Source organism: Tiliqua scincoides, chromosome 3, assembly GCF_035046505.1.
Source record: "Tiliqua scincoides isolate rTilSci1 chromosome 3, rTilSci1.hap2, whole genome shotgun sequence".
NCBI lineage: Eukaryota > Metazoa > Chordata > Lepidosauria > Squamata > Scincidae > Tiliqua > Tiliqua scincoides.
The window spans coordinates 85105614-85249792 of record NC_089823.1 but is presented as its reverse complement, the minus strand read 5'-3'; the positions used below and the strand labels follow the sequence as shown (position 1 = coordinate 85249792).

The 144179-nt window shown below is 42.7% G+C and overlaps 1 protein-coding gene across 1 annotated transcript; it reads right to left on the bottom strand.

The window, feature by feature from the left end:
• Window positions 1-36618: 36618 nt before the first annotated feature.
• On the bottom strand, window positions 36619-102773 carry PRKX (protein kinase cAMP-dependent X-linked catalytic subunit). The gene is made up of 9 exons (XM_066619889.1): window positions 102328-102773; window positions 65320-65488; window positions 61069-61332; window positions 50631-50750; window positions 46011-46106; window positions 43190-43247; window positions 38308-38385; window positions 37756-37905; window positions 36619-37030 (listed from the first exon to the last, which is right to left on the bottom strand). Exons 1-8 carry the CDS (start codon window positions 102512-102514, stop codon window positions 37780-37782), a joined length of 1098 nt encoding a protein of 365 aa, XP_066475986.1. The 5' UTR covers window positions 102515-102773; the 3' UTR covers window positions 36619-37030; window positions 37756-37779.
• Between the last annotated feature and the right edge of the window lie 41406 nt (window positions 102774-144179).

Genomic DNA, 144179 nt, shown 5'->3' with positions numbered 1-144179 from the left:
CTGAAGGCCAGAGGGGGAAATCTACTACAGGAAGTTCATAATTCACTTTGCTGCAGGCAGCATAATAAACATGGAGCTTCTTAAAATGGGGGGGGGGGGGCAGAGACTTGGCTATTGATTGTAGTGCATTCTTTTAATTCTCACAGCACAGAAACTGTGCTGAAACTTCAACAAATCAGCTTGCAGTACAGATGAGCTGAAATCTGAAAGAAGGTGGTGTTGCGCACCAGATTTCTGGAATCTGACCCCAGGATTAATTTCAGTGCATATCCAGATACATTCACCATTCAATGTGAAATGGAATTGTTCGTGCCCATGGAGGAATCTGGAAGGCCTCCCTGTTCTTCCTTCCTTTCCCAAGTTTACTGAGGCAGTGGGCAGGCAGTAAGGAAAGCTCTGCAGGCTGCATGGCTTGGACATGCACCTGAATTCAAGGAAGAATGCATTTAAGGGTAGAAGATCCATCTTTTTAGAAGGCTCTTCTCATTATTAAATTGCTAATTGCTAAATTGTTAATTGGCATATTGATTGTTGGAGGGTGTTCAGGGGCAACTAATCCATAGGTCAACTGGCAGGCTGGGTCCAACAGGATACTCAAAAAATCAAGTTAAAAGGCGTTGGCCTGTTGGGTAAAAAAATGTTTGTGAAGATTTACTGAACGTTCTGAACATTCTTTGACTGCTTCTGCTGTCTCCTTTGCTTGTCATACCCACCTACACAGCCGGGATTTTCCACAAAGGCACATTAAGTAGTTCAACAGACGGCAATATTATTTTCATCAGGCTGCTCAACAATGTGCGTACGTTGCTTTTCGCATTTATGTTCCTACTGTTCCACATTACATCCCAAACACAACTTTGCTCTTGAACATTAAGAAACTGAGCGTTCACCTTTGGCATCATTGTAGCCAAAGATAGTCTCTAATTAAAACCTGCCTACATGAAACAAAGAGGGGGGAAAAGTGGGCTTTTCCATAAAGTTAAATAGAATCCATTCAACTGTGTTTATAACTCAGGCAACTTTTTTTAAAGAGTGCCCTGTGTAAGGGGGGGAACCTTGTCTCTTGCCTGTCTTAGATTAGCGCTGGACGGGAGCCATGACAGTGGTCTGCTTTCTGCAAGCCTGACACTGAAATTTGCACAATACAAAGAACTGGCCCAGTTCCACTGTAGCCTTGCCTCTCGTAGCACTTCTACGCTGTATAGAAGCCAATATTCCACACGCTGCACTCTTAAAAGCCTCATTGTTCTCATTTATTATTGAGAAAGAATCAATCTTGGGTTCAGAGGCAAGAGGCTCCGGCTACTATGTACAACTTCCAGATATTCTCTGATTTAACACACATTCACACATGGAATATGGGCTTGCTTATTATTACTGACACCAATGATCATTTTGCTGTCTAAAAGCATGCTTTAAAAAAAACAAACAACTGTTCAGAATCAAGACATTGTCCATTATACACTTAATAACAAGAGGCCTTGGGTTGGGATTAAACATAGTAATTGTGTGCCTGGTGTTTTGAAGAGTGCAAAGAACTTCACATGTATTGTCATGATTGTTGACCTTGCAAAAACTCTGTAAGATAACTATTATGATCCCAAGTGGTGCTCTCATGGTTCCTGAGCCAGGAGCCTGAGAAGCCTATGACCATCTGATCATTCTTCTACTAACACCAGTTCCTAACTTGTCAGGTCTTTGCTCTCTGTGAAATTTTGAGGGAGTAGAGATGCTTCCCTCCCAGGTTCTCAATACCCGAGTCTGGTTCATGCTCTGGTAACCTGGCACTCCAGCAGAACTTAAGACAGAAACAAAAGCAGAATCAATACAGCTCTTCAAGCGAAACTGGATTTACTTACAAGGACAAATTTCTCTCAAGCAGTTCAACAATGCAGTGACACAGCTCTTTCTCTTCTGATGCCAGCGTCCCACACAGGATGAGTAGGAGGTGGCTCTTATGCAGTAGCACAGCAAGCACAGGGCGTGGGGGCTGGCCCACCTGGGTACCACTGTGTGCTCTCACTGCCACTGCTGCCTCTTCCCCTTCGTGATTTGGCAGCTTTGCAATCTGGTGGCTGCCCCCCCTTCCTTCTCCTTTGTAACAAGAGCCTCCAAAGGAGAAGGAATGGAGGTGGTTGCCAGATTGCAATGGAATGCAATCCTCTTCCTCTTCTGGGAGAAACTGAAAGTCACGTGACAACATCATGTCACAGTGTTATCTTCACCCTGGGTGCTGCTACTTGTAGTGACACTGCTGCTTTCACATATGCTCTAGGATTGCTTAATTCTTCCTCCTTTCAGTTACTCCTTTTGGAGAGAATCCCAGTCCCGCTTTTATTTCCCCCCCCCCCCCAAACTTAATGGTTTGGAGGAAACTCATAGCTGATTGCTGACCATTCTTAAACCTTACCCATGACATCCCCGTATTGCAGCAGAGGTTAAAAGGGAGGGGCTCGCTTGCCTCAGATGATTTAAAGAGGTGAGTTGAACCAGAAGGTCCTGATTTGTAACTCAAACTGCAATCCCATACATTTTTCTGGAAATAAGTTCCATTGAACTTGGGTGGGGGGGTCTTTTGAGTAAACATGCATAGGACTATGCTGTCAGCCACAATGCTACCCCATCTATCAATCCAATTGCAATTTCCTCCATTTATTTAGGATAACTGATTCAATACTTTTATATCCAATCTTTCTTTCACGGTAGAACTCAAGGCAGCATACTGGTGTTCCCAGGTGCCTTCCCATCCAGACAAAGATCAAAACCAGAGCTGCTAAGATTCAGTTCAGTGGGTGCATCATGTGCCTGCAGACCATACTCTGATGAAAAAAATGTGGGGGTGGTGTTTTTGTTTTGTTTCTTAAAAGACCCAACTGGACAAGCAGGAAAGAATACTTTGAAAATCAAGTCCAGTTGTTTTCTTCAAAGATTGGGGACAGGACGTGGCTCAGTGCATGCAGAAGATCTTGGATTCAAATCCCAGGTGGGGAAGAGAAAAATGTATGTCTGCAACCCTGGAGAGCCATGGCTAGTTCATACCGACTTAGATGAACCATGGGACTGATGAGCTCACTTGACAGTACTGAACAGGATGGACTAAAGTTCTGTTCAGCATGGTAGCTTCCTGTGGCACTACTAGGCTTAATCAAAGAATATGGAGGTGGGGAAAAGACCAACTTTCTCCAAGACCATTCTCCAAGGCCAAATTCCATTCTCCATGACCAACTTTCATGGAATTGGGTGATTCAAATGGTCTTTCTGCATACTGTTACTTGTTTCATGCATTCAACACTATTCACGTGCATTTCCTGCGTGAACCGCTAGTCTGCATTGCACTCCTTCAGTGGAAAGAGTGTCCATTTCTTGCTGTTTGGATGCACAGTCATGTGTAAATTCTAGGGAAAGAACAGAATTACAGATACTGAGCTGCTGCACTGGGGTGTCTATCAGTGTGCTGTTAGATATTTGAAGCCAGCCGCAGTGTTTAATATTGCATGAAAAAGCTGTTTCCTCGCCACTGGCTTGCCTCCATGTCTGCACTATGAAAACACAGCAATAGTATAAGGTACTCAAGGTTGTGGCTATCAACTGCAATTGTTAATATCCGAGACACTCATATTTCAGAAGGGCAGGCAAGGCTGGAAAAATAAGATTGAGTCTCAAATGATGCTAGGGCGGATCTGTGGCTCAGAGATGTCTAGAATGAACTGTCAGACGTCGCCTCCAAACTGAAGGATACATAGTTTTGTGGGAGATGTTTTTTTCTTCATTTGCATTCCAGTAGTTTTCCTCCTAATCCCACACAGCAGTTCCCAGTGAAATCTGATCGGCCACTGGTGGTCTTCTGCATGCAGTTTTGGTGTGTTTTTTCCCCACTTGTGCAGACAATATCAAATGCAGTGGTTAATTCAGGTTCAAAATGTCCGAGACAGGGATAAGGGAAATGTCACTAAGAAAGCATCCATGGCTCCTGATTTCAAGACAAGGGATTAATTGGTTTATTGACTCTAATGGCCGGATGGAACATCTCAGGAGGCAAAGATAAAATTGTGTCTGACTTATAGCAACATCCCCTTTTCCTAACTTAGAATTTCTTCCTTTAAAATAATATTTCAAAGCTTGAATAAGCTTTTGCATAAGCCTCTTCTCTATTGCTCTAGTTTATGGTCTAGTGCTGTTTTATATCCCCTATAAAATGAACCTTGGAAAGAGTTTTGACCTTCTCTACAACATTTATAAATCTAAGTTAGAACACCTCTCCTTACAGACACATATCAACATTAAAAGTATTTTTTTTTAACAACCCTCCACCTGGTTCACCTTATGGCTGTTGCTACGGAACTATACATCTGAATATAATCACCAAAGAAATGAGATGCTTTTTCATTTTAAAACCTTGGCGAAGGACTTTTGGAAATTCTGAGTTTACATTTATTAGTCTGACTCTTATGACTTTAGGCAGTATTTCGCAGTGATCGAGGATAAGATCAGCCTCTTTATCTCTATAAAGAAGCATTTTCATCAGATGGGTAATCCTGAGACCTAAATAGATTTGGGAGGAAATGAAGTCACTGTTAATTTCTAACCCCAAACCCAAACACATGTGCCTTTACATTGGTTTAAAATTGACACTTGGAAAGCGACAACATTGCACAAAGTTACAATGGCTCTCCAACTGAAAATACTGAAAGATTCCCCTGCAGCAAAAAAAACTAAATCTAAGAGAGTGAAAAATGCGATTTTAAGCTGGATTGGAAAGAGCATTCCAATACATCGGAATTGCCATCACTGGTTGAGTTGCAGCTGAGTACTGCCCTGTGAAAGATGTTGACAAATTGAAGGGAAGAGGTGTCCAAGAGAGCAACAAGAGGTGCTAAAGGGTTTTGGAAGTACAATGAATTAGATAGGATGACTTGTCTGTGAAACCAGGAAATGTCAGCCTAGGACCAACTGGTGGTCTCTGTTTTCCAGAAGCAAAAGTAGATGATTAGTTTACAAATTAGCAGTGGCTTCTAAACTGTGTTCCGGGGAAACCTGTGTTTTGTTGTACTTGTATTAGCAGTGGTGTGTATGGGGGCAGCAGAAGAATGTGTAGTTGTGGAACAGCTGCCCTGAAAGACCATTTCTTCACTGGTCCTACTTCTCCTGGCAGCCTTTGTGTTCATCCTAGGTTCATTCATTTTATGAAAGGGAAATCACAAGGTTGAATGGGGCTGGCAGGTGCCTCTCACAAAATGATATGCTGCAAAATTCTCTGTAACAGGTTGGGAAACCTTAATAAGTGGGCAGGAGTTTCTGGGTTGGGAAAGCTATCTGAATAGGGTCCCTGATAGTAGAGAGTTTGGAGAGCATTGGATAATTCTTCCAGGCTCTTGAAGCAGCCACAAGAGTCGGTCATTTATTGCTTTGCTTGTCCCTGGCACCCAACTTTTTTTTTTTCCTCTTTCATAAACAGGAAACTCTTTCAGTTACTCCTGCCTTGACTAGAAGTCACCATACAATGGTCTGATTAGACTAAGGGTCTCTAAATGTTTAGGCCAGGGGGCCACATCAAATATCTGGCATGGTGTCAAGGGCTGGAAAAATAAATTATAAATATAAAATTTATATAAATACATTAGAAAGCCTCAGAAAGCTGAAGGCCTTCAGACGACCCAAAAACATCACTTCTGGTTTTTCAAGAGGTTTTTTTAGAGGCTTTTAGGCCTCTAGAAAACATTCTGAGGGGAGGCGCATGTCTCCCTGGCCCTCAGAACACCCTCCAGATGCAACTGGAACACAGCTGTGGTCACATTCAGTTGAGTGGCCCAGAGGATTGCAGGGCGCCAGAGGCTTGCCACGGGCTAGATAGAGGCTTGTTGGGGGCCGCATCTGGCCCCCGGGCCGGGGTTTGGAGACCCTTTGATTAGACTTTTATCTCAGTTTGCTTATATACGCTACCCTGAAATGATCAGAGCTTGCAGCATTGTTGGAAGCAGTTGAACCTATCACCAGTGATGAGCATAATAAACACAGGGGGAGGGACTGTGCATTCATTCATGTTCTGTTTTAGTAGTTACAGATGTCAGTGACTTTCACCAGGTTTTGGCTTGAAAAAGCTCCCTTGATAAGAGAGACAAACTTCCAAAGTTCCAGCAATTTTTCTGCCCTTCAAGAACTTAGGGAATTGTACCCCACTTCCTATCAGCCCTTGATTCTCTCCTTACCTGTCAGGGCAGCAAGAAAACCCTTTTATGTGTGGGGAGGAATGAGGCTATTTATTTTTCAGTACATTAGCTATCAGGAAGACTAAAAATTCCAACTGTCAATGCAACACGGAGAATCGGGGGGGGGGGAGGGAAAATCTTTCCTTCAGTCCTTACTTGTACACTGGTCTTCTCCTGAAGTTTACAATAAAAATATGGGAGGGGGAAGAGAAAGGAAAAATGTCTCACTCTTCCCCACAGGATAGGATAGGAAGAGCTCGTATAATGTCTGAATTAACCTGGGATGAGCTCTCAGCAGCTTGCCCATCTCTAATGATGATGGCTTGCCAGTGATTATACTGTAGGTTGGGGGGAATGTTTGAAACAACCTACTAGCCTTCTAAACTTCACAGTCATACACAGGACATTCCACTTGCATACCATACACACTTTCTAGGATGAGCAACTGCTTCAACCAGATGAAAACAAACAATGCAAGGGCAGCTGCTTCCGCCATGTAAAATGAACCAGATGAATTTGGCGCCAGCATTTCCGATGTATGCACACAGCCTCCCTAGGCCGTGGAAGGCCTCCGAAATGCAATTCCAATTTTTGGGGAAAACCAGAAGTGCCTTTTGGATGCCTCTAGAAGGCCTTCTGAGGCCAGAGAGGGGTATGGAGAGAGAGAAATGGAGGAGACAGAAATGCCTGTCTACTGTTGGGGATGGAAGAGCTCCCCCATACCTCTGTGGATAGAGCCTTCATCTGCAGCAAGATGCCTAGAGTGAGAGCTGGTTGAGATGTAGGCTGCATTGACGGAGTTATGGCATGGATGGGTCAAGACTCAGACGACTAGGACTCGGGTCACAAAAGGACTTGTGTGGACTTGAGTCACGCATGTCAAAAATTTGGGCACTGCATTGGGACTTGGGGTTTTTTTCCCTAAAAACAGAAAGACTTGAATAGACTCAAGACAAAACTCACTTATGTGTGTGCTTGCAAATCTGTTCTGTATGTGTGTTTGCTTTTTTAGAGCTTCTGGGCCTTGACTAGCTTTTCAAAAAGACTCAGACTTGAGTTAAAATGATTCCGAAAAATGGCTCTGGATAAGTTGTGATGGCTGCTGTTACAACTCATAGACAACTCAAATCAAGGGGCGCAGAGAACCCAGGACTTGAGTCTCAGCGCTGTGGGTCCGGTGCATCTGTGGTTATATGCCAGCCTTGTCACTCATATACTACCTGCAGAAATTCCTCTCTCAGCTGCTAAAGAGAGGTCCGTCTGGGGACCCTGTGAATTCAGAAAAACGCATTCTAGAGATGCTGCATTTTTCTTAAATAAGCCTGTGAGTGCTTGACATACGTTTGTCATTTGGGAGCTGAAAATGGAGCACAGGCTTTTACACCGTACTACAGAACCCTGGCTGCTATGATGGGAACAGATCCATGTAGCAGATGGGGCGCACTGTAAATCACTGTCTCTTGGTGAAGCCCACATAAAATCTGTGTGATAAATACAGTTGATCATTCAAGTGATGTAACCATTAAACTATCAAACATCTGAGCTCACTTGAAATTATTTACCATGTCAGATGTCCTCTGGAGAGATCCTGATACTTCCCACAGAGGAACTTCAGATGTTTGGGATTATCCTTCTAAATGTTGCCAACAACACTTATATTTCCTGTTTCTTGGCGCAGGGTAGACTTTTAATTATTGTCGAAATTAATAGACTAAGAACTTAGTGCTTCATAGCTTATAAATGCAGCATCACTCAGAGAAAACATATAAATTGTCTACATGATGTAAGAGCCCCTGTTGTACTCAAAGAACTGCAAAACCTAATTAGAGCAACTGAGAAAAGCAGAGAGAAACACTCTCAAGTCTTATCAAATTTCCTGGCTCAGCTTTTCCATTGCCATGTTTTAGAAAGTCAGGAAATCTACGATGTGGTCCGGCTGCTAGCTAGTTCATTTAGCTCACACTTTCGTGCTATCCAGGGTGCACCACGAGGAGGCAAACTACCCCTCAGTGTGATTGCGGGTTCTCCCGCCAAATCATATACCACATTGTGTCTGGCTGCAAACTGAGGGCATATACTGGCCCATGGTCTGACTTTTTCAATGAAAGTAACTCTGTCCTTGAATGGCTGGACGAACTGGACATTGACATTTGATCTAGTCTAATTGATATTATATCAATGGACTAGATATTATATCTAGTCCATGTATTATATGTATTATATAACATGTAATATATGTATTATATGCCATACACTAAACAAACAAACAAATAAATAAATCCTGGCTCAGCAATTTATGAACTGCATTAAAAGTACCATGCACAGAAAAAGGACTTAGAAAAATTTTAAAGGTTACGGCAGATATCAAAGAAAGAACTTGCCAACAAGAACTGCTATTTCCTAGATATAAAAGATGGGCAGACATCAGCCCCAATGTATCTGTTCTGGAGCGCAATTAAAAAAATATCTCCATTGTAAGTTAGGCAAATTTAGGCTGCTTGTTATAAGAAGTGCAAGGCAAGCCCCTCCCCTGGTTGTATGTTAAAGGCTTCGATACTGCTTGCAACTTTCCTCCATAATACTGATAGATTGAGATGCAGGGTTGTTCAAACAGATCTGCCAACCTTGTCAACAGGCACCCCCTCCTAATCTCTTCCTTTTTTTACTTGCATAAGTATCCCACCACTGCTGCCTCCTCCTCCTTCATCTCAGCTACTCAGCTGTTTAGCTGCCAGCTGGGCAGTCTGGTGGGTACGGAGAAAAGAGGAGAGTGAAGATGAATTCAGTGCAGCAATCCAGGTTCCCCCTTCTCATTTCCTACTCCTCACCTGCCTGGCAGTCTTGCTGGGTGGGCAAGAAGGATATGGAGATGAAAGGATCCTACTTCCATGTTTTGTGGAAGTAAGCAATCAGAACAGAACCTATCTGCTGCTTCTTCCTGCAGCACTGCCACCATGATTGATCACAGCAGGGCCACTGGAGGAAGAGGTGGGTTGTTGCTGTGCCACCCCCAAATCTTTGATCTCAGGGAGTGAGAAGACAATCAGCATGCTGATTGGTGGGGCTGGATGAGTGATGGACAGTGGGCAGACACAGAAGGGCACCCTACATCAGCTCACGGTTGCCTGCTCAGTTGGCCTCATGACTGGACTGGCCCTGGCTAGATGACAAACAGGCGATCTGTGATCAGATTCTCTTGTGACGTTTTCTACATCAAAACAGGGCCATGGAACTGCAGGAAGGTGGGTTAACCTAACCCCGGGCCATTTTCCCAATTGAAAACTCTCCTGCAGTTTCTTTCCTATTTGCTATTATAGGGGGAACATAGGTATCAATCTCTACCTGACTAAAAACACTGGCAGCGTCAGAAGTTTTCAACTGATATTACCGAGCCTTTGGGTAGTCTGTCATTGCTCTTGCCATAATTCTTAGAGAAAATACAGCGGACGAGACTGTAGGGAAGTATTTAGTCCAGTAAATGCAATTTTTGACATTTTGGTGTGTCCTGTTTATAGTTCCTCGAAGGAACACTCAGACATAAGTTAAACTTCACATTCCTAAGAACATTTTTTTTAAGAGAATAAGAATCTAAACTGGAGCCAAGGAACTCAACGTGTAAGAAGACTTTTCTCTACAGTTCATGTGCAGGTGGGTTGGGGGTGGGGTGCAGAGGCCCAATGGGGAGGAGACAAAAATTCAAACACTTTAATTTTTTTTCCACATCCAGATCAGAACTCTCTCTCTCTCATAGCTAGGGCCCACAAAAGCTTTAAGAGGACTGCTCATATTGAATAGGAAAATGATCAGTGTGATCAATCCATACCTGATTTAGAAGTTGGAAACATCTAAGATAAAAAAAATCATTATTCATTTGAATTTGTTGGTAACTGTCAAGGGAATGTCTAAATTACCTTGGCAGGTATAGGTTTTGACACCCATCCAGGAATGGAATCCAGAACTGTATACAAACAGCTAATTCACCAGGGCAAGTCAGAGGTTTTGCAGCTTCGAAGTGGTAACTCTGCAGCTGAGCAGAAGGATTTGCTGCCCTGGTTCACACCAGCATGGTTCTGTTATTCATAAATCTTATTCCCTTAAACCTTCCTATTGATCAAAGTAACACCTTCTAGTAATGTTTGGCAAAGGTTTTGACTTCTTGGCTGATGTACCTGGGCATTGCGCTGCTCAGAATTTGCAGATGTTATTTCTTTTTCAGAAAGTGATCTCATCTTGGTGCGTTGCTTCCATTCCTTGGAATCCCTTTGTTTTCTACAGTAGGGATGAGATCAGTGGTGCAACTTAAGAGCAAAAGGTGATTTCAAGTCATCTTCAACCTTGAGATAGTTTTGATGAAAAGAGGGAGGGGGAAACACTAATGGCTAGAGATGCCAGAAATCGCCACAATTTTCGGTTCCAAAGGTCTCAAAAAAGCATCAATTAACATTGGATTTTCAAGGAAGTGGTTGGCGGATGTGCAGATACACATTATCTGAAGTACAAATAAACCAACTGCAGATGAGCGATGCAATGAAGATTTGAATCTGCATTGCATAAAAACTGTACATCCACTTTTCCAGATGGGTCCTAGACATGCAATGCCAGTATGTGGGAAGGCAGAGATACTGGTGGAATACAAGATCAGATTGGACACATTCCCCTCATACAGCAGCTGCACCAACTCCTGTATGATGGGGAATAGGAACACTGAGAAATACTGCTTCAATTAAACAGCAAAACTCTTAAAGAAGCAGAAATCAAAAAGGAAAACAAACACATAGCCCAATCCTATTACCACCACAATGAAACATGCAGGCACTCATTGCATGCTATGATGGGGGGGGGGGAGATAAGGAGGCCTTTGAGAACTAAGGGAAAATATTTATCCCTTACGTCTGCACAGGCCCCTGATAACCTATGGATCTCTTTGGGCCAATGCCAGGTACATAGCTGGCATCAGTTTTAGGAGAACCACAGGGCAGTGCAGGGCGAAAAAAATGGGGGATTGGATCTGGTGCTTGCAACTGTTGCTGGATCTTCCACCCTCCTCTGCCTGATCCCAGTTCTCCCCTGAAATACCCCATTACCTCCCCCTATCCACCCTTCTGGCATTTTACCTCTTCTGGTGGTAGCTGGGTGCTCCGGAGGCTTGTGTGTGGTTGCTGGCCACTTGCACTAATGACCCTGTTGCACACAACATCACTGTGTCTGCAGCACTGATGGAGAAGACCTTCTGCTGACAGAATGCTAGTTCCCTCAGTAGAAAGCATCCATAGAATTAGGTCCTTAATTTGTTGGCAACTGGCTGGGCATAAATCAGGATAGAAATGCAGTAACATAAGTTAATGAATAAATAGAGTAGAACTTGTGGATTTCTTTCTAACACTCCTTTTATGAGTAAGAGGTGAGCAGATAGGTTGGAGACTCTCACAACCCAATCCTACCTAAGGCCCCCCAAAGCAGGTGTTCCAAGGAGGCGCGCATTGCATCCTATGGTGGGGGCGGTGATCTGTTGGGGATATCTCCACTAGGGAAACCTCCCATAGTCTCTGTGGGGAATCCTCGGTCCTGCACCATCTATTTTGCTGGCACAGCACTGAGGTGTGAAAAGGTAGCAGAAAGAGAGAGGGATATGATTCAATTTTAAAACAACTAGAACAAAAACCAACTTCTCCATGGTGGGAAAGAGAGCCTTTTATACACATGGGCAGTGCCCAATGAAATGTCATGCCAGGAAGTGGACTGAGCAGCATTTCCAGTGTTTTTAGGGACTCCGATGACCTGCACAATTCCTTTCCCTCCCTTTAATTAGCAGAAAGAACATTATGAATGTTGCCAAAAATATGTAAATGAGCTCAATGTATATACCACATATACAAGCGGCAGAGTTCAGCTGTTATTGGCGCAGAACCTGGCTTACCTTGGCAGAGAGCGAACAGAGCCTTGTACATTGCAAACATTTTGAAAGATTAATCACTTTCACTGCTTCAACACCGATTCCCCACTCCTGTCCAGCTGTTTTAGTGTTTTGCTCAGCCCTCCCCCGTTTCCTGTCTATTCCAAACATTAAACAATGCTCTCCAAGCCATTGTCTGCATCTGTGTTTCACCTTAAAAGAATCTTCTTGGGTCTTATTGACAACAGCTCCGAGACTATTTCTAAATTTTCACTGTAGAAAATGTCCTTCGATCTCTGGACCAAATTTGCTGCTAGTTACCAAGCAGAAACCCCCCTACTGAAGGCAGACTGAGGTCTTCACCACGGGCAATTTGGCACTTGTTCTAAGCGCTACATTCCAGTGGAATCTTCAAAGCTTGTGTGAACTGTCACCACTATCTTTTTAATCATATTTTCCCCGATATACTAGCCTGAAATGTTTCAGCATGGTTGAATAAAACATCAGAAACTCGGGGCCTAAGTCTGGTATAGCTGGAAAAGAAATGATGCGTTGAGCTAAGAACAAGAGAAAAGTAAAGAAATGGCTCCCTGAGGACTTTTGTCCCAGAATATTCACATTTGACATTCAGGTCACGTGAGCAGTTTCACTAGAATGGAAATTTCTTCAGAAGGTCACTTTTACTACTAACAGCCCAATCCTAACCAACTTTCCAGGCCTGATGGAAACTTTCCAGGACCTGCAATACAGCCCCAAAGTAAGAGAAAAAATATTTCTTTACATTGAGGAGAACTCCATGACTTCCCTCCCACTGAAGGATGCAGGGTGCACCCAATTGGCCTGGCTGCATCAGTGCTGGAAAGTTAGTTTGCATTGAACTGCAAGAAAATCATTGGTGGCTCTTCTTTGAGTGTCCCTTATTTTGAGGGGTGGTGAGCCGGGACTTTTGAACTTTGTTCCCCACCTCTGTAGTCTTCCCTCCCAGGGTAGTTTGTGCACTGTCACACACTGACATTTTTTGCAGCATCAGTTGAAAATGCCTCCCCCCCAATTCCCTTTTAATGGGAAATGTAAATGAAATTAATGCTGGCCCAATGTAGTGGCTGAGAGAAGGAGCTGCCCATCAGAATGCCCCCACAGTTTCAATCTTGCCTGTGCCATGAATTCAGCAGATGGCCTGACGTAAGCCACTTCAGACTCTGAGAGGTGGTCCACTGTGAGCAGTGGCGTAGCTACGAGGGTGCTGGGGGTGCGGGCCACACCGGGTTACGCGCATGGGGGGGTGAAGTGCACTGGGGGGGGTGAAACACTAAAATTGCAGTGGTTAGGAGTAACCCCATCATATTATATACTGTTGGATGCAGATGTTCGAGCGGGATGCAGTGCAAAAAACCAGAGTGAAATATCTCCTTTCAATCAAAAGTTATGGCCAAAAAACTGGAAAACAAAAAATGCATGGATCCCTATGGAAGGTGAAAGTGAGCCGTATCGTGCGTTTACTCTCGAGTAAGTGAACGTGCCTTAGTCTCTCAGAAAGGGCAGGCTGAGAGGACTCCAACTACACCAGAATGGTCCTGATCCAACGAAAGCAGCCCCCAAAAACGTCCCTCCCCAAAAATGTCCCTCTCTCCAAGCAGATGAATGTATTGAGCCCTATGGAAAGCAAAACTAAACCTCACGGTCACGTTTACTTGCGAGTAAGCAAATGTGCCTTGGCTGGTGTGAAAGAGCAGGTGAAGGAGTGTGCAAGGCTACCAGAATGGTCCTGATCCTATGCACCTGCAGCTAAACAAGTGCTCCAGAAGGCAGCCCCCCCCCCCCCCCACTAAAAAGGATCAAAAGAGGCTTCAGCTGATAAGGTGAACTTTTTTGAGACTTGCAAGCCAGGTGGATCCTGACAGTGATCTGGTTTAAACAGAAGTTCGTAAACAGAACTGGGCACTGGGTAGGGCTGAAAACCTTACTGGTTTTGGAGGGGGGGGGGGTGTTATTGCAGGCAGGCTACAGAGGAAATTCACTTGGTGGCCCAGGGCTGGTTTGGCTTATTTAATTATTTGTTTTACTTTAATTATTTATACTTATTTTAATTTGCCTGATGATTTCACTTCCACCATGACATCACTTCTAGTGGGTCTTGGACAGATTGCCATTCTAAAAAGTGGGTCCCAGTGCTGAAAGTTTGAGAACTGCTGCAATAAGGTGTTAGTAAGTTGACATCCAGAGTGGGGGTACGTGTGACACCAAAATCACTAAAATCATAATTTGGAAGAATACCACCATCATGTTATATATCAATGTGTAATTTCATGCAGAATGTGTTCTATCTTTGTTCTATCGAAAGGTACAACCAAAAAACCAGTGGGGGCAGAATGATAGTACATCACCACGCCCACCACCTGGGGTGTTGCCCCACCCACTGCATGGGGGAGTGACATACTGGCATCCAGCACAAAAAACCCTAGTGATGCCACTGACTGTGAGATACAGGAAGCTGGACTAGATGGACCTGTAGCCTGATCCAGCAGGGCTCTTCTTAAGTTCTTATGTCTCAACTTGGGGATAATAATACTTCCCATTTACAGGGCTCTTGGAAGGATTCCATCAATTTAATACATCTGAAGCACTTTGAATACTCAAAAAAAATGAAGCAATATTAATATTAAATCAGTGACTAATAGAGGTGCAGCCTATTTATCTACGGATTTTTTATCTTCGGGATTTGTTTCAACGAGAATGGGGTGGGGAAACCAAAAGTCACACACACCTTTGTCTCCTTTGCCCTGCACTGGTGTCTCCCTCCATTTCCAGGCAGCCCAAAACACTGCAAAAAGGCTCTGCCTCGCCCAGGCAGGGAAATAGCCCTGGAGCCCTGGAAGAGGTTCCTCTTGCAAAGGAACAGTAACACTCCTGAGCCAGCAAAGAGGCTGAAGAGGGGAAGGGGGGGCAAAAATCTCTGTAGCCAGATCACATGCAGCAAGGTGGAGCGCTCTCTCTCTCTCTCTCTCTCTCTCTCTCTCTCTCTCTCTCTCTCTCACACACACACACACACACAGGGGTAGGTGTGGTAGCAAACAGAGGGGATTGCTTTAAAAAACCCAGGGAGTGTTTGCCAAATTCCCCTCCCCCATTGAGATGGTGCAGGCAATCACCAACACAAGCAACCCCCACCCCCATGGTGCAGGCTATCAGGGACACAAGCAACCCTTCCACCAAGCAAAGCATGAGATTTAGCCTACAATCCTCTCCACACTTTCCAGGGAGTAAGCCCCATTGACTACAATGGGGCTTACTTCTGAGTAGAAACACATAGGGCTGGACTCTTAAAAGATCAGCATCCCAACTGTGAAAGAAGCCGGGCAGCTGGCAATGGGGAAGGTTGAGTACGAAGCAGAGGGAAGGGGACTGATAGCAGCTGCCTTAGTTTCCTTCCATCCAGAAGTGTCAGGCTGCAGTGTATTTGCGTACCTCTATGGAATTTAGCACTCACGTTTTTTGTTAATCGCGCCAAGTCACAGAATGGAACTAACACGAATAAATAGGTTCCACCTGTAGTGCAATCTTATGCATATGAGTTCAATGGGACTTTATCAGATAACTTTGCATAGGATTGCACTTTCAGTCACTGATTTACAGCACAATTCTATGCATGTCTATTTGTGTTCAATAGGGCTCACTACCAGGAAAGTCTGCATAGGATTGCAGCCTTAATTTTGTACACACTTACCCAAGAGTAAGTCCTCCAATGGTCATCTCTCTTTTATGCCATGCCTGTGTTATTTTTTGCACTACTTGCTGTTCTTATTGTGACATTTTAATATTGCTTTGATTCTTATTGTTATGATCCCCCCCCCCAAAAAAAAAAATCCTACATAAGCCATCTTAGGCATCAAATGATAGTATGGCAGGGTATAAATGTCTACTGTTAATCAAATACAGTTACGTGGCTTTTAACAATGGGACACATTCTGCAAGCCCTGTCGTTAGACACATCCACTACTGCCCAGACAATCACATATGGCAGCCAGGTCACAAGCCAGAATGTCTTGTGGCAGACGGGTATTGCCCCAGAATGCTTTATGGGGCTGGGAAAGTAGGAGGAAGTTGGCTAGCTGGCAAAAGCACAAACAGAAAGTGCTCAAAGCTCCAGTTAGCCAGTTGAGCTGGCAAGAAAGGAAGGAAGCTAGCCTGGTGAGTTTGATGAGACCACTATGGTATATGTGGTTGGTCACTGGCTGGAACATTGCTATGCACTGGCTATTCTGGTCCTTGTGCTGCCCATGGCCAGAACTGCAGAATGCCACCCCCCAGGAGAATGCCGCTTTCCCACTGTTGCATGGGAGGGGGGCTTTTAGAGGGTCAGAGGAGACCACAAACTGCCTCCTTTGGTCCTCAGAAGGCCTTCTAAGGCCTCTGGAAGGCCTAAAACATCACTTTCTGATGAAAACCGGAAGTGTCATTTAAAGGCCTTTTGGAGGCCACCATACAGGGCCTCCATACAGGGCACCGCTGGGGGGGGGGTGGATGGTGGCACAGTGGTACCCTGTCCAGTGTGCTGCCTGGGACTTTTGCAACCCTCGTCCCCCCAAGTATGCAAGTGTTGCTACGCAGCCCATACCTGTGCACATTGTGTCAATATTTAGCTTTTTTCCAAGTCCTTTTGTGCACCAATGTTTACTCTGGCGGCGGCTGCTATTACTACACCAGGGATGGCAATTTCAACAAAGTGAGTATTCATGTAAAGACTTGGATCCAGCCCTCTTGAGGCACACCCAAGGGTTCGGTCATGCCCAGTAAAATCTTACACTTCTTTTGAGATGTGCCTGCCGCATCATTAACCACTTCTTTAACTATCCCCAGTTTCCTCCAAGGTTTGCTATGCAGTGTGTGTGTGTGTGGGGGGGGGGGGGCTGCCTTTCAAGGAACACAAGTCCAAATCTGTCTAGGGTACACAGAACTAGTTATGCAACACTTTGAATACAACCCAAGAAGTCTTGAAACACTGTTACTGCAGAATATGTGCACCACCACCCCTTAAACTGCTGCAGTTTAGCCTTCATTCTCAGTCATCTATACAACAACCCTGGGCAAAGTAAGCCAACAGTTTTATCCCCATCTATGCAAATAAATACACAGAGAGTGGGAGCTGCTGATATTACATTGTCTAATCTTACTAGATCTAAGGAAAAATTGCTGCGATCCTGTCTCTTTAATTATGTAGTTCTGTCCTGCATATTGAGGCTTTGAAACAGTAAGTGGAAGGAGAAGCATCAGAGGAGTTGGATTAAGTTGTGTACATTCATCTGGCAAAGATCTGTACCACTTCAGTTACACTTTACGTTTCTGCCTAACTAAACTAAAGCATTAAAGAGCTTCCAAGTGTACGCATTACAGCAGAACGTCATACTGTGGGAGTAATTGAAATGGGTACAAGACTATAATCTAAAATGTTCTACATCAGCCTTGAAAAATGTGTTCCAACCATTAGCTTTCCCTAAGGACTGGCACAACATTTTATTGGAAGCTACAATGTTCATTTAGAATCAACCCTTTTAGTACATCCAGGACATGATGGCAGGGAAAAAAATCTGAATCAAAAGAATTTGTTTTGGAATTATTGAAATAAAAGTATCCTTGAAGATGACGCTTTTTTTACAGTGCTTTCCTAGGCATGTCTACTCAGAAGGAAGTCCCATTGTATCCATTGGGGTTTATTCCCAGGAAAGTGTGTGTAGAATTGCAGCCTTTGTCTGCTGAAGCCAAACAATGTATAATGTACAGAAGCTGGATATGAAAAAATACTCAGTGTACTAGGAAAACTTTTCTGTTCTATGAGGTCATGTCAGGGAGCAGTCATATTATAAATCATAACAAATCCTGAACTTCCTGGTGCTCCCTTTGGAAAACACAGACAGGAGGAAAAAAATGGAAATTGTGATGCATTGTCAGGTTTAGAATCTCCATTACTTTCTTAACAGACATTCAGAACTCTTAATGATAACTGGCAGTAAAACAGCAGGAAAGCAAGCTCAGGGGACTGGCTTTCTTTTCTTTACAAATGCTGTCCTGTACTCCTCTTCCTACTGTCATCCAAGCAGCATGGTACCAAATGTATTTAGACTTGCAGAGATCTAGGACAGAACCTCTGAATAACTTAGGGCAGTGTTTCTCAAATTGTGGGTCATGACCCACTAGGTGGTCCATGAGCCAATTTCAGATGGGTTCCCATTCATTTCAATATTTTATTTTTAGTATATTAGACTTGATGCCACCATGGTATATGCCTGCATTTGGGGAAATGTTACAGATCTCTGCTTTTAACAGGCTATTATGTATATGCTTTTAACAATGATAGTAAATGGGACTTACTCCTGGTTTACAGCCTGGGATTGTTAAAAATGTTCGTGCTTGATGATGTTACTTCCGGCCATGACATCACTTCCAGTGGGTCCTGACAAATTCTCATTTTAAAAAGTGGTGCTAAAAGTTTGAGAACCATTGACTTAGGGCAAACAGGTAATCTTAACTGGAAATGATTGTTCAGGAGAAACAGAAGTGAACATTAAATCAGATATATCAGAAGACAAGAGTGACATTAAGGATGAGCTAAAACTTGTGGACCCGTTTTTTGTATAATGTTTCACTTACTGCATAAAGGTCTTCCCCATTTCAATGATGTTTTGGGTGCATTCAAAACAGGGTTGAAAATGTTCACAAGCCTTCCCCTTTTCTAGCCAATTAATACTGGGCTAAGTGGGGGAAAGGATCTGCCATCTAAATGCCCAATAGGTGCATGGACTGTAAGGTGAAGTTTTGTCTACAGCACCACTAATTACTGGACTAGCCTTGCTAGTTGCCAGGATGTAATCTATTCTTGACTATAATTATAAGTCTGGCTCAAGGCTGGACTGAGGCTGACTTGAATATGCAAAACAAACAAAAAGGGACAGGGAAACAATATGCTCTGTTTTGTGTTTTCTCTCAGGTGTCTGCAGTTTTGCACTGGGATGTGTGCTCAGAAAAGTGATGACAGGTCTCCAAGACCACCTCCTAACCACATCTCCACTTGCCTAAGGATCAGGAGGAGATGGGTTGATCCATGCCCTTAATGTCACGCTTAAAGCACTGAAGTGTGCCCAGGTTACTTGAAAGGCTAGCAATGGTGCTAGATGTGAAAGGTCAGGTGCCACCAGGCAGCATAACTGTGCTTCACAGGTATAGGAAAATCATGGCTGCAAACAGCTGAAAACAGTACCCCAAAGGGGGAAAAGCAAGGTTTTAAAGAACTAGTTCAACCTGGGAAAGCACAACATTCAGCCCCAAAATGGTTTAAGGTTTTTCAGTACAAGCTTAGAACTATTGCATTCTAGGTTAGCTATAAACAGTTTTAGTTCTGGAAATGGACAAAAGAATCAAAGAACTTAGAATCAAAGAATCAAAGAATCTAAGAAAGAATCAAAGAATTACAAGAACTTAGAAGAAAATTTAGTGTGCATGTTTGAATCACAGCCCAATCCTAACCAACTTTCCAGTGCCAATTTAACCATGATGCAGCCCTGAAGTAAGGGAACTGTTAAGGGATCATCCCCGGGACTGCTAGTAATTTACAGCCTGGATAGTAGCAGGCCCTGAAGCCTTGGCCTGACTGAGCACAGCACGGCATCTTGGGAGAGGATGATGCAACATCTGGTGATGCATACCAGGTGACTGTCACCTGTATGTCACCCCATGCACCATCAGAGTGACTCTGCAGATTTTACTGCTCTGATTGGCTGCCACTCATATATATTCCAGCAGGGGCAAGCTGGGTTGTGGGAGATGCAGAGTGGAGTTTGTGCCGAAGGCTACGTCAGTGTGATCCGTGATTCATGTGCTATCTGGACTGTTACTGTTGTATATACTGTACATAGTAAAGAGGCGTTTGGTGGAGGACTTCTGCCTTGTGTCGTCTTTGTTCCCGGGAGTGCCTGCGCTCTGACCTTGGGAGATAGGCAAGCCACGCAGCTGGACAGCGGCTAGCTGTGTGAACGTCTATCCAGCTCGCAACAGGAACAAAAACATTCCCTTACCTTGAGCCCCCCCCCCCCGAATGCAGTGCATGCCCTATTGACATGGCTGCATTGAGGCTGGAAAGTCAGTTAGGATTGGGCTGTTAGTCATTTTCTCCTGGAGAGGGAAAAAGCTATTTTCAGATGCGCAAAACTATGTAATGTATTCATAGCCATTTTTTTAGGTGCGGCAAGCTGAATACAAAAGGTGGTCAGAGGTACATCCTCTTTATGGAAAGGGAACTTCTCATACTTCAGGAAGATGACACCAAAACCATGGGATTTAGATTTCTTAGGAAGCATTTTAGGCACCGTATCAGATTAGACAGAAGAGATGAGTCATCATTGGGCAAGGGAAAGGCCACTTAACTCTTACTAAGAGGTATCACTTAGTAGTAAGAGTTGAGGTTGCATCCTCAAACCAGATTATTTCTGAGATGAAGCCTAGTGATGTCACAAGACTGCCAAACCCCTGAAAATGGGAAAAAATCTAGTACTAAGGCAGGGCCCAGCAATAAATGAATTGGACCCAGGGACAGCTTCAAAATGGCCCAAGAGTATGTCAGCCTAGCAAGACACCTACAGCAGACATAACATCTTCAGAATTCACAAGGAGAGGCTCTAGCTTGCCTGTCATTAAGGCAGCCCACACTTCTGTCAAAAAGCCATTAGTTGAACTACAATATATCTCGCTTGCTATAAACAAGATTAGATCTCTGAATTATTTTTGATATTCAGCCATGCATATAAGGCAGACATGCTATCCAGGATATGAGGGCCAATGTATGCAGCAAGGACCTGCACTGGAAATTCTACACCTACTTTTGCCCCTGAAAAGTATTTCTTTTGTGGCAAGAGCTGTATGACTGGTGCAGCTTTGAAGAAGTGGACTAGGTGATGTCACAGTTCTGCCAGAAGAGTGTGGGAGAGAAGCGACAGCAGCATCTTCATGGTTTTCACAGGACACCACATTCTTGCTTTATGCAGTCCTGAGCTTAGAAACCTTGTAAGAACTTTTAAATGATTAAAAAAACAAAACCTTGCAATTGCTAAAGCAACGGATTGCACCATCTAGTGTTGAAATACAATATTCATGTTAAGATGAGCCACAAATGAGATGTTTTGTCTGGCATACAACAAATTTTCCACATAATAGTAATTTACAGTGAGAGGATGATTTGGAAGTAATGTCTTTGATGGAGAAGTGCATACTTAAAAGAAAGACACTTGGTTAAGCAAAATAGGATAGATGGGAACAACACAGAAACATTAGCCCTCTATATCTCTCTCCAGATTCCAGGCTCCAATTTCAGCATCCCCTCCCCCCCCCAATATCAAGCTCACATTTAACCTAAACTGCAGTGAGCACTATTTGCAGTAATACAAGATGCTGTTTGAGCAATAAAAGTGAATGTTCTTTCCATTTAAGCAGTGCCAACTTAAGTCCTTCTGGCACTGGAGGCAATGTACCAAACACTGCTCCCATGAACCGATGATGCACCTCTCCCTTTTTCCCTTTTCCAGTTCAGGGAGTGGGAAGAGGAGAACCAGGGGAGGTGAGTGGGCTGATGGAAGTGGGCACATCTCACCAAACTGGTGCCTGAATCAACCACCTCAGTTGGCCTCAGGTATGGACGTGCTCTCAGCTTCTGAATCTTACCAACTGGATTCACGGGGCTAAAAGGTAAATGAAGATTGCCAAAATCCAACCTTCTGCACCAAAGAAGGAATCACCATGCCTTCAATAAGATAATTCACAGATATCCAACTTCAACACACACACACCTGTATAGACATTATGCCATTTCTGCTGGTCAGCAGGTGTTTATTTTTTATTTTTTAATCTCCTTTATTCTAAATGGTTCCCAGAACAGGGATTGTGAGGTGCTAACAATGTTCCTGGGGGTTGCAGAAAGCAGCTTTCCCTAGAATTGAAGCCCTGTGAGGCAGCTTCCCTCATGGCACTTCGGAGTTTGGCAATGATGCCAATATCGCCACCAAGCACACATACACATGTACATGTGCACACATGTAACATGTACAAATGCCATGGGTCACTGAACTGCATTTAAGGGTTGCAGTAAAAAAAAAGTTTGGGAAACACTGCTTTATCTTAAAGAATTCATTTATTTGTCTTAAGAATTCATGGTCCTCTTTTTTATCCTCGTAACCAGCCTATGAAGTTGGTTAGGCTGAGAAATGGTGGCTGGTATAGTGTTATTCAGGATGAAATCCTATACATACTATCTGGGGATTCAGTCTCAGAACACAATAGGACTCTCTTCTGAGAAGACATACATAGGATTGTGCCCTCAATTAAGCAGGGGTGAGAACTCAGGTCTCCTAGCCTCTGCAATTGTCAGTTTACAGGATCATCTGCCTTTTATAACTAACATGAGAAGGGAAGGAAACAAAAAGGGAGAAAGGCCATTCTACAGCCTGACCACTTAAGGCTTTTAAAAGTATTATCAGCGCCTTGAATCGGGCCAGATGGGAATCTAAGAAGGAAATAAGAAGCCAGTGATGATGAGAAGTTATTGTTATGCTGTTACTTCCTTGGATAAAGGACGGAACTCAGCTAACATAGTGCCTTTCGGGCTCATGATATATTCCAATATATGAGTAGAACCCGCAGTTACTGGAAAAGTTTTTTTTATTAGCATAGCACTGCTGACACAACAGAACTTTTTCATTTTTGGTCTGTTATGGCCTGTTTCCTGTTTGTAGCATTTTTATATGGTGCACAATGTCAAAGCATGACTTCATTCTGAAGTTGGTTGCCAGTGACTTGTCAGAACGGTCTTGAAAATGCAAGGCCCAGATCAAGGATTTCCTGATCAAATAAAACAAAACTATTTGTCACCAAATGTAGCCTGCAGGGCAACAGTGAAAATGCAGAAAGCATTTTCAAAACGAATGACAGACAAGGAAGTATTGATCTCCCCAAAGTAAGCCACAAAAACAGGAAAGATCAACTGTGATTACCTATTTTAGGTGCAACTGAGGACAACCTGACCATCATGCCACACTGTATGATATTTCAAGAACATCACATACTATGAAAAAAGGAAAAAATATGTTAATAAAAATATGCAGAGGAAAAGATTTGGGCGTCATGTTTTAAGAAATGCTGATTGTTTCCATTTATTATTATTTTCAAGTGTTTTTGTTTTCAGTTTTTTGAAAGGTTGCCAAGATGTTTTAAGTATGTTTTTAATGGACTACATTTTCCTACAGTCTTTAACAAAACAGAATTAGTTTTGTGTTTAATGGGTAACTTGTTTTTCCTCTTTTGATTTTGAGAAATAAAGGCCATTACTTGATAATTTTAAAATTGCTTGCATTTAGATGTATTAAAATAAAGATAGGAAGAATGACTAGCCACGTGCACTCTTAGGAGACAGAAATATTTTGCTACCTTTAAAGATTATCTGGATTGCAATTAAAATGTAAAGCCCTGAGCAGCCTTTTGAACCAAGGTATACCTCTAGACTTCTAAAATTAAAAACTTATTGCCAAGGATGTTTGCAGTCACTTCAAACAGCAAAAAAATGAACACCTTATCTTTATTTTTTACACTATACAGGGGGCCCCTGTATCCACGGATCCTGTATCCATGGATTCATGCCTCTGTATCCATGGATCCTGTATCCGTGGATTCATTGATCTGCAGATCAAGTCCACAAGCCCCCCTCCCCCCCACATGCATCCTTTGAGAGGTGAGAGGAGCTCTGCTCCAGGGGGTCTGTTCGCAGCTCTGCTAGGCTCAGACGACCCTCTGGAGCTGAGGGGAACAAAGCTCCAGAGGGTGGGGGGCAGGCAGTGGCCTGTATCCACGGTTTCACTTAACATAGTGCTTCTCAAACTTTTAGCACCAGGACCACTTTTAAAAATGAGACTCTGTCAGGACCCACTGGAAGTGATGTGATGACCAGAAGTGACATCATCAAGTAGGAAAATCATAGGCTGTAAACCTATCCACACTCAACCAGGAGTAAGTCCCATTTAACACCATTGTTAAAAGCATATACAGAGTAGCCTGTTAAAAGTACAGATCTGCAACATTTCCCCAGATGCAGTCACATACTATAGGAGCATCAAGTCTAATAGATATAAAATAGTGAAATGAATGGGGAGCCACCTGAAATTGGCTCACGACCCACCTAGTGGGTCCCAATGCACAGTTTGAGGAATACTGACTTAACGTATATGGGAGCATACTTGTTCCTTCCTGTGCCAAATAAATGTCACAAAACAGGTATTTTGGGGTGAGTTCTTTCCCAACAGGGACACAAATACAAAATACATTAATACACCGCAGCCCAACTAAACTTAGTTGCAACACTGAAGCCAATGGAAAGCAGCCATGACTAATTTAAGTTCCATTGCTTTCAATGGGATTTAGAATACTTATATACTGTATTGCTTTTCAACAAAAGGTAGTTCAACATGGTTTACATGGCAAAATAGATCAAGGACAACCCAATCCTGAGCGGCCCGGGGCGCCCAGGCTCGGCGGCACTGAGAAGGGCTGCTGCCAGATCCTGCGCTTCCTGAGCTACCGCAGGAGGTGCCTCGTCCCCTTCCCCCGAGTAAGGTAAGCAGCCCTGCAATGGGGCTGCTCACGAGGTAAAGGTACTTGTGTAGGGCACACAGTCCTATACAAGCGCCTTGGATCTGCCTCCCATCCCTCCTCCAGGCACACCTCCAGCCTGTCCCCCTCCCCACGTCACACCTCCCTGTCAAGCCTCCTCTCCACCCTCTCTCCACCCCTGCAGGCCTCCCCCCTACCCGGAATGCCTCCTCCCTGCCCCGCCCCCGCCTACTGTTCTGCAGCTCGGCGGTCCTGGAGACCGCTGAGCTGCGGAAGCTGGGCGACTACCCTGCGCTAGCCCAGCACCAGCCGGCGGGAGCCTGGCGGTTAGGCCAGCAAACGTGCCATATGGCACGTTTGCGACAGTGCTCGGCGGCATGGAGCCGTGCTGCCAAGTGTAGGATTGGGCCCTAAGTGGTTTTCTTCACATACCTCTAGATATGCAGAGTGTGTAAAAGCAGCCATTCCTTATCTAAAATATTTGTACCCCGCCTTTCACCTCCTGCAAAGGAGGCATTCAAGGTGGCTCACAATGTATTTATTTATAGATTTCTACCCTGCCTTTTGTTCAAAAGGGCGTACAATACCAATGCACAAGAACCCAGGAACCAGTGTCCTCTTTCCAAGGACTCCACTTGCTACTCCAGTGCATAGGCAACCATGTTATCATGCCTAAAAGTAGTGGGATTCCTGCCATTTTGTTATAATTCAATCGTCACAGCTAGGTGGGGGGGGGGAGGCAAGTGGATGATAGGGGAGGTGATGGAGCACCTTAATCACCTTGCCAACATTCTTCTTCAGTGTTCAACGCTTTCAGCTCCATAAGAAACATAAGAACAGCCCCACTGGATCAGGCCATAGGCCCATCTAGTCCAGCTTCCTGTATCTCACAGTGGCTCACCAAATGCCCCAGGGAGCACACCAGATAACAAGAGACCTCATCCTGGTGCCCTCCCTTGCATCTGGCATTCTGACATAGCCTATTTCTAAAATCAGGAGGTTGCACATACACATCATGGCTTGTAACCATTTTTCATCCAGAAACTTGTCCAATCCCCTTTTAAAGGCATCCAGGCCAGATGCTGTCACCACATCCTGTGGCAAGGAGTTCCACATACTGACCACACGCTGAGTAAAAAAATATTTTCTTTTGTCTGTCCTAACCCTCCCAACACTCAATTTTAGTGGATGTCCCCTGGTTCTGGTGTTATGTGAGAGTGTAAAGAGCATCTCTCTATCCACTCTATCCTTCTGATGCATAATTTTGTATGTCTCAATCATGTCCCCCCTTAGGTGTCTCTTTTCTAGGCTGAAGAGGCCCAAACACTGTAGCCTTTCCTCATAAGGAAGGTGCCCCAGCCCAGTAATCATCTTAGTTGCTCTTAGCACCAGAATTCTTACACTGGTTCAATCCAGGGCTCATGTTGTAGAGTGTGAAAGTAATGCTTTTATTTCCCTATTGTGCTTATTTCTTTTTGGATTTTGTTACTCAACATTTATTTTTGGCAATTACCTTATCAATATGCAATTTATGGTAACCCAACACTAATTGTACAAATGCACAACGTATGGAAAAAATATTCCCAGGTTGCTACCTTTCCCCATGCACACACTTTGTCGTGCCCACAACCTTCCACAGACATAGTGATGGGGGCTAATGCTTTTGGGAAGTGCATCACACATAGGTGATGGCATATTCAGAACATAAATACAGTACTAGTACCATCATGCTTTTTTGCCTCCATTAATGAGCCTGGGAGAAGGCAACAGTTCAAAACGGACAGAAGCACAGGCCTGACTCTGTAACATAGCAAGGTTCATGACCTCTCCTGCTCTTGTCCACCAGGAGTGTCACATTTTACTTCCTATGCCACTCATGCCACAGGATGACACCATCCTGTGACTGGGGCCAATATGCTACCTAAGTAGTAGAAGAGCATTAATCAAATTCTATTGGGTGAAGTGGACTGTTCCCTTTCAAAGATAATTGGGTCCAACAATATATGTTGTTTTCGATATGGACAATGCCTTCACAAATAATACAACCTTTGATAAAAACTCATGCTGCAGCATTCCAAGACAATAGGAGATAGAGAGTACTCTGTCCAAACTATGGAATGTCATCAGAAGGTTCCATTATGGAAGTCTGGGATCAAAAGAACCAGACAAATGCACTTGGCTTTGACATAGGTGCTCTGGAAGTTAGTTAAAACATCACTTTGGATTTAATCTGTGAGTGATACATATTATGGCACAGGTCCACTGCCAGGCTTGACCCTGGGAACCCCCAACCAAAAGCTCTATAGTAAGGCATTTGACGATGTTCACATCAAAATGTGAGCTGTAGAAAAAATGCACAGGAAGAAAGCAGTCAAAAATTCAGGCCTCCACTCTGTACAATTTAAAAATAATGGATAAAAGATGCTGTGTGACAAGAGTAAACCATACCTTACAATAATCTGTTCCATCTCTTGCAGAGCAAGAATACACTGATGCATTACTCTATTTAAAGTGAGAGTAAAAGGAGGAAGTGATTTTAATGTTTTCTGTAGACTGTTATATTAGAACAGCAAATGTAGGAATCAATTTCCATTCCTTGCACGCAAGATCCTATTCTATTGCAGAGCCCCACTTTCATTCTTCATACTTAGATACTGTTCTGCTAGATATTATTACGGTAGTTCTGCAGCCTTAATATTGGTTTCAAAAGAAACTTAACCCTTAAAATTTCAGGTTTTTTTCATATCCAAATCTGTTTACTCAAAACGGGAATCATGTTGCAATACTTGATATTAAATGATGTGCACTTCTGTACAACTAGTAAAGTCATTAGAAATTCTCTTTCTAAAATAAATCATTTATTTATATGCTACTTTTTCATGTCCAAAGTAGCTGATGATGTGAAACTATACCAATCTAATTTCCATGACTATGGGTAAGGCTCATTTTCTATTTGAGCTCTAATCAAAATTAACTATCAATTAAGCAAGGAGTCCCTTGCCCTTGCTCATTCTGGTGATGTCCTGAATGCCCCTCCTCTTCCTTAATAATAATAATACAGGCATTTATATACCACCTTTCTTGATCGTCAGATTTCTCCTCAGACTTTAATTCAAGGCAGTTTACATGGGCAGGCTGTTCTAAATCCCCGTAGGGATTTTTACAATTGAAGATGTTCTTTCAAGAACCACATTTCAGATGGATCTTTTATGGTCTATTATCATTTTCTGGCCTCCAGATTCCTCCCATGCAGGCTGACAAGCAGCTCCTTCATCTCTCCAAGAGCAGGTGGAATAACTCGGCTGGGCTTGTCAGCTGCTTCAAGGTCTCGCCATTCATGGTGCCGGTGGCCTGGCGAACTGGCGACCTTCAGATGTTGTCTTCAGGCAAACGGAGGCTCAATCCTCTAGACCAGACCTCCTGCCCTTAACTATCATGATTCTACTAGAGTGACATGGGAACAGTAATCCTAGATCTTCATAGTTCTATACCCAGCCACAGACCTCCGCAGCCCCGTGCCCGGGGCAAAACTCCACAATGGTGCCCCCTGCGGGCTATCGCCGCCCCCCACACAGAAATCTGCTCCCCCTACTCACCAGAGGCTCATGGACCCTCACGTAACCTCCTCCCATACTGGAGAAACCTCTGTGAGGGTCCCCGGCGCTATAAACTGCGCCTCTGCCAAACCAGAAGCAGTTTCCTTCCCCATCAGGAACCTCAGAGAGGCTTCCGTGGGGTCCTGACCTGCACCTGGGGCATTTGCCCCAGGGAGGTCTATGGCAGGCATGCAACTGTCTATACCCACTACTACCATGGACTGAAGCAAAAAGACCAATCACACCAACTTCCTTTGAGAAGCTGATTAGGCAAAGACCCTATTAATGTCTAAGAACTCTGTGAATTCATTTTGAGAACCAGATATTGGGGACAATCCAGTATGACTATTCATATGTTGGTCTATTAGCAACCACACACGAGAGAGAGAGAGAGAGAGAGAGAGAGAGAGAGATGAGTTCAAGCCCTCACTCCAAAGGATTTTGATTAACATTCCCTGATAGTCAACTCAGTGGGTTTCCTACTGAACAGGGATTTGAACCTGGTTAACTCATATGCAAGCCAATGCAACTTCCTGTCTTGTTTACTCCTAAAGCAGGGTACCATAATTCTCAATGTTCAATACAAACCATGTTACTTATGCTGTACATAAATATAGCTGACATTACCACACCATAACAGTATCTTTTCACATGATCCATTAGGAGAAAAAAAGATAAAAAATGAAAGGCATCATAAATCCTGTACATAATGAACTAAATATGCTGTTCAACTTCGTTTAGATTCAGTCATCATTTAACATCAAGTATCAAAGCTTTTCTACTGGAAGTACTTCCTTGAAAGCTCACATTTATCTAAAATGTGAAAGAGCTTCTAGACACTTTGTTATCTTACAGATTTGAAGAGACAGTCTTTTCAGCAAAATTCTAAATCAAGCTGGATGATTTTTAGTTGTTCTTGGAAACAATTGGATGGCAAGAATCAAAACCATCCCCTCTCCATTTTTCTTTTTTAGATGACAGCAGAGGATTCTTGTTTTTGTGCATACTGATTTTCTTAAATACAACTAATAAAAAGTGCCCTGTCTCTCTTTGGAAAAATACAAAGAAGAATGGGGTGGGGTGGGGAAGAATCATTTGCATGCAAGGTAATTTGCTTTCACGGTTAATCATACCTAGGGCAATAGATTGCATGATCAGATCTTAAGAATCCTGATTGAGGCCCTAATCTGCAAAGTAGATCTAGAAAGATTAATCATTCCTCAGCATGGATTTTTAAAGTCTAGAACAGAGATTCTTAACTTTGGGTCCACAGATTAGCTTCAGGGGGTCCGCGAACCTGACACTACTTTAGAAAGACTGAACTTCATTATTGACAATTTCATTATTGCCATTATTCTGCTTCATTATTGCCAATTTGCTGCTTTTGAATTTGGTAGATATTACTGAAAATCTAAGTCATCATACCTAGTGAGGGGTAGAAATGTTTGCAAATAAATCTTTTCTCACAAAGTAATATTGTGAGAGTTCACCTAAATCTTGCACGAAAAATTAAATGAACCTAATGAGGGCCTGAGAATTAAACACTTGAAGACATTTCTCTGTCCCCCTGTCTGGACATTCCCCTCCCAAAGCTGATGCAGATATCACATTCACAGTTGTACATCAACAAAAATTTATGAAGAATAAACTAAACAAGTCCAGAAATGATGATATACAGTCAACAGCAGAGGTTATTTTTAGGCTAAGTTTTTATTTACAGATCACAGTGATTTTAATTGTGCAATGAGGACTGGCTTATTAATTGGTACAGTACTTATACACATGAGTTAAAACTAGCAAACAACATCTGACATCAGTCCAAGTCAGCCTTTGGACATCTGTTCAATTTGGTTTTGTACACAGGTGCAACTATTCCTTACTTGCTGTACAAGAGGATATTTATAAAGCTGTTGTCTCATTTGCTATAGAAAAGTGCAAAACATAGGAAGTCTGTACACAGTACAGTACAAAGGAATCATGCTACAGTGCTTGAAAGCTGAAGAATTCTGTAATATAGGCAGCCCTGAATCTCCATCCTTCTGTATGGCAAGAAGATCAGCATACTGTTTCCAACCTCCTATTTGCAATCTTGGTTTTGTTCCCCCAGTCAGACAACTGAGTACCTCAATTTTGGGAGATTTGAAAAAAGAAAAAAAACTACTCTTCTACAGCAGACCACCTTGGTTAAAAACTCACCATCACAATGAAACAAGTTCACAGGACAATCTATTGCGTGTTTGCCAGAACAGTTTGCCAGTGAACCAGATTAGGGCAGTTGAGAAACCTCTCAAGAGGTTATTTACTTTGGTTTTCTCCATTGATCCATCACAGAAGTCACATACAACTGCAAAAAACAGTCAGGTTCTGAGATTTCTTAAAGAAGCTTATTTTTATAAAAAAGAGCAATAGAGAATAGAGATTACTGCCAATAGAAATAATTAATAGGAGTCTGGAACATTTAGAGTTCAACTGAAAAGAGATTAAAGTGTTCACTTTCACTATTTGAATCTGCTTCCACGACCACAAATGCAGTGGCACTGCTGAGGGGGGGCTGGCCACAACGGGTGATACACATGGGAGGCGGTGACACCACAACTGGCAAAAATTGCTCAAATCTTGGTATTTTTGAATAATACCCTGTTATAAATCACTTGATAAACAATTTAATGCAGAACGCAATGAAACAAATGCAATGAAATAACTATTGAAATATCTCTATTCTATCAAGTTATAGCCAAAAAACTAGAAAAGGAAAACACAACTGCTTTATGTAACAAAAAGTGGATTTCTTTAACTTAAAACTGATCAATGGGACGGATTGTTCATGTAAATAATTGTATATATTAAAATAATTCTGGTTGAACACTCCATGCAGTGGTGCTGCATTTACCCTGCACCCATCCCGACTCAAGAGTCAGAGGCACAAAAATGGCAGCCTCTGATTGGCTGATGGGGCTATGCTAAGCAAAGTCAAGGGAATGGCCAGGACCATAAACAGGATACACTGCTCCCACTGTGCCAATGACGCTGGTTGACAGCTCCCTTAAGCTGGATAAGCTAGATTTCCTTTGGTTTACCTGAAGGGAACTGACACTGTTCTGCTGCCTTGAGTCAGATGGCAATGCCCATTTTTCTTGGGGATAATGGTTAGCTCTTCCCCTGTCTTAGTGTCTGTATGAGGGGTTGTTTAGTTTAATCCCTACTGCAGTGTAATTGTGATAGCTTAATAAAGTGGCCCTCATATCCAAGTCTGTGCCTCATGTGCTTACCGGAGGGTGGTGTGCATGGGCAAATACAGAAATAAATTTAATGGGGGTGACAGCAACCCTAGTGATGCCACTACCTTTAGGCTGTGCGTATGATATTGTAATTTATTCTGAATGGTCTGGTATGGGAAGAGGTACATCATGGGGTGACACAATGAGCTCTTGCACCGGGTGATCTAACTCTAGTGACACTTGTGGAGCTGTTCAACAAGTATTGCACTGTTTGTGTATTTTATTTGTTCCTCCTCATTTTCAAAGAAGTTAAGATGTTGAATAAGTGTTGCTCTGTGCATTTGTTCCTGTTCATTTTTACAGGAAAACATAAGTACGTACATTTAAGGCAGGGGTGCTCAATAGGTGGATCGTGATCTACCGGTAGATCGAGAGGCAAAATGAGTAGATCGCGGAGTGCCGACCCCCCCCTTCAGGTGCCTCTGGGAGGAAACGCCGGGAGTAAGCCCCATTGTACTCAATGGGGCTTACTCCCAGGTAGGTGTGGCTAGGATTGCAGCCTCACAGCCTAATCCTAGGCATGTCTAGTCAGGAGTAAGTCCTGTTATACTCAGTGGGGCTCAAGGTACACCAACATACATTGTACACATAAATGTTATATGTTATGATGGCGTGAACATTGTAAAAAAAACTCTGGTAGATCTCCGGGCCTTGCTGGGTTTCAAAGTAGCTCTCGAGCCAAAAAAGTGTGAGCACCCCTTATTTAGGGTATGTGCATATTGTAATTTAGAGGTGAAATTTTAATAAGGGGCATGGTGATGTGTCACCACACCCACTCCCAGGAATGTTGCCCCACCCACTGCATGGGAGGAGGTCCATCATGGGGGTGACATGCTGGCCTTCCACAGAGGGCAATGCAAACCCTAGTGGCGCCATTGACAATAATAATTTTCAATCTGTTGGAAGGAGTTTATTTACGGCAGCAGTGACCTAACTTGCCACCACTGCGTAATGGAAAAACGGTCCCTGTTCGGACCATTTCTTTCCGTTCTGCCTTAGCACCACAGACTTTGGCACCCATGTTCGGGGGACAGGTGCGCTCTGAGCAGTCGCATCTGCTGCCCGGTGTCCCAAAGGCCATGCGACAGGACGTCTGGGCAGACAAGACTGCCTAGAACATCCCTGTCCCCTGAATGAGGGGGCTTTGTGCAGTGCCAAGGGTGAACAGAAAGGTCTGCTCACCACATGGAAGGATTCTATTGAACCCCAGATCCAGCCCCCAGGTCAAGGTTTGACCAACCCTGATTTAGGGCATTGGCCTATCAGTCTAACTTGCTGGCCTTGTGTGCCAATGGTATGAAGTAGCAACACAAGTGTAAAATTGACTTAATTAAGTGTGGTCAGATTAATTTGCTGTGCTTGCGTTTAGCAGCACTGCATGGACGTCCTATCTGTGTTATTTCACCCTGCTCTTTGGGGATGAACCATACAAATCATATTTTTGTGTGGAGCATCTCACCCACATATGATGTCATATGCATGGTAAAATGAAAGGTCACCTCACCAATGTACGACACAGAGTCCACTGCCAACTCAGGAATCGGACTAACAGCCCAAACCTAATGGAGGTGGTGCAACGGCACCAAAATGGCGACTGCTGCATTCAGTGGCCCTGCTGGAGTTGCCAGATGCCTCCTCAGGGAAGAGGTGACTTTTGTTCCCTCCCCTTGAGTAAGGGCATAGGGACTACAATGGGTCTTCTCCAGGCTGTGCCAGCTATTTTGCCGGCGAACACTGGAGAAGCTCCAGGTTTTTCAGCCCGACATGGAGCACAGGATCCAGTGGAGTAGGGCTCCGCTGGTCCCACTTCCCTCCCACCCCAGTTCCTCCCCACCACTCTGGAATGCCTATCCTCCCACCAAGAAATCCCACACCATTACCCAGCGGTGCGCCTTACTGTGGGTGCTCCCCTGGAGTTGGCCTCTCACTGCTGGACCCAGCGCTGAATGGCATGGGTCCAGTGCTGGCACTCTGTGCTCTCCTACTGCCATAAACATGCTTTACAGCACCCAGCACTGGTGCTAGAAGAGTCCTAAATAGGACTGGGTCCTAAATGTCTCAAAAGACTCAATGTTGTGGGTGTTAAAAGAATCTAAAGAGAGTTCCAAAAAGGCAGTTGTAATTATTGCTATTTTAGCCTAAGCTTTCATTCCTCCAGCAGAAAGAGTTCTTGATTCCACTGGACAAAGGAAACTTTAGGATGCAATCTTACAGTTTCAGAAGTTAGAACTGATAATTTCAGACAAGCAATGGATATCCTTTTAGAAAGGATATTTAAATAAAAATTGATTTTTATTTTATTAATGAGAAAAAAATTCATGAAAAATAACTAGTACCAAAAATGGTACAAAGCTTTGTTAAACAACATGATCTTGTGTGTGTAATTACAAGTTGTTTTTTTTAATCAGAGTAATAATGTAAAAATTTCAAGGTACCTACTGCTCATAAAAAGACTTGTATAACTCCAGGCTCCTGGTTGAACAACAAATTCAAGATGTATAATTCCAATACTTCCAGTCCACTTTGGGACACTGCCAATTCACATGTCAATTGTTATTCATACTTAACTGAAGGTTGAAAGATCAACACTGTTATTGTACTACTAAGCTGGTAGATTTCCTGAAGAAGCTCCCCATCAAATTTTGGGGTTGCTGCTATGTTAATCTCAGGAGAATCTTCATAGAGTTCAATCCATGATACTTGCTTAGCATCATCAATGCCATGTGAACTAATGTACCACTACAGCTTCTTTAAGTTGTTTCATTATGTTGAGAGAAGTTATATTGCTACAATGTACATGCCATTCTGGCAGCAGAAAGCTATTTTTTTCCCCTGGATAGAATTTAATGTTCAAGACATAATCAAGTTCTATGGATCATTGACAAATCATTGACAACTCTGTGGTCTTAATTTTATGGCTAGGTAAAAAAAAAATAGTCATAGTTTTCTCAACTTGATACTTATGGTTAAAGTATAACCAAAGTCAGAAGTGGTACATTTTCAGTGGCTCGGCAATGAAGTATCTGAATTTATTATACAAGCATAATACATTAAACATGCATGTTTAGTCTAGCAGCCTTTACTAAGCTAGCAATGCTACCCAATGTAATTAACAGTTATATTAACAGATTAAAGAGTTAAATAGACCAGCCACATGAACTTACTAGTTTCGATCAGGATTTATCAATAGTAAATTCAAGAAAGAAGTACAGAAATAAATGGAAGAGAAGACAATCACTTAGATTTACTCATTTACTATCTTAAGGTGTTTCCTGCCACCTGGAAAGCAGCAGTGGCCATTTCTGCGAGTGAAACATTAGGCTTTGAGAAGATCTTGCAGTTTCACTCTTGAAGAATTACTCTAGCTACACTATGTTCAGAATTAGCAAAGTACTGCCATTCGTTCTCAGACAGGTACTCTGTGTTCATTGCAAATAGCAGATAAATATATAAAAAATAAGAATGGAATGCTTGGGATATTGGGTAAAGAGTTTCTTTCACTGGTAATAACAAGATCCATTCAGATGAGAAGTGAAACTTGGGATTCTTGGGAAAAGATCACAGTGGCAGAACGAATGTTAGAATATATTAGAATATCTGAATAGACTAGAATGTTTATATGTAGAGATGTGATTTTTCATGATAACAAAATAAAAACACATACCACTTTCTGCACTTCTCATTTTTGTAAAACACACACACACAAATCCTGAAACTGAAAAAATAAAACCATTTTCTAACCACTACATACTGGTCACTGTAGGTTGGTTGGGCTGGACAGGGGAGAATGCATGAGTAAGACTGTGGCTGCATCTGCTGACAATATATGACCTGTATCACCTATTTAATACACTTTTAAAGAAGTTATATATAAAAATGCACTCTTGAAATAAAAACACATTAATACCACTTTCTGCACTTATTTTTGTCAAAAAAAATCTGTGAAAAAATAGAACTGAAAAACCACACCTCTATTTATAAAGAATGGAAAAGCCTGTACAAATGCATAGCGCAAGTGTGTATAAACATACCCCCAAGTTCAAAACATTTCTGAAGAAATATATAGGCAGGCATCTACCCGGATTGCAAAAATTCTAACTTGGAATTTGAGAAAACTTCAAAATACAACAGAAATCTTTTTCTGAATTTAGAGCTGCTAAAATTTTTATTTTTAACACATGTGTCAGTTCAAAGTCAAATTCATCAGACAAGTAGTACTAGTTTTGAGCAACCCTGACATCTGGTAAATACATAGTACTGCTCCTTTCTTTTACATTTCATATTTTCTGGTATATTCCTACATTATGGATTGCATGAGATGCATGTTCATTTTTATGGGGCTGTAGGGTTAATCTATGGAAAATTCTGCTTTAGAACCGATTCACACATGCATATTCATTACCCACTGAAATGACACTCAGTTAAATGTGTGAATAGTGTTATCTCCAAGGTGATATCAGACAAATGAGAAACAGTAATCACATGTCTCATCAAGCCATCATTTGATGTTGTGGTTATTAAATGATGGTCAAGTATCTGTGAATCAGTATTTATAGCAGAGGGGTTAGGTTAGATGAGGAAGTGCTTACAAGTGCAATGATTGTAAGTAAAAAAAAATGGACCTTCCTCCCTTTACTAACAAATGCTGCACATACCATGATTTCATATATTTAAGAAATAAAGCACAAGAAAACTTTACACAGTCTGTAGTCAAAGAATTATGATGTGTAAACACATCATATTAATAGAACTTCATAAAGAAAACATGAGGTGGTCTAAAGGAAGAAAACAAAAATAAGACCCTTTATCTTTCAGCTTTCAAGTATTATGGCTGCAACTGGAAATTTTACAATTTCGTCAAAAAGTACGTGTATAGTTTTTTTACAAAGAATTATAAAATGTATAGAAGATGCTGAAAAACCTATTTATCCTTTTAAGATTTTTTACTTCTAGAGAGCATCTTGAAAAACATTTTAGAATAAAAACCATAGACTCTGTAAAGTACAAAAATTTACATTTCTGCACAGTTTCTGTGCTTTAGTTGTACTGATTCCCATTATATACATATATAGTAATTTGTGCTTTAAATGACTGTCTTAGTATAAACTTATAAAGTTAGTCAATGAGATAACTATGCAAAAAAGATTTGGGCATAGCAAGAACTAAAATAAATTTTAAAAACTCTAATATCTTCCAATGTCTACACCTTAGGATAGGCGCTTCAGTATTTTAGTTTACTGAACTAATGCCAAATCTGTACAACTAAACATGAGTATCGCCTCCTCCCAAAATTTTAAAATTATTTAAGAACTGTGCATAAAATAGCAACATTCTTTCATTTCAAAAATTCTTCATTAATATTTTCAGTTCTTCTTTGAAGGTCTCCCATTATCATATCCATCAATCTTCTTCCAGTTTCTAGCAAATAAAAAGTTCAATTTATTACCAAACGAATGTAGTAGATATTTGCATCCCTTCAAGTTTTAATTGCTAAGATCAAACAATACATAGACTGCTGTGCACTGTAGCTACATCTAATGACACCACTCAAATGGGCCCCCCTCTTTTTTCACGGAAGCCGAAATCTACGCAAGACAATATTTATATGTGCTTACATTCCCTGCATTCAGCCCAAAAAAGGTTTTTAAAATTTCCTTTAATAGTAAAATTAAAATATGAGGGCAATTCTATAAAGTGCCATAGTAAGATACTTGGATGTGCTATTTGTTAGATAAGGGCCACGGGGGCTGGATCCAGGGTTCAGGTGGACCCATCCACCCAGTGACCGGCCTTTCTGTTCCACCCGGGTGACATGCAGAGTCCTCCTTGTTGGGGGGATAGGGACGCTCTGGGCAGTCATATCTGCCCGGATATCCTATTGCGTGGCCTTCTGGGTTGCTGGGCAGCACATGCGATTACCCAGAGTGTCCCTGTCCCCTGACTGAAAAGGACTTCACGTGGTGCAAAGGCAGAATGGTCAGTTGCGATCTGGACGGGGACCACATTCCCAGTGCACAGCGGTTGCTAGATCATGTTTGTACTTTAGTAGAACAGCAACAAAAATGTTGGTATCAAGTTCATCATGGATGCTTTAACAACATTATAGAAAAAATTAGTGGTCACAGGAGATTAATATCCAATACCTTAACAAATGTTGTGTCTCACACTTAGAAGTTTTTGAAAATTTCTAAATCTTTAGGAGGTACCGGAGGTGTTTTGTTCCAGTCATCTTCAGGATAAGCTTCAAAATTAGATGTATCACCATCATTAGATACTTTTGGTACTATAGGAGGCTAAGAAGAAGAAAGAAAAAATAACCTTTAATAAAGTTAATCCTCTGCCAATTAATGATGATCCTAAATATTTTTGCTTTTTCCTATAATGAGCATAATATTCAGACTACCTGGGTTTGACCTTAGATGTCTAAACGGTGTAAGATTGATCAGTCTTGTTAAATCCATATTTATATTATAGTGTATGACAACAATTTGATGTGAAAATTCTTGACCTCAAGTGTATGAAACTGAACTATCTTACTGTACAATCTTTACTACGCCCTGTAGTTCTAAACAGAACAACAAATCTCATGGAATGCATAAAATTATGTCACTTTCTGATAATGAAATATTTCATTTCAAATTAAATAATATATTTAGTGATATGTTCCAGGTGTTCATTTGTTTGTGTGAAATTACCTTTAACTTTCTTTGTGGTACAGCATCCCAGTCTATAGACCTGAACCATCGGTGCCTTTTCACATCATCTGCTCCATTCTTTTGAGGGGGGAAAAATATACATATTAGTTTATTTACATGCCAGGAAGTATCAAAATGTATTTCTAAAGATAAAAAATATAGATTTTTTTAAATCTATAAAATGATGATCCAATTGATATTTTCCCGACTAGAACACTACTTTAGAAATGGCAAAGGGCTGCATATGCTGAGCAAGGTCTATTTTTTCCCCTCTCACATTAAGCTGTAAACTCTTAGCAATGTATCACAATATGCTTTTGAAACTCCCCTCAAATTTAAAAATGGCCCTTAGGCTGGTTGCAGCTTTTTATATATCTAAAGTCCTCCTGGGTGCACAGAGCTGGTGCCAGGTTGGTTAACACAAGAACTAAGCTGCTTTATAGTTATGTTCTTAATAGATTGCTCTGGTATAATAGTATTGACTATTAGTGTATATAATGCTTGCTCAGTTTTGTATTTTGATAAAGCAAACCATAAAAAGGTCTTGTACTGGCACTCTCCAACTTATATAAGGATCCTATGTAAGCATGCCTGTTCCATTTGAGCTTTATGCAAGTCAGAACCAGGCTGCACAAGAGGAACCACCCACTCCTGCTCTGTAAAGTTCACCACTTGCTTTACTCTATAAAACTGAAATCATCCCAAGTTTCCGCTTTCATTTAAAGAACCTGCACAAAGGCAAGATCACAAAAAGCACCTCTTGAGCACAGAGCTCCTCTTGCACAGCCCAGAATTAAATACACTCAAAATTATATAAGTCAAGGCTTATGCAAGTTAGGAAGTGCCTGTATAGACCTTCAGGCCATGATGAGCAGCAGAATAAAGGATTCCAAGGAGAATGCTTGTAGGAGATCCTGCCACTGTTCCCAAATATAAGCTGCCGAGTGCTTCCTCAGCAGCCTCCAAGAGTGAGGCTTAAGGATTTAAGAGTCAGACTTTAGATGCTAACATCTATTTAATCTATTTATTTATTTATTTTATTGGATTTGTATTCCGCCTTTTTCCCCCGAAGGGCACCCAACATCTATACAACTGTGCTGACATCTATCATGACAAGGTTAACCCATTTCTGCCTAGCCCACAGGTATACACATTTGATCCCTGTTGCGTATATGCAATGTTGGGCAGAAATGGCTTAAAAATACATAGATGCATACACATCAATAATAATAATAATAACTTTATTTTTACCCTGCCTTTCTCCCCGAAGGGACTCAAGGCGGCTTACAACAGGTTAAAACAGATTAAAAACATAATTTAAAACAGATAAAAGCATATTAACACATATCATAAAAACAGCAGTCAGATAGAAAGTAGTCAAGTAAAAAGAGCATAGAGCAGCAAATTATAAAAGAATCAGGCCTGTAAAAAAATATTAAAAGATGTTGAAAAGATGTTTAAAAGGCTGAGAACTCAGAAGGCTTGTTTAAACAGAAGGGTCTTCAGGCCTCGCCGAAAAGTCTCAAGAGAGGGAGCCATTCTTAAGTCAAGGGGAAGGGAATTCCATAGCTTTGGTGCCACTACTGAGAAAGCCCTATTTCTTGCCGCCGCCCCACATACCTCCCTAGGCGGCGGCACTTGTAAAAAGGCCTTCTCTGATGACCTAAGAGGACGAGCCGGATTGTATGGAAGTAGGCGATCTCTAAGATACCCTGGCCCAGAGCAGTATAGGGCTTTAAAGGTCAAAACCAGCACCTTGAATTGGGCCCGGAAACGAATGGGCAGCCAATGCAGCCGCTGGAGAAGCGGATTGACAGAGTCAAACCGCCTACCTCCAGTAACCACACGGGCCGCCACAATCTGCACTAATTGCAGTTTCTGAACCGTCTTCAAGGGCAGCCCCACGCAGAGCGTGTTACAATAATCTAACCTCGATGTCACTGTGGCATGGATCACCATGGCCAGGTCTGCACAATCCAAGTACGGCTGCAGCTGGCGCACCAGCCGAACCTGAGCGACGGCCGTCCCCAGCCACAGCCACCATCTGCGAATCCAGGAGCAGCTGCGAGTACAGGTGGAGCCCCAAGCTGCGGACCTGCTCCTTCAGGGGGAGTGCAACCCCATTCAGCGCAAGCCGATAGTTCAGCACCTGCATCGAGGATTTCCGAACCAGGAGAGCCTCTGTCTTATCCGGATTTAATTTCAGCTTGTTAGCCGCCATCCAGATCCTCACTGCCTCCAGACAGCGCTCCAGGCCCTCAACCGCCAGTCTGGAGGAAAGGAGAGATAGAGCTGGGTGTCATCGGCATATTGATGGCACCCCACTCCAAACCTCCGGATGACCTCTCCCAGTGGTTTCATGTAGATGTTAAATAGCATGGGGGACAGAATTGAACCCTGTGGCACCCCGCACCTCAAGGGCCAGGGTGTCGAACAGGCATCCCCCAGCACCACCATCTGGGACCAATCCTTCAAGCAGGAGCGGAACTACCGCAAAACAGTGCCTCCAACTCCCAGCTCGGCCAATCGGCCCAGAACGATACCATGGTCGATGGTATCGAAAGCTGCTGAGAGGTCCAGCAGGACCAACAGGGGCACACTCCCCCTGTCCAGTCCCCAGCGTAGGTCATCCACCAAGGCGACCAAGGCAATTTCTGTCCCAAAGCCCGGCCTGAAACCAGATTGAAAAGGATTCAGATAATCCGCTTCATCCAAGACCCTCTGGAGTTGAGACGCCACCACCCACTCAATTACCCTGCCCAGAAATGGGATGTTGGAGACTGGCCGGTAGTTGTCTAACACAACTGGAATCCAGGGAGGGCTTCTTCAGGAGGGGGCGAACCACCACCTGTTTCAAAGCACATGGCAACGTCCCCTCCATCAAGGAAGAGTTAACCACCCTCCCTGTCCACTCAGCCAGTCCACCCCGGGCAGCTCTTATCAGCCAAGCTGGGCAAGGGTCAAGCAGGCAGGCAGATGGCCTCACACGCCAAAGGAGTCTGCCCACATCCTCAAGCTGTACAAGCTGAAAAGAATCCCACAACACTGGACAAGAAGTTGCCAAGGGGACGTCAGACATTGACAATGTGGCATCCAAGTTGTGATGAATACGATTGATTTTATCTGCAAAATGTTGTGCAAACACGTCACAGTGGCTGACCATGTGTTCCTCCTGGTCTACTGGAGGGGCCTGATGGAGGAGGCCCCGCACCGCACGAACAGCTCTGCCAGACGGTTGTCAGCAGACGCAGTGGTAGCAGAGAGATCTCTTCGCTGCTACCACTGCCACGGAATAGGCTTAAATCCCGGATGATGCAGGTTTTATTATTCACCGACCTGGCATTCAAAAGCAGCAGCTTCAGATTCAGGGACTCACTGCCAAGACCACCAGGCATCCGAGAATTGGGGGAAGGACCAGAAGGAGAGATGGTCTGCCTACGATGAACTCTCCTTCTCCTGTAATGGCCTGTCCAACCCCCACCACCATATCTCCCCTAGCCCATCACTCTCTTGATAGTGGCACCCCTCCCTTCCCCTAAGCTCCCTCCTAAAAAGCAACACATGTGGCAAGACCCACCTTCTGAGACTGGCCTGCACAGAGAGAAATGTTAAGGTTAAAGGTGTTTTTTTTTTTTTTTTTTTTTTGGTATAAATTATGAAAGGATTGGTGTAGGATCCCAGTCTTGTCCCAATGCGAGCAGGTTGCAAGAAAACACATCAAATACAGCAGAGTACTTTCAGCAGTTGTACTGAGCAAGGGATATCACATTCAGAGTAGTCATTCAACAGTCCAAGAGTCAGCACGGAGAGCAGTCAGTTCCAGTATAACAAATCCAAATCAGTTCCAATAATACACAGTCAAAGGTTCAGTCCATAAGTCAGTAATATCATATACATACAGTATCCAGCCTCTTCAGTATCTGGCAGCAGTCTAACAGTTACTCCATCAACTCCCCTACTGCTGCACTTGAGGCTCCATCAGACTAACCTTATATAGTCAGCTCAGCCAATCAGTACTGGCTTGGTCACACCCAGGGTGTGCCTGTCCCAGGTGCTTGTTGATTCTGCTGAATCATCTCTCTGCACCTGCTCCCTGAACCAACATGTAAGCTGTGGTTCTGCTTCACTCAGAACTCAAGCTGACAAGAAACACCCAGCAGGACTGCTTATGAAAAAGATAAAAACAAGGCAAGCCTAGCACTGGGTGTTCCACAGGCCAATCCTCTGCTGGAAAAAGACTGTGCTGCCCTAAGAATTTATGTTGTTCCTCTCTCCCCTGCCTTTAAACAGAAGGGGAGGAATAATCCAACTGCTGTTTCAGTCCACCAACCAGGAAAGGAACTTCGATCTTCTGGGCACGATCCCCGTGCTAAGAGCCACGGGCCAGAAGCATTTTATAATGCTACTATTATAAAAGTATTAATGTGTGGCTGATCTAGTATTTGAAAACTGGGGTCAAGAAAGGTTGTGAAGTAAAACTTTAAATTACTGCTTCTTCTTTTTTGGAGGGGGAAATATGTTTAAAACATAATTCTGTAATTCCAGATTAAGTATTTTCTGAAATACCAGCCACCTGATACTGCAACAGGCCCCATATTATCTTGAACACACCTAACTCATTTCACTATTATATACAAATCGGATAAATTGCATTGCTAGATGCTCTTCAGAAACAAATGTAATTTATTCTGTGTTCAAATAAAAACCTCATAGCATTCACATAAAGGTATACAACAGATGAAAAAATGTTTGACAACCCAAATATACTACTGCATGGTCTTGAGAAAAGCATTTCCTGGAATTGAAGCCAAACATCACATTCTTAGAACATGTTTTAGCGGTTTTCCGATGTTCAAATGGTCTTCAATATTTAAAAACTTACCTTCATGTTCCCTAGCCGTCTTGTTCTGTCTACCACAAGAAGTTTCTTAATAAGGTCCCTGGACAAGAAGAAAAAGAAAAAAAAACTTTGCATTTCAAAGCTACCTTTTATGTAGTCATCAACATTTGACAGGATTGATAAGATAACAGGGGCACAGTACCAATGCCTAAAAGATTTCAATGGATTGAGCGAGGGGAAGGGAGGGATGAGCAATTGATCCACCATTCAAAAACACCGGGCATCTTTGCCATGGCAAACACAGAATGAGGGGAGGCACTGCTGTGACATACACAGAGGGCCATTCTTACTCACGGGCTTGGTAGAGGCAGATTTGAATATTCATGGATGCTGAGCCTGCAGCTGGAGGGTCTCAGAGGACCTCCCAGACATGACCAGAAGTTGCTTCCAGTTGTGTCCAGGTGCTCTGAGGTACGGGGAGGTCCATATATACCCTCTGTGAGTCCAGTGCACGTACCACAGTACTGACCCAGCTGGCCTGGGGCAGTACCAGCAAGCAGGGTTACAGAAAGTATAAGAGACCCTGCCAAAGCTTTATTCAATCCAGTAGGAAAGCTTCCACTACCATGGTCAGAAATGCTCAAAGATGCTCAGCTTCCTAGGCTCAGGAGCTTCCCTGAGTGATATCCTACGGGCTTGCTTATGGACTGCACAATTCTCTTGTCTTAAAAACAAACCTTTGACAACTTTTGCACAGCTTGATTAGAGTTGTGATTAGTGTCCAGGATCTGGACCCGAACACCTTCCATTTTTGTACAATGTATGTGACTGTTTGCATGAAAGGTTCCTCCTCACGGAGCATGCAAATTTTAACATGAAAACCCAAGACTTTCAAAAGTTTGGCAAAGTAGTTGAAATAAAATAATTTAAAAGTCTTAATGAGCATGCTGAATTTGAACCATCTGCATTAAAATGCCAGATGTATGTGAATAGGGTCTCTGCCCTGAACTTGCCACCAAGATATCCTTCACACTTACTTGGGAACAGTGTAGCAGCCACTCCCCCTAGGTAAGTAACCTCTTCTTACATTGCTATGGGGCAAATGGATAAAAAGATCCACTACTTATACCATTCTTTCCCATCCCATAAGATGTAATGATCCCTCTAGTCTGGCAGGTGATTCAAATAGGAAAGATTCAAGCAATGTGTGCTGCCCAAGTGGCTTCTATATACACATAATCCAGAAAAAGAATGAGAAGAGTCACAGGAAAGTAAATCCTTCATGACTCTTGGGTAACTCTGAATGAGACCCAGATATACAGTCAACTCTACTTGGGAAGTCCAGAATCCCAGTTCCAAAAAAGCAAACAGCTGTCATTCTTAAGCCTACTTTCTTTCTTTCTTTCTTTCCTTCCTTTTTTTTTTTTTTTTTTAAACTGATGTAGTTTCAGGGCTATTATTTCAGGAAATCCTTATGGCAACAATTAAAGCAGATGAAGAAAAGGTGTGCTGCTGAGACAGAATCCTAAACAGATGTTCTGTTTACCCAAGAGAGGATTACAACTCAAGATGTGGCATGTACATTGAAACAAAGCAAATTAATTGCTTAAAATTTAGCTATTTACAATATAATTAATTAATTTTTCCTTCTCCCAGTGCTTATCCTAATAAACATTTCTAGAAAGAAATACAAATGCATGCTGAGTGAGGATTTACATCAATGTCCCAGATATTTCTTATCCTTTAGATTACAAAAAATCTTCCTTATGTATTTTATCAGTAAAAACCTCACAAAATTAAGTCATCACAATTAACCAAAATCATTATGTAACAAACTTAAGCAGATAGTGGAAGATGGAAGATGAAAATCTAAAATTGTGCCGAGTTTTAAATATGTTGCAGAAATGAAACTCCTTGGTATGTAGTCTTCACAAAACAATTCAAAGCAGACCTAACCTCAAATTAGAATTCACAAGTAGTAGATGCTCTTCATGCTGTATAATTTTGTATTAGATGTTTCCATCTTCCTTTGTTTTTCAGCTTGAAGAAACTTTCCTAACCAGAACAATCATGAACTTTAACGAAAGGTCCCATGTGATTATTCTTCTGATTCAGATTATGCCAAAAGAGAATTGTTTCATAAAACTACTATGTTCAAAGCATTTCTTTGCCTCTTGATCCTTTCCCTCATTCCCTCCTTCTCCTCTGATGCATCAAGCCTAGCATACAACCCCCTTCATTCTCCAGACTAAGGTAACTTGATCATGATGTCACTGTCCCCCCCCAATAAGTCAATGCGGCCAAAAGAAGCAAGATCACTATAAAGCTGAAATAAAACTGAAGACTCACAAAGTTCTAACTAGACTGTATAGAGAAAGAGGACCAGTCATGCACACTATCATACTCAATCCTCTGGATATTTTTGATCAACTGAAATTTTACTCAACTACATCAGCCTGAGCAATGCAACTGGTTCTTCAGACAGAGGAAGAACTGGACTCCAACTTGAGATAGGTAAAACCTCTTAACCATAGGTCCCCTCTAAACTATCTGCCTGCTTCCCACATACAGCCCAAATGGGTAGCACATTGCTTATCTGACACAGATGCTTGTATATCTCTCCAATGACTCTCTAAAAAGGAAAAATACTTCTCCCACCAGAATCTACAGAGATGCTTTAAAATTCAGAGTTTACTGAACTACTCTATAGTGCCCTACTTTATACTGAACTACTTTATAGTTCAGTGCTTCCTGAACCACCGAACTGCTTCTGAAATCCACCTTCCTGCATTTGATTGTATAAATTAAAGGTGAAGTACAACTCAAGAGAATACACACCAGCGATTAAGGTCCATTCACTTACTTTACATACAAATCCAAATGTCTGGGGAAATCGATTTTGCCAGCAAGAATTTTCTGATATATCCCAAATGGGTTGTCATCAAAGAATGGAGGAAATCTATTTAGGAAGGAACAAGTCATAAGTTTAGAAAGAAGGTCTACAAAATGTAAACATATTATAATGACAATCTTGACAAACGTACACAAGCATCTTTTCCTACATACACAATTATTTTTTACATACAATTGTACAATACCTTCTAAAGTCAAGGTTCAAAGTCAAGAACAAAGGACAAAGCAACTTAATACTAATCCTTCCCTACAATCCATGGGAAATCAATTTTCCTAGACAAACAGATGCAATTTGTGAAACCAATATATAACATCCAGGTTCTGAGTATTTAAACATATTCCTATAAATTATATCTGTCTGCTGGCCATTCACCAAGCCAGCTCCTGTACTGTATATGTTCTGGCTTCAATATTTTATCTTTAAAAAAACAAAACCAAACCAACCAACCGTGCAGCAAGCATCAGTTACCCTGTGGCTGCAGAAGCAAGGGTATGACAACTTGGTTAATACACCCACTCACACTGAGTTTGCTGTGCTGTCAGTTTGCCTATCAAGAATTGCTGCTGTAAAGGATTCTGAAATTTCATGTGGGGCCACATTTAAATTTTTTAGAAGACAGAAGATATCTGGCACTTGGGAGCTGAACACTCACAGAGCTTACTTGTATGGCCCTTTAAAAAATTACTGGGTAGCTTAAGAATCAATTGGAGAGTGACTTTCAAGCTCCTGAAAACAGACTGGAGTTTTAACAGAACTCTTTATACTTCAGGCCTAAATATTTGTTCCAGGATAGTTTCATGGCACAGGACATTCTGCTACTATAATTTTTGAAACACGTCATCAAAGTCTTTCCTAGTATAGCAAGCCTTGTGATTAGGTTATTTTTCTTATTCAGGACACTCATCTCCCAGTCATCATTAGACAGTATCCAAATCTGACATATTTCTCTAAAAAGTAGTAAATAGTTCATGTGAGGAACATTTCTATTTTGATACATGAACAGAGAAAAGATGGCAAGGGGGGCAGAGTTTGCAACCATATGAAAGAATTCTGTTTGTCTGCACCACATTTGCAAGATTGCATAATCCAATTTTCCAATGCTATATCAACGTTCCATAGCATGCGTACTGCTAGAATGCACCTCTAGTACTTCCTTTTCTGTTTGCAACTGATTTCAATGGAAGAGCCAGTCAAGTTTCAGATGCCTTTATTTCAGCATTTTTTATCCAAAAAAACACTAAGTTTAAGGCACTCCCCTTCAAGGTAACAAATTCCAAATCCCAGAGACATCAAACTAGTGTACTGACAAGGAAGCAGTATATGCCACCTATTATCCTTAGCATTCAAAAAACGTGGTTAGCATGGGGAATTGTTCTTGTTCAGGGATAACTTGTTCTCCACTGATTGTGGCATATGAGTGTTGTGTTTTTTTTTGTCCTATGTTGAAAATTCTTGCTGCAACCTTAAACCTAAGGTTTAAGAATAAAACTGAAATCCTCCAAATTTTAACAAGTCTGTCCTATCTGCCATTCCTTGAAGTGACTTTTGTCTTACAAGTTTGGTATCAAGCAAGCCTAGCTAGAATTTAGAATGATGTTTTGAAGAGACCTGTAGTATGTGTACTGCAGCAGTTAGACACGTGAAGCAAAGCAGAAACTGAATTCTCTTTAATGGGAGCTTCTGTTAAACAAGCATTTTGTATTCATTAAACATAATTCATGTTAAGATATAGCTCTAACCTCTTGTTTTTAAAAGAAACAATATGCTTTTGATGTGGGTTATTTCAGGCCAACTTTTCATGTGTGCTTTATAAGAACCACACCACTTAGGAAACTACTTCTGTCTTTAAATAATATAAGTATGTTTCTCTACCTGATTTTTTAATAACAGTTTCATGTGATCCTTCTTTGGAAATTGATAATATCAAGTCACATGTAAAAGTGGTTTCACAGGACAGGCAAAGCCAATAAAACAGAACTAAGATCACAGTCTGATGTGTTCAGGTCTTCAATTTTAGACTGAGAATTAAAGCTTAAGTTTCTATTAGAAACAGATTTAATATTATTCAGCAGCTGTTACTTGTAAATATTTAAGGCCAGAAAGAAGTCTATGTTGATTTCTGAGAATTCATAGTTAATAACTGAGTGAAGTAAGGCCTCAAGTCAGTATTCTGTTTGCAAGAAACTGTGTCCCTGAACATTAAAGGATTGTTTTGAAATATAGTATTCTGCCCAGTTCTTCATGTTTCATATCTTCTAATTCATACCTCCAGAAATCTGGGTTGACGCAAAATATGTTTTAATAAAATACCAGGAGTTAGTGAGACTCCCATAAAAATTAAAGAAATTAAAGAGCCCAGGTATCATTTCTATATAGTGGGACTCCTCATTTTTATTACAGAAATTTTTTAACACAACTTCATATTTTCTATCTTTTAGCTAACTATTTGAATGTGGACTGAAGGAAAGTTGTTAGAGAAAAAACAGAGCAAATAGCCACACACACAAATAATTGGTTCCTGTGAGGCAGAGAATGTCCTTGGCTACCATATATACAAGTATGAGTAGACAGTACTGTAAGCCATACACAGTCAGGTTTCTGAGGTAGAAAATCATTGATATTGTGGTGAAATTCTGCAAAACCCAAGGTTTTCTAAGATTAAAAAACAGCCTAACCTTGAAACAGTTCTTTGCTTTTTGCAACTGCATTTATTCAACTGTGAAATAATTAATGCATTCAATTTTTTGTCCACATACACACAGTTAATTGGAGATAGCTATGATAAAGCATATACTTTAGAACTTTGAAAAATCACATACAATTAGGCACTTGCACTCATGCAACCGTCAAAGAGCTATAGTACAGAAAAAAAAACAACAATTCAATTACAAATCTCCGTTAAAAGTTGGGCAATTTTGGGTTTAGTACTTTATAAACTGTACAAGATGGACATCTTGCAACAAAACATTTCTATATTATTCTGAGAATGCTGCCATCTAGTGGATTTATTCAATACCCTCTCTCAAACAAAATTAATGCAACATATCATGTACATATTCATGTCCAAGTGCACCCTAGGCGGGCAAGTTACTTCTCAAACTGGGTAGGGAGGTGCAGGGCACCACGGTTGTTACAATGGCAGAAACAAGATTTACAAGTGTGTACAAAATCTGAAAGCGGTTTTCATACAACACTTACAATTCCAAAACTCTTTTTCAGGTTGCATAAAGGGTGCAGCACATATTTTAAACTTATAATTTAGAGAGCGGCAAGGAAAGCATGATACATAATTTGTCCCCTTCAATCCAGCTGCATTCACAAGAAACATTTCTAGTTAATACTTTAAGGCAGTGGTTTCCAAACGTTTGAGCACTGTGACCCATCTGCTCATATCTGCACCCCAAAGACTTGCCTGGAATCTCCAGAGGCTACTTCAGGGTTGCACCAGCTGGCTGCAAGCTTCCATTGGCCTTTGTGGGCCTCAGAATACCTCCTGGACACAAAAGAAAATTGCAGAAGCAAACTGGAAGTAGCTCCTGCAAACCAAAAATAGCTTCCTTTTGAATCGGGGAAGCATTTTGATGTCCACAGTGGGCCAATGCAACCTGGAAGCAGCCTCCAGGGACTCCAGGTAAGGCTTTTTGTCGCAGATTTGAGCATTAGGTCATGACCCACAGTTTGGGAAATGCTGCTTTAAGGAAAAATTAAGGAAATCTGAATTTGAAACTATCCAGGAATATTTTTTTTAAATAAAAAAAGGAACACCTTCTCAAAAAGAAAAATAAATAAATGCAAGTTTAAAGCTCATCTGTGTGGAAGAACATTTACTGACTACATAAGAACACATGAAGAGGCCACTGGATCAGGGCAAAAGCCCATATAGTCCAGTTTCCTGTATCTCACAGTGACCCACCAGATGCCTCAGGGAGCACACAAGACAAACAAGTGACCTGCATCCTGGTTCTCTCCCTTGCATCTGGGAGGCATTGGGTAAGCTCTTAAGATAGGAAATGAGCAAGCAGTTATTGAGTGATACGTAGGCATGGACTGCAGCTAAATAACCTAAGCGTGGGCGGTGTTGATCGCCTGGAAATTTACCACAGATTCAGGAACAGTGTGCATGCCAAATCCTTGAGGAAGATTTAAATGGACAAGGCCAAATCATATCCTATACACATTTACCTGGGAGTATACTCCACTGAACTCAATAGAACTTACTTCTGAATATACAAACATAGGATTGTGCTCTAAGATTGTTTGTCTCTGTCATGGACACATGTTTCGACGTACAACACTTGAAGGTCACCATATTCATATAAGTAAAGGAGGATTTATCATCCCTTTTCATTTCTAAAGGGCAGCCTCTGTGTGTGCGTGAGTACATGGACAGCTGGACATGGCCTTATATTGTGCCAAACCATCTAGTTTAGCATCATCTGCATTGACCAGAAGCTTTAGGAATTAAAGTGGGACCTTCTGTATGGAAAGCATGTGCTCTACCACTGAGCTACAGTCCTCGCCCTTTCATATCTGTACTTGCATTTATTCACCTATTTCCCCAAAACTTACCCTGACAGCATTTCAAATATCAGAATGCCCAGGGCCCACCAGTCCACTGCTCTTCCATGCCCTTTACTCTGTATGACTTCTGGGGCAAGATACTCTGGGGTCCCACACAACGTCCAGGTCCTAAGAACAAATAGTAAGAATTAATATGAAACTAGAATTAAAATTCATATTGTCAAAGGATTAATCTCATGCTGACTGAGCAGCCCAAGGTAAAAAGACTAATAATAAGAAACAGCTTGCAACATTTAAAGATTTACAAACATCACAGATACATTATAGCATTCCAAAACCCATGTACATAGGTGTTTTTCTGACTGCTTATAAATGAGATGCTTAGTGCCTATCTTTCATGTTTCCTTTAATGTGCAAGAAGAACTGGAAGCTCCTGAATGCACAGGATTTCAACTCAAATGAGCAGTTTGATTTAAGACAAACAAATGCTTCATCTTCTGAATCAGAAGCATCTGTATGGGTTAAGATGGTCATTAAGATAACCTTGAAAGTTCCAAACAGACTGGGACTAGATCACCACCAGCCCTTCAAATAGAACATGCCTCATGCCTGAGGGGGGACATGATTGAGACATACAAAATTATGCAGGGGATGGACAGAGTGGATAGGGAGATGCTCTTTACACTCTCACATAATACCAGAACCAGGGGACATCCACTAAAATTGAGTGTTGGGCGGGTTAGGACAGACAAAAGAAAATATTTCTTTACTCAGCTTGTGGTCGGTCTGTGGATCTCCTTGCCACAGGATGTGGTGCTGGCGTCTAGCCTAGACGCCTTTAAAAGGGAATTGGACAAGTTTCTGGAGGAAAAATCCATTATGGGGTATAAGCCATGATATGTATGCGCAACCTCCTGATTTTAGGAATGGGTTAAGTCAGAATGCCAGATGTAGGGGAGGGCACCAGGATGAGGTCTCTTGTTATCTGGTGTGCTCCCTGGGGCATTTGGTGGGCCGCTGTGAGATACAGGAAGCTGGACTAGATGGGCCTATGGCCTGATCCAGTGGGGCTGTTCTTATGTTCTTATGTTAACATGGAAACAAACTGTGAACCAGTATAACCCAAATTACACTGATATTTTGGCAGCCATATTTTGAACCAGTTGTAGTTTCCAGACTGTGTTCAGAAGGTGGAACCACTGACAGACTGCTGCAGAAGTCTAGCCCAGTGGTTTCCAAAATGTTTTGACTGGTGGCTCCCTTGACCTACTGGGCCATTAGCTGCAGCTCCCCATTAGGGCTACACTCTTATACATTGTACAGGGTGGCAGTTTTTTTTGCTAGAACTCCATGGTTCCCCTGGTTGGTTTCCATGGTTCCCTGGGGAATCATGGCTCATAGTTTGGGAGCCACTGGTCTAGCCTATGGGAACCGTCCAGCCAGGTCCATGTTCCTAATCCAAACTCAGACAGAACTGTGCAAACTCCCTCAAATGAGGATTCTGAAACCTCCAGGAAACTAGGTGCAAGTATGTAATATTCTAGAGCCCTGAGAACATGGATCTGTGCAGTTCTTGAACTAGCCAACAAAACTCTGAGAAGCTTCCCAACCTGAATGGGAAGTTTGTGCAAATGCCCCATATATATTCCATTAAGTCTCTAAGCCTATGATTTTAAAAATCTTTTTTAACTTAGGGTGAGGCCAAATGCATTCTTTTCCAAAGCAACAGCATTAAATACAAGTTAGATGCTTTACTGTGCAAGCAGTAAAAACTTTGTACTACAAAACCTGGAGAGAGGGGCTCCAACTACAGTCACATGTAGTTATGTGAGGAGGGGACTACAGTCACATGTAGTTATGTGAGAAGAAGCTGTAGCTCAGTGATGCAGCACATGCGGAAAGATGTGAAACCTCTGTGAAACCTTGAAGAGCTTTCAGTCAATATATACAGTTACTGGCCTAGATGGGGCAAAAATTTGACTCTGTATAACAAGGGCTAGCTCCATAGCTAGTAATAGTAGAACATCAGTGAGGCTCAGTACTGAGCTGAGCTAAGGAGGGGTTAATCCTGCTGGAGATATTATTATTATTATTATACAGGTATTTATATACCGCCTTTCTTGGTCGTCAGATTTCTCCTCAGACTTTATTCAAGGCCGTTTACATAGGCAGGCTATTTAAATCCCCATAGGGATTTTTACAATTGAAAGAAGGTTCTATTTTTCAAGAACCACAACATAAATATAAAATAAATTTATTTAATAAATTAATAAATTTATGAAGATATAAAAATCAGGATATAAAGGAACGATAGTATTACTTCCAAGTAACTGATATTATATAAAAATTAAATACAACACAACTCCGTGTATCCTGCAAGACTCACAGACATAACTGGAGGTAGGAACCTGACCCACACAGCTAGCTGTGTAGATACCCTTGCACTATGAAATTGCTGCCAGAAACTTGATTATATCTTTGTAAAAGGCAAGAGATTAAGAAAGGCAAGAGATTAAGAACACTGTATTGATTTTTGAAGAAATCAGCGGTTTAGAAGAAAAAAAATCGTTTTGAAATATTGTATATTTCATTCGTCTACATTACAACATAGGGTGTCTCACATGGTAGTTGCAATCAAAATATTTAAGCAGCAAACCAGTCAATGTAAATTCCATTCCTAAGGCTTGTGTTAGAGCATGTAACGTCAATTGTGTGGCATGATGCCTTGCATACCAATACAGTCATGCAAAGGCTTATTACAGTCCAATGTATTCATTTTTCTAATTACTATCCGATAATATATTAACCTGATATTTTCTTCCCAATGTAATAATGAGCTAAACCACACATTTAGTTGTCCTCAAAAGGCAGGAGCCAAGGCGATAGTACTACACTGCATTTTAACTTAAAGATTTAATTTTAGGAGTACACAAAAACTGTAAATATTTTTCTCAAGCTTAGTACTCAAAATTGAGTGCTTATTCACAAGTATATTTTTCTCAAGCTGTTCAAATGATTAAAAAAGCATAAAAGCTAGCTGTTTAAATTGTCAACTCAAGAAACTTGAGGCATCATTTTAAACTTTGTCCCTTACAAAATATTGCATTCTAGTGCCATCTAGCAGCAGTCCCTGATTATTACTGTCTGTGTTTTTACATCATGTCAGCTATTTATTAGCTCCTGAAGCTAATTTCATCTTCAACAGGAACACTGAACATTTAAAATAGGAGACCCCATCAGCACAAGTGTTATCTGTGCAATTAGACCATGCTTTTATCATGAACTGTTTAAAATGTTGTGACTGTTACGTTCAAATCTTCCCTACTCCAAAGGCTGGTCTAAAAGCTACCATACAGAAGCCACTTTGTACCAAAGCACATAGGAACTAATCACATCATAAAGCTGGTCTTGTGGAACTTGTTCACCATGCAACTGCAATATTCTCCTTAAATACAGAGGTAAAGAGCTTTTTTAAAAAATGCACTTTTATATTGAAAGCATCATAAGCAATGTATAAATATTACTTATGGTTGTAAATAGTCAAAGAAAATAGCCCATTCCTTTACAAGTACTTGTTTCAAGCAACAGCCAGTTAGGAATTGAAAATCCGCTTATGCAAGCAAGCATTGTACAATGAAGGATAGAAGAAAAGGTCATAGGTCTTCTGTTTCTTCAGAAAATACACAAATTTCAGACTGAGAAACTTGCTTTAGGGCAATGATTTAGATTGGTTTGTCTTGTGGTTTGATCACAATATAAAATCACTGGAACTAATCGATCCACTCTGGAAAAGAGCATATTTAAACCAGAAAGAACAAAACGTTTTGAACTTACTTCTACTATACAGTATTTGTTAATATTTGTCAGAATCCTGACAAATCTCCAGAAGAATGGAGCTAAACAGCTAAAGTAGTCACCAAAACCACCCGTATTCAGCTTGGTCTATCTACAGCTGGAACCTTTATTGGCATAAATGATCTTAGAATTATGTGATGGAATTTAGGGAAGGTAGTTTTCCAAGGTACAGTTTTCCAAACAAAACCATTTAATGAAGATAATGAATCCAACACATCTAATGTTTATAGAGTGAAGCAAAATACATTTTTCTCCAAGTGGATAGGATTGAGTCTATGGCTGCAGACATATAAAAGGTTGTAACACTTGTTGAGCCTGCTTTCACAAAGACTGTCACAGAAGTTTCTTGCCCCAAAACTGCTGCTGCTGCTTCTTCCTCTCTCACCTGGGGAGACTTAAAGCATTCCATAGTCAGATGATGGAGATGAAAGGAAGCTACACTGCTTCCATATCAGACACCCAGTTGCACGGTGCTCTGTGACTTTTTCCAGATGAAAGATGTGGTGGTAGCCCTAAGTGAATCGTTTCATTACATGGGAAGAAGAGAAGGCAAGATTTTTCTGTTTTGAAGGGAAGCTCACAGAACTGCAAATGTACTGCAAGTCCTTTTTCTGTAAGGTCAGTCTTTAGCCTCAGTCAACCAGCACTCCCAAGCCAAACCAAATATGAGTGATTTAGTCTGCAAAGCAGTTGGTGACCAACAATGAGCAGAAGATGATTCAAACTGCAAGCAGAGATAGCCCACATTAGTCATGCCATTCATAACCTGAAACAGTTTTGCTGGGTAGTATTTGCAGACAGAAGAACAAAGATTGTGCTCTGATCAGTGCTGTGCCATTCATAGGCTTCTGCTACTGAAGGTATTTTTACCTTAATTATTTACTAAATAAATTTATTTATTTAGCAAATAATTATTTACTAAATAAATAATTTATGTTATTTTCTCAATCTCAAACAAATGCCCCAAATGCCCCAGTCTACTCTTAGCAGCACTAGCTGCGCTTTAGCTATCTTCCTATGTTATCCCCCCTCAATCTCCTGTATACCAGAAAACCCTATAGAAACAAAGGGGGGGAAGGACTCCAAAGATACCCTGTGTCAATGGACCGAGTCAGATGCCATTCCACAAAGGATAAACAAATGTTAGAATAGATAACTTGGAGGCCCTGACCTCCTGGGGTTGTGGTTTTCCTTTAACTAGTAGCTGTCACTTGTTACTTTTATTATATAGGAGTAAAATAGTTGAACAGGAGTTATTACTTCTCTTAATTCAGTTGAATTACAACAAAATATCAATTTACCAAGGAAGAAAGCAGAAAGTCTGCCGCTAATACATGGCGAATACTGTATATAGTGTTTTACTATAAAGAGATCAACATACTCACAAAGGTAAATGTAGTTAGCATAATATGAAACGCAGGTATGGTAACATCATTCATGCTATTGGTTCATATTCTTTTTATAAGCCATATCAGTTTTAAATCGGTAGTATATATGAACTCTGTCATTCTACTGTGAGATGCCAAAAATGAAAGGCAGTGAATTTAACTTCATTCCTACTATCCACTTCCCTAAAAGAGTTCAGTTGAGATGTCAGGATGTTCAATTGAGAAAACAGGTAGTATTATACAAGATCCTCAACTTTCCACACTGCATGCAAAGTCACTCTAGGCTTAGACGTTTCACTTTGTACTTAATCGCCATCTAAATTATCACAGACTCTGTTAACCAGAATCTGTAGCAATCAGCCTTCAAATAAATATTTTCCAAGTCATTCTGAAAAATCTCTGCAATGCAGAGGATTCTTGGGCATGTTCTGTGATGCATAGACAAGTAAGGACACAACTGTAACTGTGCCATGGGCCAGCGCAAGTCCCTTGTGCCAACCTGGGAGGGTCACAAATGTGCTGTAAAGCATGTTTGCATCTCCCTCGGAGTAAGCAGCACTGGCATACGGAGGTGTGCCAGCCCACAGATGCCAGATCCAGCCTGTGCAGCGGCAGCAGTAGGCGAGTCCGTGCAGGCTAAGCTCAACTGGCGCGGGGCTGTGAAGAGGGCAGGGAAGAGGCATTCTGGGGTGGGGGGACAGCAGGCAGTGGGTGGGACAGTCGGCAGGCATGTGGGAAGTGGGCCAGGATCAAGTAGTTATGCAGGATCCTAGTTCTGTACCTGGGCAGCGTGGAGCAGCTTGAGGCTGCTCCCTTCTGCTCAGATCTGTGCCACCTTAGCGCAGAGTTCCCCTTGCCTTGGGTCAAGCTTCAGCCAGCCCCAAACTTGTGCTGGATACAGTGCAGACCCATTGGCCTGCCTGTTCCAGCGCAAGTTAGGATTGCACTGCCCAAGAAGAGGATTACCTAGAGTTTAGCTCATCACCAACATGCTTGAGCTGAGGGATTGCCCAAATATCCCCTGAACACTCCTGCAGCTCCATACTGTAGAGGAAGATCAGTAGGGGAGAGCAAACTGTCTTTTCAGGGCATTTGTTATTACAGATCTTCTCATTGAGGAACTCCAAATTATCTTGCAAAGGAACCTCAGAGTTCATTCAGACTGTGTTCTGGGGGATGACAGTAATCCAGTGCTTAATTCTGGACCACTTACTGCACATTTATTACCTGCAAATAGGGGTACTCATTCTTTTTAAACATTAAAATGAGGCCCATGAGATTAAATGAAAAAGGAATAATTTTCTTTCAGAACCCATTAGTTTCTGATTGTAAAAAGAAACATTTTTATAAGAGACCTCAAAATCCTTATAACAATCTGTACACTGTGTACAAGTCACTGAGAGGAAGGGAGCAATGGAACTGATACACCTTTAAAAATTGCTTCCACACACTGGTTCCTCAACTTTTCAGCACTGGGACCCAATTTTTAAAATGATACTTTATCGGAACCCATCTAGTTTTATGAGGGGTTTTTTTTTTTTAAAAAGGTGATCTAGAAAGAAGTAATATTTATTTATATATTTATTTTCTCCCTATTTTTACACGGGTTTGCAAACTGCAGAAGCTTAGCAGGGTAATTAGCAGCTACGGTATCTGATTTTTAATAGCCTCAGGGCTTGAGGCAATTAGTTATCTGATCTTTCCATCACTGTTTGGCAACCCACCAAATATCAGGTTGTGACCCATCAGTGGACCCCAACCCACTGTCTGGGAACCTTGTTGGCATCCTTCAGTCTTGGAAGACTATGGTATCGCACTCTGAATAGTGTTCTGGAACAGAGTGTCCTCTCCAGTGCGCGAAGCCTGGGTAAAGTAGATATGGAGGATAGACTGTTACCCATGCAGCAAATTCCCCCTCTCCACGTCTCTGAAATGGTCCAATGGAAACGCAGAAGCCAGTACGGTTGGTTCCAGCAGCGTAGCAGGAGAACACAAGTGACTGTGTTCAGCCATGAACTGTCTCAGGGACTCCGGCTCCGGATTTTGCCTCGAGGTTGACTCCTAAAGCCTTTTCCATAACTGGATGTAGCCACAAGGCAGTGGAGGTTTGGGATCAGAGTTTTCCTTCTCTCAGATGAGCTGCCTTCCCAGGCTAACGAGTCCCATCTACCTGGTGGCTGTTTAGTTGCCTCTTACGACAAGTACAGCCAAACTGAGGGCCTATTCTTATCCCCAGCCCCTAGGGGAAGTTTGGGAAACATGCTCTATAATAAGGGGGTCCCCTTACTATATCTGTCTGAAGTTCAACAAGTCTCATCTTTCAGACGGGTCACAGATTTCATTTTCATGCCAACAGGATAGCAATAAAAGAAACGTATACTTAAATTTTACAAATCTTGTACAGTACCCATCAAAAGCAATAGAAAAACAGCCCTTATAATGCAGGGGTAATCTTATCATTACTACTCTAACAAACCTAGTAATCATCAGGAATGCAGCTTCTTATGAAAGTCACATTATTTTCCTTCTAAATAAAAATCCAAATTTAGACTTTCCAGTGAGATGGTGTTGCACAGAAGTCACAGTTCAAGTTTTAACATTACCATTCTGTCACAGCAACAACAGCTTTAGAGACAGAAATGCAACCCAGAGCAGAGCTCCACAAAGCACTCCATTGCAAGGTATCCCAAACTACCCGCCCTTCAAAAATAATAATAATAAAAAAAGCAATACAAAAACAAAGGCTAGTTTTTGTGAACTTTCCCATGTGGCTTAGCACTGAAGTATAAACTACTCTTCCTGTAAAATTCATGACTTCTGCAAAATTTAAAAAGATTGAAATATTTCGGACTGAAGGACATGTCTGGATGTTGAACATGACATTTTCTTTCATATCTTTAGGACAAGAGAAATGTCTGAAATTTAAACATTTTAATATCTAGATGAAAACTGCCTGAGGAGGACACCTTCAATTCCTTGGACGAAAACTGAATAGGGACTTACTAGCAATCCCCCCCCCCCCCCCCAGGAACAACTTGCTGAAGATAAGATACCAGTTTATAAACAGGAACCTCCAGAAGGATGGCATCTGTTAATGCTCATCTGGTCATTTTTCTCCAACTTAGAGCCCAAACCTAAACAGTGTGTGCCCACTGTTGCAAATGAGCTGTAAAGCAAGTTTGGGAACCCTCAGCACCGGCCCAGTGCTGGAACTAGCCCAGCGCCAGTTGGCACCGAGCTAGTGCCGTTAGAAAGCCGGTGCTCCACTGCCCAGCGGCTGCCCGAACCATCAGGTGGTGGAGAGGTGGGGGTATGTGGGGGGAGGCAGCATGCCGGGGGAGGAAGCAGGGTGGGAAGAGGGTGGGGACTGGTGGAGCTCAGCTCCACTGGATCCTGAGCTCCGTACTCGGCCCTGTGGTCTGACATGGAGCACTTTGATTCTGTGGCAGCTCCAGAGCTGCTGCAGAATCAAGTAGTTCCATTGCAGGGCTACTTCCTTTACTCAGGGGAAGGGGATGAATATCCCCTTCTGCCGAAGAGGGAGCAGCGGCTGCTCAGGGTGTACTGGATGCCGTGGCAGCTATTTTCACCGCTGTGGCATCCCCGCGCTCTGGACAGCTCAGTACTGGGCTGTTATCTTTCCCAATGACATCCCTTGGACACATTTGTACTTGCTGTAAGGAAGTGCCTTATACAAAGCGAGACTAATGCTCCATCTAATTCAGTAATGTTTACTTCCAAATTCTTTAGATTTTAGGGAGAGAGCCTTCTCAGCATTGACCTCAAGATCTATTAACCGGAGAAACTGAATTTGAATCTGGCAAACTCCACATGTCAATGCATGCAATCCCCCAACAGAACTACATAGGCCAGTATGCAGAAATAGCAATGTTATCACATGTGTCAAAATGTGTTCAAGCTCATAATGCTTAGCCATACTGCAAATCAAATGCCATTTTCCCTAAACTTTATTCTTCCAGCTCAGAATACAAAACAAGATTCTGGGCATGCACAATCAATGGACCAGTTACCTAAAGCAACTTCTATGTAGACAAGTACATGCACAAAAAGTAATATTAGCCTCTTAGCCCAGATATTACACTTCTTGATTGCCAACTACTGTGATTAGACCACTCAACCACACAGTTTTTGAAGCATCTCTATTTGAGTCAATTGTTTTAGGTTGTTTAGCTTTAGATTTTCCAGAAATAAATCGAACATTCTCGTTTCTGGATACATTTGTTCTGGAAGGTAGGCAGGCAGGGCTGCATGCAAAAGAGAACAAGAACTTTAAGACTCTCCACTACAGCTAGTACCAGAACTACAACTCCCATGGAGAAATACAATATAGCTGCATGTGAAGCATTGTCAGAATACATGCACCAATAGCTCAACTGATAGAAAACTCTCAGAAGACTGATAAGGCTCACTAAATAAGCTTGGAAATTACCAAACCAATTCCAATGGAGAGAAGGGACTTTCACCCATTCAAACACAGAAGTCACTTTAATATTCTGGCATGTTCCCATCTCTGTTTGGCTAGATCACCTACTGTTCTGAGAGTACACTGAGTGATAACAGTAATTTTTAAAAATGTATGACTTTTTCTAGATTGTGACTAGTTAGGATACTTATTCACATATCTCCCATTAAATATCTGCACACTTGATGCACACATATGGGATAGGGATATATGGCCAGCTGTGGATGCTGAAAACATTCACCATGTTTAAAGTCAGACTCTCCCTTTTGAAACACAATGGCATTTATCAAGAGATGTAATGAATAAGTTGCATATTTCTTTGACCAGAAAGTATAAATGAGCCCTACAGATGTCTTTAGTTACTACAGCATGCAGTGATACCTTGCAGATGTGAAAATGCTACCACAGAGCACATACCTAAGACAAAACCTTCGTAACTTATTGCACCAGAAATGAAGTACTTTTCAAATAATGCTTATTCACTGACTTGTGAGACATGAGTGGCACAAATTCACATGGGAATTAGGCCTAATTTAGGCTGAAAATAACTGAAATGATTTTTCATTTCTACCCTTAAAATATTTCTGTTGTGTTACTTCAAAGTTCTCAAACTCTAATTTCAAGAATTTGCAAGGTATTTGTATCACCAATGGATTAAAAAAGAAATTGTTCTTCTGTTTCATGGTGGATGCTAACAGTTTTGTATGAAATTTCATCATCTACCCTCCCACCAAAAAAGATTCAGTAGGAAAAAGCTTACCTATCAACTAGCTTTTTAGCAAATCCAAAGTCTGTGAGTTTGATATGTCCCTCTTTGTCTAATAAAATATTTTCAGGTTTTAAGTCTCTGTAAACAATTTCTTTTGAATGGAGATATTCTATTGCACAAACAATTTCAGCAGAGTAAAACAGTCCAGTGCTGTTATTAAAGCGTCCCATGTTGCGCAGGTAACTAAAAAGTTCTCCCCCAGGTACATATTCCATCAACATATATAGAAAACGTTCATCATGGTAAGTCCAAAATCTGCAATAAAAGAGATACATATATAAAATATTAGTAAAACAACTTAATACAGCAAAAATAATCTATTAGTTTTCTTAAAGTACTGAAATTCAGACATACACTTGTTTTCTGAATAAGTTGGCCCCAAAGAGGAAGCAGTAAGAACTAGGAATTTGTTGAGTAGGGTACAGTGTCCGGTGGGAGAAGTGGTACAACTCCCCTAAAAACTCAAAAGTACAGTTAGGTGGTCAGCTACATCAACTCTGTCGCATAGGACAGCGGACTATTTTAAACATTAAATATTTCCAGCGTTGGGTTTCCTGAATGGTCGTTTAAAGCACTGAGTAAAAGCAGCTCCAAGAAGCAGGATTAGGCCTGTATAGTTTCCTTATGGGGTACAAAGACTAAAACCAAACTTTCATACTTATACAAGATCTCATACTGATAAAATACCCAGACCAAATCATCATTACCCAACAGATTTTATGGAAAAAAAACAACAACAACAGCATGCCAGATATTTGGCTGGATTCAAGAACTGCCTTCATCCAACAGAAGGATTCCTTTGGATTCAGTCCATTGCTTATAGGCACAAAAAATGCCTCACTGGTTATCCAACTATAATCTAGGGTCAAGCTGTATTGTTCTTATGAAAATAATTTGTTTTCATCTTTCCACAAATTATTATATAGAGAAAGTGGGAGTAAATGTTCATTTACACCATTTTAACAGTATTCTTAGAGATGGCATTCTGCCTTTAACAATCGGTTGTACCCAACTGAAGTTAGTCATGATTAAATCCAAATGAAATTAAGGGACTTAAAATTACTCAGGACTAAAGCTGCAATTCTATACACACGTACCCTGGAGTAAGCTCCACTGAACAGAAAGGCTACTACCAAGTAGTCATGCATAGGATTGTGCTGCAAGTTCTCATTGACTTTAATTGTTTATTCATGTCTTTCTTTCAATACCACCCCGTGTTCTTTGCATACAACTGTATCAGAAAAAGGTTTTGTGGCACAAGTGAGAAGTTTAAAAATAGCAATATGTCAACAGGAAGATTAGGCAAAGTGAAAGACGGAACTTTAAAAGCATGACTAGAGGGTTGGGACATCTTTCTTTAAACAGCTACTCACAACTTTGTAGCAGAAATGGATGACCTTCAATTAGTACACCAACTCCAGTGAATAACTCCTCATTCTCTCAGCAGTGCTCTGCTCTACTTTCTCTCTTGGCACTGTTCTTCTTAAAACAAGTTGCCATAATTTGGCTGAGGAGAGCTACTCTTACATTTGCATTTTTTCTTCCAGTTTTTGTCCTAGTACTAACTCACTGGGTCCTCTGCTTTTTATCAGACAGGATGGACTATTCTTAATGAACCTTTTGTGTGTCTTCCTTCCCTTCATCTTATCAGGGTGCAATGTTGTGTTGAAATTACTTTTGCAATATGTATTCACACCCCATCTGCTTCTATATGCTTTGTAAAATGCTGACATTTCCGGTGGCATGCTTTACTCCACCCATGACCACAAGATATTCAAAACAAGCAACAAAGCATATACAGGAGATTTTATCTTAAAATCTTAAACCAGAAGTTTCTTAAGAATAAAACTCTTACATAGAACTGCTGTATTTAATATATGTCAGAACACAGAATACATAGTATAAAATGAGTATATGCATGACTGACCCACGTATAAAGTGACCCGATACAGGGTGGGTGACGGGAGGAGCAGCAGATTCGTGACGCCCTTCATCCTAAATCATCTGCTGCCCTTCCTCCAGCTCACTGCAAACAGAAGCTACATAGAACCACTCCCCACTCTCTAAATGCTTAAATCCTTAGAGGCTTTCCAGTGGGGGCCTAAAGGCATTTTTGTTTACATTAGACTTCAGAGTCCAGGGGTTTTTAATAATGGTTATTTAGGTTTCTATGCTGGTTAGATCTTATTGGTCTGTCCTTTCTAAAGTATTGATTACTGCTGCTTCTTTGTGTTTCCTTGCTTGGGGGGTGGGGGCTTTTAATGCAGTATCTTTTAAAGTTTTATTATTTCTGTTTAGGAGATTTTAATTATCATATTATTGTTAATTTGATTTTATGTTTGTAAGCCGCTTTGAAAGCCCTTCAGGGAGAAAAAGTGGGGTATAAATTCAGTAATAATAAATGCTAACAGCAATCAGATCATCCCATTTCCATCCCATGCTCTGTACATATGCAGTGTTTAAAGAGACACATCTCCTTTAAACCCTGTAGGAATACTGAGTGTGGTTAAGAGACAAGCAGCTTTCTTTTTTTGGAGGGAGGTGCATGCCTCTACCCAGCAAAGGTGAGAGTGTTGGACAGTGCACCCAACTGGGCCAGCCCTGGGTGGGAGAGAAAAAAGAAAGCTTGCTAGAGCTCCAAATCACTTCTCCTCACCTACTTGGTGCTTATGAAGCATCAAATAGTCAGGGTGAAGTTCTGTCCTAGCTGCCCCCCTTCTCTCCAGGGCTGCTGGAAAGATTGGGGGGGAGGGAGACTGGTGCTCTCCAAATTACATCTTCCCACCTATCTGGCGTTTACAAAACACCACACCAGGCAGGGACAGGTGGTTTGGAACCAGCTCCCTTCCCTTTAGTTCATTTACCAGGAGTAAATGAACCAGGAGTGGCTGTCAACCTAGACAGCTCTGCTTCCATTTATATGAAGAAGTAGTGGCATGGAGCAGGGAGGCTACATATCAAGCTCCTGGTAAGAAAAGGGAAGTCTGCCCACATGCCCTCCCCCCCCAAACCTGGGGAGGGGGATTGAGTTATTACAGAGGCACACTGCTCCCGTGCATTGATAGGTTTGGGGCCACCCCCAAGTACATGATTTTTCAGATTTATCAGAATAGTCAGTCTCACATTCTCCTCCCCAAATGGGATGAAAGCAATGTTAAACACATGGCTGTCAGAGATTACGAGCCTGTAATGTCATAAAGGAAAAAAAAAGACTTTTATAAGCAAAAAAGCAGGCTGGAAAAAGGGGTTTCAATGGACACCTTAACTGCATTATCCAACAACATCCTAACTAGACACTAAAAGTTAAATATAATTTTTTTAAAAAAATTCTAGTCTTCATGTTTGACTCACAGGAGTCTTCATGTTTGAATCACAGGAGTTATGAGACCCATGTTATTAGAGCATACGCTCTACTTTGAAGGGTGGCAATTCCCACCAATATGCCACTAGCAATGGCATAAAGCTCATATTTCTCTGCTTGAAAAACATGTCAAGCTGTGGTTCAGTATGTGAACACCTGTGCCTTAAGAAACAAAGAAACTTTCCTTATGATGTGGAAGGAAAAAAACAACAAAGACAGATGAATCTTCTGCATCAGGTTACGCACACCCCAAAGAACAGTTCAAAGAACTGCATAATACAAATGCATAATACATTTTATGCAACATTGGTGTCCTGCACCCTTTGTACATTATTTACAACAGGGGTCTCTAAAGTTTTCAGCCTAAGGGCCGCTGAAATATCTGACACAGTGTCGAGGACAGGGGAAAAAAATTAAATATAAAATTTAAATAAATACATTAGTGATTGAACTTAGATGAATGACTGAAATGAATGAATGGGCTCAAATGTCCAGGATTCCTCCAAGCACCAACACAGCCCAAGAAGTAAAACACACATACTTAAATGGACCCCCATTCCCCCACCCCACAAGCACAACTCTGGTTGTGTTTGGTCAACTGGGCCAGAGACTCTCAGGGGATCAGAGGCTGGCCACGGGCCAGATAGAGGCTCTCTGCGGGCCACATCTGGCCCCTGGGCCTGGGTTTGGAGACCCCTGATTTACAACAAAAAACAGTTCTCGTTTTAATAAATGCGTTGTAGGAGTATTTCTAATGAACAAGAAACACAAATGCTACAGTAGCCATCCTGAAGACTGTGGAGTAACCCAAGTTGATATGAGGTTGAATGCTGAAACTAAACATTGTGCCACAAAATACGGGGGGAGGGGGGGAAGCTTACAGTCTGATCAGAAATGGATGATTCACTTCTTTCAAAACTGATTTTTCATTGTGCACGTGCTGTTCTTGTTTTAGTCGAATGACATCCGGGATGCTCATTACTTTCAATGCGAAGTAGCATTTGGCCGATTTCTCTTTCACCAGATGAACCCGCCCAAAAGTACCTGTCCCTGAAAGTTAAAGAGTAAAATATTTCAAAAGGGGAGAACATTTTGTCATTATAATTTATAAGGAATCAATAGAGCCATTAGGTTAAAAACAAACAATTAGTAGAAGCATAACTTTATAAATTCTACATAGCTTATGGCTTACAAATATTAGATACCTCTGTCACCAGCTTCTGATTAACAGAAGACATATTTTCAACTTGGAAAAGGATAAAAGGTAAGTAATATTGGCTATGCCCACTTGTCTCTTTTCATGCTACCCAGGACACATGCAAAGGGATCTTTAACCCCCAGTGTGAAAAATAGCAGAGGATTCCAGCTGCTCATTAGCATTTCCTTATGTCTTAGCTTAATGCTTCTCAAGCTTTTTATCTCTGCAACCCACTTCACCAGCCATGGTGGCTATGTCACACCCCAGAATGGCTTGTGGTTTCTGGGTAGTGCTGACGCACAACCCACTTCATTGGACACATCACACCCCAGAATGCCTTGCAGCTTCTGGGTAGTGCTGGCACACGACCTACCAAAAATTGGGTTGCAAACCTCAGTTTGAAAACCACTGTCTTAGTTTGTACATGGAATGAGCCAGTGGTTCTCACACATTTAGCACTGGGACCCACTTTTTAGAATGAGAATCTGTTGGGACCCACCAGAAGTGATGTCATGACCAGAAGTGACATCATCAAGCAATTTTTAACAATCCTAGGCTGCAATCCTACTCACACTTACCCAGAAGTAAAAGTAGTATAGTATAGTAAAAGATCCATTCACTATATTGTTAAAAACATATATATAGTAGCCTGTTAAAAGTACAGATCTGTAACATTTCCTCAAATGCAGTCGCATACCATGGGAGCATCAAGTCTAATATATTAAAAATAAAATACTGAAATGAATGGGAACCCACCTGAAATTGGCTTGTGACCCACCTAGTGGGTCTAGACCCACGGTTTGAGAAACACTGAATGAGCATTTCAATAAAGGCAGGGTTCTTCAGCCAAAAGCAATTCTGGATGTTTACAGTGACAGAAAGCAGGTTAAAGACTTTTTTGATAATATCTGCCTATTAAGAATTGGGTGGAAACATAATAAGGGGGGCAGGTTTTGTGGAATCAAGAGGTATGTTGCTACCTGAACTAATCCCTTGGGTCTCTAGTTCCCTATCCCGATTTACAGATTCATCTGCTAACCCATGCTGTCTGTGACTAAATGAACATTAGATCAGGATGGTCAGTGACGTGCATATAAAACCACAAGTGTGGCTTTGCATGAAAAAAAATTAAATAAAATTAAGTGATGCTGTTCTGGTGACCTAAGTTGACTAACTTTTGCAGCTTGAGTAGCGTCCTGTGTTCTACATTCTTCCACATTCAATCTTTTAAAGATTTAAAGCAATTTTAATGGTACCAAATGCAATTTTGGGTAGCCAATGCCTAAGCCAGCGATTCCCAAAGTATGCATTGCTATATCCTAGACCAGGGGTGTCCAAAGTGTTTGGCAGGAGGGCCACATCGTCTCTCTGACACTGTGTCGGGGGCTGAGGGAAAAAGAATTAATTTACATTTAAAATTTGAATAAATTTGCATAAGTTTACATAAATATATTAAAGATGAACTTATATGAATGAATGAAGGTCTCAAGGCCTATAAAAAGCCTTGCACAAAGCAAGGCTGGCCTTTCCTTTGCTGCTGCTATTGCATCACAGACGTGAGACAACAAGCAGTGGAGAGAGCCCTCATCCCACAGCTCACGTGAGAGGTCAAACAATCGCCCTCACACTGAGAGCAGTTGCGTCAGGCCAGTGTGGGCTCCAACAAATCTCTGGAGGGCCAGAGGCTCATTGGAGACTGGGGCCTCCCTGAGGGCCGCATTGAGAGGCCTCGAGGGCTGCAAGTGGCCCCAGGGCCGGGCTTTGGGCACCCCTGTCCTAGAGCATTGTGAGACACTCAGAGGGATGTTGTGGGACCCCCTGCTGCCCAGCAGCGAGACTGTCGCACAAGCCTCCAAAGAACAGCAGGAGGCTCACGATGGTGGGCAGAGCTGCACACTGAGAAAACTGAGTGAGACTTCTGAAAATATTAAGGATTTTCCCCTCTCTTAACTTTGAGCTTCATAGTGTACCTATTGGCATATACCAAGTACAGTGCTTGTTATCACAATTTTATTGTGCTCTTATCATCACTCCGCTGCTGCACAATATGACTTGGGCTTTTAGACAGAGACATGAAGTTGTTTTTAAGAAGTGCCATGTCAAATACAAGATTTAATCCATCTGAATCATATCAGAATCTTATTCTTCGAAATCAAGTAGTCAATGAGGACAGAAACTTTTCTGATGCAACCTTACGTCAAGGTTAAAAAAGCTCACTCTTCTTCCACTCCACCCATAGGTTAATTCTTAATACAAAAGCCTCAGTTATCCATAGCCATACAAAAACTCCAAAAAGAGATACATGCATGTGAAACCTTGCAAACAGCTGTGATAAGAAATGAATTTTCATACCATTTTCTACCCAGAGTGGAAAGTCACACTCTATACATTCAAGTCAATCAAATACACTGATGGCTCATCATCCTAAAAACAGAAGCTTTACAAATGTATATTGAGTTGAAGATTTCCCACACTCCATGGCTAAATTTGATGTATTTACCTGCTTAAAAGTTTTGGCTCATTCTACAGGGATTCTTTTGAAATCTCTGCTGCTTTCACTAAACACTGAATCAATTACAAAACACATTAAAGCAAATTAAAAATGAACTGAATGCTTTTGTTACTATGACCATTTGAATGTAACTTCATATTCCTCTAATGGAAGAATGCTAGAGAGGCATTTAAGGGTCCAATCCTATCCAATTTCCCAGTCCTGGTACAGCCATGCCAATGGGATGTGCAGTCATGGAGGCCTCCTCAAGGTAAGGGAATGTTTGTACCCTTACATTGGAGCTTCATTGTACCTGCATTGGTGCTGGAAAGTTGGATAGGATTGGGCCCTCAGTCACTTATCAACAAACAGGAAAAACTGCAGCCAAGCAAAGTTATAAAATGCTCAGAAGTCTAATGCAAATTGATTTAACTGCAACCGCTTAACACACCCTGATTGAGATAGTGCTTTGATTTTAAAACACAGTAAATGTAAACAGTGTTCAAAAAAGGCAAGTAACATATCCAACATATTCATCTAACCATCCTGGGAAATTTGATTAAATCCCTTAACACTCTTGTCAGGTTGCATGAACATAGCAGTAAACAACCTTGTTTTCATGGTGGGCTTGCACTGCAAGAAAATTTTGGACAAAAGACTACCTGTGTAGTACAACTTGCTCATGTGTAATTCTGAGTCACCTCTAGACAATAATAATTCTACTGACTATTGTCAGAGACACTTAGAAGCTTTTTGAATTTTTTTTCCTTTGACAAACTGCTTTGTGAATAAGAGTTATGGGGAAAATAAATGGATGCACACAAGGATTAATACATTCCTTCTTTCATAGGTGTTCTCAAAAACTGGAATGCATCAGTGCAAGCCAAGGGAAACCAGCTTTTCTATCCAATCTGTAGGACTCAGTACTGGTAGAGGACTTAAGGGACCTCTCAGGCAAGGAACCATTAGTGGAGCCCTTTTAACCAGCAAGATACTGGGTGCATAAACCAAGAGTTCTCATGCTGCCTCCAACTCTCTCTAGTGCCCCACAAAAATTGAGAACAGCAGTTCTGTTTGGTTGGTGGGATTTTTTGGAGGACGGACAGACCAGGGAAACCTAGACTTTGCTACCATCAGGAGATGGAAGTGATGGGACTGCATTTGCAAAAATTTTGCATTTGTTCCTCCAAGCAATAGAAGGTGAAAAGATTTGCTCTCCATGCAAGGCTCTACTACTCACTATTAAATAAAAATTGTGTTACTATTTATAGACCTCTAGAAATAATCTCACAGGTTATACCAGACATGTGGCAAACATCCTTCAGTCAGTGCTCTTGGAGAAAAACAAACAGAGAAGCCTATACCCATGCAAGAATGTACAGACTTCTCAAGCAGCTTTCTGCCTATTTAGGAGACCAAATGAGGTCACAGTCTTGAAAACAAACCTACTACTGCTATATGAACTACTGAAAAATGTCTATTCCTGAGCCAATATTAACACAAAAGCATCTAACATGCAAGCGCTTTTGGAAAGAATTAGAAACTTCTTCAATTCACCCAGTCACACAAGTCTATTTTCCTCTGAGGAAAACGCATCAAAGAAGTTATAAAATCTGCCTGTGGAAAACCTGCTGGTTTAAGAGCAGAAGGAGGCAATGATGGTCAGTCACACACATTTCAGAACTTGTGATTTTACTTATATGCTTGCTGAATGCCTACACATCAATCTCATGTTAGGTTTACAGAGGATTCTGCAATCAACACACTTTACACCAAGTGCAACTTTAGTGGAGAACATTGGTACTTATAGGTATGCCAGACAACACAGTACATGGGGGGGGCACAGCTGCAAGTGCTCCCCCCAGGTGACAAGGCTGGGGGGCACCGCTGGCACCCACTGCCTTCCCCTGGAGGCGTACTGAGGGCTGGAGAGACTGTGTGCTGTCTCACTAACTCAAGAGAAGGCTTTCTAAGGTCTCCAGAGGGCTTTTAAACATCAGCTCCAATTTTCAGCCAAAAACCAGAAGTAACATTTAAAGGCGCTCCAAAAATCTTGGGAGGGTGGCACCTCCAGGTGTGCCCTGGGGCAGCACAGGTGCCAGGACCACAACTGAGACAAAACTATCATTTATCATTCAATATTCTATTATACAGTTTGGTAACCATGCTGTACTCTAGCCTAGTGGTTCTCACACAATTAGCACTGGGACCCACTTTTTAGAATGAGAATCTGTCAGGGCTCCTTGGGAGTGATGTCATGACCAAAAGTGACATCATCAAGCAGGAAAATTTTTAACAATCCTAGGCTGCAATCCTACCCACACTTACCCATGTGTAAGTCCCATTTACTATCATCGTTAAAAGAATATATAGTAGCTTGTTAAAAGTACAGGTCTGTAACATTTCCCCAAATGCAGTCACATGCCATGTTAGCATCAAGTCTAATATATTAAAAATAAAATATTGAAATGAATGGGGACCCACCTGAAATTGGCTTGCGACCCACAGTTTGAGAAACACTGCTTTAGCCAATGCCTTCATAACTTACTGTTTTCTGGTACCCAAAGGTTCTAGTCTGACAAGCTCTTTTTGTCTAAGTCAGCACTTTGCTTTCTCAGCTAGGATCTGAACAGGATTGTGGTTCTGTAGAAAGTTAAAATGCACTCTCCTAGATCCTGCCTACCTACTGTTCAGAAGCTTTGTATCCCACCCCAAACATTTCATATTGAAAGATCCTCACCCCTCACCCCAGCACTGTCTGTTCTAGTGGCTGTCTGCTGGTATTCATTTGCATTTTTTTAGATTGTGAGCCCTTGGGACAGGGAGCCATTTAGTTATTTGATTTTTCTCTGAAAACCGCTTTGTGAACTTTTAGTTGAAAAGCGGTATATAAATACTGTTAATAAATAATAATAATAATAATAATAATAATAATAATAATAATAATAATAATAATAATCCTGCTACATATCTGCTCCCGTAGTGGTTTCATAAAGCATTCATTCTGATTCATTAACTACAGGACATCTCAAAAATTGTTCACAAGCTGTATACTGTCAAATTTATTATGCTATAATTTACACATATACTGCATACAGTGTACAGAGAACCAGTTGTTCAACCCAGTTAGTTAATGAAACTGCTCAAATGTTCCCCATTAGCTTCTATACACCACTGATATCATTGCCTAAGGAATCTACAGGCATCCACCAATGCGTGTGCTGGGATGGTTTCCACACATCTCTTCAATTGCTTCCCTTGGATCAGTGGTTCTCAAACTTTTTCGAACTGAGGTTCCCTTGACATACTGTTGGCCGCTGCTCTACAGAACCAAGCAAGGGAGCTGAAAACGGGTGGCACACTTATCACATTTCTGCCCAGGCCACAGGTAGATCCATGAATAGCAGTGGACGCAGCAGAGAACAGTACATAAGAACATAAGAACAGCTCCACTGGGTCAGGCCATAGGCCCATCTAGTCCAGCTTCCTGTATCTCACAGCGGCCCACCAAATGCCCCAGGGAGCACACCAGATAACAAGATACCTGCATCCTGGTGCCTCCCTTGCATCTGGCATTCTGACATAGCCCATTTCTAAAATCAGGAGGTTGCACATGCATATCATGGCTTGTAACCTGTAATAGATTTTTCCTCCAGAAAAAAGGAGATGAAATTAGCCCAAGTTGGGGGGCTAATCCCTGTTGCACCTATGCAACATTGGGCAGAAATGGCTTAAGGGACAGGTATTCTTTACATGCTTTGAGGCACCTCTTTCGTATGGGTAAGTGTATATTTGTATGTGCATACAATACTTTCCCATAGCGCAGCACAATGGCAAATGGAGTCTGGGCCTCCCGTGTGCCTAAGAAAATATAGGGAAGGAAATGCCCCCCATTGAACAAATGACTTGTCTCTGTTTGCAGCACTCCTTTTGCTGTCTCCTGTGCCTTGCCATCTCCTGTGTTGTCAGCTTCCTGTAGTGTCATGTTGAATTGCAACCTTCCAACCAGCTTCCTGTCAGTTTTGTGCAACGCTAACAGGAAGCGGACCGGAGGTCAGCAATCAACACAATGCTAACAAGAAGTAGACAGCACAGGAGACATCGAGACACAAAGGAAGATAAGTCATTTGTGCAATGGGGGAGATTTGTGAACTGCTTCTTTGTTAGCGTCGCCTTTTCTGTTAGTGATCCACAACACTATTTTCTGTTAGTGATCCACAATGCTAACAAAAAGCAGTGCACAAAGAAAGAAGAAAGTGCCATGGGCCTGAATGCTTTTTGTGATGCACCAGGGTGTTGCGACACACATTTGGGGAACCACTGCCTCAGGTGTTCTAGTGCTGCAGATTTTCTACAATGAAGTATGAATTAGAGCACATTAAAATGTGTGTACAGATTTTGGAGACACCTCTATATGCATAGGATAGCTTATAGTTGAGAGACATTTTTAGTCTGCTCTTTTGTTCACTGTATCAAAAATTCTATTTTATAGTATACAAACGCATTCTGATGTTTTAAAAAAAACTGTAGAAGAAACCCAAATATTTGGTGCTTCCATTCCAAAGCAAACAATAATTGAGAAAAGAATGGAGGGATGCATATATTGTGACTTAAGTTTTCTAAAATGCTAATGATTAAACCAGAATTATCTGGCTTTACCACAAAGAGCCAGCTGTATATCTAGCAACGTAAAATGAAGCAATGGAAAAGAATCCCAACTATTTATTGACTGAGATCCAGAATACATGGTCAAGCAATCCAAAAGGAAGAATACTAGCCTTCAAGATAAGCCTTAAGCATTCTTGACAGCAACTGCACAAATCCTGATGTGATTCAAAATGTTCCTGTCACAGTATCATATGGCAAGGGAAGTCATTAGCACTCGAGATTTATGTTTCTGGATACAGAGACAAACACAAAGTCCAGCACAGTAATTCCTGGGCTATGTTTTTTGTTTGTTTGTTAAATAACTGGATACTTCTCTACAGTCTCTCTATCCATCATAAGCAAATAGGACATTTCAGCAGTTGACACTGATTTTAAAATGTAAATTCAGCTGAACATACATGTTTCATATGCATCAATGCATAAGACAACCAGACTCCAACAAACCTGTCAACTCCCTGCCTGTGAGGAAAGAATAAGGACACTAGTAAATGAAAAATTCTTCACTGCTGTGGATCAGAGCTTGAAAAACCACAGTAAGATTTTCTGGGGAAAATGATAGAGACAAGTTCTTCTGCAGAACCTCACTCAGAGGAAAAGCAAAACCTACCTTCCCTTTCTACATAAAAAACTTGGGGAGGGACTTCCCACTAGGAAATCACTAGGTCCTCTCACTAGGACTGAGTATTTGCTCATCAACCCCTGCATGTGACAAGATATAGCAAAACTCTGTCTCCTGCTCTTGCTGCCTCAGCTAGCACCAGGTCAGCAAAGCAGTAGGGAAGGCTGCTTCCAGGACATGCAGGTAGGTGTAATGCTCAGTGTACCCTCTCCCTTTCACTCTGATGCTGTTAAGCAATCCCAGTCTCTGCCCCCCCCCAAGCCATTCCAAATGTACACAAGCAAAGAAGGCACACAAAAGCAAGCCAAGTGGGTAAAATGCCTTCACAGAAAGCCAAAAATAATTGAGTAGCAAAAATATTTTGAAGGTGGCATTGTGTGAATTTCTGTGTTGCTGTAGGAGAATTTGACTCTTTGCAGCCAAGTATGTGAGCTGTATGGGCGCTGGAAGGGTGAGTGAGAGTGTGAGGTGGGAGGCAGATTGAAGCTTGGCTAGAAAAAACAAGAAATATTTGTGGACCCTTCCTCAGCATAAAGATTATTTCTGAATACTACCAACTTTTTTTCTCAGAAAGAGATTTGCAAGCAGAGAATATACAGTGTCAAAAATTATGTTGTTCCCAAGACGGTAATCCATCTGGAAACTAGAGCTTTCCAATGTAATTTCCAGCAAGTTCAAAACCATTTTACATGTGTGGTATCAATACTTTTAAAGTATGACCCAAGACTTCTAACAAAATATAGATGTTGTACTTGTTGGGAAGAAAAAGTGTTTCAGGAATCAGATCAATTTGTGTGCAGGGGAATCTTATGCTGCAGTTCTATTTAACAACTTTTCTCCTAATGACCTTGTTCCAATGACAAGACTACACCCACCTAAATCTTGTCCTGACTTTATGGAAGCTTGGACAGCTTGCTGTCCTAGGTCAAGTTTGTTAAAATCTTGTTAAAAATCCATCCCTAAGTGATTGTACTAGCCAGGCTTTGTGGATAATCCAATTCACAGATAACTGATAGAAACATATTTCCCACACAGCAGATAATGAAGGCCTGTTCCCCTGATAAGCACCTGTGTTAATGCACTGATCCTTGATCATTACACTGGCCAAGAAATTGGGGCTTTTGATGCCCATTGAGGTAGCAGGTCTTCCACAATGTTTGGAAACTTCCATATCCATCACCAGACTAAAAAAAAATCAACAGTTCCTAGGTAATACAGAATGAAAGATAATGCTGGGTATATATAACTCTAGTTTATAAAGATGGAAAAAAAGTTGCCTTCTTGAGATATTGCTCAATTCAGTTTATCATCTTACTCTGGATTGTAGCACCTCAATGCCAAGCTTTGCAGCATGTGCTCTCTTTCAGCCGTGATAGATTCCAAGAATTTATAAGAAGCCCCCTCCTATTTTACTTCTCTTTGTTGAGCAGGATTGGATTTCTTTAGCACTCTGTCAAAAGGGTGGCTATATACAACATAAGCTTCACCAAGTTTAACCTTACATCATATCTGATAAGGAATTTTAAGAAAAAGGCTCATGCAAGGCATTCCAGTGAACATAATCAATGTGACTAGGAATTTGAACTTGGTTGTCCCAAGTCTAAAGTGATCCTACTTTATGGCAATGACAATACTAACCGGAAAAACTAGCACCAAACAAATTTAACCTTCCTTCATCTTGCCACAGCTATTTCTAGTCCACTCCTGTTACTTCAATGTCCATAGTCCTCTTCAATGGATTTCAATGTCTAGTCCACTTCAACGGTCAGGGCAGAGAATCAAGGAATTTCCCAATACCAGTTTTAAGAGGAAACATTTGGGGACAGTTACATCAAGGTGGTATTTGCTGTTAAATCGAAACTTTCAAATGTGCAATTGATATGGCATCTGTAGTATTAAGGAACTGGGGGTGGTGGAGAAAATGCACATTAAGCATAGGATTTGGTATACTTGGTCACTTCAGATATTTTCCACAAAGTGTTAATTGGTCATAAGTTTGCTCATGTTTAAAGTTAAATGAAGTCATCTGAACTTGTAGGCAAACCCTTGCCCATAGTAACATACTAATCATTTAATATACTAAAACTTGTTTTTACACAACAAGAGTATCTGACCTAATAATCTTAACTGGGTCCTTTAAAAAAGCAAACAAAACTCTTGGAAGGGTACAAAGGTTTCTCATTGCTGTTGGAATGCAATAAAAGGCCACTTTGTATTATAATGGAACAATTTCCTGCTTTGCCAGTCTTATAGAAAAGCTTAGTCGTTCAAAAGCTTAAAATATTACAAGGGTATCTTCATTTTAATCAAGCTCAAACATGGGAACTAAATTCTGTCATAAAAAAAACTTTAATCCAGTTCTTAATGTGGAACTGCTGGCATTTCAAGTTGCACAGTAAACTGCTGACAGCTTTCACACACTTTGATGATATCTAACAATGTCATTTAATTACATACTTCAAACTAACTCCCTTCATTGCTCAGACACTTCAGATACATAAATAGCAAGTGCTGTTTACACTACAGCATTCAGAATTAGCTCATTACAATGCGTTCAGTTTTTATATACAGGACCTCAAGTTATAATATAAAACTTCTGCCAAAAAAAAGTTACCAGACACACAATTCTGCAAAATGTGCATAATTATAGGGATTGTTAGAACTCGCTGAAACATCAATAGTACTACAGTAAGTTCTCGTTATCTGGTAGGGTTAGGTTCCTGGAAAACACAGTGGATACCAAATCATTTTCCCACTATGGGAAAAACTCAAAGTTCAGCAGTGGGGAAAGGGTAGCTTCACCTGCCCCCCTCCTCCAACTGTCTCTTGGCTCTTTCCCTGAGCTTGCCCAAGCCCCAGAGCAGCCCTCAGGTTGTCTTCCAGAGTCCTCTCATCATTGGCCTCTGATCACTGCCAGGGTTGTGAAGGTTCAGCTGGAGTTCCTGAGGTGGTGGGGCAAGTCTGGAAGGGGATACAAATGTTTCTGAAGATTCTCCATGAGCCATAGAGCAGGATCACTTTAGACTTGGGACAACCAAGTTCAAATTCCTAGTCACATTGATTATGTTCACTGGAATGCCTTGCATGAGCCTCTTCCTTAAAATTTCTCACCAAAGCCCATTTGATGTGGCAATGGCACAGAATTTGTGGAAAACAAAAACACAGTCACAGATAGTGGGGGGTGGGTGGCAATTCTGCCCCCCCCCCCCACACAGATAAGATATAAAGAGAACTGCACTTAATTTATCGAGAAAGAGAGAGAGGGAATGTGAAGCCTTTTCATGTAGATTGTTCAACTGTTGCAAAATGGAAGAAGCCAAAAAGGTGACAACCCACTACTTGGTGTAAAACCACTAAGTTGTTAGAAGCTTTCAATTCCACAGTGCTTTTAAAAGAATACAGCTATACAAGCCTGTACTGATCAGAACTGAAACACTTTTCAAAACAACAGCTTAAGTTGAACAAGTGTGGCTAACAATGCCTTTGGCTCAACAAAACTGTCACTTTGTCACACTTGATTTTTTTAGTCCAGTATATTATTCTGTTCTATGCCACAAATGCACTGAGTGACAGAAAACCTCTGAAGAGAATATGAGAAAGATCAAGGAAACACTTCACAAAAAAAATGACAACACTGTGCTCTATTAGATTGAGTGCTCTATAACAGGATGGAAAGAGGGTCTGTCGGTTGCTTAAAGAAATTTGCAATTGATTTAGTGCATTTTTCACTGAAAAAAGAAAGGCTGCTGCTGTTCTATTTTATTAAAAAAAACCAGTAATGAAGTCAGCCTCAAGCAACCTTTGACAGCTAAACTAAATGTAACAGCGGAAGATCCATAATCAGGTGTCCCTCTGTATTTTGAAAGTGTAGTTACAGCTGTGGGGAGAAAGGCAGAGAACAAAATTAGGGGCAGGGCATTGATGGGTGTTTAAACCTTTCCTCAATGCCATTCTGGAAATACTGGTTAGTCATCCATGGGGATCCACCTGGACTCCCCCTCCCCTCGTAGATACGGAAACACACGAATAATGGAATCCATGGAGAGGGCTTCAAGGACCTTCCAGACATGACTGGAAGCGCCTTCAGGTCATACTTAGGAGGTGTTCTAAGGCCTAGAGAGGCTGCACGTGGCCTTCCCAGGTTGCCCAGGGTCTTCTAAAGGCAACCTAAGGTGTGAGGATGCTATGCGCTGCCTCCCCATGCCTCAGAACTTCACTCGGACGCAACTGGAAAAACTCTTTCAATCATGTCCGAGCGGTACAGCGAGGCCTTCCTGACGTAGGATGGGACCTAGCTGAGTCAAATCTGCAAGTCCCAAACCTATGTAGATGACAAGGGTGTAACTGTATATTTAGTCCCATAGGTAAAGAAGTAGATTTGATGGTCATCTTTACTGGTAAATCAGAGAGAAACAACTAGTCCCCCTCCAACACCATGGTTTGAAGTGGGTCTTCCATGGCTTAAATTAAACAAGACAACCAATTCTGACCACATAGTCTGACATCATCATAGTTTTATAGTGAGAGTGAACTCACAGAGCTTTGGTACTATGAAAATATTAAGGAAAAATGAAAATATTACATAAACATTTTGACCCAAGGTTCCAATTATTCATGACCACTTCTGTGTTGTCTTTCAGGCATGCTAGCACAAGTAATTTTAACATGGGGAGAAGTCCTCAAAAAGCCTCTTTGAGATTGCAGAACATTGTGCTCAACATAATTCATTTTGTATCAAAAAAATTATCAATAGGGGTTCTATAGTCAGAACTATGCCACACAGGGCACTGTTTAACTTTAAATGGTTTTACACAGGTATCAGTGATGACATTGGTACACTGCAATTTACAATCAATCAATCTCAGGCAGTTAAGGAAAGCTGAAATTTACAGTAATATATTGAATTGTACAGAAGTTATTTGGAGACAATGTTTACAGAGTAAAGTCATTTTTTTCTACATGCCATTTGTACAAGGATAGCTGTATAAAAAATTACTACTAAATGACAGGTGAGCATCGCTTAGTGACACTCTGACCAGCAACAGCCTGCACATGTGACAGACGCTGCTGGTCCCCGATCACCCCCCCCCCCAACCTCCAAAGCCAAGGGTAATCGTGCTCCCCTGACCTCCGGAGGCTCGGAATGGCCATTTCAGTCAAAAACACATGACTTCCAGTTTCCCGGAAAAACGGAAGTCAAATGTTTTTGCCCCAAACGGTCACTCTGAGTCTTGTAGAGGCAGCACATGGATGTGTGTTGCCTCTATAAGGCTCAGAAAAGCCTCCAGAGGTGAGCATGGTTTCCCCTGCCTCGTTTGACAATGGGGGTGTTGGTCTGCATCCTTGTCGCTAAGCAACGCACAACTACAATTTGAATTTCTATGTTCTTACAGGTCACTCAGTATAGCTTTTGAAGTTCATTCTCATAGCCTGTATTTTGTCCACTGAACTTTAAAAAAAAAAAATCAAGTATTTTGGGGGCCAGTGACCAGATCATCTGTGATAACTTGCCTCAACTGGTTTTTTTTTTAATGCTTGTCTTTTGAAATGTGAAAGGAAGCTTTAGAGATGCCCTGGGTCATAGACCTAATTTCTACACACTTACATTCCTAGAATTTACTAATTAAAATGTGTCACAGACCAACTACTGACAAATTTACTGCCATGTGAGAGTTGCTCAGTATCATTTCACAACTGAGACAGGATAAATGGCTCTCAAGGCAAATTCTGATTCTCCTCAGAGAGACAAGCGGATATGAAAACAGGATATCCATCATAAGCAAAATGTGACAAGCAATACAACAGTCATGCATGATGCTTGAGAATGTGATTCTAATTATAATTCCTGGGAGGGAGGTATCAACATAAAGCATTCTTAGAAGCTTGGGACATTAAACAATTATTTAAATCCCAAAATTAACTCACCACGTTTCACACACACACATTCTTACAAGACCTGGTTCTGTAGCAATTATATTGCTATGCAGACATGCAAAATTTCTAGATTTCCAAAAGTTATTTGTATTTATCTTGGGTCACATCAACATAAGAGTGGAATTGACCATTGTGTTAGAACAGGGTTTGCCAGACTACGGCCCATGGGCCAGATCCAGTACTTGGCGAAAGCCCTCCCCTCTGTGAGCAGTGCTTACCATTCCACCACGCTGCCACTTTTTTTTCACCCAAACTGGGCATAGGGATGCTCTGGGCAGTCGCATCTGCCCAGAAATCCTGGTACAAAGACAGCTGGGAAGATGAGGAATAGAAGCAACTGCCCAGAGTGTTGCTATGCTATTCGAGTTGAAAAGCGGTATATAAATACTGTTAATAATAATAATATGCCCACTTTGGGTAAAAAACAGAAGCGGCAGTGCAGCAGAACAGTACCAAGACAGAGAGGGCTTTATTGTTGCGCAGCAGTCTCCAGTTGGAGACCACTGCATTAGAACATATGGCCAACTCTAAATTAAAGAAACTGTAAGGCACACATTAGGCTTATTGTTTGTTTATTTTACTCTTAACAAAAACAAAAGAGGATCACCAAGACTTTGATCAGGAAATTACAGTGACATTGAACATTTACTTCTACAGAATTGTCTCCAGGGGTCTACAAATACAGCTCAGCAGCGACACCTAACCATTTGTCTCTGGCAATAAGAAGGGAAAATTTTTTAGTATACTTCACCAAAGGAGAAACAAAAATAGATTGATTCTAAAAAACCACACACACACACTTTTTATATAGCCACTGTATAAAACACAAAAAGTACCTCCTTTAAAAAGGCACTAGGATCTAGTGATAGGGTCATAGCAGACAGGTTGCTACAAAATTCATATTCCACCCACTGTTCCTGCTTGTATAATCTCTTCACTGGGGCACAAAAGGGCAAATTTGTCTCTATTCAGCAGGGAGTGAGTATGCCAAAGAGGTAGTGTAGTGTAATAATTAAAAGACTGGGCAGCAAATTAGGACTCCTTGCTTCAAATCACACTTCTGCCATGAACTCATCAGGTGGCCTTAAACAACTCACCACCTCTCAGCCTCAGCTGCAACAAGGGGATAATACCACTTAACCTACACAGGTGCTATATTATAGTAATACACATTAAAAGCTTTTGTAACCTGCAAAACTGCTGTACAAATGCTAAATATTGTATGATTAGAAAGTCAAGTCTCATTCACTATTAGAATCAATCATGGCTATCAAAACTAACTAGAATGTGCAGATTCTCTCCAATGATTCTCTTTAATTTTCCTTACTCTCTTTGAAAATAATGCTACTTTCCATGCAAAAACATTTATCAAAGCTAACAAAATTTTCTTGGTTGCTCAAGTCTCAAAATGTTTAAGTCTATCCCTTCATTCAGAGTAAGAAGAGCTAGGCTATATCAGTAACAGTGACCAGAGTTCTTATGTTTAAGTTTCCAGAGAAGAAAAATGCTCTTTTTCTTGCAATCACCCATTGTTTCTCTGCTCTAGCAAATAAATATACTTATTCTCCATTATACCTTTGTGCCTTTTTCCCTATAGCATGTAGAAGGGTTCATAAACTTGGGTTAACATTTGAAGAAAGTGGAAAGTGAATGACAGCAGGATCTTGCCTCTTCAGCACAAATCTATTCAGTCAGAAGAGACACTATGCTCAATGGGGCTTCTTCCCAGGTTAAGTAAGCATGACATTTCAACCTTAATCCAGCTAGAAAATGGAGAAGTGGGTGTGGATCTCCACTGTAATTGTGTTGTGTCCTCTAGAGGGGAACTGTGGGGATAATCCCATCCCCTCTCGTGTTCCAAGCTCCTCTTGTCACCCTAACACAGGACTCAACAAACCCTGGGCACCAGGTCACCGCAGCAACTAGAAAATTAATCATTTCATCTAGTATTTACCTTGCCTGGTTTTCACAGGACTGTTACAAGTTCCTCTTTCTTCAAGCTCTGCTTTTTTTTGGGGGGGGGGGGATTAAGGGAGAGATTCATCTAGGATGTTTCCCTGCATTTCCCTCAGTTTCTGATTCAATTCATGTGTAAGACAGCCATTTTCAACCACTGTCCCGAAGCACACTAGTGTGCCGTGAATGGTCTGCAGGTGTGCCGCAAGAGTTTGAGGGAGGATCATTTGTTAGTAGGGCCAATGGGGATATGAGCTCCCCACCAACATCATGGTGTGCCTTGTCAATTGTCAAAAAACTGATGGTATTCCTTGACAATTTTAGTACCTTGTCAGTGTGCCATGAGATGAAAAAGCTTGAAAATCACTGCTTTAAGAGATGGGAAGACTGATGCAGTGGCACAGCTAGCCATTGTGGCGTCCAGGACAAAGTTCAAAACTACTCCCCTACCAGCACCACCACATAACTCAGAATACTTATTAGAGATTTTAAACAGGAACTTCCAGATTTCACAAATACCGGAAATTCCTTTTTAAAGGCTCTGGTGGGCATTCTGAGTTGCAGCGGCAACCCTGTGCATGTCTGCTTGGAAGGAAGTCCCACTAAGTTCAATGGGGCTTAGACCAAGTTAAGTGCATAGGGCTGCAGTCTGAGTCTCTTCTCCTTTCCCTTCCTTCCAGACAAGATACCTTGCCCACTGCACAAAGTGTTCAGAATTTAACCAGGTTTCAGTTCACCAGCACAGCTGAGCAGCAGAAACAAAGCCAGAACCCTCACCTCTTCATGAGAGTGGTCAGCCCTTGAGACAGGCACTTGGTGATGGCTAGCTTAATGTGCTGTGGGTTATGCAGTAATTTATTTCCATTTGGCTCACTTCCTTCAACTTCAGAAGGGAGAGTGGGTGCAGATGCAATACCACAAAATCTGCTAGCTTCTTCCACCCAATTTCTCTTTCTCTATTTTTCTTTTTTGCTCTTTGTCCTTTTCTATAGTCTATTTTACCTTCCACTTTTACTCTTCAATATAATTTTATTGCTATCATCTAGACCAGTGGTTCTCACACATTTAGCACTGGGACCCACTTTTTAGAATGAGAATTTGCCAGGACCCACTGGAAGTGATGCCATGACCAGAAATGACATCATCAAGCAGGAAACTTTTTAACAATCCTAGGCTGCAATCCTACGCACACCTACCCAGGAGTAAGTTCCATTTACTATCATCATTAAAAGAATATACATAGTAGCTTGTTAAAAGTATAGGTCTGTAACATTTCCCCAAATGCAGTCACATAACATGGTAGCATCAAGTCTAATATATTTAAAATAAAATATTGAAATGAATGGGGACCCTCCTGAAATTGGCTCATGATCCACCTAGTGGGACCCACACTTTGAGAAACACTGATCTAGACATTCCACTCCTTCCCTCATCACCCCTTCATTATTTTACCCACTTAGGTCTCTAACTCTTTTGTTCTCTAAAAATGGGGTTTTTTTTTTTTCCACTTCCCAAATTCAAACACTTTCACTTCTCTTTGCCTTTCCATTTTGGTCCTATTTCTCTTTAGTTGTTATAGGGGTGGAGCATGAGTTGGTAGTTTCTCTATGTGTGACAAGAGGTAATAGGCAGCAACTCATATATTTTGGAGTTGGCTCCTAGAATCAAAACAAATTTGTCAATACTGCCCTATTCAGAGAATGATGGAACACTTGCTATAGCGAGGGTGGAAAGCAAAAGTGTGGAACTTTGTGTGTTTACACATCTGCTTACTTCTGGCACATCCCCAAAGATAAGACTCCAACTGAAAAAAGTGATATGAATGTTACTATCTTGCCAAGAATTAGAAAGTACCTACAACATCTCATGGTGCTCACCCATCAATGATATAGCACCTTTTTATGATTCTCCTTTTCCAGCTGTCACCTTTATTCAGTATCATTATATGAATGTGACATCTATGGTTTCTGTGTATGATTAATTCTACCCAGCAACTCTTTCCCCTTAAAAAATTAAAGAGAAAAGAATCCAATCCTTTAATTATGAACCAACAAGGTAGCCACTTAGGATCTTTCCCAGTTATTATTTTTCAAACATGAGTATATAGATATACATAGGAGTGTGTGTGTGTGTATCTATCTACATACACACACAGAGTATGTCATTCATTTGTTACCAGAGACTTCAATTGTTTCCCCCCTCAAGTTAGTACTTTAACTGTAGAGGTAGTACACTCTCCAATCCTCACATTAGAAATCATATTTAGAAGGTTTTGTGATAAATGTGCTTGAACAAATATCACTGGATCCTATCTCAAGATAATGTTGCTACTGATGACATCTCCCCCCACACACAATCACACTTTTTTGAAGTCTGAAGGCTCTGTGTGCTTCCCTAGTGCAGTTACGGCAGTGGGAACCCAATCCTACGCATGACTACTCACAAGTAAGTCCAAGTATAGTCAATGGGGATTACTCTTAGGTAAGTGTGGATAGGATTGCAGCCTTCAGCACTTATCTAAACTTATTTATAAACAAAAACTTTTTATTTCTACCACAACCAGTGACTAACCAGATGAGATTTCATCTTTTATATTGTCTCCACTAGTTGATTTGAAGGCTGTGCATTCAAGAGTACTGACTGAGCTGTGTGGGAGCTAGTTAGTCTAGCTTCCCAGTTCTGATAGCAGAAGTGAAATTGCTGTTCATGCTTCATATACATTGCTGTTTAGGAGAGAAATTAAACAAGGGTGTGTTTTTTTCCCCTCCTTCAGTACTATAGTGCAATTGTCTCCTTCCCCCCAAGTGAAGCTGTCTCCTCTAAAGCAGTATTTATCCCACATTCATATACATCCAATGAAAGATATGGTGAAAGTCACTGAATTACAAGAAAAAAATGTGGCTAGGGCACACTTTGTAAGATGACGTGCATAACTCTTTCCAAGTATACACTTAATCTGAATCTTTTCTTCCTGATTTAAACCTGGTAAAACAAGTTTTGACAACTCCAAAATAAGAGTCCCACACACTTTAAAGACTCTTGTAAATTACTATTGTAGTTTGTAAAAACAAAATTCCAAACACTATGCTATACTACAATTCAAGAGAGAAGCATGCTATAGCCTTTGAAGTAAAAAATGTCTGAATCATAAACACCTGCAGTGATGTTGCAGCAGCAAATATGTTTTTCCTAACAGTATTCTTTTCATGTTTGTTATCTGGGTCTCATATTTAGTAATTAAGAAACAAATGTGCCTTGAAATATAGGAAGTTGCACAATCTCTCTGCCTCCTTAACTCAAATTTATTTCTGACTTTCATTTACAGGTGCGCAGAACAGAATTCAGCAAAACACTATCTTAAGGTATCCTGAAACAACCCAAGTAGAAGCAGATGTCATCGTCCTCTGCCACGGATGGTTCCTGCTCCAGCAGAACTTTGCTTTGGGAGAGGCAGAAACTGTACATAATGATAATGATAAATAATGATGCAGCACACTCCTATCACCACCAGGACCAGCCGCTGCTCAGAGTTCACTCATTTAAGTAAAATCATTTGCTATACCAATTGTCCAAACCCTCTCGCCATAGACATTCTGCAGCAGCTGAATGGGTGGCAGCCATGGGTGCAGCAGCTAGGTGGCATCCCTGATGATGCTAGTATGCATCAAATTACTTATATATATATATGGAATAAGAAAAGTGTTTTGTTTAGTAACTTTTGTGGCATTATATGGTTTGTCCATATGCATTTTCTCCCATATGAATAAATGTGAAGATATGTGAAAAGTGACCTACACTAGAGAATTTAGAAGCAAACGCTAAGTGAACTTTGTAGTGGTGTCACTGAAATAACTACCACACAGCACTAGTCACACTGTGTTACTTGCAGAACATGACTTCACATAAAATGCTGCTGAGTTGGTTTGGTGGTGTTCAGTAGAACGTACTTGAAGCCAGGAAGTTACCAATATCCTTACTTTTGACTTAAAAAAAAAAAAAAAGAATAGAAAGTTACTGACCAATATCCGATATGCACTTGGTCTTTCAAGTGCAATGCATCTGTTATAGGAAGTAAACAGCTTTCTAAACTGGTGCAAGAGAAAGGTTAGGAGTATTTATGCTTTCATATACCAACAAGTATCACCAAATTCCTTAGCAAATGATCCTTTTGAAGTCTATCAGTAATTAAATCACAAGTTCACCACAAAGTAATACACTTGCAAGTGAACAACCCAAATCCCTTTAATTTTAATGGGCTCATGCACACAACTCCATAAACGAAACTGGGATGGATCGTAGCTTAATACAACAATACTTTAACTGAATATTACACTGAACATTTCAACTCTGGAAGGTTTGGGTGAAGAATACATCAAACTGAATCATACTTAACATGTTTTAATTCACAAAAGAAAAGGAGTATCTGAGCAAGATGAGAGCTCAAGATCTCAAATGAATTCAGGCACCTAAAATCAACAAATCACTACAGATAGATGAAAACTAAAAATAAAGTTACATGTGGTTAGCCAGATCATTTGCAGTGTAATACTATGTGTTTATCAGTGCACAACACAATCTAAAATAGTAACACAAGTCCGATTAGAGAAAGACACACTGAGAAAACAGTTGATGATCAAAACAACCACAAGAAGATATCACGATTTCTCACTGCAGGACATGTGTCTTCCCATGTTCTCATCAGTAGCTGTCAGGGAAGCCCCATGATTCCTTTCAGCACACTGTTTGCTTCCTTGCCTTGGCCAGGAAGCAAAATGTTCACCCGAAGTTTCCTTCCTATAGGAAAACAAATGTGCAGGCCTCATGCCCCTTGACATAACAAATCTTGACTGCTAGAGTAGAAGGGTTATCAAACCAGCACTCTTTCCATGTCACCTGTCTTAAAGCTGCAATCCTCAAACTATACATGACCACACTTTCAGGACCTAGTGTAGTCTGAGCCAAGTGTACAGTACAACAGTCCATGACTCAGATTCCAACAAGGACAAAGGAGTATTCAAAGGGTCAGAGACAGAGTTGGGTAACTGACTGGAGTAGCCAGGCAAGGCAGGCAAAACTCTGTCTGACACCTTGCCTAGAGACAAAAAGATTAAACTAGGGAGCTAAGCTCTTGGGTTCTTGGAGAGACCCAGCAGGGACACTATTACCTTTTAGTCACAATCGTTTCATTGGTGGCTAACTGCAATTTCCCTTCCTACCACTATCAGGAGGTACTACAAGGAAACAAGGCTTTAGGTCAGCCTGTCCTTTTCCCCAAGTAGTCTTGGTGGTACAGAGAATATTTCCACCTGGTTCAAGGGGCTTATTTTATTTATTTACAAGATTTTTTTTACCCCGTTTTCTCTCCCTGTCAGGCACTCAAAAATGACTCACACCCAAATAATGTGTGTAATTCAGCATACAAAACATGGTTATGAGCAGTACCCTAGATCAGTGGTTCTCAAACTTTTTCAGTTGGTGGCTCCTTGACCTACTGGGCCATTGGCTGTGGATTCCCATTAGGGCTACAATCCTATACATTGTATAGGGCAGCAGGTTTTTCACAAGGATTCTACAGCTATCCTGACTGATTTCCATAGCTCCCTGGGGAGCTATGGCTCACAGATTGGGAACCACTGCCCTAAATATTAGCTATTACAGGAAAAAGGAACCTCCATTTTACCTCTGAATGCCAAGTGCTGGAAACAAACAGAAGACAGGCACCATCCCCTTGTCCTAATTTGAGTTTCCCAAAGGCCTCTAGCGAGATGTTATTGAATCCAGCATGGAAATCATTTTATCCTTAAATGCCTTCAGACCATCTGTCTTAAATTCTAATGCATTCATCTTAACATAAACTGTTAAGCATTTAAATCTAAACTTAACAAAACTTGTATTCTTAATTTTTCAAACATCTCTAGTTTTTGTTGTTAAAAATGAGTTCCTTTCTTCCAGACATAGCTCCTAAGTGGAACAAAAAGACAGTCTTTCTTCTACTGTGTATTTACAGTATCTGAAATGTTAAATGCTATTTATAGTTTGTCAGAATGGGTACATGAATATTTGATCTTCAGCGGCACTGAAAGTTACAAAACATGTATTTCATGAAGCTGTGAACATGTTCATTCAAATGCCATTCCACTAAAAAAAAAATAGCCACACAACTTCCCTGCAGTAAAGTCTTAGGAATTTCAAGAAGCTGTGCAAATACATTTTTCAACCCATCTTTAGCTTGTCTTTATGAATACTGCTCTAAGCAGAATTTTGATGAGAATTCTACAAATCATTGTCTCTCCTCAATTACAGGCCAGTCAGTTTAATGTCTGTTCTGGGTAAACTGGTGGAAAGCTTAATTAAAAATAAAATTACCAAGCATCTAGAAGAACAAGTCTTGCTGAAGGAGAATCAGCAGGCTTCTGCAAAAGTAAGTCCTACCTCACTAACCTTCTCGAGTTATTTCAGAGCATCTGAAGACTGGTGGATAGGGGTGATGAAGTAGACTTTCAAAAAGCTTATGACAAAATCCCTCACCCAAGGTTCTTCAGTAAACATAGCAAAGAATAAGAGCACACAACTTGTTACAAAATAGGAAGCAGAGAGAAGGAATAAATAAGCAATATTCACAGTAGAGCAGGGGTGCCCAAACCCTGGCCCAGGGGCCATTTCTGGCCCTCGGGGACCCCCAATCTGGTCCGTAGGGAGCCTCCAGTCTCCAATGAGCCTCTGGCCTTCCAGAGACTTGCTGGGGCCTGCAATGTCCCGACACAACCAGTGTTGTGTCGTGAGGGTCAAGTGTTTGACCCATGTGACTCATGTGAGCTGCGGGCAGAGGGCTCCCTCTACTGCTTGCTGTTTCACATCTGTGAAGCGGCAGCAAAGGAAAGGCTGGCCTTGTTTTGTGCAAGGTCTTTTATTAAGGTCTTTTATCTATCACAAGACCTTCATTCATTCATATATGTTCCATCTTAATACATTCATTTATGTAAAATTTATGTAAATTTATTCAAATCTTAAATGTAAATTAATTTTCCCCAACCTCCAACACAGTGTCAGAGAGATGATGTCGCCCTTCTCCCAAAAAGTCTGGACACCCCTGCAGTAGAGAGAACTAAGAAACGAGGTCCCCCAAGGATCTGTACTGAGACTGGTACTTTAACTTGTCTGGAAATGATTGGGAGTTAGGGGTGGTCAAGTTTGCAAATGACAAACTATACAGGGTAATAAAAATAAAAACAGATTGTGATGCACTCCAAAACAACCTCTCCAAACCATAAGAATGGACAATCAAGTGGCAACGCAATTCAATGTCAATAAATGTTCACAATGAGAGAAAAAAAATCCCAATTTCACATATACACTGATGTAGTCTAAGCTGTCAGTAATTCAGCAGGAAGACATCTTGGGGTTGGGGTGGATATGAAAATGAAAATATCAACCAGGTGTGTGGCAGATGTGAAGGCAAATTCTATGCTAAGAATCAACAGGAAAAGACTGAGAATAAGATTGCCAATATTGTATTATGCCAATAGAAATCTATGGTGCAGTCACATTTAGAATACTTCACAAAGCTCTAGTTGCCACACCTCAAGGAGGATACTTGGAGCTAGAAAAGGGGTAAAAGGGTAACCACAATGATCAGAGGACTGGAAGATTTTCCTTACAAGATAAGGTAAGAAAATTTTGGGCTTTCAAGCTTGGGAGGGAGGGGAGGCCAGTAAGCGGGGGCATAATCAAGACTTATAAAATCATGCAGAGGAAGAGGTTCTCTCTCTCTTGCACTATGCTAGCGGGGGGGGGTCATCTGATAAAATTCATCAGAGAGATTAAGGGTAAACAAAATGTTTATCCCTTCCTTTATGTTAAGGAAGGGGTAGAATCCAGCAAAGTAGAGATTGAAGGTGGGTCCGACTCCACCATAGAATCTCTGTGGGTTAAATTACCAGGCTTGTGCAGCGATGTAATACTGGGGGCGTGCTATCGTCCTCCAGACCAGAAATCTAATGGGGACCTTGAAATGAGGAAACAGATCAGGGAGGTGACAAGGAGGGACAGGGTTGTAATCATGGGGGACTTCAATTATCCTCATATTGACTGGGTCAATTTGTGTTCTGGTCACGATAAGGAAACCGGATTTCTTGACGTGCTAAATGACTGTGGCTTAGATCAGCTAGTCACGGAGCCCACCAGAGGACAGGTGACTCTGGATTTAATTTTGTGCGGTACGCAGGACCTGGTTAGAGATGTAAACGTTACTGAGCCATTGGGGAACAGTGATCATGCTGCGATCCGTTTTGATGTGCACGTTGGGGGAAGAATACCAGGCAAATCTCTCACAAAAACCCTTGACTTCCGATGGGCGGACTTCCCTCAAATGAGGAGGCTGGTTAGAAGGAGGTTGAAAGGGAGGGTAAAAAGAGTCCAATCTCTCCAGAGTGCATGGAGGCTGCTTAAAACAACAGTAATAGAGGCCCAGCAGAGGTGTATACCGCAAAGAAAGAAGGGTTCCACTAAATCCAGGAGGGTGCCCGCATGGCTAACCAGCCAAGTTCGAGAGGCTGTGAAGGGCAAGGAAGCTTCCTTCCGTAAATGGAAGTCTTGCCCTAATGAGGAGAATAAAAAGGAACATAAACTGTGGCAAAAGAAATGTAAGAAGGTGATATGGGAGGCCAAGAGAGACTATGAGGAATGCATGGCCAGCAACATTAAGGGGAATAATAAAAGCTTCTTCAAATATGTTAGAAGCAGGAAACTTGCCAGAGAAGCTATTGGCCCTCTGGATGGTGAGGGAGGGAAAGGGGAGATAAAAGGAGACTTAGAGATGGCAGAGAAATTAAATGAGTTCTTTGCATCTGTCTTCACGGCAGAAGACCTCGAGCAGATACCGCTGCCCGAACGGCCCCTCCTAACCGAGGAGTTAAGTCAGATAGAGGTTAAAAGAGAAGATGTTTCAGACCTCATTGATAAATTAAAGATCAATAAGTCACCGGGCCCTGATGGCATCCACCCAAGGGTTATTAAGGAATTGAAGAATGAAGTTGCAGATCTCTTGACTAAGGTATGCAACTTGTCCCTCAAAACGGCCACGGTGCCAGAAGATTGGAGGATAGCAAATGTCACACCTATTTTTAAAAAGGGAAAGAGGGGGGACCCGGGAAACTATAGGCCAGTCAGCCTAACATCCATACCGGGTAAGATGGTGGAATGCCTCATCAAAGATAGGATCTCAAAACACATAGACGAACAGGCCTTGCTGAGGGAGAGTCAGCATGGCTTCTGTAAGGGTAAGTCTTGCCTCACGAACCTTATAGAATTCTTTGAAAAGGTCAACAGGCATGTGGATGCGGGAGAACCCGTGGACATTATATATCTGGACTTTCAGAAGGCGTTTGACACGGTCCCTCACCAAAGGCTACTGAAAAAACTCCACAATCAGGGAATTAGAGGACAGGTCCTCTCGTGGATTGAGAACTGGTTGGAGGCCAGGAAGCAGAGAGTGGGTGTCAATGGGCAATTTTCACAATGGAGAGAGGTGAAAAGCGGTGTGCCCCAAGGATCTGTCCTGGGACCGGTGCTTTTCAACCTCTTCATAAATGACCTGGAGACAGGGTTGAGCAGTGAAGTGGCTAAGTTTGCAGATGACACCAAACTTTTCCGAGTGGTAAAGACCAGAAGTGATTGTGAGGAGCTCCAGAAGGATCTCTCCAGACTGGCAGAATGGGCAGCAAAATGGCAGATGCGCTTCAATGTCAGTAAGTGTAAAGTCATGCACATTGGGGCAAAAAATCAAAACTTTAGATATAGGCTGATGGGTTCTGAGCTGTCTGTGACAGATCAGGAGAGAGATCTTGGGGTGGTGGTGGACAGGGCGATGAAAGTGTCGACCCAATGTGCGGCGGCAGTGAAGAAGGCCAATTCTATGCTTGGGATCATTAGGAAGGGTATTGAGAACAAAACGGCTAGTATTACAATGCCGTTGTACAAATCGATGGTAAGGCCACACCTGGAGTATTGTGTCCAGTTCTGGTCGCCGCATCTCAAAAAAGACATAGTGGAAATGGAAAAGGTGCAAAAGAGAGCGACTAAGATGATTACGGGGCTGGGGCACCTTCCTTATGAGGAAAGGCTACGGCGTTTGGGCCTCTTCCGCCTAGAAAAGAGACGCTTGAGGGGGGGCATGATTGAGACATACAAAATTATGCAGGGAATGGAGAGAGTGGATAGGGAGATGCTCTTTACACTCTCACATAATACCAGAACCAGGGGACATCCACTAAAATTGAGTGTTGGGCGGGTTAGGACAGACAAAAGAAAATATTTCTTTACTCAGCGTATAGTTGGTCTGTGGAACTCCTTGCCACAGGATGTGGTGCTGGCGTCTAGCCTAGACGCCTTTAAAAGGGGATTGGACAAGTTTCTGGAGGAAAAATCCATTATGGGGTACAAGCCATGATATGTATGCGCAACCTCCTGATTTTAGGAATGGGTTAAGTCAGAATGCCAGATGTAGGGGAGGGCACCAGGATGAGGTCTCTTGTTATCTGGTGTGCTCCCTGGGGCATTTGGTGGGCCGCTGTGAGATACAGGAAGCTGGACTAGATGGGCCTATGGCCTGATCCAGTGGGGCTGTTCTTATGTTCTTATGTTAAAAGGAGGTACACTGCACATAATCACTCTGTTGAATTCATTGCATTGATAGCCACTAGCTTTGATGGCATTAGAGGGCACTGGACACATTCATTAAGGACAGATCTATCAATGACTACTACTCCTGATGACTATGAGCTACCTCCAGTTCAATGGCAATATGCCTCTGATTACCAGCCGCAGGGGGAGCAGGAGGCACCTGCTGGCTTCCTAGAAGCAGCTGAGAAGTCTATATGGGAAACAAGATGTGTACTAGATGAACCATTTGTCTGATTCAGCAAGGATACATATTCTTATGAATCTTATCTAAATAATGAATTGTAGTACTACTTGTAGACACAAGTACTGCACTGCCTATAGCAGTTATTTTCAACCAGTGGTATAACTGGTTGGTATAAGTGGTCCACAAGTGTGCCACAGGGGTTTGGAGGAAGGTCACTTATTAGTAGGGCCATTGGGGGATGTGAGCCCCTGCTGGCAATATGGTATGCCTTATCAATTGACAAAAAAGTGATGGTGTACCTTGATTACTTCAGCACCTTGCCAGTGTGCCATGAGATAAACAAGGTTAAAAATTGCTGGCCTATAGCCACTGAAAGCTGCATTAGTAAGTTCTCTTGTTCAGCACTTAAACTGCTTTCGGAAAATGCCCAAGCTCACATTTTGAGGTGTGCCCTTCAAGGAGGATCTTCCTCAGCTAAACAGCAACAACCAAGAATGACAGTTTCAAGATAGAACACAGAAAAAGAAGTTGGTTTGGAGTTATAAAACATAATGTTAACATCAATATTTTCTCAGAGTTAATATAGCAATTCTGAGCACCCCATGTAGAAATAAGTCTGAATGGAACACTAGTGCTTCCCGTTGAGAATTCTAACCACAATGACTCAGACAGATTTGCACTATGTTGTAGTCTGATGGATTTCAACTAAGTTGGATGCACCATCACTTGTTCCAGCAAGATTCTTACAGTTTAAATTATTGTTGCTGTACTTCTCCATATATTTATTGTTTGCAAAAAGTCAGGAATCACATTATTATAGTTAACTATTTAAGGAAGTTATGTGACTATTTGTTAAACGTCATTTCTTAAACATTCTAATTTTAATTATTCTGATTTTCCTGTGTTGTAAAAGGGTAGCCTAAGTATTATTTATAGATAACTGCATAATTTCTTAATCAGTTCTTTGGGTATACTTCAAGAAAATGAACACTATAAAGTCAAGAATTATTTAAAAAGCATAGAAGCCTAACCCTTTGCAATCTGAATTGTATAGTAGGGGGAAACTTGAACTAGATCTGAATAGATATTCTTAAAAGACTGTGGGAGAGAGGTTAGCGATAGAGCAAACTAAACTTACATTGTGATCCTATCCATACTTAACCTGAGATTAAGCTCCACTGACTATAATGGGAACTACTTCTGAGTAGACCTGCCTAGGATCGGGCTCTTAAACAAGTATTGAAACAAATACTGAAAAAACTAGTTTTACAAAATTAAAAATGTGCATATTTGATTCAACATTTATATTCTATCACTGAGAATTCTTGAAATTTGTCAGATGTCAAGATCAAATATTTCCTTTTTCCTCTAATTTATATACATATCTCCCAGTATCAAAAGAGAAAAAAATGTGTATTTGCAACAGCAAAGGTGTGACAAGTATCAAGGAAAACATAAAAGTGACTGTAGAACATTTAATATCATGCTATTAAGTCGAAACAGAATGAGATGAGGATTTTGTAGCATGAGGATGTGGCATTAGTATGCCACAGTCACAAAAAATAGAGGATGAGGCTACACGTAAGCTAGCTTCCTGTTTAAGAAGGGTAAATCTCTACTTCCCTATCCCTGCACAAACTATACAATCCAGTTTTCCCACAAGACTGCCTAACTGGTAGGACTTTTTTGCTTGAGTTTTCTTACTGCCAATTCTTCCAACTAACAAGTAACTACTTTGAAAATATACAAAGTTTCAGTAATGTAACTACAGACATTAACAGTTGATGACATAAAACCAGTAAGGAAAAAACTCAAGGCAATACTGCAGCCCCAAGATCACTACAACCATAAGCCAAGTTGGTGTAGTGGTTCAGGAGCTAGACCTTAAAGATCCAGGTTCAAATCCCCACTCACCCATGAAGCTCTCTGAGTGACTTTGAGCCAGTCACCATCTCTCAGCCTATCCTACCTCACAGGCTTGTTGTGGGGACAAAAGGAGGGAGGTACTATGTACTTCATCCTGAGGTCATTGGAGGAAGGGCAGTATAAAAATGTGACAAATAGAATAAACCATAAGATGTCACTCTATGATGTAAATACAATACCGTTTTATAACCAGGACTTAGAATTGATATCCAAAGGTTTTGTTAGTGTCTCTAAGCAACCAGCTCCCTAACCAAGCAAGATCCTTTGTGGCTTGAGAAGAAGCCAATGCCAATGAAGGAACGTGTGACAACTCCAAGTTTGTATTACGCTCAAAGCCAGCCACCAGAGGTGATTTCAACCTCCACTTGGTACCCATCTCAAAAGAATCCATCACCAAGGTTCTCCAGTCACTGCAGCAAACTTGAGAGAAGGTGGGGGCGTGTCTCATTTTCATTGTGCCTTTCTAAATCTTTGTGCAGCGATTTTCAACCAGTGTGTTGAGGCATATTAGTATGCCACAAATGGTCTGCAGGTGTGCCGCGTGAGTTTGGGGGAGCATCATTTGTTAGTAGGGCCACTGGGGGGGGGGTGAGTCCCACCAGCAGCATCATGTGCCTTGTCAATTGTCAAAAAACTGATGGTGTATCTTGACAATTTTAGCGCCTTGTCCGTGTGCTGTGAGATGAAAAAGGTTGAAAATTGCTGGCTTAGTGCCACACAAGAAAGTGACAATTCTTCTGACTTCTCCAGAGCTCAACATGAGGTGACACAAGACCCTCCCCCCCCCCACCTTCTGACAAGTAACTCAAGACAAATAAGTCTGGATTATCGGGGGTGGGGGGAGAACATCTTTTTGCCTGCTTTACCCTAGTTTTAGAGGAAAATAAGGCCAATTCAAGTCCTTTATGGCTTATGATTCTCCCTATAAATAAAAGAGACACAAACCTCAGCCCCTCACCTGGGATATTTGCATGTGCCAGAGCCTAAGGAGAGGAAAGCAGTCAGGTAAATGGTAACCATAAATAATATCTGTCAAAATTTGGGGCCTGCTGATTGATACCCATTTTTTACAGATCGAGGTTTGAGCATGCTCTTTCAAATCCAAAAGAACCCACACCTCAACTAGTTAATCCCCTTAGCTGAAAAATAACTACACTGTAAATAGATGAACAGATGAAAGACAAGAATTCATTCTCAGCTGACCTTTCCCTTTCCTCTGACCTTCTATCTTGTACTGCATTTTTAAGTGAAATATTGATAATGGAAGATTTTAAAAGATTTCATTGCATCTCTACAGCAAACTGTCTTTATTATGAAGCTGAAACAAACCACCTAGCTCAGGACTTTTAATAAATCAAATGCTAAAGAATGATTATCAATCAAGTCTTAATTTCTTATTTACAGGAATGCCTGCATGATAATTAGATTTTTAATTCTTAATATGTAAGGCTGCAAACCCTGCACACAGAGTTAGGCTGTTTCAACCCACTGAAGTCACTAGGATTTAAATTACTCATCTCCTAAGACTGCAGCCATATCTTTTCTGATTGGTTCCATTTCTCTTATAAGTCAAAGTCCTATAATTATCATAACAGGCACTGGTGATGTCACAAAGGTAAATTCATTTCTTCCACAAGAAAATCATGCAAAAATTCCAGTTAACACTGATGCTGCAACTTCTGAATGCCAAGAAAAAAGTCATGTGTTTGAGGCATAGCTAGCAAAATTTGTGTTCAGTTCAAGTGTTATACACCCAACAGGAACAACAATCAATGACAAGATTTGAGGGGATAAATTCCTAACATTAGTTGAACACAATTACTTAGAAAGGATTAGAAATTTTTGTCCAATTAAACTAAGAAGTATGCAATTTCCTTACTAATGTACATTCTCAAATACATTCAGGTTGAGTTCCACGCATGTCATTTTATATCATAATATGGTTCAATGAGCCCTTGTTAAACTTTTGGAACGTTATCTTCACTTCATTTTTTTGTCCAGTTATTGTTCCAATCTGTCAGGTATTTTAAAATCTAACAATAAAATAACCAACTCCAGTTTAGTATTACTGGTATGGATATTTTCCCAATTGGAAATCCTCACTTGTTCACAAAACATGGTTAGATCAAGCCAGGATACAATTACAAACCTTGCGTCATATAAAACTAGGACGAGAATCAGCCAGATTCCATTTCACAGGTGAAGGAGAAAGGGAGTGTACAAGCACAAGGCTTAGCATTACAACCTAAGTGATGGTTTAGCATTTTGTATGAATCCAGTCGAAGTCTAATAAGCACATGAATAATTGCTAGAACCAATTACAAGCAATAAATTCAACAGAATTAAAATGAAAGCCAAAATGCATTTTTGGAATATGAACTACCCCCAATATAGAATTTAATTACCAACAAGCTATTCAGGAGTGACATATCCTTGTCAAGCATAACTTTATACATTAATTCCTATGGTACTAATGGGTGGGTACCCAAGAGCTCACAGAAAGCAGAAAAAAAACGTACAAAACATTACAGTCCTTAGTATAGGGTTAAATAGGCACACTAATATACAGGGTGACCCAAAAGTAGGTGGACAGTAGGTGGCATAAATGTTATCATTTACTGTCCACCTACTTTTGGGTCACCCTGTATGTTTACGTAATGCATTTATTCCACTAGCTTACAAGAGAACATGACTGAAATTTAAGAAAAAGATTATAAATCACAATTCACGACAGAGCTGTGAAAATTATCTTCCAGTTCATCTAGAATTGTATAGTGAATGAAACTTTCTTTCCCAACAAGATGGTATGTAAAGTAATATTCCAAAAGCTTATCTGGAAAATATATATATTCCCCCTCCTAGAAACACAGTATACTTTCTCAATCAAACCTGCATTCATTCTAACACCTGGGTGCATTCATCTATGCAGGTGATCCTTAAGTTGTATGGATCCATATTTACAGCAGTTGTAAACTGCCATCATTGTTTGCACTTATGGAGCTCAGACCTGCAGTTACATCATTGCCGAAAGTTCATATCTGGTCGCCAGGAATTACATGATTCAGTAGCTGAAGTACCTGCATATGGTGAGGAGATAGCTGCCCAGTTTCAACTAGAAGCTGAAACAGATGATGTTCAGGAATTGTTGGCCCCTCACTTCCCAGGTGAAGACCTCGTTTATTCCAAGGATCAAAGGAAGGCTAAAGAGGACACCCTAACAGAAGAGGGCCTTCATAAGGAGCATGACAACCGAACTATTGAGTGAGATCTTTAAACATTTGAAAGTTGACATGGCAATGTTTGGCATGGAACATAGCACCAACAAACCAACATGATATACAACACGTATGCTCGCTGAAAAGAAATTTAAACGAGAAGAGGGTGGCTAAACAAAGTACTATACACTGGATGCATTCTTCAAAATATCAAGCTACTCTGAGTCTCCCCAAAAGTCTGTTCGAAGAAGCCCCTCCACATTCTATGACTCAGATGACCCTGATAAAAACGCATGTCCTTCACATCTTTTGCTATAATTCTGTCATCGCCTCCACAAAGGAGAACTTTCTAAACACTACTGTACTTATAATACTACAATTATAATTTATATAAGCATAACAGATTTTTATTCACATCTGTGAAGGTTGCATAGTACCTTTAATCAAGAATGTAATATCTGTTAGTGTTTCTATGGTAAATATCAATCTCGGTTTACATAATTTTGATTTACAGCATCATTTCTAGGAACAAATCTGCCATAAATCTGAGGAGCACCTGTATCTTTGAAAATGTCAGAAGTTGGTCTTTCTGTTGTGGGGAAAAAATTAAATACCCTGACAAAGGTATTTATAAAATACCTTGCCAAATCTTGGCAAGACAAAACCAAGATTTTAGACAATAGAATATGACCTCGTGAAATATGGTAACAGTATAGTTCAGGAAACTTTATTGGCATAATAATACAAAGACTGCATAAAATTAACAGGTACCCTGACTGCAGCATCACTGTTCTTCATTAAGCCGGAAACTTGACAATCTCTCATAGAAAGGCTGCTGTTCACTCTGCTACGTCAACCACCTCTGTGGAAAGAACAACTTGGACCTTTTCCTGGTCTGAACTGACCTCCCATGTTTGCCCAGAAGCTTAGTGCGCATCTCCTCTTAAAGTGAACCTTCTAAAAGCATACGCGATATTGTTTCTGCGCCCTGCCCACACTGGCAATACCTTTCAAAGTATGGTACCCCCTTAGGTCTACAGGACAGTAAGGTGGATGGCATGGCATTACACCTTGCTAAAGAGTATGCCCTGCATTCTTGTGGCCCCCTTAAGGACAGCCCCTTTTTGTTCTGTCTTGACTGAAATGTGTAGGCACAGTGGGGAACACGTTTTGTTGGAATTATTCAGCAATTCCTGGAATTCTATATCTAAAATTCTCCTTTTGATCACCTGGAAAGTTTGCTCTTGACTTACAGCCCAATCCTGAGTTCCCATGGCATGCGGCTGCCGCGGCACAAAAAACAACCGCCACCGCATCCTGTACCAACAGCAGACGCGGACGGCATCTTGGGAGAAGGGAAGCAGCCCCACAAAGGGGCTACTCGATTCACCGCCGACCAAAAGGTTGGCAGTGAGGGAAGAGTGTTCATGTCGGGCACCAAGCCCCACACGAAAGCTATGGATCGAGTGGAGCGCCACTAGACCCAACTCCCTCCCCTCTCCTTCCTTCCACAAGCCTCCCACCCGCCCCGCTCTCTCCCCGGCTCCCTGTCACAACTTCTCCCCGCCTTCCCCCTCCCCGGAATGCCTCCTCCCTGCGCCCGCTTACCTTACCGTAGCCTGGTGGTCCATGCGACCGCTGAGCAGCAAAGGCTGGGTGCCCACCCAGCACTAGCCCAGCGCCGGCCAGCGCTGGGCTAACATGGGTGCTCACCCGGCGGTAAGCCTCGCAAACGTGACTTACAGAATGTTTGCAACAGTGCACGCAGGCGGTAAGCCGGCACGTCGAGCCCAGGATTGGGCTCTCAGTGAACCTAATAAGTCAGTATCTATTCCCCACTGTTTTAATTTATGATCACAACATTTTTTGAACAATAAAGGTGTTTCCCCCCATATCCATGGAAATTCTGTTCCTGCTCCCCGTATATAGAAACCACAGATACAGGGAAACTCCATGAGAATAATAGCCCCAACGCACACCCATTATAGTGTCTTAGTTTTTCTATAGTCGCGCTGGAAGCATAGGTGTTTCTTGTTTTAACAAAGCAACTTGCTTGCTAAACTTTAGAACACAACTGCAGCCAACCAGTCTGCATGCTACAGGAAGACTAACTGAATGCTAACAGGAACTCCCTGTTAACGTTCAATTAGTCTCCCTCCCTGGTTGCCTGCAGTTGCATTCTTCAATTCAACAAGCAAGTTGCTTGGTTAAAGCAAGAAACACCTGCACTTTCAGCACAACTACACAAAAGCAATGGTACTGCAATGGATGTATGGTGGGGCACGGAAGGGGGCAGATCCAGGGATAACTGAATCCGTGGATACCAAATTCATGGATATGGGGGAGACACAAGTATTTTCCAGTTTCAGACATGATTGCTTACACTGAGATTCAACCCAACTGTGATAAAGGAAAATTCTAAAATCTTGTCTTACTGATCCTTCTGGGGTTTTGTGAGAGGGGAGGAGAGGGGAGGTTTCCTGAAGATTATCAAGGAAAACCATAAAAATAAACAGCTTTGCCTAGCACTGCTCATTCTTGCTATATCTAGTAACAAAAAGCAAGCAAAAAACTGAAGGAATAAGATATGACTCTACAGTACTGTCCATAGGGAAGTACATATAATTCATGAAGAACGAGTTGTAGGAAAAATCAATTTATCTGTAGTAGACAATTATAATTTTGCTTCTTGGTTCACTCAACATATACAAAAATGGCCCAACATGAGACTACAATAGAGGTGCTCACAACTTCCTACCAACAACCCAGAAACTTTTAACCTTGCAACTATAAAAAGCAGGCAGGCAAAAAGTTCTTTCAGGAAGGACATCAGATGTGAGGGTTCCACCACCAGCCACAATGAGAGTTGATCAGGGTAACACACATGACCTAAACTGAAGAGTTTTCCAAAAGCCATATCTGTAAGACTGTGTACCCAAGTAATAGGCAGTTTGAGTCCACTGCCTATTACTTTTTAAGTTTGTGTTCACTGTCTATTTCCTTTTAAGAACCATTTTGCTTCAGACTCTCTCACATGCAATATGTTGTTATTATATCCTCTACTTCCACCTATCCAGTCTCCTTCCTCTTCTACTGTAGCCAAGGCCTCCTAACCTAGTACAAATCATAAGCAATCATCTTTCAAAACAAAAAAAGTCTAGGAAAGACTATAGTGTCCCAAGTGGAGGACTCTGTAGTTACAGATCCTTATATTCAGAAATCCACTCAGTACCTCCAATTTCAAAAAGAAAACACACGTTCACACTCATCATGCGGATAATGCTAAAACGCTTCAGCTACAATGCAGCCTGGGTACCCAGAACATAAGAATAAGTTCACAGCTGAAAATGATGCTTAATATTAAAACAGACACTAGGATGGAATTTGTACAAGAACTGTAGGAAGACAACACACATTTAGCAAATTCTTTTTATAAACGTGAAGAGATGTGCACTAACTTAACACAATTACTTCACACAGAGTTCTTGTAAAAACAGGCATCACAATTCTTTGCAACATAAGGCTGTGATTCCTGTCCTGCTTAAACAGCATATTATTCAGTTAAATATGCTGAACACCCACTGAAGCCACTGGGACTCAAAGCAATTTACATGCAAATATTTCTGTTCAAAGGATTTGTGGGTTGCAAACTTCAGAGTAGTTTAGTAGTGCAGGATAAACAAGACCACACACTGTTTACAAAACTGGTTTAGCTTTGTGCCAGCATTGGAAGCAGAGAGCAAAATCCAGATTACTTGGGTGTACGTACGTGCGCATGCACACACACACAGGCTTGCTCTGTCTGGCTTTTTCATATTGAGTTTGATTGTTCTCAAGGTGTGGGTAGCACCTGCCAGCTTTTCAACTGACATGTGTAAAAGCATGCTCTCTCCAATAAACTCAATTATAGCTTCCAGATCAGAAAACAGGAACGAAGACACCAAGCATACGCAGGGGTAAGAATGAAGAGGGGAGCCTAGAAACCAGCTGGTTCAGGCCAAAGACCCATCTAGTCCAGATTCCTGTATCTCACAGGGGCCCAAAAAATGCTCCACGGAGCACACAAGACCTGTATCCTGGTGCCCTCCCTTGCATCTGGCATTCTGACATAACCCATTTCTAAAAGCAAGAGGCTGCACACACACACCATGGCTTGTACCATGCGATGGATTTTTCCCCCCAGAAATTTGTCCAGTGCCCTTTTAAAGGCGTCTAGGCCTGATGCCATCACCGCATCCTGTGGCAAGGAGTTCCACAGACCAACCACAAGCTGAGTAAAGAAATATTTTCTTTTGCCTGTCCTAACTCTCCCAACACTCAATTTTCGTGACTGTCCCCTGGTTCTGGTGTTGTGTGAGAGAGAAAAAAGCGACTCTCTAACCTTCCCATGCATAATTCTAGCACCCTGTACACCACACTGATCCACCAAGGAAGCCCACCAGCAGGGAAAGGTACACTTCTGCTCTGCTGAAACTGATGTTTGAGAGGCATGCCTACAGCTGAACCCAGAGGTGGTGCAAAGACACGCCTTGCCCTCCATGTACCTGTTCAATCCTACCACTGGCCTGGGGGCCTAAGGTGGGCATGCTTACATGATGAGGACCAAAAAGCCAGGGCTTGTCAGCCTACACAGGGATGGATGGCATGGTACAGAGTTAGCAGCTGGCAGCATCCTTGGGGACTGCGCTCAGGGGACTGTGCTAAGAGACCTACAGTAGCAGCAGCTCTCCTGTTGCCTTGGCTCTCAGAGAAGGGTTTCCAAAAGAAGGGACGACGCTGCTGCTACACAACTCTCTTCCACTCCCAGGTCTAGAAAGTGAGGTGGAACTAGGGCACTCCAGGCCAAGAGATAGCAGTAATTCCGTAATGCGGGGGGGGGGGGGGGAGAGAGACACTCCAATCAAGGTTGACCCTTTCCATGCCCAAGACCTCCCGGGTGGTCAGGGGCGGCAGGGCGCGCGCTGCACCCTCTCCCTTTGTCTCTCATTGGCTGGAACCCAGCTGCCTCCCTCACTCACCCACAGTAGCCAAGGTCTCCAGGTCTTCGAGCCTATAAGCGGCGGGCTCCGGCGCCGCTGGAACAGGAGAGCCTCTGCCGGAGGGGCTGGAAGAAGGGGCCGGATGGGGCTCGCCGGCGCCGGCCGCCTCGCAGCCTCCGGGGCTCCTGGCGCCGACTTTAGCCCTCACCGCGCTCAGCGTCTCCATGCGAGGAAGGCGCGCCCTGCCAGGCGAAGGCGCAAAGTTTGGGTGGCCGGAGCCGGCCCGGCCTCTCCCCTCTCAGCAGGCGCAGCCGCCCCGCACCCCGGCCGGTGCCTGGCTCAGCCTCTCAGCAGCTGCAAGGAGGGGGCTGGCGCCCTGCATCGCGCGCGCCGAAGCTTCTGGGGGCCCCGTGCCTGTCTGTGCGCGCGCGCCTTCGGAGAGCTGGGTCGTGCGCCTCCACTGCTGTACGCGCTTCCCGCCGGCGCCTCGGTGCAGACAATGGGCTTTGCCCTGACTCTCTCCCTCGCCAGCCAGCCAGCCGGTCGCACGCGGGGACGAAGGCGGGGTTTGGAGTCCTGCAGCTGCGGCAGAGCCCTGGAAAGGGCGGGGCGGGGCGGGCAAGGAGGGGGGCGGGGGGAGGAGCGGCAGCAAACCCACGCAGGGACCCCGTTGCGGGCTCCTCCGAAGCGCCCTCGCTTCTGCTTGCAGGCGCGAGAAGCGATGCCTGTGGGCACAAGCCTAGGTGTGCCTACTCAGAAGCAAGTCCCATTGTGTTCAATGGGGTTTGCTCCCAGGAAAGTGTGCACAGGAGGGAGCGTTGCAGCCTGGACTCCCTGAGGCGGCGGCTGCAGCTGCTGAGGCTGCCTTCTCTTCTTTCACCCAATCAGACCCCGTCTAGGAAGCGGGGGGGCCACCGGGGAGAGTATTGCTCCTCCTCCTCCTCCGGTGCACCTTTCCCAGCGCCGTGCAGTTCAGGCGGGGCTTCGAGAGACCCGCACGCGCCTCGACTGTCGTCGCGCCTCCCTGGCCTTACACGCGCCAGAACGAGCCCACCAGCCAGTCAGTGTGGAGTCCTGGGGTGGGCTCTGCTGTTCCGCATTTTCTTTTCGCGTGCTCCCTGCCTCTCCGTCCAACCTGAATGCCCACCTTCAGCAGAGTCAGTGCATCCAACAGTTTAATGTTCGCAGATGAATGAATGGCAGCCCAATCCTAGCCACACTTTCCTTGGAGTAAGCCCCATTGATTAGAATGGGGCTTACTTCTGAGTAGACAGGCATAGGATTGGATTATGAGGCTAGAATCCTATCCACACTTAATGGAGAGTAAGCCCCATTGACTAGAATGGGGCTTACTTCTAGGTAGACAGGCATAGGCTTGGGCCCTGAGTCAATGAATGCTCCCAGATGGATGTTGGCTAAGCAGGAAATCACTCCTAGGGAAAGACTTGGTGTGACCACAGCAACAGATGATGGGAAAGACTTGCAAGGACTGTAGTGTAGAAAACCAGCAGAGAAGTTGGAGTGGGGGCACTGTGAGGGGGTTAGGGCCCATTCCTAGCCAACTTTCCAGCACTGCAATGCTGCCCCGAGTAACATTTGGTTACTCTGAGGAGGCCTCCATGATTGCCCTTCTACTGTAGGATTCAACACATGCCCTGTTGGCACGGCTGCACCGATGCTGGAAAATTCCTTGGGATTGGGCCCTTAGAATGGATCCCTGAACAGGACCCGAAGAGATGTGGCAATGGCCAAAGCAGGGATATGTTGCAGAACTAGGAAAAACTGAAAGTTGGAAGGAGAGAATGACTGTTTGTTTGTGATCCTCTATGTAAGAAATAGATTGTCACATGCCTGGTGATTGCACAAGCAATTTGACTGCTGTTTGTATATATGTGTAGCAGTTGTACAGGGTGGTGTATACATACAGCAAGAGATTTGTGAGTGATTATCATATGTAAAAATCTGTGCATAGTTTTTTATACTCTTGCCTACTTAAAGGTACTTCTCAATTGGCAGTACACAATATATGCAACTGTGTATTCAGATCTGTGATAAGATCCTAAGAGTGGACCAGAGAAAGCAAGGTGATGCTGTATCCCCTACTGGGAGAAAGTGCCAGGTGTGAAAGAAGATGAAAATTGTTTACTGCCTTGTGTCAACTGACAGCAGTGGGGAGGAAGATAAAATTGAGAGAAAAATGTCCCCCAGCTCTTTTCCATCAATTTACAGTGCAAGCCTTTGCATGTCTACTCAGAAGTAAGTTCTATTGAATTCAGTGGCGCTTACTCCCAGGAAAGTGCACACAGCAGCTGTACAGCCCAATCCTATTCAAATTTCCAGCCCCAGTGCAACCACAATGCATTGCAGCCCCGCGGTAAGGGAACAAATGTCCCCAAACCTTAAGGAGGCCTCTGCGACTGCACCCACAACACAGGAAGCAGTGCTTCCCCCATAGGCATAGCAGCACCAGGACTGGAAAATTGGATCGGATTGGGCCCTAAGACTAATGCCCTGTAAAAGGAGATGGCATGGCCAGATTAACATAGTAGCAAAAGCAACATATGCTATGGCCTCTGCATTTTTGAGCTTGCAAGCACTAAATGCTTGCAAGCTGCCTTGGTGAAGTTGGTATCACATGATCTGGCAGCCCTGTTGTTGGAGGGACTGCATGGCTGCATGGTACATAATCATTACATTGTTAATAACATGATATGAATATATAATTCTGTCCAAGTTTAACTTCACTGTAGGCACAATTTTATTGTGCTTCAACACCAGTGGAGCACTTGCTCTGCCAGTGCTGACTGTTGCAAATGAGGCCCTGATGGGGAGGCCTGTGCTGGCCTTCTGGCACCCATGGAAGACCAGCAAATGCTGGAGCAGGTGAAGTTCCATGAGCGCTAGCTGAGGTGTGGGAGGAAGGTGGAATAGGGCAGGGAGTGGTTAACAGGGCAGTGACAGGGGCCCCTGTATAACATATGCTACTGGCCTTGCACTAACTTAATCCAGACCTGGGAGAGGGAAAAATTCCTCATTGCCTCAATGACTGCTTGCTAAAAATACATGGAATGTGTAGATCAGAATAATTTCAGTATGAATAGTTTATCTTAAAGTATATGTAAGAATCTTAAATGTGCCTGTTGACATTGGATCATGTACTGTATGTGTTTCTGTAGTAGTCAGCTCATCTTCAGGAGTGTTCAGGAGAGACCACCATAAGAAACTAGAAAACTGACACAAGCGCAAATTTCATAAGGATTGTATTTTTTTGCTACCTGCCTTGTACATGCAATTTCACTCTGTAATTTTTTCACCTTGTCGTAAAGAAGATGGTAATGAGAATGAGGCCTGAATTACAGCAGTCATTCAGTAAATTATTGTGATAGGGGCTATTAGCAATAAAGATTTGAACCAAGGGCATTGACTAATAAGGAGACAGAGTAAATTATGGCAGTGATGCCTGTCTTTCCTCTGTTAAGAGCTACAAATGTTATAATATGCGCTTTTTTCTCAATCTTTGAGGAGTGATGATTCTTGGCAGCAAAGTAGGTTTTCTTGATTTTTAATATAGATCATAGATGAGAAAAAAAATGTAAGATTAGGTTTTAAAATCTGCACCTGGGTTTTCTCAGTCCTGTTGCTCAGTCTTATTGAAGGTATTGCAAGCTCAGTTCAGTACAAACATGCAGCCTAAAAGAATTATAAATCCTAGATTCATCTGAACTGCCATAATGGTATTCCAAAGAATAGAGGGGGTTATGAATGAATAGTTGTATGGTCTGTTTTTAAAAAAATCAATCTTATGTATTGTTGTTTTGTTCTGATGCAATTTTCATGAGGAACAGTCATCTTGATAATGCAAATGTCCATAAATATTTTAACATATCTCTCACCCTAGTAATTGACTCTTGGCACCTAATGAGCAAAGGTCATTATCCATACAGCAAAAATAATAGGACTGGAGCCAGGCTGTTAGCAAGGAAGTTGTCAGGAAGTGGTTCCTGAATTACAGCACAGTAGATAAGTAAAAGAAGTGAGTAATTATTTGTTTTAAACCCAAAAGTAAGTCAAAATAACAAGATGTGTTCAGTTTTAGTCAAGCAACAGCAGTTTTGTTACTTAAATAGCAAATGGTTTTCCTCTGAGTCTTGCACGTAAATTGTTATCTTGCACTCTGTGATTCCAGTATGAATAATCAAAGACAAGAATGGGACTGAAGGGTGTGCAATTCCTTATGCTAAACTGAAAATAGCATTTTGAGATGGCAAGGTACATATTTATTTTAGTACAAATACTCAAAATAGAATGACACAGGTTTTTGGAGTTTACTCTCAGATTGAGTTTGTCAAGGTCAAAAGCAGTGTGCTTCTTCTGACCTTGCTTGACCCTGTGCCATCTGAGAGTAAAAATAGTAGTTCAGAGGCTCTGAAGCAGTTCAGATACTTCCCCCATTCCACTAGATGTCATGTTTGCTAACTCTTTTATGCTACTAGACTCTACATCAGGGGTGTCCACATCATCTCTCTGACACTGGGTCAGGGGCCTGGGGAAAAAAAGAATTAATTTACATTTAAAATTTCAATAAATTTACATAAGTTTACATAAATGAATATATTAAAGATGAACTTATATGAATGAATGAAGGTCTTGTAATAGCTCAAGGCCTATAAAAAGCCTTGCACAAAGCAAGGCTGGCCTTCCCTTTGCTGCCCCTACTGCATCATAGACATAAAACAGCAAGCAGTGTAAGGAGCCCTCATCCCACAGTTCAAGCAAGAGGTCAAACAGTCACCCTCATGCTGAGAGCAGTTGCATCGGGCCAGTGCGGGGTCCAACAAATCTCTGGGGGGCCAGAAGCTCATTGGAGAGTGGGGGCTCCCAGCGGGCCACATTGAGAGGCCTTGAGGGCCGCAAATGGCCCCAGGGCCGGGGTTTGGGCATCCCTGCTCTACATCATGAGTAGAGACCCTTGTGATCATACAGGAGGCTTTGGGAACAGGCTTTTAGTTTACTGTTTATATCTTTAAATAACACAGGCCAACACACATTTTGCTTCCTTAAACGTTACACCAATTCCTGGGTATATTTGGGGTGCTGATTCCAAAAATGGCATCTGTTTTGCCCTATCATGCCTAGTTTCGGAGATATAGTAGAGCCTCATTAGTGAATGGTTCAAGCAGCTTCCTCATGAGGAAGCTGCTTGAACCATTCACTAATGAGGCTATACTATATCTCCAAAACTAGGCATGATAGGGCAAAACGGATGCCATTTTTGAAATCGGCACCCTAAATTCATATCAAACCACCATAAAGCTTGGGAAAAACTTTTCTGACCCTCAATTTTGTAGGCCTGTTTAATTGCTATCCTGCATACCCCCTGCTGGAATTGGATGATCAAGCTGCCTTTCAACTTATATGATAAAATTACAGTAAAATGTAATAAAACAGCAATTTATGTAACAGCAGTTTCTTGCATACTACCTCTGATCTAGCAGGGCCAGCCCATTCATGAAGCAGATAATGCAACTTGCATTGAGTGGCAAGTGGCAGGGGATCCATAGATTTGGAATGCCTTTCACCCTGTCACCACATTATCTTAGTTTGCATGCCCCACCTCCTCCATTCACTATGTTTGCCTCTGCCTTCAAGTTACTTAAGAAGCATATCCTTGATTAAGTAAAAATACTGAAATCAGCCTTATTTCAGCATTTAAAAAGTCAATCATTTATCTCCTCTAAAAGTCAAATACTGTTGAAGTCAACAGAAAGTATATTGATAAAGAATGTCAACCACTATGGACAAACCAGACTAAAGTTTGGGACTTTTGGTGTCCATTTATTTCTGTGGGAACATTAAACACAACCATTGACTCTCTCCCATTGAAATCAGTGGAGCCAAGGTGTTTTATTTGGGCTGGATTGTGGTCCATGTTTTTCAATTCAAAAGTATGCTGGCCTTATATAAAATTGCTAAAATATTGTTCATATTTTCTGTTCCGTATTTCTTTTGAATTGACTATTTCTTAAATATTTTTAGTACGTAATAGCGTGATTGCGTGAGTACGATTTAGTACACTGTGGTGTGATTCACATTTTAACAAATATCCATCTGTGGCACAGTCGTTTACATTCTCATGAAATGGACAAAGAAGCCCAAATAGTTGTGAATTGTGATGCATCATAAGAAAAGATTTCAGTTTCCATGCAGCGCCTTAATAGCTTCCTGTCACAAATTTTCTTTTTCAGCGAACAAATCATTGACAGGTTCCCATACACCTGATCCTGTGCACTTATGTGTCACAGCCTATAGAAACTGGCACAACAGGTATGGAGAAATAGTTGGCCAGAAAGAATGTTCAGTTGTCCCAGGTTAATAATAAGGGCAGCAATACTAAACATACTTAGGTGCTGGTGTAGTATCGTATAGTGGAGCGGTTCTTATGTTCTTATAGCTGCTAACAGCCTGAACTTCGAATCAGAATTTTCCCAGTTCAAATTTTGCCTCTGCCATAAACCAGCCAAGTGGCCTGAGGCAAGCCATTCCCTCTGAGCCTCAACAGCAATGTGTCAGGCCGTCTGATACTTAGGAACTGCCTGAGGCAATCCAGAACTGCTGCCCCCAAAAACCTAAAAACAAAACCCAGTGTGCTTCTTCACACAACCCGTGGATGAATAAGGAGAGCTGAACCCACTTCCTTTCCCTCTGCCGCTCTTGGCACACCTTCCTTCCCAGATGTGTTCCAAGGAAGCGTGACACCTAGTGTGTCATGCTGATGGGCCAACCCTACCTCCTATAGGTTGTGCCTGCACACCAATCATTTCTGTCTGGCTCTTCTAGGTTCATCCAGTCATGAAGCTGGCTACTAGCACTGCTTGGATTACACCCAACCTTCAGGGGTGGGATGGGCCTCTCTGGATGGCCGTGCATGAATTCCAAGTGGCACTGCAAGACCCAGCGCAGTATGGCGACCAGACAAACCTGGAAGAGCATGCTGGCAACTGCAGAAGAGTGCACTCGCTGTGGCAAACCAGCCAGTCCACAGGTATTGTGGTGGCCCTCCTCCTTCCCACCTCCCAGGAAGGGTGCAGATGCAGGGCCGGCCTATTCCCACAAGCTGTGCCCACCACAAAGGCTTCTGCAACAGATACCCACATGCCTCACCATGTCTAGAGCAGCCTCTTTCTTCTCTTCTTCCTCGTCTCCATTCGAGGCTTTCTCCTGACTGGAGAGAAAAGGTGAGGTGCAGCCTGTTTTGTCCCCCACAGGTCCTCTGGCCTTGCTCAAGGTCAAGTTCTAGTAAGGCCACATTCCCCCCCATGCACACTCCCTCTCTTTCTCTCCTCTTTCCCTGGCATTAGTGGCACTGCCACTGCTGAAGCTACAGGGGCTCACACTCCTCCTTCTCCGACATCTCGCTAATGTCTATGCCAAAAGCAGGGGAGGGATAGGACATGGAGAGGGGGACACACAGTGCCCCCTTACAGCTGGTACCTGGGGGGCTGCCCCTGCCCCTGCCTACACCACTGCTCTTTCCTCCACAATAGTTATGTTTCAAATGAATAGGAAGAGCAGAGCATGCTGGGCTGCAGAGGACCCACAGGAAACAGGACTCATACCGAGGAAGTAGGCTCCAATGAGAGCTGCAGAAAGGAAGGTTGTTCTACTCTCTGTCTCTTAGCCAACTTGATTGCTTTGCTAAGAAAAGAAACAAACTGGCTGCAGCAGCCCCCCATCCTCATTATTCCTTTGAGCACCAACTGGAGCAATTCTGTCAGTGGAGGGCCAGAGTGGGCAGCAGATAGATGTGGTGTGCTCATCAGCTCACCAAGCCACATCTTGCCACTCAGTTAAAGTCTTTCACGCTACTTCATGGAAAGGCTGGTCCTGGAATATGAAGATAGTGTTATAGTGTTGTAATAAATATTACAACAAGATAAACACAGGTGAAGCACTTTAGAATGCACTATACAAATGCCCAATGGTATTGTTCAAGTCCCGTTGAATTCAGTGGAACTTACTCCTGAGTAAACATGCATAGGACTGGGCTACACTATTATATAATATACAACACCACAGTTGATATATACTGTATTCACTTTATTCAAGCTGTCTTTTCAGCTTTCCAGTTCTGCTCCTTACTTTCATCACAGTGAAAATAGTTTCTAGGTCAGGCTTACCTGCCAGCACTGGAAATAGAATTGACTTGCCACTGGGCATGACTGTGTCCACACAAGTTGAGAGAACCTACTGGAATGTCCAGAATGCTTAAAGTGCATTCTAGTGTGAACTTTCAGGTCTACTTTACATATTCCACACTAACAAATCTAGGTTTGCCACTGTATGTGTACTTATAGGATACTAGAGCTGCAGTGAATTCCAGGTTCCTGACCAATACCCATATGATAGAAATATTTGCATACTGTTCTTGCCTTATTCACACTTGCATTTTTATATATCACCTAAACACCCTATAGGTACACTTTAAAAATCTACTGTGCAACACAGCCCTCAGTTTATGTGAGAATTCAACTAGGCTGTTTTGACTTGGAAAACTTTTTATACTAGCTTCTAAACAAAGATAATTTATATAGAATTGATGAATTAGCCTCTCCTTGCCATGTGTCTGAGCAGTGGAGCAGCAACACTAATGTGTCCTGACTTGAAATTTGAGCTGTTTGATAACCCAGTGGTTGTTTGTTTGGAAATCATTTAAGTTCACATGATTATAAAATGAGAGGACCAAGGGGAAGTTCCTTTTCAAATATAAGGAAGAAGGTGGGGAGTGGAGTGTGTTGTTTCTATTTGTAACTCTACAGTGTTTGACTTCTGTGATTCATGAGGTAAGTCAACTTGCTGTCCAATTTATCATATAAACATAACCACTAAACTCTGGACCTTGTTCAAACATGCACATTAAATTAATGAGTCAGTTTTTTCTGCACGTGATGATAGTACCAGTCCAGAATTTACATGTGATTTCAATTAACTTGGTTTCATTTTCTAAATTAGCCCTCATTTTGCTTAAAACTGACTTAATTCTGACAAAAAAATGAACACAAATTTTATGACCTTTCTTGTGAATATTAACCCATGTTTTCCCATATCCAAAATGTAAATTTGCTAATGTCTAAGGAAAAAAGTAATAAGGCTATAATTCTATACACACTTCTGAGTAGACATGCTCAGGATTGCACTATAAAAGAACTACTATCTTTAAAAAAAATATAATTATGCAAGAACTTGTATTACAGGAATACATTTCAAATTTCCATTCCTTCCAGGAATTGGGGGGGGGGGGGGGAACCACAGCAAAAACTGACAGAATAAACCAGCACAAGTGTGACAGCAGCAGCCAACTGTCTTCTCCCAGCACCAGTCTTGATTATTACAAAACTTTTAGATCTGGGTAACCATAGGTATTACTGAAGGAAAGATGATAACGTGGGATAGAGAAACCATGGGATAGAGAGGAAGAGGCCAAGTTTAGAAAATCTGGAAAAAGCAGACAACCTAAGAAAGGGAGAATACAGGAAGTAGAAGGAAGATAAGGCAGGAAATGCTGGGAGGCAATAAAAAGAAGAAAAAGGCAATGGAAATGAAAGATGACAGAGATATGAGGAACATGGTAGACTTGAAAGAGAAGCAAAGAAGAGATGGAGGAAGCAGGATCTGAGAGAAGTATTTGAGAATACATGAGTCAAGCAAAAGGGAGATAGGACAAAGTTAGAAAAACTAGGAACATGAGGGTTGTCTGACACTGGGATATCTGCTAACTCCTATATGGCACAGTTCTGTACCCATCTCCTCCATCAGATGAACATATCCGTAGTTCTAGAATTAAACCACCTCCTTGTCCTTTACAATGTGAGAGGTATATTATGACAGTAGATTTCTATTGTGTTTCAACATCAAAGACAGCATCCTTTGCTCATAATGACAATGAGTCATGCTTTTAGTGTTTGCAAAACAGGTTCTTTTTGAGGCCCATGTTGTGGCTTTCAATTATCTCCATCACAATGCATTGCAACCTAAATAGTGTATTCCACCCAGGGAAAGGCATTAGTTCATTTCAGGGCCAGTCAGCTAATATTTGGAATCATATCTGTATATAAGAAGAAATTTCTGCGCTATTTTTACCTTTTCACAAGTACTTTCATCTGTGTGAACTTTAAAGCCCAGCCCTTTAAATTTTATTGTTCTGGCAAGTGTAAATAGTTCCAATAATTGTGCAATCAAGGAGGCATTAGCACAAAAGCTTACAAGACATACTCAGTAAATCAGACTTAATGCAGACAGCTCCAGCAACATGTAAACAGACCAAGAGTTAATTGCCTTTGCAGATCTAGTAATGTACTTTGTTCTTAATATTTATGCACTCGTTTTTTGCATTCTCCATTAAATATTTACTTTTGTTTTGTATCCATGTCATTCCTTTAGATCACTAGAATTAATTACCTTCCTAGTTCTAAGTACAACTGTATTTCAAAGCATTTCCTTGTAGTTCCATAAATATAATGCCACTTCAGTTCAGAAGATACTGCATCTTGAATGAAAGCTGTTAAGGAGTCCGTGGTACTCGGAATCAGCAAAGGTAGAAGGCCCCCTGCTTCAGTACTGATGAGCTGGGGCATCCTGCCTATCCTACTTTTGCTTTAGGGCATTTGCTTTGCCCCAAACAAAAATAAATTGCCAAATAAAATGTATTTATCTAAGGGTGCAATCCTAACCCCTTATGTCAGTGCTTTCCAGCAGTGACATAAGGGCAATGCAGCTCTGAGGTAAGGGAACAAACATTCCCTTACTTTGAGGAGGCCTCCGTGAGTGACACCCAACTGCAGGATGCAGCACGTGTCCCATTGGCACCGCAATGCTAGTGCTGGAAAGCACTGACATAAGGGGTTAGGATTGCGCCCTAAGGCTGCAATCCCAGGCATGTGCGTCTGAGAGTAAGTTTCACTGAACCCAATAGGATTGATTTCTGTGTAGAGTCTTTCTGCTAGTCTCCAGTCTAGTTACTGGTAAACTGAGGGATTTTAATGTTATTAATTAGTAAACAAAACCTAACTGAAATCTGTGGACCTAAAAAGTATTCAACTATGTGCTAGATTTCCACTGTTAACCTAACACCAGAAATGGGGAGGGAGAAGACAGGCACAGTGACTGATTCTATGACCATAGAAGAGCCACCCACATTCTCTCAATGGAGGGATTTTCTTTGTGTGCATAGTCTTTCATGTAGCAGAAATGCCCCTTTATTCAAAATGGTGACCAAAATAAGGAGCTACCTTATTTCACAAGGGATTCACAATATATTCCCTTATATTCACAAGGGATTGCGGGTTCTAAGGAGCAAATGCTGCTTGCTTTAACAAGGGACAAGTGCTTTTATAAGGCATCATGGGCCAAAATAAACTATTTATTTATTGTTTATTTATAAACTTTGTTTATTGTTGTGGCTGCTTGCTTTAGTCAATTTTGTTCTTTTTGAGAAGACCCAAATTTATACCAGATGTGTGGCTTTGTCAGCACTGATTCTGTGGTGAGAAGAATTTGGAAACTGCTTTTATATGTCTGGCCATAAAGATTAGGTTGAGTAGTATACCCCAGGTCAGGATGTGTATGGCCTGTGACCTACACCAGCAAAAGAATGTACAGTAACCATAGCTTCCTAATGTGGAACTGCAAAATGTTAGCTGACAAACTGAAGTTCTCTTCACTTTAAGCAAGTTATGAGACAAGTTGGTATCTTGCCTGGATGCCTTTAAGGGGATTGGAGAAAAAGTTCATTACGGGTTACAAGTCATAGTAGGTATGTGTAAGCTCTTTGTTTAAGAGGCAAGCTGCCTCTGATTGCCAGAAGCAGGGGAGGACACCAGGATGCAGGTTGTGTCTGTTGTCTTGTGTGGGCCACTGGGGCATTTGATGGGCCACTGTGAGATACAGAAAGCTGGACTAGATGGGCCCTTGGCTTGATCCAGTGGGGCTCTTCTTATGTTCTTATGAGAGGAATGTAAATTGAAATTAAAAATTCATGACAATTCTTTCCACTTGAAAGCTTTTTATTCCTGCATCATGTTACAGAACTGCAGGTTTAAGAGTTCTTATCATGAAGGAAAGTCTTTTGCAAATAACTTTTGTTCACAACAGATGCTTTGTGTAAAATGTGGGAATGAAAACAAGTAGATTTTTGGGGGGAACTAGATATAAAGATTCTAAGCAAATAAAATAAAAGTGTTGTGTCAATAGAACTCATGGATAAATACCTGTAGTGCATGAGAGGATTTAATGACCATGTTTATAATACTTAGGGCACAATCCTGCCCTTCACTTGCGCTGCCGGCCCAAAAGTATTGCTTTTCTAGGGAGACAGGCTGGCACACGGATGTGTGCTGGCCTCCCTGCGCCGATGCAGCCCCTAGAGGATGGGTGATTTGTGTCGGCCAAGCTCAGATGATGCAGGGGTCTGGAGCGAGGGGTGTGGGGGTGAGGACGAGGTGGGAGGAAGGCGTTTCACGGCGAGGGGAGGGTGGGTGGCGGGTGTTCCCAGGGTCAGACGAGCGGTGAGTGGTAGGCAGGGCCAGGATCTGGCAGTTATGCTGGATCCTGACCCTGTTCCCGGACAGCCCAGGGCAGTCCCGGGCTGCTTGGATTTGCACCGCCTTGTCAGGTGGCGCAGATCCTAGTAGACCCATTGGGGGTGCTGCAGCACAACACGGATTAAGGGGAAAGGCTTCCCCTTACCTCAGGCTGCGCTGCTTTTGGCCCCAAACTTGCACTGGATGCTGTAGAGGCCCGCTAGCCTGCCTGCTTCCAGTGCAAATTAGGATTATGCCCAAAAAGTTGTAACTTTTTCTAGCCAGGCTTATGTGCCCTTGACAGCTGCATAACAGATAGAATTCAGAATCTGAAGGCTTTACTGTCACTGCATGTCTTTATGATGAGACAGACTAAAACTGCTGAATTCCTATCAGGAATAAAAGCAGCAAACCAATTTGTGATATCATTAAGAAACTGCTATCCTTTACACACACAACACTTTCAGACTGGGAACAGCAGGTGTGTTGTTTGGGAAGGAATGGCTTTGTAACCCTGTTCAGAAGTGACTTTTGTGTAGAAAAACTCATGGTGGGGGGGGAGGGGAAGGTAGATTGCGCTCATGCATTTCTGAAGTCCCACCCCTTTCTCCCTACGTGTTTTCAGTGACAAACCCTGACCATGTGCAGAATTTCTCCATCTTCAGTGAATGTTCCAGGGAGAAGCATTTCCTGCATTCACCTGCACATGCCTGATCTTGGAAGCTAAGCAGGGTCAGGCCTGGATAGTACTTGGATGGGAGACCGCCTGGGAATACCGGGTGCTGTAGGCTTGTACCATAGTCTTTCAAGACTGAAGGTTGCCAACCATTTGTTTGTCCTTGCAAGTACTGAACATGTGGGAGGGGTGGGCTTCAGGACCATGACAGCACAGGGACAGTATTTGCTGGCATACTCTTTCTACCCTGGCGTGTGTTCCTTGTGCATGGAAGTAATTTCTGAACAAAGGTGTCCATTTCAGACTTTAGTTGCTTCTCTAATAAATGTGTAGGGTCAGGGGAAACATCACAGTCGCAGGCCTTTCTCTTTGCTGGGTTCTCTATTGTGTAGACAGAGCTCTCATACCACACAGCTGGTATGGCCTAATTTCCATAGTTTCCCAATATCTGTGTGTCTCAAACTGTGAGTCGCAAGCCAATTTCAGGTGGGTCCTCATTCATTTCAGTGGGGAATAATATTTTTAATATATTAGATTTGATGCTAGCATGGCACGTAACTGCATTTGGGGAAATGTTACAGATCTGTACTTTTAACAGACTATTATGTATATTAAATGGGACTTACTCTTGGGTAAGCGTGGGTACAATTGCAGCCTGGGATTCTTAAAAATTTTCTTGCTTGATGATGTCACTTTTGGTCATGACATCATTTCTGGTGGGTCCTGACAGATTCTCATTCTAAAAAGCGCTAAAAGTGTAAGCACCACTTGTCTATAGTTTTTTTAAGTGGCTAAGGATCTTCCTAGTTCCTACCTATTGCTTGTCATATGTGTTTTTGGCCTAGCAGAATACATAATTTGATAACAATACTTTTGACTTTGTCACAGGAAATGATTTTTTCCCCCAAACTCATAAAAATGGATTATTTCCCTTTTCAGGTCAGAGATGAAGCTTAATTGCAAAATAATTGTACATATTATGGCAGAGGTTTTGAGACTGGGGCATTGCAACGCCCCAGCCTGAGGGCCCTGGCCTCTTTGCCCTTAAGGGGCAGGGCAGCCAGGAGGCAAGGAGGAGGCGGCAGCACAATGCCCTGGATTGCGCTGCTCAGGGGGCTGCAGGAGCTCAGCTGCACTTACCACAGCCTCCTGCAGCGGTGGGGAGCCCTGCATGGCTGTCCGCAGGGCTCCCTGAGGCTTCCAAAGTGAAAGTGGGGCGATCGCACCCCGATCCACTTTCACTTCTGACGGGGCTGCAGGGACTGGGGTGCACTCACCAGTCTCTGCAGCAGCTGTCCCTGGGTGCGGGAGGAGCCCTGCGAGTGCCTCTACAGGGCTCCCCAGGTCAGCAGCAGTGAAAGTGAGTGATCACGCTCCACTGCTGGTTTTGCACGATTGCTCACTTTCACTGCTGCTGACCTGGGGAGCCCTGCAGAGGGCTCCCCATACCCCCAGGACGCTGCTGCAGGGACTGGTGAGTGCACCCCAGTCCCTGCAGCCCCCCTGAGCGGCGCAATCCTGGGGATTGCGTTGCTGCCTTACCCCTGCCCCCACTGCCTGCCCCCCCACCCCCGCAAGGACTTACTGATGGTTTCAAACTCCGGGAGAGTTTGAAAACTGCAGTATTATGGTATAGCCAAGTCATAGCCCAATCCTGAGCTGCCCGGGGCGCCCAGGCTCAGCGGCACCGGGAACGCCCCGCGCTACCGCGGAAGGCGCCTCGGGAGAAGGGGACTTTCTCCTGGGTAAGGTAAGCAATGGGGCTACTCAAGGCGCCAAGCCCTCCATGAGCGCCTTGGATCCTGCAGAGCGGAGCTCCGTGGACCCACCTTCCTCCCTCCCCCCCGCCATGCCTCCAGCCCGCCCCCTCCTCACATCACGCCTCCGCGTCACACCTCCCCCGCCCTCTCTCCGCCCTCTGCCGGCCTCCCCCTCCCCGGAATGCCTCCTCCATGCCCACTCCCACGCTTACCATGCTGCTGAGACTGCCAAGCCATGGAGGCTGGGCGACCACCCCGCACTAGCCCGGCACTGGGCTATCATGGGCGGGAGCCCGGCTGAGAGGCTCACAAACGTGCCTTATGGCACGTTTGCGACAGTGCTCGGTGGCACGAAGCCATGCCACCGAGCACAGGATTAGGCTCTCATTCATTCCATTTATCCTGAATATCAAGCTTTAGCTTTTTACCCACATCTTTTTCGCATACTTCAGAAGCTTTAACCATTTAATAAGGGCTTTTTTCATGTTACTATAATTGGCCCTACAATTGTTTTTTGAGAAGCTCTTGCTGTGTGAAAAGTATTACAACATTTTCTTTTTTAAAAAACTCTCAATTTTTAAGGTATCTTTTTCCACTCAGCTTTTGCATTTTAAATTGTTCAAATGTTACTAAAAAGGGCTGTTATGTTTTAAGCGGAATTATTATATTACCCCTTTTGGAAACTTTATAGGATCGCAGGCTGGATAACAAAATAGCGTAATACAGAGAAAATGCCTTGTATAGCTTAAAGAGGAGACTGGGAGAAAGATAACGTTCAATCAATGATTATATTTTTATTACAAAAACACATAGGTAAACATAATACAGATTTCTTGGTTCTAGTACTTGAAAAATGTACCTAGTTTTTATGGTGGTTGCATGTGCTATGTATTTGGTGCATCCGAGAAGGAATCAGAAATTGGTAGGTTGTAGGGAAGGATTTTAGGGGTCCCTTAATCTGTTTAACCCAGTTTGCTAACTAAAGATGGGGGAAGAAGGGAAAGAATTTCAGAAACTCAGGATAATTACCTGTCCTGGGGAGCAGTTGGGGAGGGGAGAGTCCTGTGGAGGACCTTTTGCCTTGGAGGGGGCAGCCAGAGAGAGAGAGACCATGTGGCCGGAGCTTCCTCTTAAAGGGTTATGGCTGACCTGGAAGCTGGATGTGAATGACCCGGATGTGGCCTCCTGGATGCGCATGCTCACTACACACAGTAGGACACGTGGAGCATGCAAGAACATGATGACTGGGTATCTGCCATGACTTGCCTCCTGGGGGAGGGAGGCAGTTTGCATAAGGTGCATAAGAGTGATAAAGCTACAACAATAGAACAATAGACTTCTTCCTCTGGAGGTGCATGCTTGTTTTGCATAACAGTGATTGAATCGGGACATCCCTACATTGCTAGAGGTTGTGCAAACTTGTGACTTCTACCAGAGCCTTGGAAAAGTGTACTGGGGGAAAGGGTGTCCTGTATTCTGAGGTTTGACCTGCATGAGTTTTAGTCCATAATACATACAAAATCACAACTTGGAAGGGAAAAGGAGATTTTCATGTAACACAATGTGTCTCTGAGTATTTCAAGTGAGTACACTTTTGATACGTGACAGATGGCATGATTTGTATTGTTATATTTTAACCCATTTCTGCCCAGCCCACAAGTGTACACATTTGTTCCCTCTTGCATATATGGAATGTTGGGCAGAAATGGCTTAAACTTATGTATTTTAGGGCATAATCCAAAGCGCCCACTTGACCAGCACAAGTCCCTTGCACCGGCTGATGAATGTCACAAAAGTGTTGTAAAGTACTTTTGCACCATTTTCAGGAGAGATAGGCATGCCAGACTACTCGCGCCAACGCAGGCTCTGGGGCAGGGTGAGTTTGTGCCAGCTGAGCTCAGCTGGTGTGGGGGCCTGGGGGGGCAGGGAGGAGGCGGGAGAGACGCGTTTTGTGGCGGGCATGGGCGGCAGGGAGCGAGAGGAAGGGCAAGTATCCAGCACTTATACCAGATCCTAACCCCATTTCTGGGCAGCCTGGGCATTTGCGCCACCAATTTAGGTGGCGTGGATCTGAGTAACCGCATTGGGGCTGCTGCAGTGTTACCTGGGGTAAGGGGAATTTTTTCCCCTTGCCTTGGGCTGGCCTGCAATCAGACCCAAACTTGAGATGGGTACAGTGCAGGCTGCCAGCCTGCCTATTCCAGCGCAAGTTAGGATTGCTTTGCCCGATTCCAAAACAAGCTACAGTAAAGATTTTCAGCACAACCTGAAGCACTTTGTTTTTGCTTTCGTCTCATCTGTACAGTTAAATTGATTCTTCAGGCAGTTTTCTTCTTTGCTACTGTGTTTGCCAAGGGTATGTTTATTGATCACCTTTCAGTGACTCAGTCTTCATTGTCTTCAGTATTGCTGCAGAAATCCTGGAGAAGTATTTTAATGTTAATCTTATGAATGTTAATTTGAAATAGCCTTTGGTTCAACTGAGCTCAAGTTCCTTGATTAGCTCACCCCAGAAAAAAAAAAAATCTCATTTTTCTATAGGAATAAAAGATATACAAAGCTTGTTCCCTTGTGAGAGGAGGGGATCTCCTAGAATCTGCCTAGTATCTTTGCCTTTCATCTTTGCTCCTCATTATTTGTTCTGCCTTGCAATTGGTATTGTCATTTGTTGATCAACCGGTATTGTGTGAAGCAGCAGCATTCCAGCCACTATCCATTCCTACCCTGTGCCAGGCTGTGCCAGGCTGACACCCAGGACTGTTAACTGCCTGCTCCTTCCTTCCTTCCTTCCTTCCTTCCTTCCCTGAGTGCAACTGAGAAACAGTCGCTGCAGCACCCACTGAGCAGACCACCTTCCTGAGATAAAGCCGCTGTGTCACTGCAAGCTGGATAGCTACCCTTTTGTGGGCCAACTCACAACACACCCACCCCTTCTGGCAAAGCCGCTTCAGCTCTTTTGCCCTGCTTCCCTCCCTACAACAAGCCACTACACAGCTTAGTCTCTAGATCCCCTTTTCAGGCCCTTTCCACCTACGCACCCTGCTTTTACCCCAGGAAGTCGCTTGATCTTGGCAGCCGAGCCACATGGCTGCTGCAGCACTTTAGACCCAGAGCCAACAGAAATGATTAAGTAAGCTTGGTCCTTGGCAAAGCCTAGCAATTGCCCCCAAAAATCTCCTCCTATTTTTCTTTGTTGGGTACAGGTGTGCCTCCTTATCCGCCGGGGTTCTATTTGGAACTCCCTGTAGATAGCCAAAACCATGGATATGGGTGAACACCCATCCCCACGGTCCCAGGGGGCCGCCCCCCCCCCCGGAAGCAAGGGGAGCTCAAACTGGTGTTTGAGAACCGGGGTAAGTTGTTGCAAGGGAAGGGCAAAGGCAGCGGTGCAGTCACCAGGATTGCACTGCTGCTGCAGCTGATCAGGGATTTCTTACCTTCCAAATTGCTGCGCCAGTCTTCAGGGGACACAGGAAGTTCCGGGGAGCCCTCTGCAGGACTCCCCAAGCCTCTGTAACAAAAGCAATTGGAAACCATTTCTGGTTTTGCAAAACTGGAAGTGGTTTGCAATTGCCTTTTTTTTTTTTACTTTTACAGAGGCTTGGGTTGCCCTGCGGAGGGCTCTGCAGGGTGTCTGCATCCTCCAGAGTCTGGCGCAATGATTTGGAAGGTAAGAAATGCCTGATCAGCCCCCTGCAGCAGCGTGAACCTGGGGATCACATTGCTGCCTTCCCCCTTCCCTTGACCCGTAAGGAGCCAGAGTCAGGGCTTCTCAGGGCAGAGCATCACAATGCCTCAGTTTGAGAACCTTAGGGCTAAGGAATATTGCAGTGCTTCTTATTTTTTATTACCCTTCCCTGCATTTGTATTATTAATCCCAGAATAAAATTCTTGCTGTTGCAGCTTTATCATAATCACAACAGATATAATAATAATAATAATAACAACAACAACAACAACAACAACAACAACAACAACAACAACAATTCGGTATTTATATACCTTTACAATCATAGAGGTTCTCTCTTTCAAGAACCAACAACATTTCAGAATGGATCTTCCTGGTTTGGTCTCACTTCTGGCCTCCAGTTCTCCCACGCAGGCTGACAAGCAGCTCCATCTCTCACATGGAGGCAGCCAAGACGCTTCTTGCTCACACCAAGAGCAGGTAGAATCACTCAGCTGGGCTTGTCAGCTGCTTCAAGGCCTCGCCATTCTCAGCCGTTCAGGGAGCTGCCGGTGTCCTCAAACTGGCAACCTTCTGATGTTATCTTCAGGCTAACGGAGGCTCTACCCTCTAGACCAGACCTCCTGCTATGGAGGAGGATACATATGGGTAATATATGACCCATAGTAGTAGTAGTTGTAGTACAAAGAAGAGAAGGAGGAGGTGGTGGTGGAGGGTGGAGTGGTGGAGGATATGTGAGGGTAATATATGACCCATAGTAGTAGTAGTTGTAGTATGAAGACCCATATATATATATATATGACCCATAGTAGTAGTTGTTGTAGTACGAAGAAGAGAAGGAGGTGGTGGTGGAGGGTTATGTATGGACTATATTTTTCCCCACTGATTGCCCTTGGCAAGAGTCTGCTGGATCATAATACTGTTAGGCTGCCTACGATAACTGTCAGCTTGCCAAAACACTGCTTTTCCTCAGGCACTGTACAGTCTTATCAAAACCTGCACTTGGGATGACATATGTGAAATAAAAGACTGTTTTAGCAGTGAACTTGGCTATTCTTGCTGGCATTTGGAGTGTGGTGTGCTTGATTTTCACTCAGAGTGTGAGGGCACACTCTGTAAATAAATGCAGAGTACCTCAGACATCTCTGTAATACACAATCGAAGCAAATGATAAGCTTGTACAAGAAGTGTAAGAGGGGTCTACTATGCACCCCACCTACAGTTTTTCAGTTACTGCTCTGATTCTTCATCTTGAAATGAGAAAACCAGACTCGTTCAATTTAGGGCTCAATCCTAACCCCTTATGTCAGTGCTTTCCAGCACTGCCATAAGGGCAATGCAGCTCTGAGGTAAGGGAACAAACATTCCCTTACTTTGAAGAGGCCTCTGTGAGTGACACCCAACTGCAGGATGCAGCACATGTCATATTGGTACCGCTATGCCAGTGCTGGAAAGCACTGACATAAGGGGTTAGGATTGCGCCCTTACTCTGATAAATCCTGTTTCCAAACTATCTTCTCTGATCAGGATGGCCCAACCAGGTCTGCTGCCTGATGCCACTACTAACTTGTCGCTACTGCCTAAATATGTGCCCCTTCCTCACCACGTTACTTCTGTTACGTGGCTCTTTTCCAAAAGCAGAAAAGGAATGCTTCTCTACCCCTTCCTCTCGCTCTGTCCTTGCATGGGGTTGAAAATTTAAAGGAAACACATCCTTTTTACTTTAAATGCTGTGTGAAGGCAGAGCAAAGGGAGGGGGTAGCAAACCGAATACTGCATGAGGATGGAGCAAAGTGCAAAAGGACATGTTCCCTTTAAATTCTGCATGAGGAGGAAGAAAGGCAGGGGACTACATGGATCCGTGTAGTTCATGACTGCAGCAAGGAGACTGCATGGAATTGGCTTTCTTCACTGCCTCTGATAGGCAGTACAGGCCTCATCAGTTTATACGTGAAGTTGAAATTTTTTTGTCCCATTGTGCATCACTTTACACTTATTGACCCTGAACATTTGCCACTTGGTGGCCCGTTCATTCAGTTTAGAGAGGTACTTTTGTGTGCTACCCCACTCATGCTTGTTCACTATATGCACATTAAAAAGTCTAAACAGGGCTCATGCGGTCATGGTGTTTGAACACTTTGCACATCTTGGGGTGGAGAAAAATAATACAACAGAATTCAGAATCTTTGAGCATATCAAATAATAATGTCCCCCTAGCAAAGAGACAGAGCTAATTATCTCAAATAATTACAATTTTGGCAATTAATTCAAGACACCCATGCAATTCAACCCCACCCAGTAATGAAGCGTAACACCCAACAAATAATATTTAGAAGCTTGATTTTTAAGCCATAAACTGAATATCTTACAAGCATCATGAGGCTGGAAATATCTGCTGGGGTGTTTTTTTCTGCTTGCACACCCATGGGGATCAAGAACACTTGACATGTATTATGAAGCATTTAAAGCATAGTAAAAATATTAATGAGTGGAAGATATTGCTGTGCACTGGGTTGCGCAAATCAGTATAACCCCTACTTTGCCTTTTGCAGAACACTCAGTTGATTCATGTCACTGCTTTGCCAGCCACATTTGTTTAGCCAGAGTGCTACCTGGTCATGAGTTTTGGGAAGACTCATGCATCATCAAATCATTTTCATACTCAAGATTGTGCAGAGGCCATTAATGAAGGGCAAACCATATGGGGATAAATAGCTTCAGGAATATAGGGGCTAATTATGGAGAGCTAGAAGATTGAGGTTTGTATCATAATAAGAACATAAGAACAGCCCCACTGGATCAGGCCATAGGCCCATCTAGTCCAGCTTCCTGTATCTCACAGCGGCCCACCAAATGCCCCAGGGAGCACACCAGATAACAAGAGACCTCATCCTGGTGCCCTCCCTTGCATCTGGCATTCTGACTTAACCCATTCCTAAAATGAGGAGGTTGCGCATACACATCATGGCTTGTACCCCATAATGGATTTTTCCTCCAGAAACTCGTCCAATCCCCTTTTAAAGGCGTCTAGGCTAGACGCCAGCACCACATCCTGTGGCAAGGAGTTCCACAGACCGACCACGTGCTGAGTAAAGAAATATTTTCTTTTGTCTGTCCTAACCCGCCCAACACTCAATTTTAGTGGATGTCCCCTGGTTCTGGTATTATGTGAGAGTGTAAAGAGCATCTCCCTATCCACTCTGTCCATCCCCTGCATAATTTTGTATGTCTCAATCATGTCCCCCCTCAAGCGTCTCTTTTCTAGGCTGAAGAGGCCCAAACCCCGTAGCCTTTCCTCATAAGGAAGGTGCCCCAGCCCCGTAATCATCTTAGTCGCTCTCTTTTGCACCTTTTCCATTTCCACTATGTCTTTTTTGAGATGCGGCGACCAGAACTGGACACAATACTCCAGGTGTGGCCTTACCATCGATTTGTACAACGGCATTATAATACTAGCCGTTTTGTTCTCAATACCCTTCCTAATGATCCCAAGCATAGAATTGGCCTTCTTCACTGTCGCCGCACATTGGGTCGACACTTTCATCGACCTGTCCACCACCACCCCAAGATCTCTCTCCTGATCTGTCACAGACAGCTCAGAACCCATCAGCCTATATCTAAAGCTTTGATTTTTTGCCCCAATGTGCATGACTTTACACTTACTGACATTGAAGCGCATCTGCCATTTTGCTGCCCATTCTGCCAGTCTGGAGAGATCCTTCTGGAACTCCTCACAATCACTTCTGGTCTTTACCACTCGGAAAAGTTTGGTGTCGTCTGCAAACTTAGCCACTTCACTGCTCACCCTGTCTCCAGGTCATTTATGAAGAGGTTGAAAAGCACCGGTCCCAGGACAGATCCTTGGGGCACACCGCTTTTCACCTCTCTCCATTGTGAAAATTGCCCATTGACACCCACTCTCTGCTTCCTGCCCTCCAACCAGTTCTCAATCCACGAGAGGACCTGTCCTCTAATTCCCTGACTGTGGAGTTTTTTCAGTAGCCTTTGGTGAGGGACCGTGTCAAACGCCTTCTGAAAGTCCAGATATATAATGTCCACGGGTTCTCCCGCCTTAGATATTCCTAGAATACCTGGTGAGTATCCAAGGTATTGAGAAATAGGGACTAGGCTGTTTTAAAGCCTTTTACCTTACTAATTAAAAAAACAAAAAACAGCGAACTGCCCATTCCACATTTTAGACTGTATATTCGGTTTTGTCCCTGAGGTTTAAACATGTTGGTCATTTGTGTATGTAGGGTTGCTAGACTGGCAACACACTGAAACATTTGGCTTTAAGTTCAGTATGGGGTGCAGTATTCCACTGCCTCTGCTGAACAGAAGACAAAGGAGAGAGGGGTCCTTACCAAAAAGAGATCCAAGGCAGCAGATAAGGCACACACCACCTTGGTTATCAACCTACAGATATGCAACTATTGAATAATCAGAAATATCTGTGCATGGTGTGTTGGTCATTCAATACACTCACACTGTGCTGACTGAAGGCCCACTTCTATGCAGTGTGCGCCGGCTCACTGTCATAAGGCATGTTTGCAGTCCTCAGCGCTAATGGAGTGCCAGTGCTAGTTCAGAACTGGACAGCGCTGGGCTAGTGGAGCTCCAGGCAGCAGAGAGATATGGGGGCATGGGAGGAGGCAGGGAGGAAGCGTTCTGGAGCAGGGGGAGGCAGACAGAGGGTGGGGAGGGGGCATGCCAGGGGAGGGAGCGGGGCAGGAGGGAGGCAGGACTGGTGGAGCTTTGCTCCACTGGATCCTGAGCTTCCATGTCGGGCCACTGGCCCGACACAGAGACTCAATTCTACATCAACCCTTGGATCACCATAGAATTGCGTAGCCCCATTGCAGGGCTACTCGCCTTACCTGGGGAAGGGGACAAAATGTCCCCTTCTTCTGAGGAGCTGCCAGTGCTGCCTGCTGAGTGCACAGGATGCAGTGGCAGTAATTTTCGGCGCCACTGCAGCCCCGCATGCTGGGCAGCTCAAGATTGGACTGTGAGTCATTTCTGTTGTGACTGCAAGCTCACATCTCCCTCCAGTAAAGACTAAACTGCTTGAATTGAACCCCATAAACTATCTAGCACTGATGGTAGAATACTATCCCTACCCTAAAATTAAAATTGCTGTCTGAGTTAAACCATACAGATCTCTTCTCTTGCCACTGACATCCAGCCATTTTTTACAGCTGCAATTATGTGAGCATGTATTTCACACCCTACGAGAAATTCAGGACAAGAAGTGACAAGTACCCAAATCAAATGACACTGCAAGAGGAATGTACGTGGGTAGTGTGTAAAAATAGCTCCCTGTTTTGGTCACATTGCATTTCAGCTAAACAACTCTACCCTTGAGTTAAATACTATGGAATTTTAAGTGACTAATAAATGTGTTTATGCAATAATCTGATGCTTCTTTCTTTTTACTATGATGTTCAGTGTGACTATGAACTGTAGAGATCACTATGTTATGATTACAAAGAATATCCAAGTGAAATTGAAGCAGACTTTGTTTAAGAGTCAAGTGGGCATGACCAAGCAGTTTAGGCATTTGACTACATTCCTGAAGCCTCCTAGTTCCATTTAGCCTCAAGGAAAATCTAATCTCTGCGTTGAGAAATGAGGTGTGTTTCAAACGCACCAGCTTCATGAAAGGATAGCTTGGGAGTTCCTTGGTCTTAACCACATACTTCAACATCGTTTTATCCTGTTGTAACTGAAGGCTGACATCACACAAAATGATCACCACCTGGAGTTCACTTTTGCAGCCGTCAAGTTGCTGCTCTGTCATTGGTGTGTAGCTCATCATGTGCCGCCTCCGATGCATCCTCGGTATCACTTGGTAGGACAAAGTTCCAAACAACATAGTCCTGAACGAGCTGGAATCCCCAGCGTGTGTACACTGCTTAAACAGAGACGCCTACGTTGGCTCGGTCATGTTGTGAGAATGGATGATGGCTGGCTCCCATAGGATCTCCTCTATGGAGAACTCGTGCAGGGAAAGCGCCCTACAGGTAGACCACAGCTGCGATACAAGGATATCTGCAAGAGGGATATGAAGGCCTTAGGAGTGGACCTCAACAAGTGGGAAACCCTGGCCTCTGAGCGGCCCGCTTGGAGGCAGGCTGTGCAGCTTGGCCTCTCCCAGTTTGAAGAGACGCTTGCCCAACAGACTGAGGCAAAGAGGCAAAGAAGGAAGGCCCACAGCCAGGGAGACACATCAGGGACAGACTACACTTGCTCCCAGTGTGGAAGGGATTGTCACTCCCGAATTGGCCTTTTCAGCCACACTAGACGCTGTTCCAGAACCACCATTCAGAGCGTGATACCATAGTCTTCCGAGACCGAAGGTTGCCAACAGCTCATCATGTGGACTGACAACTGCCACCAGTTTCTTACAATGCCACCACAACCTGTCAAAAGAAATGTGCTTCACGGCATGCAACAAAGTCTCATAGATTGATCATTGGGTGAACCACTGAACAAAGGCGCCTCACTTTAAGGAGCAATTGTCAAACAAACACAATTTCAAGTAGGCTCCATGTTTATAGCTGTCATTTTTTTTGGTTTTGTGTTTTATTTTATACTGGGACAGCAGTCTAGCACTCAGAAATTAGCTGGTGGAACTGTCTCTTTCCATTATCTTCATACTGTACCTGGAGAGCATCAGTTGCTAAATGTGTATGTCAGGATATCTTCAAGGCAGTGGAGCAGGGCCTGTAAGAAAAGTGGCAACTCAATCCATGAGGATGCTATTTCAATGAAGTGGGCATATGTAAGCCTGATTAAACTGAGCAGGCTTCAGGAAACAGAAGCCCACATTTGGAGACTTTATGCAGAGATAATAACCAGTTTCTCAAGACAAATACTTCAGAAAGGGCTGCATAGCAAACATGCAGCTGGGTGAAAAGTGTTTTCTTTCCGCCTCCTGGGGTTGGTGCCTGTGGCTGCTTTCTAATACAGCTGAAATGCAGTAACCAAGATTCTAAGGAGCAGAATCCATTTAAGAACCGTTGTTCAAGGGATGATGTACAGTGCATCAAAATGGTTTCTTTCTTTTTTCCCCTCAGAGAGCTGCCTGAGGTGAGTACCAGCTTAGTTTACGCCAAACTGAGAAACACTTAAATATATTATGATCTTGTAGGAAAAAAAATAAAGGGACAGCTTTGCTCTGGTGTTTTGTGGCCTCGGCTCCCTCTCCTATAAAAGGCTCCTAGACACATTAGTACAGAGTCAGGATTTGAAAAGCCACCTTGCTTTCAGGGGATTATGGGTTCAATCCAATTGCAGGTTTCTAAACCATTTTCCTCTTAAAAGGATCCTGGACGTGTAATCGCATTAGTCTCAGGCTGGCCTCCATTCAAGCGAGCCAGAATGCCATGAGTGATGATGCTGTAACGTAGCAGTGGGAAAGCCAGGCCAGAGTGCATTTTTTTTTCCAAATGGATTATCTGTAGAGCGACAGGATCACAAAGGAATCCGCAGCTGTGCCTGCCTGTCTCTAGGCCTAATACCTTGTCATGGGTATGCAGACAAGAGCTCCTCACAGCACTTCAGAACACTGTAGTGATTCTCTGTCACTCATCACTGATGTGGGTTCATCAGTGTGAACTGAAAGAGTTATAGCTAAGCATACCTTTCTTTTTCATTTGTCATATCCAACCAGCCCAAATATGTGAAGATTTTAGCAAAATCAGTTAAGTTGTAATTTATGGGTTGAATGGTAAGCGTAAGCTGGGGAGGTTCAGCGACAACGTCAACTGAAATGACAATTGCAAGCTGCAGGCTGGAGGAGTTGGCAAACTGGCATGGGGTACTCCAACTCTCCATTCACCTGCCAGCTCCCCTGGCTCACCAACTCTTTGACCACTGTCCCATTCCCTTTCTTGCATGTTTCCCTTGAACAGCATTCATTTCTTAGAAGAGGATGAGGATGGAGGGCTGACCTCTTTTTCCTGACCCCTTCTTCCAGGAAGTGCTTGGCTATAAGGTCCCCTGCCTGCTGTCTCTGCTTCTCACTTGGCCAAGCACTGGTGGTGTGAAGGCTGGGAACACGGAGGTCCCACTATCAGTCTGACCAGTTGAGAACTAGCAGCAATCGTGAACTTAGTGAGATACTTCCATGTTGGGGAGGGAGCCATAGCCTAGTTGGTTGAAAGCATGGGGATTGGCAGCAGAATTGCAAGGGTGGGGTAGCTGTTTGGCTGCCATTTAACACAAAACGGGAAGCGGAGCGTAATCACCCCCTCTCACTTTCCCTGCAGGTGCTCGCACCTGGCTCCCCGCAGACTGGAGGGTGCATCCCAGTCCCTGCAGCCCGGTCAAAATGGGAAGTGGGGTGATCGCCTACCACTTCCAGTTTAGTGGAGCGGGGCGCGATCGCTCCGCTGTCACCTTCCCTGACCCGGGGAGCCCTGCTGAAGGTCGCGCAGGGCTCCCCGCACCCCTGGGGAGCTGCAGGGGGGCTTAGGCAAGTGCACCAAGCCCCTGCAGCCCCCCTGAGCTGGGGATTGCATTGCTGCCTCCTCCCTGCCTCCTGGCTGCCCCTGCCCCTTAAGGCGAAAGGGACCAGGACCCTCAGGCTGGGGCATTGTGACGCCTCAGTTTGAATACCACTGCTGTAAGGTGACAGCATAATCCTATGCATGACTACTCAGAAGTAAACCTCACTGTGTTCAATGGGGCTTACCCTAGGAAAGCGTGTGTAGGATTGCAGCCTAAGTAGTACTATCCCCATATTGTAGCTAGGGCGCTAAGAGGCAGTGGTGTACCTGAAGTCTACCCAATAAATTCATGGCAGAGCTGAAATTCAACCTATGTAGAGGAATCCTGATTTGCAATCACTATGCTGTGCCAGCTCTTCATACCAGTGATTTTCAACAGGTGTGCAGCATTGGTGTGCTCCAAATGGAAGGTAACATGTGCCTTCCATGTGCTTAGGCATTTAGTCATGCTGGTACATGACCACGGACTATGTCTTTGGACAGTGCTGGCTCCGTCGGCTTAGAGATGGAGATGAGTACCACCCCCTAAAGTCGGATACGACTGCAGGGGAAACCTTCACCTTTTTACCTTAATTTATTAGTAGGGCCATTTGGGGTGTGAGCCCCCCACTGGCAGTACTATGTGCCTTGTCAATTGTCAGAAGAACGGATGGTGTACACTGAAAATTTTACCTTGTCAGTATGCCATGAGATGAAAAAGAATGATAGCTAATTTGTTCCCAGGTAAGAACAAAGTGCTTATTTCTGGTCATCACCTGCTTAATGATTTCACTTCCTGCTTAAGGATGTCACTTCTGAACCTCATCAGGCACCATGAGTGCTATTTGGCACATTGTATGAAACAAATTTGACACCCCTGATCATAGAGAGACTCTTCTGAGTGTGTAGTGGAGGAAACATGGAAGGAGCAGAACTCCAGGATTACTTCTATGGCAAGAGACGATCTCAACAGGAGTGCTCAGCTGTTGCTTTTGAAACATTTTTCAAAAGGACCTTAGCCAAGAATAGCATCAGGTCCAGTAGGAAGCAAACAGAGACATTAGAGGAGTATGTTAATCCTGCAATTCTATACACACTTACCTGGGAATAAACCTCATGGAATGCAATGAGACTTAAGGCCCAATCCTATCCAACATTCCAGTGCTGATGCAGTCATATTAATTGGGTATGCGCTGCATCTGGCAATAGGGGGGCAGAGACCTCTTCAAAGTAAGGGAATGTTTGTATCCTTATCTTGGAACTGCATTGCAGCTACACTGGTGTTGGAAAGTTGGACAGAACCCTTACATCTCTGTAAACGTGCACTATAGGCTATCGATTTCCCAAGAGATAGGATGCAGCTCTTGTTACATTAAGGCTGCAAATCTATGCATAATTACCTGGGAGGAAGTCCTACCAAACACAGTAGGTCTTACTTCATTGTAAACATGCATAAGCTAGTATCCTAATTTACCTTTCCTATTTATTGAGACTTTTTAAAATCCCGTTTTCCATGTTTATTGAGACTTTTTAAAATCCCGTTTTCCATGTTTATTGAGACTTTTTAAAATCCCGTTTTCCATGTTTATTGATTTGTTTTATAGCTATTGCGACACAACCCAAGAGCTTGGAATGAAATGACTTGAAATGAAATTTCAAGGTAGAAATAAGTGGCAGGAAAATAAAGCATTCTATGAATAAATTTAAAGTTGACATCTTTCCCCCCCCCCCCTTATAGACTTAATGGCTATGGGGAATGTCATGATGAGTTCCCACATACTAAAACTGACCACTAAACCAATGGCCTTTTCTATTGCAGACATACACCCAGTATAGAGCAATGTTACTGATTTCATCACTCTATGGAGGGGGGCATTCCTCAGTTCTCCTGCTTCCTTGTTTGTTTACTGAACCAGGGTTTTTTTTTCTCTCTCTCAATATGTAAGCACTGTAATTAATGCCCTTTTAAACACAAGCTGAATAATGCATTTGGAATGAAACAGAAACAAATGGGCTGCCTGCATATTTTACTTGAACTTCATACATGAACAAGTCCTTTTGCTGTGCAACATATTTAGTATTTCATCACACCTTTTAACATCTGCTTGAGAAAGAAATCATCGCCTTTGTCCACAAGAAATGATGGTGGGACTTACTTCTTCCAGGCAAGCTTACAGGCAAGCCTCTGTTTCCTGTAGAAGAGATATAAAACTAATTCAATCTGAGAATCCAGTTGGTGGGCTTGGCGTTATCTGGGGCCTCTGGAGACAGACCGTGGGGGGGATGACGGGACTTCTCCCTTGGCAATTCATTGATCCAGTGGTCAAACTTTTTAGCACCCAGACCCACTTTTTAGAACGATAATCTGTTGGGATCCACTGGAAGTGATGTCATGGCCGGAAGTGACATCGTCAATTTAGACTTCAAACCTAAGCTGCAATCAGCAAAAGGTCCCATCACACAGCAAGCTCATGCTGTTTTTTTGCATAGCTCGGAAATCAAACATTCCAACTCAAAAATCAAAGCAGAACGCAGACTTATGTCCTTCTCAAGCCACACAACCCTCACCCCTTTCTAGAGTTCCATCTTCTACCTATTCTGGGCAAAACACCATGCCTCTTCTCCCGCCAGGAGCCTGCTCTCCTCAGCAGCTCCGTACCCCATATTTTCAGCATTGTATTTTCAATGGCAGCTGAGCTAGGTACTACATGACCCACCTGGAATTGGTTCATGACCCACCCACTGGGTCCCAACCCACAGTTTGAGAAACACTGCATTGATCATTTGGTTCTCTTTCTAAGTTTCTTCTCTACAACACACATCCCCACGTGCAGTTCCTTTACAGTTCATTTCAGTATAACTCCAATACTTATTTCTTGCTGAAGTCTACACAACTTCTTCAGTGGTGCTGACCTTGTATGCTGCTTGGGTGATTCACTGCCGTCTGATCTGAGCAGATTTGATCATCTGTGAAAAATGCTCACATAATTTCTCTCTGCTCAAATCACGTCTGCTTCCACTATTGGGGAATAGCAAGCAGCGAGTGGGAGTGGGTGTCCGTACCATCTGATTGCTAATTTGCCTGCAACTTTCTTAGTCTTTATTGGTTCCGTAGATGTCCTTTTCGCTCCTGTAAGGTCAACACAGAAGGAGAAGACTATAGAACAAATGGTATCCTTTCAAGATTGCAATAATATAGGAATAGTACTCCCTGCATACTATGGCACAGTACAAGTACCTATGTACTGGCATAGTACAAATACCTGCTAACAGGCACTAGAAATTGTTTAGGTATTCACAAAAGGACATCCAAAGTTCAGGTAACTCATCATTCAATACAGATCAAATGGGCCTCTTGTGTATCAGTGGAAATGATAAAACTCAGTTCTCACTTACGCCATCTACAAAAGGAAGGCAAGGAGCAATTTGGGATATTAGGAAAATCATGATTTTGAGCTCGTATTTTAAGATGCAGATGAAAAGACTTTGTTACCAATAGACTAGGAACATTTTCTTTTCTTTTTTAAATCCTCAAAACTTACTTTGTGATACAAAATGACTATCCCGTCTGGTATAGTTGTAAGGAATTTAGCTGTATAGCTAAAGGGGAGTATAAAATATTGTGGATCTAAATTATTACAAACCAGCTGGATTAAGAGGATGGAGACCTCCCCAGCAATTTATCATTATAATAGATATTTTGCTGCATGTTTGTATGCATTATCGTGATAAGGTACCAGATGGCCCTTTTTCAAAACAAGCTATTTCAAAGAGCAAATCCTCCTTTATCATTCTATGCAGATTCTTTCTCCATGAGTAAGACAGCCAGTCAAAAAGGAAGGGATACATAAATTAAACATGTGTTTTGAAGAGTCCTGTGTGTCAAGAAAAAGTGATTATCAAGGAATACGTTTTTCCCCCCCAGAATAAATTAACTTCAACCACTAATGAATATAAACTAGAGATTAGCAACCTGCTACTGGAGGAAATACAGCTGAGTGAGTTACATGGAAATGAATGAAATCATGTACTAGATTATCTTTGACCTGAAATTATATTCAAATATGTTTGTCAAGTTTAAAGGTAACTTGCTTGGCCAGTAAAGGGTTGGGTGGGGAAAGTAAGCATCAGCAGTCTTGTGCTGGTCTCGAGTCAAAATGGATGGAAATTAAATATAGGGGCTGTGGATTTCATGAAGTGTCCCTTCTTAGCCTCCCCCTCTAATTATAACATTGACCAAAGGGCAAGATCTTATATGGATTAGAGAACACGGGACATTAGTGGAGGAGATGTTTGAGCAATCCCTTTCATTCACACTTGTACCTGGTGTTGCTGTCTTGGGTTCTAATGTGGAGTAGAAGAGTGGTACAGGGGATTTTGTGTGAAAAAAAATCCCATAGCTGTTGCTACTGTTCCACTGTCATCACCTCCTTTTAGCATGGGAAGGACATGGCACATTAGGTCATCCCAGCAACCAGTTGCTGCTGTGTCATGCACAGGTAACATGGCAGAAGTATGTGCATGAAAGGTCAATTTGGTTGAATTTTACTCCAAAAACCATAGTTGAACCCAAGTTCTGGCAAACCAACCTACACTTGGGGGTTTTACAAACACAGATGGCAACATGTCCAGAAGTTAAACCAACAGTGCACCTGAGAGACCCAACACATCCTGAGTCTCATTGCTGCAGCTCAATCTAACCGGCTGAATAACCACTGGAGAAAGGGTTGGAGAGGAAGGACGTTCTGGTTGGTCTGAAAGAGCTCATATCCTCAAATTGCTCCTTTTGTTGCTGCTGCTAAGAATTGCATAGGCAGGAAAATCCCACCAGCTTTGGTATTTCTGGTGCCCACAAAACTGTGCCCTGACCAGTGGCTTTGCTAGGGGGTGAGGGTTGGTGTGGGCTGCACTGGGCGACGCGCACAGGGGATGATACCACTACTGGCCAAATCTTTTTTACATCTTGGTAGTTTTGAATCATACCATCATATTATTTATCTTTCGATGCATAATTTCATGCGGAAACCCTTCTCAACTGGGTGATGCAAATCCTAGTGACACCACAGGCCCTGACAACCTTATGGGCAGCAAGAGCTAAGAGGCAATAGGATGTATATGAGGTTAAATTTAACACATTTGAGTAGTAATCTGAATCAAAAGGAACATAACAGTGGTGTGGTATAATAGTACCATGCAATGCAAATGCTGTATTTGTCTGCCAGAACACATTTTAATTCTGAGATTAATCTTTTATGGGTCCAAATGGATTTGGGGTTTAAACTCACTGACGACACCAGAGACCACTGAAGCCATTTCATTGCTGTTGTTGTCTTTCATAGCAATGCACATCAGCGAAGGCTCTAATCTGTGGGTTACTTACAATGATTAAAGATATCATCTCAATAGGATTTTGAGTGTCTTTAAAAAGAAGCGTAATCCACATGCTGTAAGTACAATAATGTAAAATCCCAGTGCAAAAACTGTCATTGCCTACACATCCTGGTGTAGGTGGTTTTAAAAGGAAAACACTGCTGCTCTGTTTAGCATTTTCAACAATTACCCAGAAAGCATATTTCCTACTACATTTTTGGTCTCCTTTCAACTTTTTAGCAGAGACCCGAAGAAGGCTCCTACATAGGGTTGTCCTATCCATTAGGCGAGGTGAAGAGAGTTGTATCTGTGGCAGATTGTGAGGAAGGGGGGGTTGAGGGTGGTGGACTTGGGGTACCCTTCACCCCAAGTCTGTCAGCACCACCACCTCCTTCCAACCTGCTTTAGGTGCAGCCTACACCGATCTTCTTTATGCCTGCCAAACTGCTTCCTCACCTTATTCTAGAAGTGGTTTCTTCAAACAAGGAGGTTCAGGACTTCTGGATTGACTTATAGACAGTGCACGAACAAACAAGCTCCTTCATTTGTGCGGTCCCTTTAAGTCACACCAGAAGTTCTACATTTCTGCAACTCAAGAAACCACTCAAGGAGTGCAGTAAGCAGTTGCTGTGTGTGTGTTTGTAACTGTGCTGAGGTGGCAGACCTGAGGTGGCACTAGGCAGTATTTCAGTCAACACCACCACTTCTTCCGTATATGGATTTCTTTGGCGAGCCAAGGTGCACATTCAGCAACTGTGTTTACCCCTACAAGCTACAGCTGCCTTTAGTTGAGTCTTCATTGACTCAGCACAGGAGAGCACCACAGTAGGGTCCCAATAGGCTGATACACTCTGATACCAGATGGGATGCTGAGGTGATGTTCCACACTACATACCTATTTTGCCAAGGAACTTTACCCAGAGTGTAGTTTAGCACTATGACTCTAAACACAAGGTCGAGGTCCAGGTTGCTTTCCTGAAAAAGGTCTAGAGGGAGCGAGAACTAGACAGAGATTCAGGTTGCTGGTTTCCCATCCCCTTGAGAGATACTGTGCCTTGACATTTAAAATATCAAGGATATTGTTGTGAGAAGCAAAGGGGAAAAGTGGCAGAAGCACAGCTAATGACTGCAAATTGACTTGGGAAATGTGCTGCTCTTCCACGTGACAGGGCTTTGCCTAAATAATAACTTTGCAATGATTTGTAATGTATGTTTAGTACTAAGCCAGTTTAGTTCTATGAGAGAACATATTTGAATCTAGAATTTTCTCAGCGGCTGATGTTGCACTTCCCTATTCTCCTCTGCAGATGAGAAAGCTTGGATGCCTGAACACGCTCTATGGTAGCTTATCAGACCTAGAACTTAGTGCTCCCCATCCGTGTAGCTGACTGGCATACTGCCCTGGGGCACACCAGTCAGCCTGCCACCCCCTCAAACCCAGAAGCAATTGTGATGATGTGACGGTGTCACTGCAATTACTTCCAGGGGAGTTGGAGCAAAGATGACCACTCCAGAAGAAGCAGTTAGCTTCGCTCCAATCAACTGAGAATGACTGCGGGGTCGGGCAGGTTCTCCTGCCCACCCCTGTAGCCTTTTTTGGCATGATCGGAGTAAAGCTGGCTGCTTCTGAAGGGCAACTGAAGGGCGCCAAGAATGACTGCAGGGATGGGCAGGAGAGCTTACCCACTCCACCGGCATTCTTGGTGTGGTCATGTGCTGCTTGAAGTGAGGCTGGGTGCTTCTGTGAGCAGCCTCACTCTGAATGGCTTGGCTGCTAGTGAGGGGGGTTTGGCTGCTAGCGGGGGGGGGCAGGACCATGGCGACTGGCATTGTCACCCCTGGAAGAGTGCGGCCTGGGGTCGTGTGATCCTTCCTCAGCTATGCAACGGGTGTTCCCAATCCTACCATAGAGTCCTTGATGCTTAGCATTCTAGCACTAAGTATAGGGCTTTTGTTTATTTTGTTTTCGCTATTTAATTCTATTTAACCCCTGCTAATTGGGTAAGAGGCACTTTTTCAAGTGGGTGCTTCTTTTTTTAGCAGGGGGAGAGTAAACTGGCTCATCTCACCCCAGCAGTGTCTTGTCTAGTGGCTGTCTGCTGGTATTCATTTGCATCTTTTTAGATTGTGAGCCCTTTTGGGACAGGGAGCCATTTAGTTATTTGATTTTTCTCTGTAAACCGCTTTGTGAACTTTAGTTGAAAAGTGGTATAATAATAATAATAATAATAATAATAATAATAATAATAATAATAATAATAATAATAATAATTTAGGTACAAGTTCCCTTTTCAGTTAGATTTCCTTATATGGCCCAAATAGGTTCCTAAAACAGTCACTTGGACTGATTGAGGCCAGAATGGAAGAAAAACAGACCATCTTCATTTCCCAGTTATTATGCCAAACTCTGGAGTATTCATCCATACCTGTCCATGGCCAGGTAGCTGTTTTGATTCCTCATGCTCACAAGGCATGAAACAAGCCATTCAGCACAATAGGACTGTGTGAAATTATCTTAGCCTTAAGCCTGTTAAACCAGAATACCTAGAGTTGGAGTCTCACAGTGGAAGGAAAAAAGCCTTCTTAAATAACTCCATAGAAGCCATTCTGTGGCGTTGATGATTAATTTAATACCTACCTAAACAAAATTATGTACCACTTCTGATTCTCATATTACAGCTCTAGGAATTTTTATAATTATTTTCCACAATTGCAAGCTTTTTTTTAAATTTAAACAGGTGCTTCCTGTGTTATGCTTGGAAAATATTGGGCTAAATTAACAAATTTCCAGTAACACAGTTGAATTTCCAGTAACACAGAAAACCATATTCCTCTAATTACTTGGGCAATTAGTCGGATACACTGAAGTGTAAGATGGAATTAATCTTTGTTGAACAGTCAACCCAAGCAGCTGAATATAGTTCTAGAATGCATTAGCAAGCATGATCTATGAAGGATTTGGGACAATTATTTTAATCAATACACAGTTCAGTGGATATTTGCTACCCTTTCCTTTTAAAAATGGAACACAAGAGCATAGTACTTTATCATATTTTTTTGTGGGAACGGAACCCCCGTGGATACTGACATCTGTGGATGATCGAATCTGTGGATTTTGGGCCCCCAAACCCTCCAAACCCAACCAGAGCACAGCTCCAGTCACAGCTCCAGAGGACCTTCTGAGGGCTGGGGATGCCTCCCCAACCTTCAGAAGGCCTCGTGAGGCCTCTGGAAGGCCTAGAATTGCTACTTCCATTTTCCAGCTGAAATTTCAGAAAGTCCTCTGGAGACAACGGGAACTCAGCACCTATTGCCTACAGAGGGTACAGGCTGGACCCACCCACAGGTTTGGAATCTGCAAATGATCAAATCCATGGGTTCTAAATCTGTGGGTATTGCAGGGCCCCTGTATTTTATATCAGTGTTGTAGGGTTGAACAGAACAATAGAGATGACATAGTATCTGCCAGCAAGATATCAGAATACTGTAGGGGAAAAGATTAAAACCACTCTTCTACTACCATGATTTTTAATTGCTTCTGTCCCATTTTTTATGAAGGGCCATAGACTAAGAAAACTGAGAATAATGTCCTATGAAGTTGAATTTCTTGTGAATGTTCTATGAATAAAGTTCTTGTGGTTGACATCACAGCCTCTTTTTACATGTGCACAAGTCTTGGTTAGTCATGCATATCTGAGCTACAAATAATCATCTCCTGTTTGTAAAATAACAGGTTGCATGCATTCAACCTGATCCTGGAAACAGCCAGTCTGATTAGATCCATATACAGGTGGAGCTTATTTATCCATGTTAGCTCCGTTCCATGATTTGGCATGATTAACAAAAAACGCGTTGTGCTAAATTCCATAGAGTTATGTAAATATGCTGCAGCCTGACACTTCCGGATGGAAGGAAACTAAGGCAGCTGTTATCAATCCCCTCCCCTCCGTATTCAGCCCTCCCCATTGCCAGCTGCCCGGCTTCTTTCACAGTTGGGATGCCGTTCTTTTAAGAGTCCAGCACTATGCGTTTCTACTCAGAAGTAAGCCCCATTGTAGTCAATGGGGCTTACTCCCAGGAAAGTGTGGAGAGGATTGTAGGCTAAATCTCATGCTTTGCTTGGTGGGAAGGCTTGCTTGTGTCTGTGATAGCCTGCACCATGGGGGGGGGGGGGCGTTGCTTGTGTCGGTGATTGCCTGCACCATCTCAATGGGGGGGGGGAATTTGGCAAACACTCCCTGGGTTTTTTAAAGCAATGCCCTCTGTTGCTACCACACCTACCCCTGTGTGTGTGTGTGTGTGTGTGTGTGTGTGTGAGAGAGAGAGAGAGAGAGAGAGAGAGAGAGAGAGAGAGAGAGAGAGAGAGCTCCACTTTGCTGCACGTGTTCTGGTTACAGAGATTTTCAGCCCCCCCTTCCCCTCTTCAACCTCTTTGCTGGCTCAGGGGCTCCAGGAGTGTTAGTATTCCAAGGGGAACCTCTTCCAGGGCTCCAGGGCTATTTCCCTGCCTGGGTGAGGCAGAGCCTTTTTGCAGTGTTTTGGGCTGCCTGGAAATGGAGGGAGATGCCAGCACAGGGCAAAGGGGGCAAAGGTGTGTGTGACTTTCGGTTCCCCCACCCCATTCTCATTGAGACAAATCCGGCCCTGCAATTCACCCAAAATTGGGTTCCATACATTCCATAAATTCCCAAAATTGGGTTCCATACATTCCATAAATTCCAGAGGGGTTCCATACATTTAAAGACTGTGCATAGGGCAGGAGGTGCCCTTGTGGGACACTTGTTCCTATATCAAAAATCAAAGCAAAGCAAGAAGCAGGGTTTTTTGTAATTTGTATCCCACAAAGAATCCCGTAGAAATTAAATCCTAGAATTTAAAGCCCAGCTCATAATTTATAGAATTAGCTGCCACAAGATGCAAGGATGGCCTTTGAAAAGGCTAGACATGGGAGGAGACAAGTGAGCTCATGTTCCAGAAAGCAACATGTATGCAGGCACACATACATGAATTCCTCCTCCTCCTCCTCCTCCCTGGGATTGGAAAAAAAAGGCACCAAATGGAAAAATGATTGCAGCATGTTTCACCCACTCAGTACATTGCATTAGCCACATTCCCTTTATCAAACCAAGTTCAGCATGGGGGGGGGGGGCGGGGGGTAGGGTGTCCCATTTCCTGAAGTTGTCATTCAAAGCATGGGGCAGACCTTGGGCAGACCAGCACGCTGGGCTCCCGCTACCAGACAGCGTCTGGAGGTAACGGGAGAGGAAATTGTGGCTGCAACCCTATGCTCTCTTATCTGGAAGTAAGTTCCATTGAACTTCATATTACTTACATCCAAGTAGCCATACACAAACTTACACTTAGGGAAGATAGGAGCAGAATGGATGGACATGCAGGGTAGGAGAAGACAGAAGAGACAGAGAAAGCTTCAAGTAGAGCAGGCAGACACCGGGAATGAGAGGGACTGAAGGAACCAGGAGCAGGGTGGAGGGCTGCCAGGAAGAGAGCCATGAGCAGCAAAGACAGCAGACATGCTTTGACCCAAAGCAGAAGCTTGAAGCTTCATAAGCACACGCTGCCATTCTACATTGCAGTATGGGGGAGGAAGGGAACTGTCTGGGAGACACTGATGTCGGCAGTTGGACAACCACCCCCCCCCCACAAACCACAACTGCTTCCCCCCCAGAAGTTTAAAGTCAAAACAGAAAGTGCCAGCCATGCTGAGAACTCTCAACCTGCACCAAATATTTTCTTTCAAGGGACCACAACAACACAGCCAGGTAAGTGGATGCTCCCCATCCCCTTACATTGTGCCAACTCTAATTCTATGAGGATGCATAAGGAAGGAGCAAGGGCAGGCAAGCAGAAGCAAGTCCAGGTTATTTTGGTTAGCAGCAGCAGCAGCAGCAACAACAACCCCTTCTGCCCCCCCCCCCCAGCAAGCTATTACTGATGCAACCCACCTCATTATTGGGCCTTGTTGGCAACCTTCAGTCTCGGAAGACTATGGAATCGCGCTCTGGATGGTGGTTCTGGCACAGCGTCTAGTGTGGCTGAAAAGGCCGATTTGGGAGTGACAATCCCTTCCACACTGGGAGCAAGTGTAGTGTGTCCCTGGTCTGTCTCCCTGGCTATGGGCCTTCCTTCTTTGCCTCTTTGCCTCAGACTGTTGGCCAAGTGTCTCTTCAAACTGAGAAAGGCCATGCTGCACAGTCTGCCTCCAAACGGGCCGCTCAGGGGGCAGGGTTTCCCACCTGTTGAGGTCCACTCCTAAGGCCTTCAGATCCCTCTTGCAGATGTCCTTGTATCACAGCTGTGGTCTACCTGTAGGGCGCTTTCCTTGCATGAGTTCTCCATAGAGGAGATCCTTTGGGATCCAGCCATCATCCATTCTCACAACATGACCGAGCCAACGCAGGCGTCTCTGTTTCAGCAGTGCATACATGCTAGGGATTCCAGCTCATTCCAGGACTGTGTTGTTTGGAACTTTGTCCTGCCAGGTGATGCCGAGGATGCGTCGGAGGCAGCGCATGTGGAATGCATTCAGTTTCCTCTCCTCTTGTGAGCGAAGAGTCCATGACTCGCTGCAGTACAGAAGTGTACTCAGGACGCAAGCTCTGTAGACCTGGATCTTGGTATGTTCCGTCAGCTTCTTGTTGGACCAGACTCTCTTTGTGAGTCTGGAAAACGTGGTAGCTGCTTTACCGATGCGTTTGTTTAGCTCGGTATCGAGAGAAAGAGTGTCGGAGATCATTGAGCCAAGGTACACAAAGTCATGGACAACCTCCAGTTCATGCGCAGAGATTGTAATGCAGGGAGGTGAGTCCACATCCTGAACCATGACCTGTGTTTTCTTCAGGCTGATCATCAGTCCAAAATCTTGGCAGGCCTTGCTAAAACGATCCATGAGCTGCTGGAGATCTTTGGCAGAGTGGGTAGTGACAGCTGCATCGTCGGCAAAGAGGAAGTCACGCAGACATTTCAGCTGAACTTTGGACTTTGCTCTCAGTCTGGAAAGGTTGAAGAGCTTTCCTTCTGATCTGGTCCGGTGATAGATGCTTTCTGTTGCAGTTCCAAAGGCATGCTTCAGCAGGACAGCGAAGAAAATCCCAAACAAGGTTGGCGCAAGAACACAGCCCTGCTTCACTCTGCTTTGGATGTCAAAGGGGTCTGATGTGGAACCATCGAAGACAACAGTGCCTTTCATGTCCTTGTGGAAAGATCTGATGATGCTGAGGAGCCTGGGTGGACATCCGATCTTGGGGAGAATCTTGAAGAGGCTGTCCCTGCTGACCAGGTCGAAAGCCTTCGTGAGATCTATGAAGGCTATAAAGAGTGGCTGTCGTTGTTCCCTGCATTTCTCCTGCAGTTGTCTAAGGGAGAATACCATATCAGTGGTGGACCTGTTGGCTCGGAATCCGCACTGCGACTCTGGGCCTACACTGGGCCAATCGCACTGCGATTATTGGGCCTACAGTTACTGTAACAATAAGGCAGTCTCCAGTGTAGCGAATGAGAAAGGCCTTGTGGCTGTGGGAGGAGGCATGTATTGAGGTTGATGGTGGACCAGATCAAGCTGAATTCCTTCTTTCCTTCTTTCTCTTTCCCAGTACCACTCAGTCCACCATTACCAGTAAATTACAAAAAGGGTTTTATTTATATCATTTTCTTGTATACCCAGACAGTGTATAACAAAGTGCGAAAATACAAAAGGAAAGAAGGAAATAATTTTAAAATGGATAGAATTTGTTTCGCAGTCAGTGTGATCACTAAAGTGGTTGCCTAGCCAAAGTGCCATTCGTTTTCAGCAGGACTTTTACCAACAGAACATTTTGAGCACTGCCTCAACCCTCCTGGGGTTTAGGTTGTCACATTAGTTACTAAATACACACAGGGGCTCTCTAGTGAGTCTCAATTTCTCCCCCTCCCCCCTTTGTACACAGACAGACAGAAGAACATGGCATAAACACCTGTATGTAGTCTGGATTTTACACTGTCTCTTTGCAGAGATGCATAAACAGCAACATTCTGGAGGGTGCTCCAGATTTTACAGGAGTCTTTCCATTGGAGAGACACCTTTTTCTCCAGAAGTGGTACATGATGCATACCTTTGTGATGCGATACATGACGCAGATTTGTGAAGCACTACAGTAGCTTGCAACACTCGGGGAGAGAGATGGTCATGGAATGAGTGTACCCATGATAGGCAACCATGTATTAATAGAACTACAAGTCAAGACTGAAGTAAGGCTGCAACTGAGAATAACAATTCCTGCCTTCCTCCTGTCTCCCATAATTGAAATGTTTAGTAAGGCAAGGCATGTGATGTGATATCATCACCTCCAGAGTTTCCTTGTCCTTGACAGCAACAGACAAGGAAGCAAAGTGGGGACAAGGAAACTTGTGATGCAATCATGTCATTCCAAATATTTTGCTATAGTAATACAGGTTGAGTCTCATTATTTACGAGGGTTCCATTCCCAGAACTCAGGTGGATGGCAAAAAACACACTATAGCAAATCAATTTTAAAAACAAGGTTTCTTTGCTCTGGTGATTTAAAAACAGCCTTGCTGACCTTTGTAATCACACAGAGGTGATCAGTCTCTCTATAGGGGGTTATAACAAGGCTGGACCTATACATTAAAAGCATATATAGAGTAACCTGTTAAAAGTGCAAAACTGTAACATTTCCCCAAATGCAGTCACATACCATGGTAGCAAAAAGTCTAATCTATTAAAAAATGCACATTGAAATCTATTAAAAATCTATTATTTTTAATCTATTAAATCTATTATTAAAAAATCTATTAAAATGCACATTGAAATGAATGGAGACCCACCTGAAATTGGTTCGCGACGCACCTAGTGGGTCCCAACCCACAATTTGAGAAATGCTGATGAATTGATCTATAACAGGGGTCTCCAAACATTTTGGACAAAGGGCCACATCAAATATCTGGCATGGTGTTGAGGGTCGGAAAAAAAAATTTAAATGTAGAATTTAAATAAATACATTAGAGATGGAACAGATGAATGGGCTCAAATTTCCAGGACTTCTCCAAGCACAAACACACAGCACAGAAATAAAGCACATATTATTTAAATGGACTCCCATTCCTCCATCCCACAAGCAGCTTACTTAAATGTACAGGAGTAAATATCTCAGAACCAGCACATCACAGGAAAGTTTCCAGGATTTCTCCAAGCACCAACACACACCACAGAAATAAAGCACACACTCAGACCCCCATTCCCTCACTTCCCAAGCAGTTGACTTAAATATACAGGAGTAAATACCTCAGAACTAGTACATCACAGTAAACATCCGG

Bases quoted from the DNA above. Each gene is read 5' to 3' on its own strand.
- PRKX (XM_066619889.1), bottom strand. From the start codon at position 102,514: ATGGAGACGCTGAGCGCGGTGAGGGCTAAAGTCGGCGCCAGGAGCCCC. The intron at 65,489-102,327 runs GTGAGTGAGGGA...TTTAACTTTCAG, and splicing joins GGAGACCTTGGCTACTGTGG to GGACAGGTACTTTTGGGCGG. The intron at 50,751-61,068 runs GTAAGCTTTTTC...ATTTGTTCTTAG, and splicing joins GCTAAAAAGCTAGTTGATAG to GACCTGGACGTTGTGTGGGA.